This window comes from Chlamydotis macqueenii, chromosome 3 (genome assembly GCF_036417535.1).
Source record: "Chlamydotis macqueenii isolate bChlMac1 chromosome 3, bChlMac1.mat, whole genome shotgun sequence".
Classification (NCBI taxonomy): domain Eukaryota; kingdom Metazoa; phylum Chordata; class Aves; order Otidiformes; family Otididae; genus Chlamydotis; species Chlamydotis macqueenii.
In genome coordinates, this window is record NC_141558.1 from 60,870,301 (window position 1) to 61,012,403 (window position 142,103).

Here is a 142,103-nt window from a genome sequence, read left to right on the forward strand (position 1 = left end):
GGGTCACTTCCTCTCTAAATAGGAATGGACACTTAGAAGAAAGTGAGTGGGAAATGATAGATATATTTAAAGGCACCTTTAAATGAAGAGATTTACAATATTGAGCTGATGAAGGGGGCAAGCGATGCCAGGAACAGTGGGAAATGAAGGCTGCGTGCCTTCACACAGGTGGCTGGGTGTGCCGGAGGAGCAGCCCACGCGTGGCTGCAAGGGCAGCAGGACCCGCAGCACCGAGGAGCAACGGGAGCAGAGATGTGGGGACCCCCAGTTTCCTCCTCACCCACCTCCCCCAGAAAAAATTGTGGGCGAGCCTTGAGGCTACCTGCATGGCCCCAGCGCGGGCCCTGCATGGGCCACAGCCTCCTTCAGGCATCCACCTGCCCCAACGTGGGGTCCTCCATGGGCTGCAGGTGGATCTCTGCCCCTCCGTGGACCTCCATGGGCTGCAGGGGGACAACCTGCTCCACCATGGTCGTCACCACAGGCTGCAGGGGAACCTCTGCTAGGAGCAGCATTACTCCTCCCCCTCCTTCTTCACTGACCTTGGCATCTGCAGCCGTTCCTCTCACAAGAAATTCTTCACAACAGGCAGGCAGACACCTCTCAGGTTCTCTTCACATCGCTTCTCTTCACTTCTTGTGGTCAGGCCAGGCCAAATCAGGCCCAGATGGCCACCTGGTGGGAGGCCGGAGGGTGAGGTCTGCAACATCCACAAGGATGCCCACTTCTGCTTCTTCTCTTTTTTTTTTTCTTTTTTTTTTTTTTTTAATTTTCCCCTTCTTAAAAATGTTTTCACAGAGACATTATCACTGTCATCATTTGGCTCATCCCTGGCCAGCGGCAGGTCTGCCCTAGAGCCAGCTGGGTCCACTGGACAAAGGCAAAACTTCTATCAGCTTCTCACAGAAGTTGACACTGTAGCCCCTGGCCCTAAACAAAACCGGTGCACATCGTAACCAAATAACACTAATAGAAAAGTCCAATAAACTGCCAACACAATAGACTGAAGTTAAAGGCCTGAAATAGAGGGAGTACTCTTTACACAGGTGCTTCTTGATGTTTCTCAAAACATGCTGAAAGAAGAGACAACATAGTCTCCAAGACTGGTATGTCTACATACAGTTCTTATGTTAATTGACGCTTGGAACTGTCCTTTTCTCACTTTCATAAATTAAAGTTACTAAGAAAACTTGGTGTGCCTATCCTCTTATTTGCTGCAGGAACGCTGTACACATCTTCATTCTAGGTTTAATAGACTATTTTGATTAGCAATTATTTTAGTGCTGCTGCATGCGCAGGTGTTTGCTCCCATGCTGTTGACATACTGATCTAAGATTATCCCACTAGACAGTGCACTAATGAGATTATAATGCACATCCCTTCTGAATTAAGGCCTCGCCTTGATTTTTATCTCCAAGTGTTCATCATGTAAACTCTGTTGATTGAGCCCCGTTGTTCTTGCTTTATAAAGCTTCTGCTGAGCTCACTGTCAGTTTTTCTCTGAAAAATAATACATCTTTTTCTATCTGATTTCAAATATGTACTTCCAAATAAAAATATTGAGAACTGGCCCTTTTTCAGTGAGGATACTTTATCTAGAGGTTACTGCTTCGTTACTTTTTTTTTGTAGCCTGGAGGCAATACACAGTCATCACTGATCAATGTTCATTCTGATGCTATGGAAAAGAGGTATCCAAACATTTCCCTAGTGATGCTGGATGTTTTATGAACAAAATGCTGGTCCTCACGTGCTGTTAGCTCACTTATAATCAGCATCTACTTTTTATTGTTCAATAACTAACACTCTTTGTGATATGATGCTTTAAAGTAACTGGTTGCAGCAAAGATACTGCAGCCTGGAAGGAGAAGCTGGATCGTGAAACAAACTTTTCATGAAAATGTTGTCCATACTATGAACATATTTAAATGGCCTCTTTAATATAATAATATAAAATAATTATGAAGATAGAGTTAAGAGACCAGCCAGGAAGTCTTATTTATTGACCAGATACCGCTAAGAGCATGGTATGTCCTCAGAAGATTTTTAACTCCTATAGAAACACTGTTCGCTGGGAGAAGGTGCTCTGTTTTACCCTTTTAGACAAAACAGGAGGATTCCTTCGGTTTCTGCATGCTTTCCTTTGCTAAAAAATAAGAATGTTTTCAACGGTGTGTAATCCATGGAGAGGAGTTACAAATAAGCCATCTCTAAGTGTTATTGTCAGAGATGCTGAAGAAGAGTACTGTCACACAATTCTGGCTCTAAGCTCATTTAATTGGCTTATTTCTAGAGCTCCCACACCAGTGTTACCTGGGGTTTGAGTTTGGAGTCATATATTCACTTACTTACAGACCTTTCCTGTTGCTTTTGTAGTGTGATCACATTTCAATTGAGTAAATGAGACGGGGAAAACTCTGGGGAAAGAAAGAGGAAAATGTTGAGACCCTGTTATGCACAGGTACAGCGTACCATGGAGGATGCTCTGGATACTGACTAACTGAAGTTCAGAGTATACACAATTTATATTCCTTTTCATGTACACAAAACTAGGCTGAAAGGGATGTGACTTTCAAACACACGCTGTTTGAGGATCCATACTCAGTATGGTATCTGAATCTTGAAAGAATTGGACATCAAACCAAAATGAGCATAGTGTGATTTTGAAAGGGCATGCCCTCTTCTTAGCCCAGTATCTGAATCTGCCCCACCTTCCTGACTCTCTATTTGTGCCTCCCACCACCTCCTCCTGCCCTGGCACTGAGCTGGCAGGCACGTGGGCACAGCAGGTTGGGTGGCATAAGCGTCGGGGCTGCCTGTGTCACAGGAAGCAGGCACTCATCCCCATGCAGCTCTCCATGCCTGCACGAGGCATGATGAAATGAGGGGGAAGCAGCCCAACCCTGGCTTCGTATTCCTGATGAGTGTCCTCTTTCCAAGGTGTGAGCAGTGCCTAAGTGGTGCGTAATTTACCTTATGGGCAAATTTCATTCTTTGCTATCACACTTCAGTTGTGCGCCTCTAACTTTAGATAGGAACAACAATGCTGCCAGTGTTCGGTACTGACGGCAAACTGCCTGGCAGAGCTTCCCAGGTGGTTGTTACTGATGCATTCCACCAGGAATCGATTCTTCCAACAGGGAGAATTCTTGTTATTGTCATCATCATCTCCATTCTGATGCATCAGTTCTTCCAACAGGAAGAATTCCTGTTATTGTCGTCGTCATCTTCATTGGCTAATTTAATTAAAATATCCACTCCAGAACCTGAAATGAGATTAGGTTCCTGTTATACTTGATGCTGTATGAAATTATGATGGATTACAGTTTCCAGCCTGAACAAGCTTGTGGGTTAATTATATTGCAAAACGGCCTGTATAACCTATCTGTTTAAAAAACTGTATTGACCATTTGCATGTTATTTAAGCTGACACTCGCTCTCCAGCAGCAGTAATTCATGTGATAGCATACATTTTAAATAGAGAAAAATTCTGTTCTCTATGTCGATAATGTTTCCTAAAAAAAAAAGAAAATGAAGTTTACTAGCCACTTATTTTCAATTCTTTCTTTGCCTTCCTAATTTCCAAAGACCATAATATAATTTCATCTGCACTAGTGAAATGAGCTGACATTACGATTTCAAAGCCCAGTCTTTAATTAAGAAGTAACTGCAAATATATAATCTTTCTAACCTCAGCCAGACCATTCTAAAATCATGAAGAGTTATAAGTGGCATAAAATTAAATGGCAATATTTTGTTCAGATAAAGAAATACAAATCTACAGAAGGAAATATATTAAAAAGAATAGAATTTATGGGCACTGAGGTCAGGAGCTAGCTCTGATAGAATCCAATAGATTGTAATTTTGAAAATGAGGTCATTGTTGAACAATCAATCTTCATTATTTAACAGCTCCTCCTCCTCATCATCATCATAATCATTTTACAACTCATGATTACTATCATTGCTTTTTGAAACCATGGAGAAAAAAACCACACACACACTGTCAGGGATCCTGACAGAATTTGTCTGTGTAAACCAAACAGATGTCAAAGGCAAAGGGGCAGAGGGGAAGTTACAAACATGAGGAAAACATCACTTAATGATAGTTGCAAAATGCAGCATCAGAAAATCGGGAAAGCAATCATGGCTATTCCCAGAGTTTTAGCAGCTTTTTCTTCTCACTTGTTTGCTCTGCCACTGTCACTGTACATATTGGTAGTCTGAGTTCTGCTTTTCCTTCTCTTCATCATTCCAGCCTGCTGTTTAGCCAAAAAGGAGATCTAACAACAATCACTCGATGTTATGGCATAGTCCTTGTACTGCAGCAGACAGTGGAAACCCATCAAGGGAATAAGGCTCATCTGCTTCCATGGAAGAAAAGTAAACTATAAAAATAGATTATGCAATAGGTCTCAAAAAGGAAGTGGCCAACTGAATACATTCATGGCGTATACCCTCTGTAATCTGTTGAGGACTGGTAGAAAATATCTCAAAAAACAACTAGAAACTCCGTGGAAATTCTGTTTCCCTATAGCTTTGGCTGAAATGAGTTCAGAGCAAAAGGTGTCATTGAAAGGTGTTAAGATGCCCCTAGGACATGACTTAGTTTGAGACTTGCAGATTTCTGTAGAACTAAATGCCTAAACTTCTATTATATGCCTTGCTTAAACTCGATGCCCCACAGATGGGTATCTAGTGCCATTTTAGATGCCCAGATGTGTCCCACCTGGTTCTCAGCTGCTGCTTCGTTGGTGCTGGACACTAGCCACGTGTAGACATCTCAGGTTCCCTAAGGCACCTTAGGTGGCACTGAGCAAGTGACTCATGTCCTAAGTATCCACTAACTACAGCCTGAGTTTAAACAGCCATTCTGGCTGTAGCTATAATCACTGCTTGGACATTTACCATAATTATAAACACTTACCCATACACATTGAACTTAAGAGTCTTAATCTTGAAACTCATCCCACAGTCTATGGCTTTCAAGATGTACCACAGCTTTCCTATGTACTTCTGTGGTTATTTGGCCCCTGAACTTTTCTAAGAATCTGATTCTGCCTTTCACTCTTTAACCTGGTCCCTGAGTTTGGTACCCTTGTTATGGAAAGTCTACAGCTGTATGCAGTAGGGGTCAGGTTTTTAGCTTCTGCTACAGCATGAGTAAACAGAGAAACAGTAGAAACAGCCTGGGCTTCTGTCCTAAGAAACAACAAAGATCAATATAGCAAACTGGGAGTATATCAAACACTGGGAGAATGGAGTGAGATTGAATAACACTCCAACTACAGGCATAAGGCTTCATAAATGTCTCAGTTGAAAAACACCAACATTTTATGGTCACTCTCTATTTGGGATGTCCCTGAAAATAACACACTAAGCCGTCTTTCTCTTCTCCTTCCTCCAGACATTTAAAGCTTTAGCTTTAAATATTTTGAATATCAATATATTTTCTGACTGGGGCCTTAAGATTATGGACAAAACCAAAAAGAGTTTGAGATAAACAGATGTCAGAACAGATCACAGCATCCCAAAGCTGTAGCTCATTTGTACTTGTAGAGAAAACTGTTCTTGCTGTGCAAAAAAAATGTAACGATAAGATAAAAAAGAGGGAAAAAAGATTTACCATGTAGTTTATTGCATACATTAAAATATGTAGCTTCTACAAGTCACTGTATTGCACTGGTTTCCTACAGAATATCTGCTGTGCAATTTCTTTCTTTTGTTCTTACGCATGTAAGATTCATTTGCCTTCTGCATTTAGTGAAAAATCGACCACTCTTTTCAGTAGGCCATGGGGCATCTGCTGGTTTCTTGCTATCAGTTACACGCCTTCTGTAACTGTTCATTCTTTTAGTCTTTGTCACTCAGAAAGTAAGCAGCTGCCTACAGGACAGAATGACTTTTTTTTTAGAAGGCGCTAAAAATTTGAACAAGCTTCAAACCTAGTAATAGTTTTACATGCCATTAATGAAAAATTATTAGAGTTGCTATTTAGCTGCTTGTTTGGGTTTTTTTTTTTATAGAAGAGTTACTACTGCCTACTGCAATTTAATTTTTTTTTCCTCATAAAATGTTCATAACAGTGAGGTAGGAAATAACTTCCTTATGAATAGTACAAAATTTTACCGTGCAGCTTGCTGCTGAACAGAGATCTCAACATTTTAGCATCTACAGTTTTAAAATTGGCCTTGTGAAAGTGCATAAATGTAGCCAAAAAACCTGAGAACCTACGCTGACAGTTTTTGCTCAGCCCAAGAATGTAAGCATGTTATGTCTGTAAGCAGACCCACTCATTTCTTTGGAAACAAGCAAATGAAAGAACATGTGGAATGTTAGCACCCTCCATCTTCCCCCTTCTTCTAACTCCCTTTATGCAGTAGGGGTAGAAAAGATATGGAGCAAGGCAAAAAGGGTGTTCTGAGATATGGGGCAGCCGCCTTGCACACACAATCAAACAAACAAAGATTCCATGGGTTTCAATGGACACTGCTGAGGAATTCAGGATTGTATCTCCCATATGTAGCCTTTGGCTCAGGGGCATGTCCCTGTGGGCTAGAAAAATAATGAAAAAAATATTGGCATAACCTTGCTCTCTCATCTACTGTTGGCCACTAGCTCAGGCAGACATTTGACCTTACCTGTAGTTGCATCATTATGCCTTTTTTTATTTAAAAACTGGCAGACACTCTATGTAACTTTGTAAACCAGCACCATCTGCTTTGTGTAAAGACAAGACAACTGCATGGGAAGAAAGTATCTTCAGGAACAGGCAGCAACTATTTCAGGATACCCGAGGAATAGTATGGACAGGGTCCTCTTTGGAGCTGGTTACAGCCAATTTTCAAATGTATTGTCGGTATCACAAAACAAACACAAGACTTTAATTTGCTGGCACAAATGTTGTGGAAGGTGAGTCACAGAATGGCATGTCTATTTAAACCTGAGATCTACCCAAGCCATCCGAAGAATATTCATGAGAAATGCTATGATATAGCCTACAATATTTAAGAATCATAGAATCATAGAATGGTTAGGGTTGGAAGGGACCTTCAAAGGTCATCTAGTCCAACCCCCCTGCAAGGAGCAGGGACATCCCCAACTACATCAGGTTGCTCAGAGCCTCATCCTTGAACATTTCCAGGGATAGGGCTTCTGCCACCTCTCTGGGCAACCTGTTCCAGTATTCTACAACTCTCATTGTAAAAATTTTTCCTAATATCCAATCTAAATCTACCCCCCTCTATTTTAAAACCATTACCCCTTGTCCTATCACAACAGGCCCTACTGAACAGCCTGTCCCCATCTTTCTTGTAGGTCCCTTTGAGGTACTTGAAGACTGCTATCAGGTCTCCTCTTCTCCAGGCTGAACAGCCCCAATTCTCTCATTGGAGAGGTGCTCCAGCCCTCTTATCATCTTCGTGGCCCTCCTCTGGACCTTCTCCAACTGGTCCATCTCCTTCTTATGTTAGGGGCTCCAGAACTGGACACAGTACTCCAGGAGGGGTCTCACCAGGGCAGAGTAGAAGGGGAGAATCACCTCCCTCGACCTGCTGGCCACGGTCCTCTTGATGCAGCCCAGGATGTGGTTGGCCTTCTGGGCCACGAGAGTGCATTGTCGGCTCATTTTGAGCTTCTCATCCACCAGCACTCCCAAGTCCTCCTCAGGGCTGCTCTTGATCCATTCTCCGCCCAGCCTGTACTTGTGCCTGGGATTGCCATGACCCGTGTGCAGGACCTTGCACTTGGCCTGGTTGAACTTCATGAGGTTGGCACGGGCCCACCTCTCCAGCCTGTCAAGGTCCCTCTGGATGGCATCCCTCCCTTCTAGCGTGTTGACGGCACCGCACAACAATGACAAGCTTGGTGTCATTGGCGAACTTGCTGAGGGTGCACTCTATCCCACTGTCCATGTCACTAACAAAGATATTGAACAGGGCCGGGCCCAACACAGACCCCTGAGGGACACCAGTTGTGACCGGTCTCCACTTGGACATTGAGCCGTTAACCACCACTCTCTGAGTGCGGCCATCCTGCCAACTCCTTATCCACCAAGTGGTCCATTCATCAAACCCATGCCTCTCCAGTTTAGAGAGAAGGATGTCGTGCGGGACAGTGTCAAAAGCTTTGCACAAGTCCAGGTAGATGATATCCGTTGCTCGTCCCTTGTCCACTGATGCTGTCACCAGTGCCTGTGAAGGCTCTGGTCATTCCTGGTATAAGTCTACTGTAGATGTCCTGGAACAAAAGATTCCATGAGTTAAGACTAGTTTCACAGCTTTCCTGAACCAACGGTAGGAAAATACATAGATCAAGGGATTGCAGGCAGAATTGAAGTAAGCGAACCAAATTAGGATATCAAACAGAACTGGGGGGGTAATGAAATCCAGAAGACTGTCTACCATCGTGTCAATAGTAAATGGCAACCAGCACAGGAGGTAGACTCCGATAGCTACCCCAAGAGTCTTTGCTGCTTTCCTTTCACTCTTGGATGCTCCTATGTTTAGCTGAGACCCAATACTCCTGTTCATATTGTTTATCAGCCTGGCTTGCTTATTAGCTACAGCAAATATTTTTACATACAAAACTACCATTACAAGGCAAGGGAAGAAGAATACTGGGAAGTTCAGCCACCCCCAGAGCTTGTTGAACAGCAGCTGACAGCTACCAACACAGGGTACATCTTGCAAAAAATGGCCCAGTCCTTCTGCAATAGCTTTAGTGTAGAGGAAGACAAAGGTATAAGCCATAGGGACTGACCACCCCACCCCAATGTAAATGCAGGCCACTCTTATGGTGAACTTGGTAGGGTAGAGCAAAGGGTCACAGATGGCACAATGCCGATCAATGGAAATGAAACACAGATGAAATATGGAGGTCAAGCAAAAGAGTGTGTCCAGAAAGGTGTGCAGCCTACAGAAGTCATCTCCAAAATACCAGCAGCTCTCTACAGACCGGATGGTGCTAAAGGGCAGCACAGTCAGCCCCAGGAGGAGGTCGGCAAGGGCAAGGGAGAGGAGCAGGAGGTTGGTGGGTGTGTGCAGAGTTTTAAAATGGGAAATGATGATGATGACAAGCAGGTTCCCCAGCACTGTGATCAGTGTGCCCAAGGCACAGGCCAGGTAAATGGCCAGCTGGACCCCAAAGGGGTGTAAAGTCCTGTAGCAGGAGCCATTTGCCTCATAGCACAAGGTGACGAGCATCTCCTCCTCAGTACCAGGGCCCTGGTCTGAGCTCACGCCAGCCTGCCCAGGTCCCACTGCCTCCTCCAGCTCTGCCACAAGCCTGGAAAAGGATTCACCTTCCAACAGAGGTGCCAAATGACTAACCTGAAAAAACGTAATAAGAAGGCAGGTTAGAAGGAGAGATGTATTTTAATCAAATACTTTTATTAAAGCAATTGGACAGTTTTCATATTTCAAGCGAAAAAAAAAGGAGCCTTCTTTATCTATTTTCTATCTCTGTTTGAAGTAAAGCAGCTTCAGATCAGTGTGTTCAATTTTTGTGGCATCGTTTGTTCTGTTATATTTCGGTTTTCTTTTAGCCAATGCCTCAGGTAGTGCAGGAAATACAGCAAATCCAGAGGCGTGTGGGCAAGCAGTCAATAGAGTTCTGCCTTCTAAGGAAAACCAGTGCATTGCAAGCCAAAGCTCCTTAAAGGATTTCAAGCTGAGTGTAGTGTAAGGGTGTACCGGTTGTTGTGAATTTCCCCGGAAATTAAGTTCCAGTTTAGTTATGATTCTCTTTATTAAGTAGAAGCTGTGAAGTTATTATTATGAAACAAGTAATATCATTGCAAAGGTAAACCCCTCAGGGCAAGTTGCTCATTTTATAGTGGGGATATATATAGGGATATATATCTACGGGTGTCCATTGTGTTGATGACATAAATATTCAGCAAAGCAAGCAGAAATATTGTTATATGCCCTAAAGATTGCATCTGCTTTTTACTTATGAAATTGCTGTTTAAGTTTTAAGTTATTTAATTTTTAATTTGAGCTGTAATATTAATGGATTATAACGTATTGTTTGAGTAGTCTTTTTAATTAGTCAGATAACTGAAAGGTATGATTTTTAGCAGTAAGACAACTACAGTTAAATATATGACAGTTTTCTATATTAATTTTTGTTCTTGAAATGATTGGTATGGTATCTGTAAATTGTTCCTACTTTTCCCTTCCTTCCCAGCAGCAGCAAAACATAATAGCAAATCTCTCTTAATTGTATTTCCACTTATATCAGGAATACTTACAGTATAATATCTCTTTCGTAGAATGGGAGCTGTACTGCAGTGGACTGAAATCCTTTTCTAAGTACATGTCTACTGCCTGAGTGGAAGGTGTGAGATGTTATGTAAACCAGATGGAGAGTCCCTATAGGTGACTAATATACCTTAGGGGCAGAGAGAGACTTGTGTATTTGGCAAAAATTGCTGTTTTCTAAGAAGAAGTTTAAATGCACAGGTTCTCAGCTACTGTTGAATCTCTGAAGATTTGTATCAGAGTTTGTCTGTGAATTTTTTTTTATTTTTTGATGTTCCTGCAAGAAGATGCAGCTAATGCCAGCTCATCCTGGGGCATCAGTGACCCTCACCCCGTGGAGGCCTCCTGGGCGATTTTGTGGTATTTCTTTGATGCAGCAGAACAGTCGGTTTTATTGTGGATATTATAGAGGCAAATATCACTCAGGAGAGTCCTAGACTTTTCATCCTAGACAGGATATGGGGCTTTAAAACAAGCTTCTCACTTCTCAGTGAGAGTTTTCCAGTGCTCACATCCTCCATTCTTGTCTCCTGCTCAGTCAGGGCAATTGCATACCAAATCCTGAAGGGTCTCCGATGGTATGTCTCTCAGAGCTCAGCTTCTTTTTCCCTATTCTGCAATTAGTTCTTTACAAGCTCTCCAATATGACCGCCATCCTTCGTCTTCTCTGCTTTGAGTCTCCTCGGTTAACAAGTTGCCTGCTGCCCAGCTCCCCTCCCCTCCCTCCTGGTGTTTTTCATGCACTGAGTGCCAAAAACTACTGACACCCAGCAGCGAGACTGTTAGAATAAGGCTGAGGCAGTTTTTTAGAGTGAATTTTTAGTAGAAGAAAGAGCTAAAGTCAGCATCAGTTTTCATACTGTTCTAAATGGTTTTATGTAGCAGTTACTACAATGGGGATTTAAAAACTCTTACAAGAGCAAGATTTTTTTTTTACAGTTCTGCTTCAACAACAATTTAAAGTGACATTTCCACACTATTAAAAAAATCCCAGTACAAAAAGGTATAAATTTGGCATAATTCTCTGAAACACTGTGCTTAGCTGGAGACTTGCTGTAAGACTTCAAAGAGATTTGTTTCTCCTTTTCCTATTTCCGGATTTGAATAAATGACCATTTAAATTAAGATTGTCAGAGGCTTTTGGATAGTTCTTGATATTAACAGTGGATTTTTCGTCGCTAGTCCTCTGACATTTTCATTAGTTTTCATTCTTCCTGTATTTTATACGCAATAAAATATCATTCTTATCCAAGTACTTTGTCATTCAGATTCCGAGTAAGATCATGTCCTCGTCAAAATACTTACCCTGTAAGTAATGATGTAACTTACCCTGCTGTAATCTCAGACTGATTTTTTGTTGAATTTACTATGTGGCCTAGTAGTCAGCAGTAAGCTACAAAAAATATAGAAGGAAAAGTTTATTATCTGCTATGATTTTGTCTCCTGCAGTGAAGACATGCATAGCAAATATCTTTTTTAATTGAAACTACTGCACATAACCTCTAAGATCTAAGTTCCTTTGAGTAACATCTGAGTCTGAGTTCCTTAAAATAGAATAAGACATTTTCAAAGGATTATGGACTTTCTAAGAGGGCCATCATTAGTGCCCCTTTGCTGTGAAATTTTTCCTCACAGCTTCCAAAAGAGTCAGTCTGGGATCCCTAAGTAGACTATAATAGTATGAGAAGCCTATGGGCTTACTAAGATGACCTACATTGAGCTATCAAACCTAAACCTCAAATCTTCCATCACGTGTATTACAGCCATATAGTGCAGCCTTTTGCTCTCCCATGTGGTAGTGAACAATGATCATCTCTGAAGAAGCTGGTGTATCATATATGAGGTTTTTTGTCATTACTGCAGAGTGGCAGAAGGCTTTGTAGAGTAAGTACTCACCCAGTCCAGCTTAAAATTCTGCTAGGTGTAGCACACTTTCCATAGGGTGCAGTATGTATTTTTTTTCTTCATTTTTCTTATACAAATAGCAGCATTTGGCCTTCAGTTTTGTAGCTCTGGAAAACTTCTGTCCACATCATTCACAAGAAATGTTTCCACCTCCTGCATCCCGTTTTTATGTAACTTTCACTTTTATGTTTTCCTGCTCTTGGTTACAGTGCTCTGTGTTCTGTCCATTCAAGTGCTCACATAGGACAACATCTATGTGAGTGGATTTAGAAGCACTACCTCTGTAAGTTAACTGTGGCAGCTTAAACTGTCTTAAAAGTAGAAGTGAAAATGGAGAGAGAACTCACTGGCATCGTCCTCATCTGTAGCATCTTTGTCCAAATTAGTCAGCTGAAGGATAAAAAACAAGGATTGTGGATTAGAGAAGGAGCAACAAAATGATATTTTAGTTTATGAAGTTAATAAAAGTAATTAATAAATTCAAATATTTTGCCTATTATCTTTGAAATTAACAACTCATATATTTGTTTCAGTCTAGGATTTTCTTAACCCAAAATAAAATGTTTTTCTTTCCATTTATTGATCTTGTTACCCTTTATTGTCTCTTTTTTTTTCCATTTATGTCAAATTTGAGATTTTTAATATCATAATAAAGTGAAAAAAAATAGTTCATCATCTTCAAAACATTCCCTCTCATCATTTTTTTCTGTCCAAACTTTTTTCTGAATGTGACCCCAAAGTGCAGTTTTTACTGAACTTAGTGTTCAGTGATGCGGTGGAAGAATTGGGAAAGATATGACAGACAAAGTCAAAATACATAAAGACAAAAGTTGGATGTGACATACTCTGGTTCAAGAGTTCTCTGCAGAAAAATTCATTAATAACAAGTATTAAAGATAATCCCAAGACGGCATAAGAGAGCTGCAGGCACAACCGATATAGCCCTTCCCCAGAGCTCCCGATTCCCTTTGCTGTTGTTTGCAGTGAGCAAAACACATGGCAACTGGGAATAATCTAACCAAAACAAGCAATATGTTAATAGGACCTGTTAATATACATTTCAGAAGAAAAAATTAGAAACTTAATTAGAAACTCGCCTGTTAAAAAGGGAAGAGAGAAAGAGAAGTAAGGTGGTGTACTGCACAGCACTGGCAGAACAAAATGAACCAAGAGTTAGTAATGAAATATAAGCCACCAAGTAGTTCAGCCTGTGGAAAGCATCAAATTGCCTTCAGCCATCTGGACGTGGCCCATGCAAAGCTGACTTTTTATACTGGGCAATTTTTTAGTGGCATAAATTGGGTAGAGGCAGCTGAACTTCTGTGGACATGGGCAGCTCCCGCCGCTCTGGGTAGCACAAGCAGCAGGAGAGCACATGGCAGGTGAAGGCAAGCTTCCCCATCGCCTGTCTTCTTCTGGCTCGAGGTCCCTGCACAGTACTGACTGCAGCCAGACCACTGATCCTAGACCGGGCAAATATTGCTCACTTCCTGTAATTTGCACCACAGGAAGCAGAATATTGTAGTGGCCAATATAATTGCAGACAATTTCTTCCTTGTGTGGCTGGTGTGGGGCCTGTGAGACTAGAGGGGATGTTCTGGTCCAGGGCTGCTCCGTGGGCATCAAATTTGGAAACTTTGGAAATGGGCATCAAATATCACTGTAGGAATGCATTTTCTTCCTGTCTGACTTGGCAATACTGCACTGACGTAGTGTTACTTGAATGAGATATGATTCCTGCTAAATTGTCACAACAAGGAATAAAAATCACCTTTCTGGCCATAATAATATTAGAAAAGCCATATGCATTGGAATGTCCTGCTTCCCCAAATAGGAGCACGCTCCTTTTGTACGCACACAACAGAGCGGCTGCATGGCAGCACCCCACTGTCACTTTGGTGTCCTGACTGTGGGGAAGGAAGGAGCACAGCGTGGTAACCACTGGGAAGACAGAATTGAAGCTTTGCCCATGAATCCTTTAACAAATATGATGAGTTTTAAAATTTAATTTTATTTAGTCCCTCTTTAAAAATCTAACCTTTAATTCCTCTGAGGGAATGTACTCACCTGCATTGATTATTGTTTTGATGATAACTTATTTTCATAAGCAGTGCAGGGCAGCACATGGAGAGAGAGGCAGTTGTTCAGAGACTAGACCATCATACACTAAATCCACATGTATTTAAAATATTTTTTGGTTACAGAATGAAAAATTAAATTTACAAAAGCCGGCTGAGGTTGGTTTACCAGCACTTGTAAGACTGTATCTGGAGACCTGTGAGTAGATAAAGATGACGGAGTGTTTTCAGCTGGAAAAAGTGCTTTCACTCCATTCTCCTCCCCTTGTTCTTTTGGAAAGTTTGGCTAATAGATTGGGATGACTAGGGTGCTAATTTTCAGACACTGATATCTAAATAATTACCTCATGCAGCTTAAACTTAAGAGTTTGCGCTGGCCCTTGGACACAATGGCTCTTTAGTGTCGTGGTCACGTAGCTTGTGCCTCTGTGTGCACAGGAGAGAATCTGGATAATGTATCCTGTAGAGGCTGTCAGGGCGCAGGGTCATTTCCCAGCATCCAAACACAACATTTCTTAGGATGTTGTATTATCTTGCTGAATGTCAGTCCACCCATAGGTTACCTATTATTGTATTTGACAGCATATGCGAATATCGTAAAGATAAAAGAACCCATATAAATATTTGCAAAGTTTTCTGAAAGTAATTCCAAGAGTTGCTAATTCATTTATAAAGAATGTGACTAGTTAACCAAATTTTTACAGGAAGGCAGTAGAGTACACTGAAAAAAAGCAGAGTCTGAATACTGCCCTGCAATGACCATTTTCAAAGGTTTTTTTTTTTAAACAAATGATAAAAGAAAACAGAAATGTCAGGGCTGCCGGCAGAGCTGAAATAATCCAGCCAGAAGGTGGCATTGCACAAGTCCTTAGGTGCTGAGAAGTTAAAAGATCAGCTATTGTGAGAAAGGCAGCCAACAACAAAACCAACCAAACAACAAAAAAACCTCCCAAATTTCCATGATTATGCATAGTGTTTCCATTACTTTGTTCTGGTTTTGAAGGAATTCTGATTCTTGCAACACATGGAGAATTTTAGCAATTTTTCTGCAATGTTTTATTGCTACAGAAACTATGTGGACTTATATCTCTACCATCACTGTGCCTGGAAAAGAGGAAGCAAAAGGAGCTGTTCAGCCTGGAGAAGAGAAGGCTCCAGGGAGACCTTATAGAGGCCTTCCAGTACCTAAAGGGGGCTTATAAGAAAGACAGGGAGAAACTCTTCAGCAGGGCCTGTTGCGATAAGAAAAGGGGTAATGGTTTTAAAATAGAAGGAGGTAGATTCAGACTGGACATTTGGAAAAATATTTTTCCAATGACGGTGGTGGAACACTGGAACAGATTGCCCAGAGAGGTGGTGGATGCCCCATCCCTGGAAACATTCAAGGCCAGGTTGGACGGGGCTTGGAGATGATGATCTGCTTGGAGATGTCCCTACTTTTGGAGGGGCGTTGGACTAGATGGCCTTTAAAGGTCCTTTCCAACGCAAACCATTCTATGATTCTAAGCCAGTGCGCCTCAGCATTTGTTAAGTATGAGAGAAACATAGAAACTGTTGCAGGCAATCGGTGCTGTATGTTCTCCAATTGAACCCTGACAAAACTATGCTAAATGTGAACAAGAATAAAATTAACTATTGAAGAAAATTAGTTCTATCCTAGGGATAGTCATTTTGATGATGTAATGCAGTGGGTCAAAGACAGTATAATTTTTACAGTCAAGAGAGAGAAATCAGACAGGAAGGTGAGGTGCTACACACAACTGCATCAAAATCTGTATAGAGTTTGCAGGAGAGAGCCTCAAAGTACCAGCAGAATTTGATAGAGCTGGCTGTGCTGTGGGGCATAATGTGACACTGAGGAAAAGTCAGTTTTGACTGTGGAGCAGACCAGAAACTTGGTGGGAGAGTGGACTGCTGGAGGTCATGGATGGAAGCAGTCACAGATGTGTTTCCCCCACCCATGCATGTGCCTGTCTCTTACATTTCTAGGGACTAAATTGTTAACAAGGCCAAGGTAATGCTACAGCAGCTGTGAGCTCCGGAGGCTGCATGAAGTAATGATTTGGCAGCATGAAGTATTTGCTGAAGTATTGCAACACAGCCAGTCCTGAGGAAGAAAACCAAATAAAATAAAATTGCTTAAACATTGAAGAACAAGATCTGTAGGGAAAAGGTTTGGGGAAAAATTAAGTTCTTGAGCAGACAATTCTTTCTTTGGGTCAAATCTTGTCTCTCCTGATTTATTTAAAACCTATCTTTATATCTTCAGAAGTATCTTTATCGGGTCTAGAGACAAATGTTGTGACTGTCACTTCTGTCACTTGAAATCTGAGCTGAAGGACGAGAGGACAAAATCTGTCCCTTAGCTCTGCTGATGTCAGGTGCCTGCAGTGTCAGCGCACTTTGGTCACACACAAGCTCTGAAATGGAAGTATCTGAGGGCAGGATCCCAAGTGCAAGATGGAGCTCAGATGTCCGTTAGCTGCCTGGTATGAAAATGCTGATGTGGGCTGACGGTGCAGGCTGGCTGCCCCCCTGCCAGCTGGGGGCTGCTGCAGATGCAGGCACAGAGCAGGAGAAGGCTGCTCCCCATCAGAGTCAAACAAATATTTGCCTGTTTTCCTCTCCCCTCCTGCCTCAGAAAGCTCCTTTCACCTGCCTCTCCGTCTTGCTCTGGTCTACACCCCAGAGCACTACCAGATTAATTTTTAAAAATTATTTAAATATCCTTTATTTAATATACTTTATTATTTAAATATCCTCTTATTAAAATCTAAAGTTTTGAGTACTCTTTTTCTCCATCCTGCATGTTGGTGGAAATGTGTAATTATAAATACAAGTGGAAGCACTTCTCCTTTCTTACAAGAAAAACTGAAATGTTCTTGGTTTATATATAGCTAAAAAGAGTCTTGGCTGTCTCTTGAGAAACTGCACATCCTTTTCTGTGTCAATTTTCTCTCGAATGCTTCATTGATGCTTTGTTGCTGCTGCAGCCTTGAAGACTGACATGCAACTGATCCAGTGGGAAGTGATTTGATTAGGTTATGTAAATGGAAGAATAGATAAATTATTTAATATATTACAGTTACAGCTGTGTATACCCTTTTTCAGGAGTTTCTTCATACAGTTACTTTCATTTACTTCATTTTCACTAAAGCTGATTAAAATGTTGTGGGGCTTTTTGTAAAAAAAAAAATTATAACTCAAAATTGGATACTGACTGTTGAGCATTAATTTACCTGAACTTATTTGACTTCTTTGGCGTATTTTCATTTCGAATAGAAAAATTGCCTGTAAATCAAAACCTTTAATTTAAATCTTGAATAATTTATTTTGGAAATACTGCTGCTGTTCTAGAGAATTGCAATTTGGATGTTTTATGTTATTGCTCACTTTCTTCACCTCCAGAACGTGCCTGCCTTCAGAACCATAGTTATATCCCTGACTTAATGATAAGTATTTGTTAAGTGCTCTGCAGTATTAAGATACAAAATAAAAATCAACACAGAGCTTGCAGAAATAAATCAATTTCTCAAAAAGTTGCTTTTGCCTGCGGACTCCACAAGGGGGTACAAAATCCTTTCTCACAGTTTAGGCTGTGACAGAAAAGATCAAAAGAAAAAAAAACATAATAGTGAATTTAACTATTCTGACCGCAAGCAGGCACTGCAGATAATACCTGCAAGTTGCTGAGTTGCAAATCTATTTTTATTCTCAATAAAGAATAAAATATTCTTAAAGAATAAAAATATAGCAATTGTTTGAATATAGATCACTGGCTTTGAAGACAGCTCTGAATGTTGCTGTTAGAGGGATTGCAAGAGGGAGGATGAGTGTGGATTACCTGGCTGAGATGCTCTTAAGCGTCTCTTGCTGTCCTGCATGTGCAAACTGGGATGTAGCAGAGAGGAAGAGGACCATGGGGGTGCTTTCAGACAGAGGTGCCCACCTGGATGTGGGAGCTTGATCTCCTTCTGGAATGCAGGATTGGAAATATATGCTCTGGGGGCAATGTTAGCTCTTGCTGGAATCATTCAGAGTAAAAAAGATAAAAGAAGTCCTAACCCTTCTGGCTGCTGCCCTGAGGAGAACACCACGATCTGGATTTGATAGAGACTAGAATCCAAACTAAAACACTTCACTGTGAGGTTTGGAAAAAGAGATGAATGGGTGAGCATGTGTTTCAGAAAAAATAAACCAAAACAAATTACTATAATTTTTGTTTGCTCTGTTGATTCATTTATCTTCATGTATAGGTGAGCTGTTTTGGTGACTCAAGGTAGATACAAGTTGTATCAAAAAAAAAGTCTTTAGAAGGAGAGGCTAAAGGTAAAGGTAAAGAAAAGATAGTCTGTTTTTTATCTATTTCAGTGGCCAATACATTCTATCTTTCACATTTGTTAATAATTACCATTTCTAATGAAACTTAGAAATGAAATATTTAATAACCTTGAAGAAGATTGCCATCTTGTAATTTAATGGGCTGAAACAGAACTTTGTGTCATGCTGACTGTATATGCAGCTTTCACATAACGTACAGAAAATCTTCCCCATACATTACAGAAAAAAATAAAAAGAAGTGTTAATTTAGGTCAATCTATCATTGTTATTGGACAATCTATTATTCAATGAAAAAAATAGGAAAGGTAGTATTTATTTTCTTACAAGAAAAGACAAAATTAATTCACTGTTAATGTGAATAAATTGAATGCTCTGAGGTCAGAGGTGGATGTTCAGACTTAGTGCGTTGAAGATGCATTACAAGTCCAAGGGTGAATGACTGCCATTCAGCAGAGACTGGATGTTTATTGAGTGCGATATACAGAATGTCATAAGAACAGAGCAGAAAATAAACATGGGGTTTAAAATGAATTAAGGGAAAAGTAAGAACATTTAAAGGAGTCTACCTTTTTGGCAGCTGCTTTAAAGACAAACAAGGAAAATTTCTAGTGGAAATAAAATGCAAATCTCTGGTATTATTTATAAAAGAATAATTTACAGGCTAAAAAAATAGTAAAATGTTGTTAATCTGTAGAGCAGACATGTTATCTTTGAAATCTGTCAGTATTTTTGAGACAGGCATATCTAGTAACTTTATTTTTGAGTAATCAAGTGAGAGATACGCAAGCTTCACACAGATGATCCTTTATTAAAAGAAGTTACTTAAACAGAAATCCATGCAGAAATCTGTGCAGACACCATTATATTCTATTTTTAAAAATAAATAAATGTGTGGATAGAAGCTACACTTCAAAAAGTATTACCTTCAGAAAGCAGTGTCCCGTGCGCCTCACCATTGGTCCTCCTTCAGCATGGGACAGAAGACATTGATGAGGGAACAGTCTGACACCTCACCTCTCAGAAATGAAATGTCTAAAACCTGCTAACAAATGTACAGGAATGGAAAACTTTGTAAAAGAAACTGTTTAACTGGGTTAAAGCAAGACTACAGAAAGAATCTTAGAAATTGTCTTTGAGAATTACTCATATGAGGCACTGCTGTATTGCAAAGGCAGCATGGAGGCAAAATTGTTGTAGTCATTATTTTCACTGGTAAAACAGTTTAGTTTTATTACAGCCTGTAAGTTTCCTTCATGTTGTATCTCATCATTTCCATGTTGTTCTTAATTATTATTTGGAGAGAACTATTTGGTTACTTATTACTAACCACTTTTATTCCTTTGGGTTGGCTTCAGTAAAGCAGAAATCACAGCAATACAGAGCAAAAGACAAGTTCACGTTTTCTCAAAGAATTGTTTTTTCCTGTTTGTAACTGAGAAAGTCCGAAGGGTATAGGATGCAGTCTACTTTCAGTCATCTCTCTTTAGCTGGCAGATACCTGTTAGTCAGTATGCTGAGAGTACTCAGCGTTTAAGGAGACTGACTTTTCCTATATCTGTGGGAAATAAGAAGTCCAGACCTCTAAGAGTGGGTTGTGGAGTTCCCACTGCCTAAGTTATCTGTGGACCTGATCTCTTAGGAAATGAATTTGTTTTGCAAAGGCTGTTGCATAGTCATCACAAAGAAACATTTTCAGTTACCCGTTCAGTTAGTTGGATTTAAAGTGGCAGCGTGAAAGTAAAAATATCTCATTAAAAAACCTACAAAGAAGGAAATACTCTAGGAATTAAATTTCATAGAATCACAAAATGGTTGAGGTTGGGAGGGTACACTCTGTCCCATCATCTAGATCATTAATGAAGATGTTAAACAAGATTGGACCCAGTATTGATCACTGGGGTACACCACTAGTTGCTGGCCTCCAACTATAGAATCATAGAATAGTTTGAGTTGGAAGGTCATCTAGTTCATTGCAAGAAGCAGGGACATCCCCAACTAGATCAGGCTGCTCAGAGCCCTGTCCAACTTGGCCTTGAATGTTTCCAGGGATGGACATCTGCCACCTCTCTGGGCAACCTGGTCCATTATTCCACCACCTGCATTGTAAAACATCTCATATCAAGTCTGAATCAACCTTCTTTCAGTTTAAAGCCATTGCGCCTTTTCTTATCGCAACAGGCCCTGCTAAGAGGTTTGTCCTCATGTTTTTTATAAGCCCCCTTCAGGTACTAGAAGGCTACAATAAGGTCTCCCCAGAGCCTTCTCTTCTCCAGGCTGAACAACCCCAACCCTCTTAGCCTGTCCTCATGGGAGATATGTTCCAGCCCTCTGATCATTTTTCTGTCCCTCCTCTGGACCCACTCCAACTGGTCCATGTCTTTTCTGTACTGAGGATGCAGTACTCCAAGTGAGGTCTCACCAGAGCAGAGCAGAGGGGCAGAATCATCTCCCTTAACCTGCTGGCCACACTTCTTTTGATGCAGCCCAGGATGCAGTTGGCTTTCTCTGCTGCAAGCGCACATTGCTGGCTCATGTCCAGCTTTTCATCCACCTGTACCCCGAAGTCCTTCTCCTCAGGGCTGCTCTCAATCCCTTCATCCCCTAGCCTGTATTGATGCCAGGGGTTGCCCTGACCTCAGTGAGGGACCTTGCACTTGGCCTTTTTGAACTTCATGAAGTTCTCACAGGCCCCACCTCTCCAGCCTATCAAGGTGCCAGTGGATGGCATCCCTCCCCTCCAGTGTGTTGACTGCACCACACAGCTTGAGGTGTGCTATGTGGTGAGAGTGCACTCTGTCACACTGTCCAAGTCATCAACAAAGATATTAAACAGAGCTAGTCCCAATATCAGCCCCTGAGGAACTCCACTTGTCACCAGTCTCCACTTGGACATTGAGTTGTTGACTGCAACTCTTTGAGTATGACCATCCAGCCAATTCCTTTTGCTTCAAGTTGTCCATCCATCAAATCCGTATCTTCCCAGTTTAGAGACAAGGATGTTGTGCACAACAGTGTCAAATGCTTTGCACAAGTCCAGGTAGACGATGTCAGTTGCTCTTCCCTTACCCACCAATGCTGTAGTGCCATCACAGAAGGCTACCAAGTTTGTCAGGCACAATTTGCCCTTAGTGAATCCATGTTGGCTGTCACCAGTCACCTCTTTATTTTCCATGTGCCTTAGCATAATTTCCAGGAGGATCTGCTCCATGATCTTGCCAGGCACAAAGGTGAGACTGACTGACCTGTAGTGGCAATGATCACCACCCTCTGGGCCTGGCCATTCAGCCAATTTTCAACCCACCTCACTGCCTGCTCATCCAGCCCCAGCTCATACTTCATTGCTTTGTCTGTGAAGATCTTACAGGAGACAGTGTCAAAAGCCCTGGGTATCGTCAGTTTTGTAGAAAGCATGAGAGAAAGGTGACATTGCAAACTGCACTCACTGATGGCAAAATGAACAGACCTAGGTTTACTGCTAAAACAGATTCTTTCATCATGCTGGAGTAATTGCTTTGCACAAGTTTTCAGAGAAGTTAAAACATATGAAATCACCCACTGGAGATGCATTTGTTTTGAAAAAGGTAGCCATCTGGGAAGTGTTTAATAAGGTTGCTAATTAAATGTGTTGATAAGTAATTTAACAATACCCTTTGCACTTCATTTACACGATGACACTTTGAGATTGCGGTCAGGTACATTCACCGGCTTCACCAGACCTAACTCATAATTTGATCAGACAACAGCACGAGGCATTTTTCTTCTGCTCTTCTAATTTATCAAAACCTTAGGCTCAAGTATAGACCCTATGGCCTCATTAACACGTATAATCTGTACATCCCCTTCACAATGAGAAATAGCTTTGCGCAGCCTGTGATTAGAGCTGATGAGAGAAAGTAACCAGGGACTTCATTAAGTTGCTCTGCCAGAGGAGGCACTCTGTACAAACAGAAGGTAAGGAGACTCTTTGGGAAAGTGCCACCTCTAGGTAATAGGACACCAGAGGAAAAAGTTATTTCTGAAACTTTCTGGGCTGGGTCATGCATGAAACTGACTTACACTTGTAGATTTTTAAGAACAAGGAGAAATGCCTCCTAGGTGTGGATGAAGGTCACCAGCAGTCTGTGTGTGGAAGCCCCTTGTTACTTCTGTGGAGAATAAATACTGGTGGCACGTTGGCTAGACTATCTTGCGGAGAATAAATACTGGTGGCATGTTGGCTAGACTAGCTTGCAGGAGAGTTGGTGGTCTATACACTGAAATTTCTTCTTCTACTATTTCCATTTACACTAAATAGACTGTGGTGATCTTGTGCAGCCATGATGTCAGGATGCCATGTCTACTGGCTTTGGCTGGGATAGAGTTAATTCTCATCCTAGTAGCTTGTGTAGTGCTGTGTTTCGAATTTGTGATGAAAACAGTGTAGGTAACTACCCCCTGGTTTAGCTACCTCTGTGCAGTGCTTACACAGCCTCAAGGCCTTCTCTGTTTCTCACACCACCCCACCAGCGAGTGGGCTGGGAGGAGCACAAGAAGTTGGAAAGGGAAGTACCTGGGACAGCTGGTCAACTGACCCCAGCTGACTGAAGGGATAGCCCATACCATATGACATCATGCTCAGCAATAAATCCTTGGGGGAAGAAGGAGGAAGGCGGACATTCAGAGTTATGGTGTTCATCTTCCAAGTAACCATTAGGCGTGACGGAGCCCTGCTTTCCTGGAAACGGCAGAAGGTCTGCCTGCTGATGGGAAGTAGTGAATTAATTCCTTATTTTGCTTTTCTTGCACACACAGCTTTTGCTTTACCTACTAAACTGTCTTTATCTTAACTCAAGAGTTTTCTCACTTTTACTTTTCTAATTGTCTTCTCCATCCCACTGGAGGGGGAGTGAGTGAGGGGCTGTGTGAGGCTGAGCTGCCTTCTGGGGTTAAACCATGACACCCTCCAAACTTCTGCACATCGTGCCTGGAATGGCTGAGATTCCCCTAATCCAAGGTCTCCCTTGTTTGCCTTCTCTGGTAGGCCATCTCCTCAGAATGACCTACTGACAATTTTTGACCTACTTCCTTCCTTATGAGCTCCAGGACAGGATGTCAGGAAACTGTGTGTGTTCCTCTGGAACTCCACAATCCACCATCTCACTGCACTCTCCCAGCTGCAGCTATTCAGACAAACTTTCAGTAGTAGCTCCATGGATCGCTGCCTAGATCCAAAGTCTCATTTCAGGTCTCTTACTAGTCAAGCAAGTTAGAGAAGACATCTAACTACTATTTCCAGAAAACTGGCCTTTAAAGCAAGCATTTCTGGAGTCCTAGAATCATCCCAAATTTTCCATACTGTGGGATTCACCGATGCTGAGTAATCCTCATCTTAGCTACCTAAAAATTATATCTAAAATCACCAAAAAATCTATTCTAGTGACTGGAAAATCCCTCTTTGTAGTAAGAGAAAGAGTATCTGCAGGGAAAATTCATCTTACTTAAAAATGGATAAACTGGTGAGATAAAACACCCTGTGAAGATCACCGTTTTTCTACAGTGACTATAAAAAGAGCTACCAATGACTAGAGCAGATGTGGTGCCTGAGTTTTAGATGTCTAAATTTATTTTAGTTGCCTATCAGCTTTCATGGGTGTGGGTCTGGTTTTTATGGTTTTAAGTAGATTAGCTTTGCACTGGGGTCTAGGTGCACGTTGCAGAGGCATGTGCTCTGTTTGAACTAGAGGCCATCCTGCAGGCAAGCTGGGATCATATTAATTCACAGACTTTTCCTGCAAACAGAAAAAAAAAAGCTAAAAAGATGCCAGAACACATTATGAAGAGAGGCTGACCAGTTTTGAACTCTGGTAAAGCTGAAGTTTTCTGGAGAAACAGCTGTTTCCAGATTTTCAGGGAGATAGATAGATAAACAGTGGATGAGAGGAAAGAAACATCTCCATTGACTTCCTGAAGGAACTATGTTATTATGTGCTGAATTTACCAAATATACTTTAAAAGCCTATGAGCAACATTCCTTATAGGGAAAGATCACTTTTCTTCAATTTATAACACCACCAGAAGAGAGGAGGTATCGCCTGGATGCATTTTTGAAACTGCTATTTCAAGAGAGATCAAGATGTTCAAGTGATCATGCAGCTCATTTGAGAAGGTAACACTAAGCATGAGAACATGAACTACATCAGGCCAATCTCACTAGGGATGAAGGAAGAAGAGAATTAACCATTTATTTATCAGAAAGATAGATTTTTTTTTATCTTAACTTACTTTATTTCTGTGAGATAAGGTATTAAAGTAGTCATATTGTCACTAACAAGGATTAGTACCCATGTGGTGTATATATCATTGTGTTTTTTTATGTCATTTTGGAGAGTGGAAACTTACAAGATGGCAATGAAACAGTGAAAGAGACAATCTCAGATCCTGATTTTGTTCTGCTGAAATGTAGCATCATTCAACTTTTATGGTCTACAACACAGAGAGCTTCAGTGCTGTACAGGGCACAGAAAAGAAAGACAGGATACACATACGATGTGCACTTATCCCAACAACATGAATGGAGGACATCATTTATGGCTGAGCATAGCTCTTACTTCAGTACAGAGTCATCAGTTTCTCTCCATAGTCTCTTCTCAGGTACTAATCCTTTTCTGTCCCTTCCCAGGACTAATCTATAGTCCAACCAGATGTCACAGGATCAGGCCAGAGATATTTTTTCTTTCTGTTTGGTCATATGTCAATTCTAGAAAAGCTAGGTCATAGATTTTAAAAATGACCTGTGGGTCTTCTTCAATTGGTGACTATGTGCTAGTTTTTTACTTACTCGCCTGTCCTTCATGTCCCAATCTGAGTGTCCTGAGAAGCTGCACACAGATGTAACCTTGACAGCCTGCTCACCCAGGCGCTGTCACGCCAAGCCAGTCCTGTAGCCCTTCTTCTGCCACTACTCCTGGTGCTTCTATGTTCACCCTGCCCCATGCACTCTCCATTCAGGCCAACCATAGCGTTTCTGTAACAGTTCTCTATATACTTTCCTCACCAGCTGTCACAGCATTGCCATCAGAAAAAATAACAATGTGTCCAAGCTAAAAAAAAAAAGTTATTTAAGATGCAAAAGGGTGAGTACTTTACATCGAAACATTCATTAGACAAGCATCATTTTCTGGCATTGTCAGGTTTCATGTTGCTTTTGACTATTGCTTTTCATTCTGTACATTGTATTTTTCCTTAACTTTGATCTCATTAAACATGCTTTTGATCTCATTAAGCAGCAAAGCCTTTAAGTGACAAACTCATAAGTGACAAGCACTAGTTGAAACAGAAACAGAAGGAACAGCATGACTTTTCTCTGTCCCATCTTCCCTCCATGGAGCATCCTGTTATGGCTATATATGGACCTGTTTTGACCTCTGTACATATACTGAAGGGGAGGGAGAAAAATTAAAAGCTTTGGGTTATTACTCAAAGATATCTAGAAATTCAAAAGGAAAGGATTTTCCGTTCTTTCTAGTGGACAAGAAATAAACACAAATATTGTAATATAAACACACCTTGTTAAAGAAATCAATCTGTTGCATCGGAATAATTTCTTAATGGTTAAGAGCAGGGATATAAACTACTTCAAGTTTTTTTTAAACTGAAGTCTTGCTCTCCTGTGCATTGCATATAAATAACTACAACCAGAAAAACACATACAAATCCCAGTCTGGAGTGAAAGAAGACATGAAGCGCAATAGTTTCCTTTCTGCTTGAACCAGATTTGGTAAATGAGTAAACAAAAAGGTGTTTCCTTCATTTTCAGCTCTTACATCCAGATGTTCAGCCTCCAGACAAAAATTCAAAGCCATGAATCCAACCATTTAAAGGATATTACTCTAAAAACAAATGAGTCCTGGAAGAGTCCTGTTGAAAAACTTTTCCAAACAGAATCATCTTTAATGCCCTGCGAAACCACATGTAAAAGAATGCATAAACAACTGGGTTAAATGTAGAATTTAAATAACCAAACCAAACCAAAGCATCAATGAGAACAGGAGGTACCACATAATTCATAAATGGATTGGTTACTGTAAAGAAGAAGAACGGACTCCAGCAAATGAGAAACACTCCTATTATTATGCCTAATGTCTTGGCAGCTTTCCTTTCTCTGCAGAATGAAATGTGGTGCTTCATTTCAAATTGCATCTTTTTTTGGCTAATTGCATCGATGGATCTTGCCTGCCTCTTGGCTATAAAGTATATTTTCCTGTAGATGTACAGCATAACAAATCCAGGGATGTAAAAAGACACTACAGAGGCCACAACACCTGAAGTTTCACTAAAAATGACAAAGCATCCTCCTGCGCAATGTACATGATTATAAATCTCTTCTGCACCTCGCAAGTTTAGGTCTAGAAAGATCATCCCAAAAGCAAAAGCAGCAGGGAGGATCCAACTTACAAATATCATGACCAGGATAACAACAGTATTTATCTTTGATTTGTATCTTAGAGGATCACACACAGCATAGTAACGGTCGATGGATATGAAGGAAAGATGGAAGATGGAAGCTGTGCTCAGCATAATGTCCGTGCTCGTGTGGATCTTGCAGAAGAGCTCCCCAAAATACCAGCAGTGCTCAACAGAGCGCACCATGCTGCAAGGCATGATGAGGAATCCCAGCAAAAAGTCTACTGTAGCCATAGAAAGTATCAGAAAATTGGTAGGTGTGTGGAGCTGCTTAAAATGTGATATTGAGATTATAACTGTCAAATTTCCAACCACTGTGGCCAGAATAATGCAAACCATGAAGATATACATGGAAACACGGATACTGCTTGACCAGTTGCTCCTTATGCAAGAGCCATTTATGGATTCACAGCACAGTTGCATCCTTACTGAGGTCTCAAGTCCACGTAGGTATGCAGCACAGGTACTGTTTTTCCTAATGCTGAGATACTTTTACAATTGTTTTTTTTCTTTTCTATTCAGGGAGAGCTGCAGGGAGGAAAAAAAAGGCCAATTGTAAACACAATTTATTTAGATGTGCACGAAATTCACATTTCATTATTTATAAAGGATTAAACTATTGTGTAATTATACTTTTGACAAAATTACACTTTTATCATTAAACTTCCCTTGAAATGGGAATCTAGTTTGATGAAATAAACTGTATAATGAGGTGTCCTCACACCAAAATAGCAGTGCCTCCCAGAGGCCTGCACTGGGCAATGCCTTGTATAGCACGCAGATGAGAAGTCCCTTTCATTATTTTCTGTTTAAACAGTTCTAGTTATCTTCATCAAAATTGGTTGGAGTCCTGTATCTCTCACTTTGCTCTTGAAAGTCAGTAATTTTAGATTCTGAAGCTCCCTAAACTTTTTTTTTTTTTTTGGTACATAAGTCTAAGATCTACAAGTCTAAAACATAAGGCTAAAGCTGAAGAGCCCATGCTCAGCCACTCCTCCAGCCCTGTCCTGGCAGTGATAACTGAACCTGCTGTGCAGCCTGGCAAAACCAAAGAGTTTCCACCAGCCCTCGGTTTTTAGGCAGATGGCACTGCCTGACCAGATCAAGTCTTACTGCAAAATTCTCGTAGGCTCTAGCTGCAAATAGAGATGTAAGGAAAAGATCTAAGAGGAGAAAAAAACTTTTCTGAACTTTTGCTGCCAAAATGTAATGGAAGAGCCTGACTAATCTGAAGCATGAGCTGCTGTATAAGCAAATATGTTTTCTATTGGGCTCTAGTTTATTGCAGTACTAGTAGTTTAGCATTGTTTTGTATATTTATTATGTTAATACTGTTGTCAGCCAAGACACAAACATGGAGAGAAACATTTTCTGAGCATTGGTTTAGTGTGCATCTGAGGACACCAATATTGGCTGTTCTCTCCTGTGTACAGTAGCATGGCCCTTTTGCGAGTCTCTTTACAAAAGCATTTCATGAAAATGCTTAAGCACTTAGCAAGCAATATTCATTGTTGAACAATCTGATTTTCCTGTAATTGATAGAAAAATAGTATTATTGTGAAAAATAAAGAACGTTAGCATACGCTATTCTGTAGCATTATCATGGTATAATGTGGTTGTTTAAGTCAGAAAAATACTGACATGGCAATTAAGCCAGTACTAATTTAACCTTTGCTTCAGGATTTTGCTGTGTCTGGTTATTGTGGCTAGAATACAACAGAATTTTTTTTTTTTTTTTTTTTTTGCATATCGAAACAAATATTCTTACAAGTGCACCATGCCGTTAGAAGCTAAATGGAAGCTGAATATAGATGACAAACTATAGCTTGCAAAACAGAGGGCTTTTCAAGTAGTCCCAGGCAGCAGCACCCGAGTGCCAGAGAGAAGGTGCATCCAGAGGCACTCTCAGGAGTACAGGACACAATCTCAGTATATTTATTTGCTGTTGGGGGTGCCTCTTGCTTCCCCCTTTTTCTACATACTAATGTTTAACCATCTCTGCTCTTTTCTACCTCACTTTAACTATCACTTCATTTGTCACTTTTAGTCAATCTCTTCATGTTTCTTTTCCTGCCTGTCATTCCTCTGTTTGGTGTATTTGCACCTAGATAGAGGAACCACAGCCAGATAGATCTTTATTAACTCAAATCTTTGATTTTCACAGCAGAGAATTAAACAACAATTTAACTGGACATATTTATATACTGGACATAATTATAAAAGTTTTAAACTCATCTAGGTTATAAATGTGTCATATGGATTTCAACTTTCATTTGTTTTATGTGTAAATAAATTAAACAAATATGGTAAAACAGACTATGAAGCCAATAAGAAAGAATTAAGGTGGTATCTCTAGTTTTCTTTTCTATTTAAAAGATTAACAACTTTTCTATTGTTCTCTAACAGAGAAACTGTTTAGCCTAGAGAAATATGACCTCTTCTGGAAACTGTTTTTCTTTTAAAGAAATATCTTATTTTCAGGAGATTTTAGGGTTTTTTTTTTTTTTTGTTAAACAGAAAGAAGAAACTCCAACCAAAATATTGAGCAAACTGAGATCTAGTGTGTGACTTTGTGCGAAATGGAAACAAAATAAATCAAAACTAATATGGCAAACTGTTCAAACGAGCTAAACATGAAGAAGTTTTCAACAAGAAAGCAGAACACTTCCTTAATTAATTAGAAAGTTTGAAATTAAATAAAATGAAAATATGAAGAAGCATCCTTTTAAAAACTTGTCCTCCTACCTTTCTCTCCTTAGGCTGGGTAGAAGTCTGCTCTTGATGCTCATTTGTTTTCTGCTCATTGAGTGGCACCCCTTCCTTTTAAAGACCATCTCAAAAGACAGCTGAGCCTCTTCACGGTCATAACAGTTCTGAGTAACACAAATTTTGAAAGGACAGGCACTTAATCCACAGCTGGAGCAGCCTCCAGAAGCCACCAGCACATTGCTGGAGGATGTTGAGTGCAATGAATGTTCTTGGCCCCTTGTCTCAGGAGCAGCTGTTAAGGTAAATAGTAGCTCGAACTGTTTATTTTGTCACCCACTTAGGAACAAAATCATGGCTGTAACGGTCATATTTGTTTAACGAGCTTTGTTTATAGGTAAATTGAACTAATTTGAAATACGTTTACTTGTTTGATTAAACGTTGTGGTCACATTGTGAGCAGCCCAAGATTATCTAGGCGCAGGACAAAAATCACTGTGTAGTCTCCCTTCTATAAGCTTCTAAAATATAGCAAAATACTTAAGTATAGGTTACAGCAGAATGTAAGATTTCCTTGAAAAGGTGTATTGTGTACAGAGTGACATGATATGTATTTACCAGCCTAGTTCTGATTACTCTACTGAACAAACAGGTTTAATCTAACAGCCTAATCAGTTAACAGCTATTTGCAAGATACAGCTACTAAAAAGGTGTTTAAAGTAAACACCTATTATTGGCTGTACTGGGGTCACAGCTGAGGAGCATCATTTTTTTTGTTCCACAAGGGACCATGCAGCCTTTTAAAACAGTGATACTGCTGAACATGGAAGGCTGTTAATATGGTGACCATCAGCTAAAGCCCAGTTATGCAAGATGCCTCAGGGACGTATGCAACAAGGTAGATTAAGATACTACTAGCAAACTATGCCGTGCGACCTGGGTTAGCTGCTTCATTATGTTATATGCACAAAAATAAAAATGAATGCAAGTCCCTCATAGAGGGTCTGGGGTGTTGCAATGCAAGGTTCTCCTTGCTATGGGGAGAGAGTTTGCCAACTAAAAAAAGTGCAGAAACAACCCTGGGGGTGAGCGAGAAACCACTTGAGAGAGTCAAGAGGGAATCTCGGGGAGAGGAGTCAGGTTCAGTTGCTCAGGGTTGGGGAAATGTGAAAGAGACATTAGGCACCCAAATACTGGTCTCTGAGGTCTTAGAGATTAGAAACCCTGAGATTCATAGCTGTGGGCCTTCCTTGGAGCCAGGCACTTCTCTTTGAGGAGTGAGGGTTTAGGCCTTGGTAATTACCATCATGACATATACATTTTATAGAAAGGTAAAGTTTAGGGGAACAAATCTATGTTGCCTTACACTGTACAAAACTCATAGTTATAAGAAGTCTGATGGCCAGCTCATTATAGGGACTTAGTCAAAGGACATCCATGCATGCACACACATTGCTCTCCTGCTGTGTGTCTCCTTCGATTGACGCAGTGGCCAAAACTTAAGGGGACGGTCTGGAAAGGCAGCTCTGCTTGAAGCATTTGTTTCAAAAGGAGCTACCTGGCAGCAACCAGCCAAGCCCTTGGATAGCCTGTGGGGCTGGGGAGCCTTCACCTGCCCCGAGCAGCTCTGCTCCGCTGCAGGCGGGCAGGCAGCAGCCTGCTGCGAAGTCTAGCTGTTTGCTTTGCCTCTGTTCACAACCAGAATTTGAGTCCGATCAGGGAGCATTTCCCTCCAGGTTCTGACTTGCAGTAAAATGCAAGAACAACTTGCCATTCTTCCTCTCACATGTGACGTCTCTTCAGGAGGCAATCTGCTTTTTTTTTTTAAGCCTGTTGAGGACTTTGGAAAGGTTTGGAGTCCTCAGGGAGGTGAAATAAAATGAAGAGTCAAAACCCAATGATGCGTTGGGTTATATTTATTAGATGGCTGTATGACAGTCCCATCTTGTTTGCCTGCACTGTACCTGCACTATCCCCTTATCACTAGAATATGGTGGTGATGGGGAAGTTCAAATAACAAACCTGAGAGCAATGGGTTTGAGTGCAGGTCCCTGGGACAGGCCATGTTTGCTCTCCAGCTGGCTACTGGCAACGCCTATGTGCTTTAAAATCATTAAATGTGTTTTAAAAAGAAAAAATGCAGAGGAAGGGACCTGGTGACACTAAAGGTGAATTTTGTGCCCAATATCAGAGCGGCTGGGCTCTCACCTTAACTTCACCTCTAAAGAAGAAAAGACTCATCCATGTGGCTGGCCAGCTTTCCTGCTCCTACCAAAATCCTCTCAGGGCCAAGGGCTGCAAACACCTACCATGTACTTTGCAAAGCGAAGAGGGAGAGAGTGGGCTGGGGCTGGATGGTGAGCGCAACTGCCCGCGGCAGGGACAGGACCGGGGTGGGGTCCAGCAGCTGCTTTCAGCAGCCCCATGGCAGGAGGAGGCTGCCTGCAGCCAGAGCGCTGAAGAGCACGGCAGGATGTCTCTGAACAGGCTGTTTTTGGAGATGCCCTTCACTTTTCTACCAAAGACTCACCCACTTAGCCTTTATTATCTCAGTTTGTACTGCAGGACCCTTACACATCAGAAAGGAATGAACCATAGACCTAGAGGAAGCTGTGAGCATGGTGAGGGTGGTATTTAATGGTATGTTTACTGAAATTAATGTAAAGTGGCAGTTTATAAGATATCAAGTCAATTAAGTAATTAAGCAGGCCAAATTGTCAACTGATTTAGAGCAACAAGGAACACTCTGGTAACAAGCTTGCCTGCTGTTGCTGCAGATGCGTCAACAGTCATTTTCTTTCAGCTTAATGCTGATGTGGATCATGAAAATATTCTCAAACTTGCTGTTTATAATATCAAAGAGAAATATATGGAGCTCTATTTTTGGGAGATGTCAGAGCACTTATAAATAGTCAGTGTTCAACAGTCTTTTGAGTCTGTAATATAATAAAGCAGTTATACATCAAAATTCAAAGTAAAATTTTGTTGCTGTGGCTTTCTTTTCTGCAAAATTTATATTTCTGCAATAATTAGTTTTCAAATTTTTGGAAAACCAAGAAGAAGAGATGTTGTCACACTGTCTAGCATACCTTAGGTCATCTACACTTCTTGTTTATTTGCCTTTAAAACATAAAATAATTAAAATGGAAAACAGCACAAAAGGGAATGGAAATGGCACTTTTGCCAGACACCAAGCCCATTTGAACAATGTGTTAAAAGTGATTCTGTCCTTCTTAGGCAAGGTTGCAGAAGGGACAATGGAAATGGGAAGGAACAGAACAGGACTCGGGAATGAGAACTGTGACCATGGAAAACAACGGAAGGTAGGACAGCATTGACTTCTACTGTGATTGTTTTAGTTGGCATTTCTATGGGTCCAGTTTGGTCATTTGGCAGAAAATACCATTTTACAGTGTCCATTAGACAGAGGAAAGTTTCTCATTTTCATATGGTCCATTTAAAAAACTAGCTCTCTGCAAGGTGGTCCCATGGTTGGAGAGGAATTTTGAAAGTGTCTATCTCTACTCACCATTTATGCAGTCCTCAGGAAAAAAAAGCACAGTATTTAAAAAAATTGTCTTCTGAAGTTTCCGTTCATATGTTTAAATCTGGAGGAAAATGCACAAATTCCCAATGAGCTATTGTTCAAAATGAATATTTAATTATATAGGTTACATGAGAAGATGTGCCAACTACTAATCTGAATGCTATTGCTGGAAACCTGGTGCGATTCCACTGAAGACAATCTGAAATTAGCCCAGATTTATACCAGATGAATTTAAAGAAGAATGGATGAGAAAATTGACCTCTAGATCTTTTCCCATGGTTTATAGTCTTTCTTTCCAGTGGAAACTATCACTTTTCCTTGCCAAGTGAAAATAGTTGTTTATACAGAGTAATGCGATGTTTGTTCTCTTTCTCAAAGTGCAGTGCTTAGGATCAGCACTACATAAAATTAAACACCAGGATAAATGCAAATCTCTGAAATGCACAGAAGAAATAAGAGATTCCAATAAATTAATATTTTTACAGCAAAACAAAATACATCTATCCAAAGCCAAGAAAGTATCTCTGTATATGGTGGGGGAGGGTCTATGTATTTGATAGCCTAGCTAAGTAATGCCATAATGCAGTCTGTTGTCTGCGCTTGGTAGCAAAAGCAGCTCCGGCAGTGGCAGGGCTCCCCGGAGGGCAGGAGAAGCCCCTCACCACTCTCCCCAGCTGGGCTGGTGGATCCCACAAGCTGTAGTGTGGGTGCGGAGCAGAGGCACCTACGCAGCCAGGCAGGTCTGCTGCGCCTCTCCGGTGCTCCTGTGCACTCACCAGTCCCACAGGAGTGAATTTAGCCTGGTTTGTAGATATTTGGTGGCCTATGAACACCACCTCCAATACGAAGGTGAATGCAGAGGAAGGAGGGAGTGAGCAGTAGGTAGGTATGATCTCAGCTTCATCATTCCGCATGCTCATGGCCCTGGAATAACTTCCCAGAAAGTAAAGAGCCTTACTCTCAATTTGTAGCTGTGCCTGAAAAGAGTTTTGTCCCCTAGCTATGCTTCTCATTCAGCTATTGGGAATGAATGGCTTTTTTAATCATCCTCTCGGCCACCACCAAAACCTCATTGCTGCTGGTGCTGTTGCTGTTCACTATAGAAAGAACCCAGTGATCTGTGCAGAATAGCAACTATTATCTTCAGCACCAACCATAGAAGATCAATCTTGGAAATGAAATACTATCCCAGACTAGCGTATTAGCAGCTCACCATATTTCAGACTGCAAGACACAGAGACGGTACCTGCTCAGGAGTTATTTCCTCATCATGAACCGGTGCAGCCTGTGGATACAGCGCGATGACGACTCATCCCACATGAATCCCACAGCCGTGTGGCTGCACACTTGGTCTGACTCTGGTTTACAGCCTGCTGGAAAAATCTCATCAACAGGATGACGTAAATATTAAATATTCAGAAAAGATAAACAGATAATAAATCTATTCTGACACAAGCCGCTAGCATATGCAAAGATGAATTCACTTGAATTGAGTTAAAGCCAGGCTCATGGAAAGAAGCATACAAAGTACAGATAAATGTTTGTTATGGTCAAAGTACAGAAGGAGCTAACAGCACTCAACTGTTTTAAGATAGCCTGATGTTTCTTGCACTCTCAATTTTGTGTAACATTGACAAACCTTAGCAGTTTCAGTTATCTTTGAAAATATGGTTTGTCTATCCCAGAATAGGTATTTTCAAAAAAAATCCAGACACAGTGCTTGAACAGTATCTGAGAACAAGACTGATTAAAAGGATATTGTTTCCTCCCAATGAAAAATTCTGCTTGTCTTTTATTTACAATGCTCTGGTGTTTATATGCTTTGTAGCAGAGACTTAAGAGGATTGATTGCCTATTTATATCTCTTTTACCATATCAGAGGAATTATACCTAAATATGGCTGAATTACAAATCAGCTGTGGCCAAATTGCAACTTGTTGCTTTTTAAAGCAGAGCTCGCAGACTGGCATCCACATCTTCAAACAGTAAGGGTTTTAGTATTGCTGCGGAACCCAAGGAGAGGCCTTCCAGAAAGAAGTAACCCTAGGGAGGAGAACTGACCCACTTCGGGTCAGTTTGTGTGCATCGGCTGGTGGGCTGCGCTGGTGGAGAGCCGTACCCTCCATCTCCTGCTCCTCTGAGGTTGCTCTGAGCACTGAGCATGGCTCAGGCTGCAGCTTCTCCCTGGGGATTTAGGGTTGGGGTGGGCTTGGTAGACAGGAAAGTATGGCCCTGGCAAGGTGGCACAGGGGACGTGGGGCTGAATAAGAGGTGAAATCTTGGTCCTGAAATGTCACTTCTGGACTGGAAGTGTGGCTACTTCAGTGTGGCCATTGAAACCTAAAATTGCCAATAAAGGCTTATATGTCAGTAAATGATTTGCTAGAGCCTCCGTTCTCATGCACTAACGCTGGATTTGACTACAATAGGCACATGCTGCTTTGAACAAGCTTGATTGTTTCTCATTGCCCATTTGTGAGTCCAGCAGACTACAGGGACCTGCTGGTGCCATCCTTTGCTTCCCCGGTTGTTTGCTGCTGCAGGAAGCAGCCGTACTGTGCATGAAGATCGCTGGTATCATGGCACTACAGGAACAGCAACCCAATGCAGAAACTTCCAGTGTCAGAGGCTGGGCCCTTTCGTGCCCACCCTTCCGCTGCCTACTTTCAGGAAGACATCCACCGATACCCTGATTTTTCAGCAAAGAGCTTCATTTGTCTTCCCAGGAGCTGCTGTATATAAGGTGCACTGGAGTCAGTTTGAATTTGATTTATTGTTTGTTATCAAGTTCCTGCTTACTAGCCATCTCCTGCACAATACCTGTGAGACTGAGAGGGAACAGATGGCAGCAACAGGAGGTTTAGCTGTTTAAACGCACCTCTGCCAGCCTGCATAAGGTCTTGTTCGTGCAGGTGAGGGTTGGTGAAAAGAGAGTAAATATCTCTCTCTTTTCGTCTCCCTCTCCCCTTTTCTCCTTTCTGTAGTCCATTTTGTTCTCATCTGCAATTGTTGCTGCTTCTTCCTTCGGTGCCTTGCAAGCCTGGTTGCCCCAGCTGCCCAGGACTAATACTCTAAATGGACCTGCTGGTACAGGTCCCTTTCCTCCTTTCCTTCCTTCCTAACATGCCTCATATGCATCTGCTACCACACGATGTTAGCTGGATGATTTCATACTACAGGTTTTGAAGCGTTCACTGAACCTGTGCTCCTCATTTTCTGGGTGCATGCCAGGCCTTGATTTTTACAGGTAGTCAGCACTTGTACCTGAAGCCAGGGACAATCATGTTTTGACTATATACAGTATTTTTGTAATATTAATTATTCTGGCATCTCAAGTTAGCCACTGAAACTAAAGTCTACTGTAAACATCAGTTTCTTTGCACTTCATGTCCTCATCTACATTATACGATAAAAATTACTCCTAGCTTGGTGTAAGTGCTGTGATTGCAAATGTTCATAAGACATCAAGAGATTACCTAATGATGAACCTTGGCAAATCAAGGAGGGGAGCATCCTTAGTGATAGAAGAGCAATGATGTGGGAAAAGTATTAGCAGAAAACAACTGGCATTGTAATACTCCCTTGGCAAAACACAGGAGTGTTGCACATATTAAGTGTTGCACGACCCTCAAATGCGAGAGGTTTTGTGCTTCCTTTTTGTTTAGTCTGACACTGAACTTGGAAGAATCCCTGCAAACAGAGGCTAACATTAACATGAATAAACAATCTAAAATGCCTAGTGTAACATTGAAGGTGGGCTCAGAAAGTCTTCAACAAAAATAAATGCTTAAGCCTGTTGCTAGGTAATGATTGATCAAACTTAAGCTTTTTTTTTTTTTTTTTACAGCTCTGGTCCTTGTACGTACAGCCATCTGATACTCTTGAGGGATAGCTAAATGACACTGTTATAAAAGGCACTACACATGTATTTTTACCCACATCTGCCAAAGCTTTCTGTCTTTCAGTCTAGGTACCAGGAAGTACATCACTGTCCATTAATGGCTATGTTTTTACAGCTTGCACTTCCCTTTTATATCTCAGTGTCAGATATATTTGATTTCTACTTAGGCAAGCATTGTTCTTCCTTTGACGAATAAGTTTCCATGAATGAATTGCAATGTGCTTTCGCAATTTGGTTAGGTTGGCTATTGCAGCTAAATCAGCCTAAGAACATCTCTGAGAAAACTGAAGAAGACAGCTACTAACCAAGTAGAGAGTGGGAAGAAAAAAATATTTGTACACTTTTGATCAATTTTTGTACAGTTTGCCAGCTGAGTGACAAACCAAGGTACTGTGGATTTTACAGGGCCAGTGCACATAACTTCTGCCGAGGTGGGAGCTATATAGATCACTGTCTCGATAAAATCTCTGGGGCAGAGTTGATGACTTCCAGCCCCATGAACCCAGTCAAGTGGTGTGACAGCCTCCATGCAAGGCGCATTAAAAAAACCCCACAAAATATGACTGTTGGAATTCACAACTAAATCCAGAACATCTCTGTCTCTGCAGATGCACAATCAGCAGATGTACACTCATGTGTCACCATTGATTTTAGCAGTAGTGTAGCAAACTCACTGCCCTGAATTGACTTTATTGGACCTCAATGAAAAGCGCATTAAGGGAAGATTTATGGCACTTAGTGGAGACAAAATGAAAAAAGAAAAGAGAGAGCTTTAGGTATTAGATAGCAGCACTTAGCCAGTACAGTAATAAATGCTATATGGAAAACTTAGAAAGGTCTCTAGCAAGGATGGGGGAGCGTATCCTGAAGAGTCGGTAAGTAACTAGCAATGGTATAGCCCTAAATATCACTGTACTCTCTTTGCTCCACTTAATGGAGTTGCCACTAAGGCATTAAAACTGCTTATCATTATTATATTTTGCCTAAGATAATATTGCAGAATGAGGTTTAGATTTTTCCAAAACCATACATAAATTTGACATGAATTACTAAGAAAGTTTTGCCTGAAAAAGAAGTCTTTTCCTTAAAGAACCCCAAAACTATAACTGAATAGTCCTTTTTCAGTGTACATAAAGCAATCTCAAATGGCTGTAAAACACATCAAGGGTGAGCTGCAGAATAGAAAAATAACCATCCTATAAAAACTTACCTTGATGTTTCCATATATTACTTTGATACATTAAAATATGTCTCATACTTCTAACACTCATTTAGAAGTAAATGTTCAAAAACTTCTGTTACAAAAGTCAACACTTGATCTTGAGGAATATCTCTAAGGTACTCTATTTTTTAAAAATATATTTTACGTTATTATGTTTTGCAGTATGTGAGCTGGGCAACCAACTGTATGCAAGTGCTTATTCTCCTTTTCTGCAAAGGGCTTTCCTAAAGACTGACTATTTTTTACAACATTAAAAGTTATTACTGCTTCCTACACTCCTTGCTGCTCTTGCATCCTGACACCATCACAGCTAGCAGACTACAAGTTTGTAAAAAATAACTTTAACATTAGAAGCAGCAAATGAAGATGGATATGCAAAGTTACAATCAAATAGCTACAACACATTTCTTATATTGTACATACTTGTAGTGGAAATTCACTGTTATGAGAATATCTGAACAGACAATGGAGTATTTAACATAACTTTATAATAATGAATAGCTACAAGAAACTTTTTAATAGTTTCACAGATGGAGGCTATAAGTGCTTCTGCTAATTCTTAATTCTTTTCTAAACTGAAAGAGAAATCAATGCATTGTCCTCAATATGCTAAGTTTCTGTTTCACTGAGACTGATCATTTCTAGCTGTGTCTGATCCAGAGGTAGACAACACTGGATAACGCTGTTATGCTAATCCGTGGCTTCAGTAGGAGGTGCTCTTTGTCTACGGTGTCGAGAGGTTAATTTTTAGAAGGTACACTGGAATTATTTCTCTGTCGGGCTCCATGACATCTCATAGTCCATCACAAACCACTGAGAAGCATTCCTGTATTAGCTGTGGTAAGCCCTGCAATAATTGCTGCTCTCTGTTGACCTGTGCAAGTTATTTATCTTTTTCAGCTTTCCTGCCCCGATGGTGGATGATGACATCACAAACACTGTCTGGATGAGGTGGGGTTATAATTTTTTTCTTGGTTAATTAGAATCATATGTACTCTTCAACTCAAACTCAAGTCATGGTCATTCTGTCTATCACTTACTGTATCTGCACTGATTCTGTGTACCTAGGAACGGTGTCCCATACTGCCAGTAATTCACCTATGATAACATGAGTTGTTCATAAACATTTACTATTGTATTACTGGATCTAATAGTTGCACAATCTCTAACTGCACCTTGGTGTTCCACACTGTTTAATGGATAACTTGAGGTTATGATGACTAAAACATACGTATAAGGACATGGCTGTAGTGTCCTGCTCTCTTTAAAAGAAGATTATTAAGATTGTGTCACTCTATTTTATCTCAAGGTCTGCTTGCTTTAATTCAGTATGTATAATAAAGTATATTAGATTTTTCTCAGAGCTAAAGTTTCCCTAAAGTTGTGACCATTCTTATTTAAGTCAGCCATAAGGTTTGGATCACACTTGTTTTAATGCAGTATTTTTCTACCTGCATCTGAAGCCTTGCATCAATAAAATCTATTAAGAACTTGTTTTTCTCTCTGTGTGATCAGAAACACCATGGACAGGTGGGTCTTGTTTGCTTTGGCCAGCATCAAAGTATAAGGAAGAAATATTGACGTGTGAAGAGCAGGCTTTTCCAGCTCGGAAAAGGATGGAGTTCATTAGGATGCCATCTGGAGTAGCTTTTGAGGTGGAGTAATTGACGTGAATTGCATATAAATTAATTTGATTGTTCTCTTCTGGCATACCTGTCCCAGAGTCATTAAACAATCCTTTCAGAAACTCAAATTCTGTCCCATAAGGAAAACATAAGAGAGGCCTGTTTCTTTTTCCTGAAGATGACCTAACATTCTCTCTTTTCTAACTCCTACCTAGCAGGTAGGAATGTAAGTGCCTAGCTGTTTAACTTTCTGTGAATTCAACAGGAGCTGCTCTAGGTGAATGTGATTTGTTGCGTCTCGCATTCATTCTCTCACTGTTTCTGTATGATGAATGTTTCTGTAGTTTGAATAATTTGAAATTTGCCTTTATTACAAAACCTCGTATTTTCTAAAACTGAACTTCATCTAATCACTGTGACCACCAAGTTCCTCAACTGAAGATCTGGTTGGGTTTTTGGGTCCTCCCTGAGAATCCTTACCCAAAAGCAGAGTTCAGGGTTGTTGCACGTTAAAGTGGAGGACCTATTCTGAGACTGCTGAAACTGTCCATATAATGTCATCCTCTGCTTGATTTAATTCTTTATCATCAGAAAGGACCACTCCTCAGTGGTCCATTTTATGGCACCCTCATTATCCTGTGCAGCAGATCTTCAAGACTACAGGTCAACCATTCTTCAAATTGGGTTTTAATTTTATTTTCAAAGAAGCTTGGACTTCTGCATCCCTAATGGATGAGGTTTGAGAGTCCGTTCCTGATAACCTATAAGCTACTTAATGAGCAATGTCAATTGTATCCTACTCATTTCCAGTTCTGACAGCCTAAGATATTCAGCTCTGCATGTTTCTGGGAAGTACTCCATACTTCAGAAGTACCAGCAAGCAGTATGTGAGAGATTTTTATATTCAATTATTACAGCGTGAATAGTGACAAAGAAGTAGAACATAGTATAAACTCTATCCTTGAACAAAGAGAAAACATTTATTTTAAAATCTAGTTATTTCCCCAGGAGTCTTATCTCCCTAACCCTAACTGAGGAGCTTGAATAGACTCTCACTGACTCTTTTGATACAGATGGTTTAGGGAAGTTTAACCAGATATATAAAGATAAATCTAGCAATAACATACTGAATGTCTACAATCCTGTTTGATAGAGGTCTCCTCACTGTATTCCTTTTCAACTTCGAAAGATTTTTATAAATTCCTCATCCGTTTGGAATGCAAGAAATACTCATTTTTCAGAGCACCAGCAACCTGCAAAGTATTTGTTTGTTTCAAGAGCGCCAATGATGTGTCTGTGGTCATTTCTCTCTAAAATGCCCTCATATTCTTCTTTTTTTTTTTTTTGTAAATTAGCATGTAAAGCTATGGATGCCAGTGAAAAAAAGATTTTAATCAAGAGATTTGACTGCAACAACAAAAACAAAAGGCAAATTGCATTCACATGCCACTCCAGTAGCGGTTCCTCTTTTTTCTTTTTTTTTCCACATGAGCAATGAGGTCAGGTAGTAAAAGCATGCTTCACCCGAAGCACAGCCAAGGAGTAGACGGAGGTGAGCAGCAGGACGTGAGAAAAAGAGTTGCAGGAGGGAAAAAGCAGGGTTCAGGGACAGCAGGGAGAGTTATGTCTTCAAGTTAAAAATCTTTTTAGCATCTTTTTCAGTACTGGACTTTATGTGTTAGAGTAGCTCTTGCCTTCCCGGAGCGACGCCTTGACCTCTCCCACGGAAGACGGCTGAGTGAGCAGCGCTGAGGATGGACGGGGAAGCACCACTGTGGGGATGACCCCTGGGGCAAAGCTCCGGGCTGCTCTGGTGCAGAGACTTTTTGCACCATATGCGCCTGACTGTACCCAGTGTAAACCAACAGACCTGTGTGGTCGGCGGGATGACACCACAGACCTTCGTAACCAGCATGCTCAGTCTCCTTCATCCTTCCCAAACCGTTGCCCATTATAGACAAGACAAGGGACTCCTGAAGTGTACCAGACTGGCTTGGGGAGCAGGGATCAGCTCCCACCCTTTGGCGTGGCCCTCTACATCTTGAAAATCTGGACCCCATAAGCACTATGCACCCAACAGTAATGTGGGATTAGTACTGCCATGAGTCCGTCATAATCTCTCTTGGCCATAACCTCCTCTGTTTAATGAAAAGACTTGTCTGGGCTACAACCACCAGTCAGGTGAGAAAAAGGTGAGGTGCTGGACAATGCAGCAGCAAGCACGGCCTCGATGCTCTGCCTGTCCTGAATAACTGCTCCTAGGCAGTACCGTCCCTCCCCTAAGTATGAGCTCAGCTTCTTTATTTCCAGGATGAAACAAGTCCCGGAAGGAGTTTCTGAAGTTGTGTGCTGAGAAGCAAGAGCAGATGGGAAAACAGAAATTGTGATTTCAACAGCTTCTGGGTAACGTACATTGGTGTGCATGGGGTGAGAAGCCACAGCATGTTTCTTACGTGCCACATTTAGGGGAACTCAATGCCAAGCACATTGCAGGCTGCATCCCAGTGACAGGAAGGGCAGTAAGCGCAAAAAACTGTAGGATAAGCATTAATACTAAAAAATAGTTGCCCTGGCTCAAGCATGATTAAAAACATCTGTCATTGATATAGGCACATAACAGAGTGATCACATTTCTTTCTTCTAAATAAACCCAATGGCTGCAGCTGCTGAGCAGAAGTGAAAGACTGCAGAACATAAATGACATAGGATAACTGCCACGGCTCATGAGGAGGTGGATCACTGTAGGAAATTCCCTTCCTTTCTATGGTGACTGTGTAACAGCTAAGGAGTTACGTTTTGGGGAGGTTCGCAGAGGATGCGGCAGGTCCTTTTCATAAAGTCTTCCAAAAAGCGTCGCTGTTAAGAGAGGTTTCGATGTGCCATGCTTACTTTTCAAACGTCCATCATGTAGCACCTAGTTGAAAAAAGACAGGATACTAGTGTTCCACTAACAGAGTAGGAGTATCGCATGCTGCAGAAAGGATAGGCCTTAAAGGTTGAATATTTTGATGCAGCACTTTTAAAAGACAATTGTGAGAACGAAAGAAACCAGTATTTTCTCTGGCTCTGCCGTAGCCTTCCCACATTTATTTGGACATGAAGGTCTTTAAAAATTCCTTGAACTCTATCTTTGGAAAAAAAAAAGATCATTTTCTCTGCCTCATGAGAAGGTGATAGTGACATTAACTGATTGGTTAGGTTCTCATTAGTTATTCATACACGGTGATGAAGGTTATATACATATCTAGGACAGTGATTTGAAATCTTTTTTGACTTGTAGACCCCAAAACAATTTCCAGATGGAAGAAGTAGAGAATTTCAGACTACTGGCCATATGTTGTTTTTCTTAGTGACTTGTTACAGATTAATTTGAAATCACTGTTGTCCATAGACTGTGAACAGCTACACCTTTTTAAGAGCCTCTGTGACAAACCATAAACATGTATTTGTTAAGAAAGTTTTGTTTTTTTTTTTTTAAATTAAGCCATGATCATATTTCAGCATATTACAAAATCCTTTGATGTGTATGTTTTTACAGAAGCCCCATTCAAAACAAATCTGCAGGATGACCAATGTTTTTCCATTCTTTACCTTGTAAAAAAATCACCCTGGCTTTCCCTAAATATTTTCAAGTCTTTTTCACTGTCTTCATTGTCTCTTGTAAGCTATTAAGTACTTCTTCCAAATCAATTAAGATTTCATCTAGCCTCTTACATAAACATAATCTAAGGTTTATGAATGAAAACATGTTTTGGCAAACATATATACTGATGTTTCAAATAAAAAAAAATAAACCCTACAAAGCCCTCCAAAATCCCTTTTAACATTTTTAACTGCACAGGATCTCTGCTCTTATGCATGATACTTATTAGTATTTTTTCTTTCTTGGATAATTTCTGTAGAGTATTTGATTTCTTTGTTTCCTAAAATGCCCATCAACATAAACCTGTAGAAAATAGATCCCTGAAAGCTGCTATTTGGGACCTGAAGTGGGAAGGCATATTTACTAAAGAAAACACTGAAGAGATTCTTGGCCTTAGCATTTATACATTCTCATTGGTAAGGATTAATTCAATCCATCTGTTTAAATGTCCCCTTGAGTTACGATCCGCAGGACTAAAGAAAGTTGTTCTTGGATAGGACTTTACTGCCATATCAGTTTCCAGCACCACAGCCTAGAAAACTTGCATCAAACAGCTCACAGGGTGCCCCATTACCTCGAACTCCCCAGGGGCCAGCTCCACCCCACTGTACAAGACTTCTGGAAAGACGTAGCTAGTGCCAAAGGTGCCACTGAGGGAGAACATCTCAAACTTGGTTTCAGCCGTCTCCACTGGCTGCCCACACGTGTTCAGGTCTGTGCTCTTGCACTTGAGCAGCGTGCATATCTGCAGGGAGAAGGTTACAAAAAGGCAAAATACTGCTAAGCTTTCAACAATCGAGAGCTAGATTTGGTAACAAGAAAAGTTCTCACGATGTAGTAACAGACAAATATTTTGGGTTGTTTGCGATGTAGGCATATACAGCTCGCACTCACCCCCACAAAACCAATTACCTGCCAATGGTATTTTATGAGAGAACCATGAAGCCCATCAAATGCACCCAGGACATAAACTTCATCTTTGCTCTTGTTTGACATCCTATAGACCAAATGACAGCAGAGGTCTCCTTGGCAAACCGTGTAATTGCCAGCTTTGCGCCTGAGTTCACTGAAAGTGAATATATCCCGCCGGACAGCTCCCAGAAAAGTGTCTTTTTCTCCAGGTAATTTCTTGATGCTTGTGGCATACGAGCTCCAGTTGACAGCAGGGGGGTAGGTGGGAGAAAGATGAGGGCGTGCACTCAGCTCCGCTAGCAGGAGACGTCCCTCCTCAGTCTCGCTGTCGTAATGGTAGGTGGCGGGTCCCTCCGGTGTGAACAGCCCACTGCCTGCCAAGGACACCCACCAGCCCTCCATCAGCTGGCAACCCAGAGCGTGGCTGGGCAGGGAGGCCAGCTGCCTCCCCTGTGCCACCCCAGTGTGCTTTTTTGGTGATGCTATTTGCAGTCAGGACATTATGGAGAATTTCGAAAAAAAAATTTGAAGTGCAGAACCACTAAAATACCTATCATAGTTTTAAAATATTACCTAAACTTCACAAGTTTTGTGTTTTGCTGGATCTTGAATCTGAGCCTTATATGGCAATTTGACATGACCATGCCCTTTTTTTTTTTAAGAACTTAGGTTCCTTTAAATATTAATCAGAGATCTAAGAATGGCATATTTGTCAAATAAGAAAGCCATGGGAGCAATTATGCTTCATGGAAGGAAACCCAGGGCTGTGGCCTAAACTCAGCTCAGTCTATTTAGGGCAGTCAAAAATGTCCCTTTGTGGCTTTCACTTCAGCTTCAGAGGAGAGTTACAGGGGAAGCTACAGCAACATTTTGTCAGTTTACAGAAAAAAAAAAGTGGCAGTAAATATCTATTCAGATAAAACCAAAACATAAATATCTCTCATTCTCCAGCAGCCACAAAAACTGGAAAATGTTTTATTCAATATAGAAGAGGAATCCTTCTTCTGGTTTTAGGTTATTAAGTTCTGTTTGAAACACTTTTTCTCCATTTAATTGTTGATTGAATTTAAAAAAAAAATACTGCTTCTAAACAAGAGGTTGAAAATTTAAGTGAAACTTTGTGCTATTTTTGAAATAAAATTTCACTTTTAAATTTTCAAAACTTAATATCATGGACTTTTTAACTTTACCTCTCCCAGAACATTACACATTTTCTTGCCTGAAGCTGTTTAGTACATTCAATACAATATCAAGAAGATTTTTAGTCTGACTGAAACACTATTTCCACTGTTTGTAAAACATTTCTGCCTGCTTCTGAATCCAGTACTCTGAAGACAATTGCCCTTGTCCCAAATGCAACTCACCTGTCATTGCCAAGTCGATGTTGTGAGTGTTTGCTGAAAGTAAATTGACACCCATGCCCATGGCCCAGGCAGAGTGAAACTCAACCGCAGTCAGAAATGGCAGGACGTTCATCCAAGCCGTCGGGAAGAGCACAGTGTCCACCTGCAACTCGCTCACCAGGACCACAGCAGGCTCACGGAAAAGGATGTCAAAGCAAGTGAAAATACCAAACTTCCCAAAGGGAGTCTCAAATGTGATGGTTTCTGGCTCTTTTGGGTAATTAAACTGAGTTTCTCTTCTAAACAGGTTGTACTGCAGGTGAAGAAAATGGCATATTAGAAACTAAAAGTCAGACAATATTATGAAAAGCTTCTTTTGTGTCTGAGATAGGCTTTAAGGCAACACTGAGAGTCAAGATACCTGAACTGGCTGGCACAGCAGGTTTGCTTCCATCTAGCCGACCCTCTACCCATGCAAAACAGGGTGGCTGTGCTCCAGCTGCCTCCTGGAAGCAACGCCTAGCCAATGTTAACTGCTAAACCTTGCCAAGACATCACCTGCAAAAGTGCTATCTGGCTTGGCTAAAACTGTACCAAGGACCAGCTGACATTTACTGACTATGGAAAACTGTCGCTGCTTCTTTTCAATTTACTATCATAAGTGTACCTCTTAGGTGTTTGGTATCCAGCATGCACTCTACACCTGCGGTAATCCTGGGAATAATGCCTGATCAATCAACACTTGCCTACGTTTCCTTCTGGCCATAAGACCCTTGCATCAGATCATCCTGAAGTGGTTTTTGCTCTACAATAATGTAAAATTATTGTGTAAACCAGATGAAATTGGTGCCAGAGAGATAAAAAATGTATTGATAATCCATTACAGGGTGATGATGAAGTGTCTCCTTACCTTATGGTAACGAGCCACCAGTTTCCCCTCTGGGTCAAAGACGACATCAGTGTTGTACTGATAGCGACCGTCGCTGGGGCAGCTGGGATCACTGGAGTTGCACGGCTTCTTGTCCCCGATGTTTGCAACCACATAGATGGAGTTATTCCTGGCCATGCAGCTGAGTCGTTCCTGCACTGGTGCCGGAGCAAATCTAGTGCATTTTTGGTGAAAGAAAATTGCCAAAGAATTTTACAAGCTTAAGTTCAGATGTGGAAGAAATGCATTAAAAATTATCATTACACTAATGGCATATCCCCTGGCTCTGAAAAAAAAGGATAGAACAAATCATAGTTTCTGTTCATTTTCTTCTCAGTTCATTGTATCATTTTAAATTGACGATCTCTTTTAGCTTTAAAAAATTATTTCCCTGTGTTCTTCTTTCTTGTACCCTTAAGAGTGTTATTTTCTGTGTGGATATAATTCCCAGCTAACACACATACAAAGATACAGACAGCCTCGGAAAACAAGGGAGAGGATAAATCAGTACACAGTCATAAACTTAAAATAACTTAAAAATAATTTCTCTGACAGATCTAAGCCTTGATTTCAAAAGACTATTTTAGTCTTTTTAAGACTCTTCACTCTGTTTAAGGCAGCTGCCCATAAGCCTTTAGTAGAAGTTGCCACAGCATTTATAGAGCTGAGGACTCCTGAAATCTAGCTTCATAAAGCCTCAGAAGAGAAGAATACAAAAGCTTGGCTTAGACACGAACTTGGTGGTTTTGATGTCCCCTCCTGACACACATTCAGAGCAGCCCTGTGTATCACAGCAGTCTGTGCACACAGTCAGATTTCTAAGACACTTCTTTCAGATCTAGATAAATATTATTTTGGGCAATTTGATTTAGAAATCACCCAACCACATGAGCTGATGACTGAATTACCTTGTCTGTCTACGCATCTGACATGATAATAAATTAGCATGTACTTACGGAAGATTTTTTAAATGGACTGAAGTGAAAAAGTTTTACATGTTTTTGTTTTGTTTTTTTTTTTAAATTGCCTAAAATGCCAATTTTCCTCTTTTTGCGTTTTTTTTTAAAGTGAGACTGTCTCAGTGTTTTTACCTTGCATATTCACGTTACCACTTAATTAAAAGTTCTTTTTGATGCATCTCATTTCTATGGTAATTGGGATTTTTAATAGATTAAAAAAATAAGTGGTTCTTTGGCATTTACTGGGAGCAGCTTATGACTCCATGAGACCCTAGTTTGAAAACACAGAGATCACTGCAAAAAAAATCACCTTGTGGGATCAGTGCAGGGAGTCCAGTTCACCACTGGATCAGGGATATCCTCCAGGTAGGGGTAGATGGTTTCTCTTGTGAAACGCCAGCCATAAATGCCATCTTCCGGGGTCACAATGATGTGGGCACCCTGACACAACGGCCTCCGTTAAGAATTCACCCATCAACAGACAACCAGGAGGGTCAGAAGGAGCAGAAAACACTCATCAACAACTCTCACCCTACACCTCGTACCTGCTGGGCGGCTTCCTTGATGGCTCCTTCCAAGACATCCATGTTTTTGTTCATCAGGGCCAAAGCCTTATCGGGAGAAACAGGCTTATCAGTGTCATCTGGCAGGATGACGGCATGCTCGTAGACGGCTGCAATGAAGGTCTTGGAAGCAAGGGCCTGAAGGACTGTGAGTGCAAACACTGCAGCGTGCAGGAGAGGCCGAGATGGGAGCATGGCTGGTGCCTTGCAGCTCCTGGATCAGGCCTGGGAAATATATATTAGATAGAAAGAGGAGGAGCAAAAAGTAATAAGTTTGCTTTGGAAATAATCTTCTATTGAGTAATCTGGGAAGCTACAGTTTAGTTCTGCCAATAATCAGGTCATTTATTCATAGTAAGTCAAAGAAACATTTGTACAAATTGGATCTTGTTTCCAATTTGAATCACTATAAATAAAAAGTGAAAAAAAGGCTAAAAGAAGCATGTCAGAAGAATGCAAATCTACAACGGGCTCCATGGAAGGAGCACTTGCATGCTCCATTTGTATATGCCTCTTCCAAACCTATCTTGGGGCGAGCCCAGACTCCCCTGGTTACAGCACACTACTCCATATAACCTTACTGTGCATGGCTACCATCAGTTAAACATTCAGCCGGTGCTGAAGCAGACCACCTGTGTGAAGTACAGCCCTCATGCTTCAGAGTGCATTTGATTCATCTATGCTTATGAGACACGTGGTCCTGCCATGCCTCTTGCCTTTGGCCAAGGGCGTATTATAGTTGTAGTGGGTGCCCTGAGAGCATTCTCTCTCCCAGGCCCGTACTGCAATATAAACTAACTCTTGAACTGTGCAGATCTCACTGCTTAGAGCTAAGATACTCACTTGTTTTCTAAGAAAGAAACAACCGATTTTTTTTTTTAGAATTTTTCTTACAAAAGGCCATATTGAACAATAAGCAGTTTGAAATTACTCGTACAAAGCAGGGGTTTTTTTCTCATGGAAAGCAATTTTTGCATAGTATTCTGGACATAGAATATTAATACTATAGTTTCAGGTGCTTTATTAAAAAAATCTTTCTTAGAACCCGTGGTATGTTTGTGAGGGTAAGGGAACATAACCTGGCTAATCATTTACTGCTTGGCAAGAAACAAAAGAAAATATTCTTCATCCTGACAATATCTTCTTCTTCACTATGTAGTTTCACCCAGGAGTACTATTTTTGTCCATCAGCACCAAGGCCACCTCAAGAGAAACCAGCATGTCAGTGTCCTCTGACAAGACCACGCTGTGCTCGTAGACGGCTGCGACATAGCTGTCCAGGGCACAGGCCTCCAGAGCAGACAGCACCAAAAGTACGGCAGAGGCACGAGCATTAGGAAGCCCCATGTCTGGAGCATTGAAATCACCCAAGAGGAGGACAGGGGCAAGCAAAGACAAGGGGCTTTAAAGGAGGAAGTGTTGCACAAAACCTGGGAATTCCCCAGAGTGGCAGAAAGCCAACATTAGGAGAGGCAATCACCCTGCCAGAAAAGTTTCACAACATCAAAGGCAAGAGAGCCGCCAGCATTGAGCAATTCTGCCTTACACCACTGACAGAGAAGTCACTGCTGTGCTGCAGCTGAAGAAACACATAACTTGCCAGATCTGCGAATGCTTCAGGCGTGGCATTGTTGTAGTAACGCAGCTCAAGGCAAGCCCAGGTGACAGCAGAAAAACAAGGCAGCGTTTGGGAAATCTCAGCAAAGACCAGCATGGACTCATTCCTGGGCGAACTCGAGGGCGCGGGGTGCAGGCAGGGCTGCCGGAGGCAGGCGGCCGGCTCTGAGCTCGGTGCTCCCTCAACGAGCACTGCCTGTCCCACTCCAGCTCAGCAGAGCACTGGCTAAGAGCTGTGTGGCCGTTGTGGGCTGCTCCACATCACAGGGGGGCTGCCAGGCAGGCTGGTTTTTTGAGCAAACCCATCAGCACACTGGTGAGTAACTAAGCTCTGAACATCTCATGTCCCCAAAGGTCTCTCTTGGAAGAGCATCATGAATGGGAGCCACAATTTCTAAATTTTGCCTGTTGCAACCTGCTTTCTTACATCTACAGATCACTTCAGCAGAAATCATAGAATCATAGAACAGTTTGGGTTGGAAGGGACCTTCAAAGGTCATCTAGTCCAACCCCCCTGCAAGGTGCAGGGACATCTCCAACCAGATCAGGTTGCTCAGAGCTGCATCCAACCTGGCCTTGAATGTTTCCAGGGATGGGGCATCCACCACCTCTCTGGGCAACCTGTGACAGTGTTCCACCGCCCTAATTGTAAAACATTTCTTCCTTCTATCTAGTCTAAATTTACCTCTTTCTATTTTAAAACCATTACCCCTCGTCCTGTCACAACAGGTCCTGCTAAATAGTTTCTCCCCGTCTTTCTTATAAGCCCCCTTTAGGTACTGGAAGGTCTCCCCGGAGCCTTCCCTTCTCCAGGCTGAACAGCCCAAACTCTCTCAGCCTGTCCTCATAGGAGAGGTGCTCCAGCCCTCTTATCATCTTTGTGGCCCTCCTCTGGACCCTCTCCAACAGGTCCACATCCTTCTTATGTCGGGGGCTCCAGAGCTGGAGACAGTACTCCAGGTGGGGTCTCTTGAAGCTAAAGCCACATATGCACAAAATTCACTTGTATCTGGTTGCCCAAGTTTCTTACCTTCTTTGGTTCTGACTCAGCTGTCAGGAGATGCTTTTTTTTTGCTGGACTGTCCTCGAAGAAGTGTTTATTGCTATTGTTGGTTACACACAGCCCTGTCTTTATACAGACTGAGTCAGTATATGGATAATGGGTAACCTTGGACAGGATTACTTTCTGTATACTTACTTCACACAATAACACATTTCACAATGATAGATGTTATGCAATCTTTGTAGAAAAAAAAAGAATTTCCTGTCGTAATGGCTTATGCCAGTCTTTTATAGGAAAATACTCAACATGCAAATGTACCTAAAACAAACCATGACAGCCTTGAATCAAATCCTGAATTCAAGATACCCACCAGATTCAGGGTTAGGATCATATACTACTTGCACACACATTCCCTTAGCCAGAGGACTGGTATCAGCAGTGAACAGGCCTGGAGGAGCTGCGTCTCAGCTCCGAGTTGGCCACGTGCTCCAGCTGAATCCCTTCTGCATTGCAAGATGAGACCTTCTTGTGTCCCATAGCCTCCCTTAAATCCAGATCCTTTCCCTGGGAGAGAGTTGCAGTATAACTCACCAGGTTCACAGAATCACAGAATCACAGAATTATCAAGATTGGAAAAGACCTAAAAGATCATCCAGTCCAACCATCACCAATACTTCTCAGCTAAATCATATCCCTCAACACAACATCCAAACGTTTCTTGAACACCCCCATGGTCGGTGACTCCACCACCTTCCTGGGCAGTGCATTCCAGTGTCTGACTACCCTTTCCGATAAGTAATATTTCCTAATGTCCAGCCTGAATCTCCCCTGGGGTTCCTGGGGGACAAGTACAGTGTCTGCACGGAGTTTGGTCCCAGGGGAAGAGAATCACACTGGATAATCCCTTGCTGGACTGAGTCCATGGTCAGACAGTAACTGTCTCCAACAGTGGACATGGCTTTAAGAGAGTGTGGCTCTGGCAGCAGTGACGTTGAGCTTCATGAGTCAGAGTACATTGTCTGGGGCTTTTGATAAGCGTGTCATCATGTTAGACATGACACTATGTTATGTCACACGTGAGTATCCATTTACATTTGAAAACAGAAAGGTTCATACGGGGCACAGCAGTGATAATCAGTGCTGGAGTTAGGATAGGTGTTTGCACTCCCAACATCTCACCAGCTCCATAATAGAAGTACATGAGACAGAGGACTTTGAGACCACCATGCTGAGACCAGGAATGGTGACAGTGGGGAAAAGGAAGGAGAAATTAGACTAATAGGGGTCTCTGACCACTCTTAAAGACACAGCCACAGAACATGCACATCTTTATACACTGATATGCTGAAGGAAGGTCACCAGGGTCCAGCAGCAGCAACAAAGCACAGGTCTTTGGGGCAGAAGAGGAAGCAAAGATGTGAATAGTTCCTTCTCACCAGGAGTAGCTGGTCTTAAGTAGAAATCTAAACCTCCTAATCCCGACAGCAAATTTATCTGCAGGGCAGCACCACTCAGGATTATCAGGATGGAGTAAAGTACAAGGCTTATTTCACATACACTGGTGTTATACAACCAGAAGGAAATAGAGAAGATGGGAAGGAGGACCTGCTACATCATACCAGGTCACTTGGTGACCCCTTCACTGGGTGCAAACAGTTCCAGCACTGAATAGCGTCCAGTACAGCCAGCAGGTGTTGGCAAGCAGAACACTTTGAGGTTTCAATTCCAAGTTTTGTTTTGATAGAGATTTCAAAGAAATGATGATTCATGTAGAGTTCTGATCAAGAAGCGGTGGCATGTTTTTGTTTCAGGGTTGGCTCTTTGATTGGAGTCCTTTGCTCAGCCTCCAGGATGCACTATTCTGTGCTGCCATGTGCCACATGACGTGCACCAGTGGCATAAAGGCAATAAAACCAAAGCAAGACAAATAGGAAAAAAATGTGTAAGTGGAATAAAATAGCAGGCTTGCATAGGTCAGCATAAGTAGGTGTATATCAGAGACAAAGTATTACTGAGCTTTTTTTGTATAGAGCTGCCACAAATAACATCTTTCACTGTTTCATTTACTGGTCTCGTAATAATCTGCAGTTATAAAACACAAAATGCTCCTCTGGCCTACAATACAGGTTTTCTGAGGGTTAGAAAAAAAAATAATCCAGAAAACAGAGAAAGAAACACAACTGCTGTTTTGCACTAATAAAAGATTAGTAATCTTATGATACAGAAACAGATGCTTCTCAATAAATTTTAGCAATAAAACAATATTGCTGCATTATTAATAAAGCACATTGATAAGAAGTTTGTGTAACTGGAAATAAGAAACATAATTGGGATTGTTGTAGCAGAGAATACTGTATCTCATTTGGACATGAGATTAATAGTGTACAGCTTCAGTTATGGTGATATCATGGGAAGGCTGGTGGTTGTGGGTCTTGTTTCAGATGATCCTTTTCATACCACCGTCCAAAAAGCGTCACAGTGACGACTGGTTTTGTTGGTCTTGTCTTACTTATCAAGCGCCCATCATTCAATACCTGATTGGCAAACGTAAGAGAAGGACATGATTAGAGGAGTACTTATATGAACATGCTAAGAGCTCAGAAAGATGTGACAAAACAGGAAGAAGGTACGTCAGACCATACCTGTTACTGAAACTAGTGACCTCATTAAAAGGTATTTAATAGATCTGATTACTCACTATGAGCAAGTTCACTCTGGCTGTTTTGAGACAGCTTATTCTCTTTCTACTTGGCAGAGAACCTAGCATGACACAGACCCAAGGTGCCCCATTACCTCGAACTCCCCAGGGGCCAGCTGCACCCTGCTGTACAAGACTTCTGGAAAGACATAGTTGGTGCCAAAGGTGCCACTGAGGGAAAACATCTCAAACTTGGTCTGAGCCGTCTCCACTGGCTGCCCACACGTGTTTGGATCTGTGCTGTTGCACTTGAGCAGTGTGCATATCTGCAGGAAGGAGAAGACAAAGATATATTTAGCAAGATGGAAACACTTCGGTAGGAAAGTGTTGTGTCATCAAAGCTAGTGTGTGTCACAGCAGGTGACGGTCACAAGATCTCTTTCATAATCTTCAAGTAACTGCTTTTTAGTTGTAGTTTGTTTTTTTCGCTCCTTGATCTGACTGGATTATTCCAGACCTGCATTGCCTTAGTAGTCAGAAATAACCTGTTTCTGACATAAGTGCTGCCAGAGCACCTTGTTTCATCCCTGAAGCCCAATCCTGTCACTTCCACTAATTCTTCCAATTGCCAGTTCCCTTGTTTGAAGGTTCCTTTCCCACATGTCTTAGTAAGATAAGTTCGTGAATGGAAACTGGGCAAATGAAACAAAGTCCTCTTTGCTATGTTGTGCAACTGTATACACAGTTCCTCTTACTGGTATTTGTACATGTTGCTAATGACAATTAATTAAATGGGCTGGTAGTCCATGGGAAATCTGAATTTAATGTTCTCCATCCAACTCCTGGTGAATATATGTCAAGGTGATGAAGCTGGCATCCTCTGTTACAGTTCTGTGTTAGCAGTTGCAGCACATAGAGGAAAGTAGGAATGGCAATGTTTTACCTTTGTCTTTAGAGTTAATGATCCAACTGATAAATGTTTATGGACATCATGAAGATATATGAAATATGGCTAGCACTCCTGTTAGGATTCAAAGGATGTTGGCTGCTTTTGCTGACAGATGATAGAGGAGTTTTTCTATTCCTGTCAGATATTGGGGGATAGAAGAAGCGTATTTGCAAATATAGAATCATAGAATGGTTTGGGTTGGAAGGGATCTTAAAGATGATCTAGTTCCAGCCCCCCTGCCATCATAAGTATTATTCATCAGCAAATATGGTTTTGTGTTGAAATGCAAATAAACAGAGAAATAAATAGTAAAATTCTCTTATTATGTTCTGAGGAAATTAAAAAAAAATACTAAGGAAAAAAAGGAAGAGTAGAAATTCTTGTCTTCTCTAGAAAATCTAGTACTGGTAGAGACTATTTGTCAGCTTCCACAATCACTGAAATAAAATTTTCCAAGTGAACTCACAAATAACTGAATTTATCCAAGCTACCTTCTTAAATGTATTAAATGAGCTGTTTGCTGGCTAACACCTCCTCCTGTATCCTGGAGTCTGTACCAACTGATAGGCAAAGGCCATGTTGACAGACAGATGTAAATAACCAAAACCAGAATAATCTGCTGGCACAATAACTTAATTATGAAGGGAAAGAAGGTTTTCTAATATGGCTTGAAGTAAAGTCAACCAGGATGCAACTAACTGTCTTTGCAAACATTTGATTAAAAGAGAGGAAGAGTGGACATTTCCAGTAAAAGTCATATGGCATTTATGTAAACTTCATTGCTGTGATTTGAGCAATGACAAAAACGTAACATCTCTGTGACTCTAAATTATCAGGGCATCTCATAAAGATAGATATTATCAATTGATTTATTTTTTAACAGCAACCGTTTGATGAAGATTGCAGAGGAGGTTCAGAACACTTACTGTGGATAGTAACAAAAGGGGACCTACGTTTAGCCAATATCACATGCCTAAAAACATAGTGAGCACACTCTGGGAACTTAAAAGAGGTTTCAAGATCTCTCCACTGCATTTGTTGTTTTTAAAAGTAAGCAGGCTTGGAAATTTTAGCAACTACTTCCCATTGCTAACAAATAGGACACCAGGACTCCAACATACAAGAAAGTCATTGTCTTTTTCCACCACAGAGCTGAAGGGTTTTTTTCCTGTAAAGAAGCTTCCTAAAATAAGTGTCTCCCCTTCAAAGAATCATTACCTGCAGATAGTATTGTCCTTCAACAACATGAAGTCCATCAAAAGCACCCAGCACATAAACTTCATCTTTTCGTTTCCCTGCCATCTTGTAGCTCAAGTGACAGCAGAGGTCTTTCTGGCAAACGGTGAGATTCCCCGCAGGTTTAGTGAGCTCAGTGAAAGTGAACCAGTCATGGAAGATGGGTCCTCTGAAATCGTGGTCATTTGGTGAGAATCTTTCAATACTTGAAGCATATGAGCTCCAGTTGACAGCAGGTGGGGAGGCAGGAGAAAGGCGAGGGTGTGAATCTAGTTCAGCAACGAGGAGGTGACCATCCTCAGTTTTCATATTATAGTAGTATGTTCTGGCTCCGTTTGGTGCATAAATACCGCTCCCTGAGGAGAGCGCAACAGTCAGTTCAAAAAGAATAAAACATTTCATATTGTCCTTTTAATTGTCCCTACTGCTAGCTTATCCACTATTTTATAAATATTACAGAAAATTTAGTCCTACAAAGGGGGCCATTAGCCACTCAGTATATAGAGCTCATGCTTTGGCAAAGAACAGCGTTTATTTCCATGGGTGAGATCTGCTCAGTGTAGCCAAAGGCAGAGGATGTTATGTTATGGTTCTGTTTATGGCCTCACCAGTTCTATTTTCTCCTGTATGCAACAGAGTTGCTTGAGAATCCCTTTATTCTAGGCTAATTGATGTAAAAGGACCATCTACCGATTGAGACCAACCAAAACACAACACGGGCAAGTATCACAGGCCCATCCTGGCGAACAAAGAATGAGATAGCAGCTGTCCAGCCCCATTTACACTGGCTGAGGACTTCTCCCCAGGCGAGGAATTCACATCTGACCAGTGCCAAGCGACAGAGGAAAATCAAAGAAGATCTGTCATACCCATCACTGCCAAAGAGCCACATAAAATGGGCAACAAGCAGTAGCCTGTCAGGCATTTCAAATGAGAAGCCCCGAGCCAATACTGTGGTTTCACAGTTCAGTGAAGATACTGGTCTAGTTTAAATATACTATCCCATAAACTAAGCTCTAGAAAATCAGTGCTACACTCTTAAAAGAAAATGCAGACAGGTCTGAAAATTTGTTTTTCACACTTTTCCACAACTGTGTTAAATATATCTACAAATAAGTCTTTAATTTGGCCAGAATAAATGGACCTATGTATGTGGTTTACAAGTATATTTACAGTTTGGCATACAATCACAGACTTAGAGGTGGAGAGGAAAAGAACCTGTTTCAGAAGTTTCTACTCAGGTAGAAGGAGCAAGGGAGAAGAAAAGAAAACACCACAAGTTTTGCTAGCCCTTGTATGGCACCAGTAGGGACTGGATTTCTCAGGTTTAAAATTTGGTGACTAGACTCTTCACCTTCTTGATAAATACATTATATTCCTCTGCAAAATTACCTTGCAGAACAGGGAATAAAGATTCATGGTTATAAAGATTTTTCAGACAGAGTTAGAATTAATTACCTGTCATAGACAGGCTGGTGTAGTGTGTATTGGCAGCTAGGAAGTTGACACGCATGCCCATGGCCCAGGCAGAGTGAAACTCAACCGCAGTCAGAAACGGCAGGACGTTCATCCAAGCCGTCGGGAAGAGCACGGTGTCCACCTGTAACTTGCTCACCAGGACCACGGCAGGCTCGTGGAAAAGGATGTCAAAGCAAGTGAAAATGCCAAACTTCCCAAAGGGAGTCTCAAACGTGACAGCTTCTGGCTCTTTTGGGTAATTAAATTGATCTTCTGACAAAAAGAGGTTATACTGTAGGGGAAAGGAAAAAGAGAAACTGGTTAAAGGCACTTAGTGCAATATCCTGGAGTCATTCCCTAAAATTGTTCAGAATGACTAGAGAAGTTTTTTGACCTGTATTTGAAGCCTTCACATGCAGGAAGTCAGGCTAAAATTGTATGACCACCACAGTGCCCGAAAGGTGGATATGGGCAGGCACAGATTGCTCTGGCATCTAGCTAGGAAACCAACCGGCTATCTGCAGGTCTGTTGGTATCAGCCACCTGCAACTCCCATAAAAATAATCTCTCCACTTTCCTCACCTAGTTTATAATTTTGGTGACCTGAAAGACACACAGAAGATATATAATAATGGAAGAGGAGCACGGAGGATCTGGTGCCAAGAGACAGGATTGGTGACCTTGGTGTGGGGAGGCACAAAAGGACTGGAAGCACACAGCACCAGCAGGAAGCATGAGACGGTACTGGGCCACTGCAGAGTGGAGAAGAAAACAAGGGCTGTGGTGATGGGGGAAATGCAGATGATCTTAGCCAACAGCAAAATCCAAGTCTGCAACGCTCTCAGCTTTTCAACAATTTTTTCAAAAATTTTTTCAACTCAGCTTTTTTCCTCCTTCCTTCACATTCACATTTACTGAAAGAGTCCCCTAGTCTCCAGGCAGCCTGGACAACAAACACATGCACCAAGCCAGAAAAGAGGTTCAAGTTCACTGAACTTGTGACTTAGCACCTGGGCCAGGCCAGGCTGGCACATGGGGGACCAGACTCACCTTATCAGTGTTCACCTCACCCAGTTTGCTCACAAAGAAGTATCTTGGCATCACCTCTGAAGAATCAGGTGAAATACTGGGCCCGAAACGCGTTATAAAACAACTGACTTCAGTCTAGCCACATTGGCGTGGTATCTCGCACATGGCCCCCATACAACTTTGATGAACCTTGCAGGTAGGCACATAAAACTGAAAGAAGATACTTTCATCCAGTGCAAATGTTTCAATGCCCTCACCTCTTTTTACACCCAGCTTAGGTCCATGGTTTTGTCCAGACAATTCCCGTTATGCAAAAACTATGCCGAAACATCATCAGAAAAAAAGAACAATAGGAAAGAGCCTGTCCTCCTTACATCAGACTTCTCATCTAACATGAGATGCAGAAGAACATTTTAAAATCCTGGAATGTGAAGGGGTATTCTGGTGAAAACATGGCACTGAAAACAAAAGCTACTTAAGCAGCAGGATTTCCAGTAACAGGGAGTTAACGAACTGAGGAAGTCAGCCAACATCATATGCCACTAAATTGGATATGAGTAATCATTTATCATTCTAGTCTGTTTTGAGAAACATGACTGCATCTGCAGATTTGGAGTCAACACATCACAGCACGAGAGAGAGTCTTTTAAATTATAAACAGAAGCAGAAATCTGCCATGGGACAGTGACTCGCATTTAATTCTTTACCAAAAGGAGTAAATTTGGAAGTAGTGGAAAAATATCTTCTGACTTTCCAAGGCCACTTTACCTTGTGGTAACGAGCCACCAGTTTCCCCTCTGGGTCAAAGACAACATCGGTATTATAATGATAGCGACCGTCACTGGGGCAGCCGGGATCACTGGAGTTGCACAGCTTCTTGTCCCCGATGTTTGCAACCACATAGATGGAGTTATTCCTGGCCATGCAGCTGAGTCGTTCCTGCACTGGTGCTGGAGCAAATCTAATGTGTTTTAAACACACACACACAAAAAAATCCAACAAAGAAAAACCCAAAAGTAACAAAAATTATACTGTCAGTGGCATCCATCACGGGAGTGCTGAGGGAATGCCAGCAGCCCCTCCGATCCTGCAGTCATGGCAGGGCAAGCAGATACACAGGGTGGCTGCCATCACTCCCTCAAGTTGCTTCCCACACCTTGAAGCAGGTTCTGGAGCCCTCACATTAGCTTCCAGAGGGATATGCCACTCCTGGGTTGCCTGTCAGCACCCCTCGGCACCCGGTGAATAGCCCTGGGGCTGGGAAAGGGCAGGAGAGGAATCGCTGGGCAGAGGAAGAGACTAACTTGGAGAATATCTTAGCATCTGGCATAGTAGCACCTGAAGATGGTAGCTCTGGGCCCTTGACACACCAAGCAGAGTTGAGCTGTGGAATAGTGCAGCTGATGTGGTCAAGGCAATTAACCTTCTCCCACGGATGGGAGCACACAGTCCTCTAGCCATGGCATGAAGAGCAGTGGTACTTTCCTTTCAAGACGTGACAGGCCACGTGCCATAAACTGTCAGCACCTCTGAAGCACCCATAGGCCAGAAGAGAGCAGAGACCATCCTCTGGAAGGTGCCAATGCATATGGCTTTGCAAGGTGTGCATGGGCCATACATGAGGACCATCATGCAAGATATAGGTAGAACCAAGGAACAGGGCATGCCGGGCTGATAGCAGGCATTGCATTCCCACAAGGTGCTAATGAAAAACCTGAGCTGTGAAGGGACACACAGATTGCCTTCACAAAAACAACTGTGTGTAGAACTCGAATAAAGATCTGCTTAGACATTCTGCCACCTCACAGCCCATATTCATTGAAAGATTCATACATTTTAGTTACTCATATCTCAGTAAAAAGTTGAATTTCTTGCACTTCTCCCCATTGTGAATCTTTCTTTCAGGACCACTGAGGAATTACATCCTCACAGATGTAATATTATGGTCTAAGCACCTCATCATTGAGCAGGTGCAGAAGGTCGTGGTGAAAAAGGCAGACCACAGCTGTAGTTCAATGGCTGAGCACTTCCTGCATGCTGTATGGAACTCAAGTCCAGCACTCGGCTAGAGGTTATCAGGGTCCTGCTGGAACATGATGATTTAATGACAGATCATGTTCCACAGCATGGAGTCTCTGCCAATTTGGACTTTATCTTAACTGTGAAAAACTAAGATTAAAACTTTCTGGCTTTGTATCACTCAAAAGGTTTGGACTTCGACTACTGACATCATCTCCTCTGTTCTTAGCTGCTCAGAAACTAGTTCTTGGCTGTCCATAAAAATAACATGTGTGCTTTTATTTGAACATAGCATTTATTAAAAAAGCCAAACAAACAAACCAACAAAACAAATAAAAACTAGTGCGAAGAATTTCCAATCAGTTCTATGCAAAATAGTGTGAAAAAAAATGAAAGAAGAATGAGAAGCAGCATATTCTGGCATCAAAGCTTTTTCAAATGCAAAAAAGAAGTTTCCTCTACATCAAGCAACTCAAATACTGCATATTGTTTGAATTTTTCTTTAAAGTGTCTAATTCAAAAAACATTTTTTTAAACAGGCCTTCCTAGTCATTTAGTCATGGACATGCTACATAGTTTATCACATAACTTACATTTGTATGCAACTTGAATTGAAACCTAAACTTATGTCAAAAGCTTTAGTAGTTCTCAGGCATTTACTGGGAGCAGCTTATGACTCCATGAGACACTAGTTTGAAAACACAGAGATCACTGCAAAAAAAATCACCTTGTAGGATCAGTGCAGGGAATCCAGTTCACCACTGGATCAGGGATATCCTCCAGGTAGGGGTAGATGGTTTCTCTTGTGAAACGCCAGCCATAAATGCCATCTTCCGGGGTCACAATGATGTGGGCACCCTGACACAACAGCCTCCGTTAAGAATTCACCCATCAACAGACAACCAGGAGGCTCAGAAGGAGCAGAAAACACTCATCAACAACTCTCACCCTACACCTCGTACCTGCTGGGTGGCTTCCTTGATGGCTCCTTCCAAGACATCCATGTTTTTGTTCATCAGGGCCAAAGCCTTATCGGGAGAAACAGGCTCATCAGTGTCATCTGGCAGGATGACGGCATGCTCGTAGACGGCTGCAATGAAGGTCTTGGAAGCAAGGGCCTGAAAGACTGTGAGTGCAAACACCGCAGCGTGCAGGAGAGTCTGGGACAGGAGCATGGCTGCAGCTCCTCGCAGCTCCTAGAATGCTCTGAGTCATGGACAAACAGTGCAAAAGCAGCATACATAGAAAAGAAAGGGAGACAAAGTTTAACTTTGAAGGAGGGAGGAAGTGCTAGTCTGTTAAAGCATTACCTTGGAATCAAGTGTTGCTGTTGACATATGGGAAAGTACAACAGTACACAGTACAGATGTCGCAACCCAATGAGAATAAAAAACTGGGCAATGCCAAGAGTAATTGTGCCAATAGAAAAATAAGTTATTAAACACATGGCCAGAAAGAATGGCCCAATTTTTGGTTTTAGACTTCTTCCTGTCATCGATTGCAATGGACTTTATCTGTCTATGTTGGCTCAACTTCGATACCCAGGTGAAAGGTGGATGTCTCACCCCTGGAGCTAGTTTTCTGTGAAGTCTGAGTGGTAAAACTGAGGGTCTTTAAAACTGTTTGCTCTATTCTAGTGTCTTCATATTCCCTGATTCCCATGCTGTGTGCCAGTATGTCTAGCTTGCTTCCCAGACTTTCTTTAGACTAAAGTCACTGTATAGCCTCTCATTATACATAGAAGTAACACACTTAACATGCCAGTGACAGAACTATCCCTTGCATTTATCCCAGTGGCTCTCCTAGTTGCTTCTGTTTAGCTGTACGTCACTCCCCAACAGCTTTCCACCAGAAAATTTGCATCTGGAGGGAATATTTTCTTCTGAAATCAGGCAGGTAAGCCACCAGTCAGACCATTAACTGAGTACTTCTTTGCCTGGCTGTCATTTGCATGAAGCAGAAGGACAGGGTAGTTCACCAGGTGCTCCTGGCTCCTCTGCTCACCTTTTCTGTCCCCAGGAACATGCTGTGTATTGAGAAGTCTTATTTTTTAATCTTTTACTTAAATTCAGTTCAAATGCATTTTTTTTTCATATGACACCTTCCATTCTTTTACTTTCCAGGAGACTACCTACCCTGGCAGGGTTGAGCAGAAAAAGTTTCAAGTGCAGGGGCTGGGGCACTGCCCTGAAAAGTCACACTGCCAGGACAGGGGGGTTTCCGTAGTACGGTAGGATGGAGGCATCCCTGTCTGCCTCTGTACCAGCAGGCACCACCGCCTACCACCTGCAGAGCTGGGTGCTCACCCAGGAGCAAGGAACTAACTCCAGTTAAACAAACCAACCCATTGAATAAAACTTAATGAAACTACAGCTGTCTAGGCTATACATGACTGTGGGCAATGTAAGAGGAAATTTACCCTAGAGCTCCCTCTACTTTTCACACTTCTATCCTCCCAATCCACTCTTCCCAGTCTCTGCTACTGCCTGAGGATGGCGGTTATCTGAGGACTTACTTTTGTGAAACAGGATGCAATTTGATGCTAAATCAGCTTAGCTGTAGAGGTAGTCCGTCTTCTTCACATTGTGGTCCTGCTCCTTTCCTCGTGCCAAGAAAGACTGCGTGGAAGACTTCTCCTTACTTGATGGGTTAATCTTGCTGTGGAGAAGCCTGTGCGAAGAGTCACAGCTGCAACCACACAATCACTGCAGAGCAGTGAGGACACGTGGGCAGGGGTGAGGAAATCGGAAACCGCTTGTTTTTAGCAGCAGCACATAGCTATGTCACCTAGCTGTAACAGGACACCGTGTCCTAGAGCAGAGATATAAATGTAGAGATACAGTACTTTTTCTCCACAAACAAGAAGAGTGTTTTCCATTACTTCTATTATATGAATTGTAGAGGGTTAAAATTTAATAGCTTTACAGACTAAATTCTTCTTTTTACAACGTTCATTTTCTTCAAAACCGATATATTTTGCATCCTGCAAGTCTAATTTTTTATGAAGTTGGTCAGATTAAATGTGAACACTATTTTTATTTAAAAAAAAAACCCCTGCAGAACAAACAACAGAATTAACTCCACATAGAAATCTTACCTGTGCCACGTAAAGTAATCCAGTTCACTTGCTTAAAAAGTAGTCTGCAGAGGCTGCACCCGCACATGTGCCAGCGTGCTTAATCTTTTCAAGCTGTTCACCAGCCTTTCCCCACCCCTGCCTGCACAGTCGTGACTCTCCCTCGCACCAGCATGAGAAACGATTTCACAGGAAGACAGATATGCACCTGCAAAATTGCTCATGTTGAGAATTTTTGGTATGGACCCATGTGACTGCTTGAAAAAGCTGATGCAGCTATAAATAGTTTTGTGCAAAGGAAATTTTCCACAGCCTAAACCTGTGGCCAGAAGGATTCAAGCAGACTCCTCCAACCATAAGTTAGGGCGTGGCATGATAACACATTACACTGTGTGCTGAGTTGAATAACTGGTTTTGAGGCAACGGAGTTTTGAGGCTTCTTTTCTTTTTCAAACTAAATGACAAAAGTTCAACCATCGATCTTCAAAGGTTCTGTTACTCTGTGTTTTAGAAAAGTGTGTGTTCAGAGATGGGGCAGAACAGTGTTCACAGAATCATAGAATCACAGAGTCGTTAGGGTTGGAAGGGATGTTTAAAGGTCATCTAGTCCAACTCCCCTGCAAGGAGCAGGGAAATCTTCCACTAGGTCAGGTTGCTCAGAGCCACATCCAACCTTAAATGTGTCCAGGGATGGGGCATCCACCACCTTTCTGGGCAACCTGTTCCAGTGTTCTACAACCCTCATTGTAAAAAAAATTTTCCTAATATCTAATCTAAATCTACCTCCCTCTATTTTAAAACCATTATCCCTTGTTTTATTACAACAAGCTGTACTGAAGAGTTTTTGCTTGTCTTTCCTGTAGGCCCCCTTTAGGTACTGGAAGGCCACTAAAAGGTCTTCCTGGAGCCTTCTCTTCTCCAGGCTGAACAGTCCCAACTCTCTCAGCCTGCGCTCATGGGAGAGGTGCTCCAGCCCTCTGATCATCTTGATGGCATTCGTCTGGACACTCCAACTGGTGTTGTCAAAATGACTTCTAATACTCAAAAAATTTCAAAGAATTAAACATCAGCTGTTATTGGGCCACAACCCACTGCTATGTTCCTGAATCCTACATCACTAAAGGCAGAGGAATTTATTTGCTATTGTCTCCAGTGTCAAGCCTATGACAACCAATGCTATCATATAAAACCACATACAGAACTGCCCAGCAGAGTAATTTATTTTTGCTGCAAAATTAAGTCAACAAATCAATGTGCAATTACTATGCTGCTAGGTACAGCAACTTGAGAAACAGAATGTCATTATAATTATGGGTAGTAACATCAATTAACATGAATTAGCATTATTATTAATTATGATTAATCAGCATTACAGAAACAAGCAGATGAGATCTTAAAGCATCTGCAGTGAAATCATGGTGAAACTTGCTGTGTGTGTGGAGGGTCCTTTTCATACCATCTCCCAAAGAGTGTTACACTCAAAACTGGCTTTGATGTACTGGTCCGACTTACCAGACGTCCATCAGGTAGCACCTAGTAAAATAAACAGGAACATCAGCAAAGCAGTTCTATTGTATGACAAACACAAAATAATATATTCACTAATGTTGACCTAATCAAGAGATGTGGTAGCTCACTTGGAGCTACCACAAAGTCTGAGAAAAACTACACTTCTGTCTTAAGCAAGATCTTGTTCTGGGGGATTTTGGGGAACAGGGAAAAAGGGAATCAGCGAAGTGCTGTGTGAATGCAACCAGGAAAATCAGGCAGCTTGAACTTAAGGCAGTTACTGATATAAAGGACACTGATAACTACCAAGTTGCTCCTGTGTCTTGTAGTGGTTTTTTGACTGTCTGTGTTACAAGTCTGATAACTCACAAGGGTGCCCCATTACCTCGAACTCCCCAGGGGCCAGCTGCACTCCGCTGTACAAGACTTCTGGAAAGACGTAGCTGGTGCCAAAGGTGCCGCTGAGGGAGAACATCTCAAACTTGGTTTCAGCCGTCTCCACTGGCTGCCCACACGTGTTCAGGTCTGTGCTCTTGCACTTGAGCAGCGTGCATATCTGCGGGGAGAAGGATACAGAAAGGCAAAATACTGCTAAGCTTTCAACAATCGAGAGCTGGATTTGACTGTAAGAAAAGCTGTTCTGCTGAAGAAATGATCCAATCTAACTACTCATTTATTTAGGCCAAGAGAATCCATGGGTAGCACTTGAAACTTTGTAAATACAAGGATAGTTCTTTGCCAGCACTGCAGCAAAGCACTGTGTCTGTGTGTACACAGGTGTGTTTATAAGTTATGTGTGCATTCATGCATAATGTGTCTGTATTTAGTCATAGATGTGGAATAGTTTGTGACCTACGGAAGTTACTTCAGCTCTGGCTGAGTTTTCTGAAAACCTAAAGCCATACTTATTGGCTTACTCTAGTGAGAATATTGTAAAGATATAGAGAAAAGATAAAAAGATATAGCACATTAAAAAAAAGCCTAACAGTAAAACTTGAAAGAATCAATACATTGACAAGCCATGTGAATATAAAGGTTATATGTGTATTTAGTTTCTTAATTTTGTTAGATAACTGCATGTTAGAGAATCACATCAGCACAATGGTAAAAACCACTGAGCAGAAAACACCTCTCTGTTGTGACAAGAGCGTCCCTATGAAGGCAGGGAGAACTCTACAGTCTTCTCTCCCTTTTAGAGACATATATGGAAACCTCCTTGAAGTGTTATAGCACAGGATCAGATAAAGGTCTTCACTTTTATCATTTATAACATAAACAGAAAAGCAGGATCAACACCCCTAATGAAGTCAAGATGCATCATGAAAAAAAACAAATGTTTTCAGAGACCCTCCTCTCAAACTCCGTCAATCAAAAATAAGACAAATGCAAAAGGGTGGCAAAGAGAGTATTGCAGCCTTTCCACTGTCCAAATAAGAATAGAAAAGCTTTACCTGCAAATAATACTCTCCTTCAACAACATGTAGCCCATCAAAAGCACCCAGAACATAAATGTCATCTTTCTGCTTCTCTGCCATCTTGTAACTCAGATGGCAACAGAGGTCCTGCTGGCAAATGGTATGATTTCCCTCGGGTTCTGTGAGCTCCGTGAAGGAGAAGAGATCATGGTAAACGACCCCACTGAAATAGTGATTGTTTGATGAAAGCTGTTCAAGCCTGCTGGCATACAACTTCCAGTTAACAGCAGCTGGATAGTCAGGAGAGACACGTGGGCGTGAACTCAGTTCTGTCACCAAAAGGTGACCGTTTTCCGTTTCCGTATTGTAATAATATGCTCTCGGACCATCTGGGGCATAAATACCGCTCCCTGCAAAGACATAACACTAGAAAGCTTTTAATCTGAAAGCAAGTGTATGGGACAAGTAAGCATTCTTCACTAATTAAACATGTGCCAAACTTTATTCTAATGTTTACCAGATTATTTTAAAACTAAATTAAGCCTTCACAGACTACAATCCTAGCCTAATGCTTTTGCAATCAATGGAAAGTAGACCAACCTCTGATGTTTCATCTATTGTAAGTGAGAAGATTGGTGCACTAATTATATGCCATTATATATGATTTAAGTGGCTGAAGCTATACATTACTCATTGATTTTAGCTGCATTGGAAATTAGTATTTCTAATAAAAATGAATAGTAACACTATCAAGTAAAAAAAAAATTCTGTAAGGAAAAGATATTACCAAAAGTCACATCTTTATGCAAGCTCTTTACATAAATATACAAATCTTTAAAGCCCAGAGTAAAATCTATCCATAAGGAATATGAGTTGTATGACATAGAGTCATCAATGACTGAGAACTAAAGGAACGGCCCATATCTGCTTTTATTTGGAAAGCAAAGGTTAGGGCTACATTTTTGCAACACCAGTAACTTTCTCTCTCTTCTGCAAGCAGATGCCCACAAAACTTGTGCTTGACTTCTAGCATCTGCTCAGGAAAAATACACAGTCAAAACAGATCCTGCAAAGAAAACCTGTCACAAGGTCTCCAGCCCAGAAGTAATGTTTGCAGGGCTCTCAAGAACATTTCCCAGAGTTAGGTTTCCACCTAGTGGACAAAAAAAAAGTTGGAGCCTTCACATGACCAAAACCATCAATAAACACCAGAGTCAGAAGATGAAGAATCACATGCACAAACTCTCAGGACTGATCATTTAACAAATAACTAAAGCTGTTCTAGTCAACGTAAGCATGTCTGAGTTCTTACATATCACATTTTTATTTCCTTTTTATCTGTACAAGTTCTATTTTCCTAATCCTGCCGGCATGCGTGTGCATGCCTAAAGCTGATGGGAATTTGTGCTCAGGTCAGCTGCACGACATAGATATAAATGTTGTCCACGTGCACAAGATCAATTAGAGCAATATCACATTACCTGTCATATCTAAAGTGGAGTTGCGCGTATTCGCTGAAAGGAAGTTGACACCCATTCCCATGGCCCAGGCTGAGTGAAACTGGACCGCCGATAACAGAGGGAGAGTGTTAACCCAAGCGGTTGGGAACAGAACAGTGTCCACCTGAAATCTGCTTGCCAAGACCACAGCTGGGTCGTGATAGAGTATGTCTGCACAAGTGAAAATGCCAAAGTAGCCAAAGGAGGTATTGAAAGTCACAAATTCTGGATCCTTGGGGTAATTAAACTGTTCCTCTGTCACAAAAAGGTTGTACTGTCCATGGAAAGGAAGGAATGGAGAAAAAAGAAAAGATTAGAAAAGAAATCAAGCCATTTAAATCAGACTGATATTGAATATAATACTCATTCACTTAGATTAAAGTAATGGACAATATGTTTTGTGAACATGCTATATCTTAATTTCGAAAAGGAGAATTCATACCACTGCAAGATGAGTCAAGCACAAATATCCATGGTTCTGACTTGTACCAATGAAGGGAATTTGTATTTATTTAGCAAGAGTGTAGGACATTACTGTTTTAATATTGCATGTGCCACTTCCTATTGAGAAAAATAGATGGCTTCTTGAGTTTTAATTACTTTATTTTAATTACGTGCTATTAAATTCAGAATAGCAGGAATGAAGGAATCTTAAGACACTGGCTTTCACCTGCCCTCTGACACCTGCTCTGTAATGACTCTATGTACAAATACATGTAAGCCTGGGAAGCAGCTTCTGTTTCACATCTTTAATCACCTGAGACTCATGTACTTCCTGAACACTGTAAAATCTTCTTACCTTGTGGTAACGAGCCACCAGTTTCCCTTCTGAGTCAAAGACAACGTTGGTGTTGTACTGATAGCGACCATCACTTGGGCACCTTGGATCACTGGAATTACATGGCTTCTTGTCTCCCATATTTGCAACCACATAGATGGAGTTATTCCTCGCCAGACAGCTCAGTCTTTCCAGCACGGGTGAGGGAGCAAACCTAAACAACAGGGAAGGAAGAAAGGAAATAAGGCATCAAAACCAGTCAATCCATAAAAATGACAACACTAAGACTACAGATCACAAGAATGATAGGTTTAAGTTAGTCATATGAGACTGTCGTTTTATGTTATTCAACAGCAGGCAGTGGTTTTGTGCTTCAAAGCTTAGTGTGCTGAAACTCTGGCTTCACCTCAAATGAACTAAGTGAGGGACACAGGGGTTTCCTTGCAGTGAAAGTGAACCTTTGCACCTTCAAGTCTCCCGTCTGCTGCCGGCGTGTGGCACGGCACTGGTGCTACACTGACATATGGGCCATTCTGCTTCAGCTCTCAATTTGGCTGCTGTGCTGATACAGCTTAGGATTTGTTTATTCTATGGTGCATTTTGTTATCTTTCATCAAATATTGCAGCTTCAAAAAACAGTGCAATTTGTTAAGGAAAATAACAGAGTAAAAGTGCTACCACATTGTGATTCAAAAATATAAATTTGAAATTGTGCAGTATATCCTTTCAGTAGTAGCTGTTATTTTATTCACAGCTATTCCTAATATTCCTGTATCTTAAACATTTCCTACAACATGCTTGGAATAAATTACTGAAATGTAGATTCTGTAAGTTTTTTGTTTTCTTTTAAACAAATCTCAATTTTTATGAGTATACCAACTAAATCAAAGGAATTACAGTGAGAAAAAAAAAACAACAGAGAAAAATTATGATGGAAGTTGTCTGAAGCTATTTATAGCAACTACATGATGTCTAACCTGCCTTCATTTCACAGCAGTTGTTCCAAGACATTCAAAACTATCAACAACCACTCCTAAAGGTAGCCGTCTTTCCCATCGGACTGTTGCCCCATGCACAGCAGGGACAATACCTTCCAGGATCAGTACAGGGAATCCAGTCCACCTGTGGGTCTGGGATATCCTCAAGATAAGGGTATATTGTTTCCCTTGTGAAGACCCAGCCGTAAATCCCATCTTCAGGAGTCACAATGATATGGGCACCCTGGTACCAACATACAAACCCAAAAAAACACCATTAAGAAAATGAATAAATGGTTAGTGTTTAACAAAATGAATTTCTCTAACTCTGTCATAATACCTGTCTGGCTGCTTCTTTGATGGCTGCTTCCAAAATTGCCATATTTTTGTTCATCAGCACCAAGGCCTCCTCAGGAGAAACTGGCACGTCAGTGTCCTCTGACAAGACCACGCTGTGCTCGTAGACGGCTGCGACATAGCTGTCCAGGGCACAGGCCTCCAGAGCAGACAGCACCAAAAGTACGGCAGAGGCACGAGCATTAGGAAGCCCCATGTCTGGAGCATTGAAATCACCCAAGAGGAGGACAGGGGCAAGCAAAGACAAGGGGCTTTAAAGGGGGAAGTGTTGCACAAAACCTGGGAATTCCCCAGAGTGGCAGAAAGCCAACATTAGGAGATGCAATCACCCTGCCAGAAAAGTTTCACAACATCAAAGGCAAGAGAGCCGCCAGCATTGAGCAATTCTGCCTTACACCACTGACAGAGAAGTCACTGCTGTGCTGCAGCTGAAGAAACACATAACTTGCCAGATCTGCGAATGCTTCAGGCGTGGCATTGTTGTAGTAACGCAGCTCAAGGCAAGCCCAGGTGACAGCAGAAAAAACAAGGCAGCGTTTGGGAAATCTCAGCAAAGACCAGCATGGACACATTCCTGGGCGAACTCGAGGGCGCGGGGTGCAGGCAGGGCTGTGGGAGGCAGCCGGCTGGCTCCAAGCTCGGTGCTGCTGCATGGGCATTGCCTGTCCCACCCCAGCTCAGGGCTGCTCCAATGTATCCAAGTGTTGTTTTGCTATTATCTGGCACAGTCCCTACTTATCACAGCTTCAGTTTGTACACCTGTGTTAGTAACAGCCATCACAGGAAGCAAGCACAGCATTATCCAGGAGGGTGCTGTTTCCATAGCACATTCCACTGCTCCACTTTAACCACATGTCCAGATCCCTGGATAATCACGGCAGGAGAACATGTTTGGGAGTTGATTTGAACAGCAAACCTGGAAACCAGGATTCCTCTTCAGGTTTATTTTGCCTCCATTGTGAAAGAATGAAGAGAGGAGATGATGTTTTGCCAGAGAAACTAGAGGGGTTAGTTAAGCCTGTCTCATTTCTACTGGAGTTCTGGTAAAGTTCAATTACATTTGTGGTCCCTCTGGTAATCCCAGCCACTTCCAAGTCCTAACAGCACAAGTCAGGTAAGTGAACAAGTCACTCCATGTGAGAGCTAATTAAGTCTCATGTCTACAGATCTGCATCTTGTGTACTTTGCGTCTACCTCTACTCCTCTCCGTTTCTTCACACCTCACCATTGGCACTGGCAGGGTCAGCAGTTCATAATAGCTTAAGGTGTACATTCCCAGTTTCAGTAAGGTCTAACACCTGGCAGAAAAGGAAAGGGAGCTATTGCCAGGATGTTCCCAGGAGAAGCTTGCGCTTTGGCACCCTCGTGCTTCACAGTTCAGCTGGCTACCAAAGCAGTTTTTCTTGCTAGTGCCCCAAAAACGACTCTGGCAGAGAAATAAGTATTTCTCATGTAAATTCCAGTAGTTAGTCACAAAAGAAACTGATTGCAAAGTGCTAAGACTACACCATTTTTCTTATTTATAGAAAAATAAATACTACAGAGAACCCCTTCTAGAACGCAGTTCTAGGCTTAAGGACAAATTGGAAGACTTTTGCCACAACTGAGGTCAGGAAGTCCACTGGGAGTTCACCGGGCATGCCCTTGTCTCAGGTCCCCTTGTCTTTTTTTTGACAAGCATCTGGAGGAGGTGAGATTTTTCTTCCCTATTGTTGGAAAATAGTAGCCCTAGATTTTTGAAAGATTTACTGTTGCAGAGGCAATCAGTACAAACATTCCAGCTGGCATTTATTAGTAAAATAGATCTCTCACACACTACATATACCACAAAAATACATATGTCCGTGCCTATATGTATACACACATATACACACAATGCCAAGTCTCCTCTAGGACTGAAGATGAGTTGGTTCTGTGTGGAGATGCTCAGTCTTCTCTTCATTACCTTCACCTCCCATTTTCAGGCACTTTCAAGATAATACAAGCGCTGGTAGACACAGTCTTTTAGACTCTTGTTGTCTAAGAAAACTCACAAAACTTAGGAAAAAAGTTGCTTTATTGAAAACAATATTGTGCTTAATGCTTTGTAATTTCAAGTTCTGTTTCAACATTTTATGTTATTGGTTAAAGTATTACAAGATAATGAACTTCCCTTAAAAAAAAATACAGAAAGTCATGGTAGCAAAATACTAGCTTTACCCAAGAATAATGCACAGCAGGCTCAAGTATAAAAAACAGACATTTGAAAACACTCCTCTTCACATACAGTGGTGCACTGTAGATGGAACGCAATTAAACAGGCTGACATCTAAGGGTTACTCATCACTTCAGTCAATCCACATGAGGACTTCGAAAAGAAAGGCAGTCAGTGTTTAGTGTTTTAAAACAGTAATGCAGCTACAAATAAACCACAAGGTTCACCAAGGGATCACGTATCCCAGCTCCAGAATAACGAAATACTGTTAAGTCCACTCATCTCAACACTAGGTTAAGCCACAATAGTAAGCAGAGAATTGAAAGTATGTCTGGCTACGTTTCACTGCCCATCAGATGAGTTCTTTCTTCATTATAACCAGAAGGATTTTGCAGGCTTGAACTGGAACTGTTTGCATGAAGAAAATAACAGGAGGGAAGAAACAAGTTTAATATTCTCTATATACTTCTATGCAATACCAACATTATAGCGAAAAAGCCACACATTACCTGAAATGAGCTAGACAGATCACTGGATTTGGTTCGTCACTATCGCACAGAACCACACACTATTGATTTCACACCTATCATTTCACAGAAGCACAGAATGAATTAGGTTGGAAGGGACCTTCAAAGGTCATCTAGTCCAACCCCCCTGCAAGGAGCAGGGACATCTCCAACCAGATCAGGCTGCTCAGAGCCCCGTCCAACCTGGCCTTGAACATCTCCAGGGATGGGGCATCCACCACCTCTCTGGGCAACCTGTTCCAGTGTTCTACAACCCTCATTGTAAAACATTTCTTCCTTATACCTAGTCTAAATCTACCCTCTTTCAATTTAAAACCATTACTCCTTGTCCTATCAAAACAAGCCCTGTTAAAAAGTTAAAAAAAAAAGTTAAAAAGTTTGTCTCCATCTTTCCTGTAAGCCCCCTTTAAGTACTAAAAAGTCTCCCCAGAGTGTTCTCTTCTCCAGGCTGAACAGCCCAAACTTTCTCAGCGTGGCTTCATACAACGTATGTTCTATCCCTCTGATCATTTTTTTGGCTCTCCTCTGGACTCAGTCCAACAGGCCGTGTCTTTCCTGTACTGAGGACTCCAGAGCTCAATGCAGTACTCCAGGTGAGGTCTCACCAGAGCAGAGTAGAGAGGGAGAATCACCTCCCTCGACCTGCTGGCCACGCTTCTCTTGATGCAGCCCAGGATGTGTTTGGCTTTCTGGGCTGAGTGTGCGCATTCCCGGCTCATGTCCAACTTTTCATCCACCAGTACCCCCAAGTACTGAGGGTTCTCCTCAGGGCTGCTCTCAATCCCTTCATCCCCTAGCCTGTATTGATACCAGGGGTTGCCCTGATCCAGGTGCAGGACCTTGCAGTTGAACCTCATAGGCCCACTTCTCAAGCCTGTCAAGGTCGCTCTGGATGGCATCCCTTCCCCTCAGCGTGTTGACTGCATCACTCAGCTTGGTGTTGTCAGCAAATCTGCTCAGGGTGCACTGAGTCCCACGGTCCATGTCATTGCTGAAGATACTAAACAGTACTGGTCCCTGTACCAACCCCTGAGGTCACCACTCGTCACTGATCTCCATCTGGACATTGAGCCATTGACTATTACTCTCTGGACGTAACCATCCAGCCAATTCCAGCTCACAGACGCCCCCTCAGAGCAACCATCAGTAGGGTTTGCTCGTTTAATGCCACAGTCCTGTTGCTTGTATAGAAAAGGCATTGCCTGATCTAGGTCTCCATTTAGGTCAGTAGGGATTTAGGAAAGCATACAAAATATTTAAGCAATATTTTTACTGCTCATCTTGTCATTAATTATCAGGCTGGTAGCGAGGAAAAAATGGAAGCACAGCTTCCAAAGGCTTGCCTTATACAGCTGCAATTAAAATAAAGAATAGATATCTCAGCATACCTTCTCCTTGTTGCCTCAGTGATATAGAATATTCCAGTTGCAAGACCCTTTGAGGAAACAATCAGTTACAATTGTAATAATAATAATAATATAACCACCTTATGCAATAGCTCATCATTGCAAGATATAAAAAGCAAAAAAAGTATAATTACTTACACTTAACAATGCCCATCCTCCTTGGATGGCTGAGGCCCATTCAAAACCCAGCTTTTCATTTAGAAATCCTCCTAGAGTGGGACCTGCAAATGCCCTGCATTTGACAAATCAAAATAAGATATTGGCATCCCAAACAAAAAAAAAGGTAACATATCATATTCTCTGAGAACTATTTTATTGTGTTTTGTGGCCTCCCTCCATTGATTCTCACTCCTTTGTCAACAAAGAGATTGTCTTCCACAGGCCTAACCTTCCTATAATCCACAGTAAGTATTAATTCTTTGTTTGCCATGGCCCCAGTAAATCTGTCTAGTTACGTCCTCAGCTAGAAACAGGGTCCACATCAGGAAGCTGAATGCACTCTTTTCTGTATTTGGAATGGCTTAGAGGCCCCATTAAAGACCATGTTCTAACAGGTCTACACAGATCACTTCTACCATAAAAGAAATTTAAACTCTGATCCCTCAAAATGTAAACCTTCCAAACTTCAAGATAAAAGACTGATGGATATAGGCAGGTGGGGAAGCACATTGTGACAGACGTGGTCACTGCAAGGGTGAGCTGTATGTAACAAAACTGTGTAAAACTAGAGATACTTCCTAGAAGCCAGTCACATAATAAACCATGTTTGATAACAGCATAAAACTAGGGTTTGGTAACTTTATCCTCTCTATATCTCTCCTGAACCCTATGCCAAATAAACAGGACAGATAGAACTTCAGTTAGCTTGGAAAAAAATGGTGTTAATTTATACCAATGAAAGCCACCTGCAGCCACAGAGGACTACATGGAGGAAAAAAAAAAAAAAAAAAAAAAGTCCTGAAAGTGGCTGCGAATAGGGGGACTCTGTCACTTCCCGCTGAGTGACATCTCTGAAGGGTCACTCAGCCAGTAGCATCTGTCACTCATTTCTGTGATGACCACTGTGTAATAAACACAGGCCTGTTGTGATAGGACAATGGGTAATGGTTTTAAACTGAAAGAGGGTAGATTTAGACTAGACATAAGGAAGGAAATTTTTTACAATGAGGGTGGTGGAATACTGAAAGAGCTTGCCCAGAGAGGTGGTGGAAGCCCCAACCCTGGAAACATTCAAGGCCAGGCTGGATGAGGCTCTGAGCAACCTGATCTAGTCAAAGATGTCCCTGCTTCTTCCAGATGGGTTGGACTAGATGACCTTTGAAGGTCCCTTGCAAACCCAAACTATTCTATGATTCTATGATTCACTACACAAGGACAGACCTTAAATAATGGCTGTAGCTGAAAGAAGAGAAGATTCTACCCTAAGCTATCCCAGGCAAAAGGAGGAAATGTGGAAAACAAAAAAAAAGGGGAAGAGAATCAGTGAGGAATAGATACCTTATAGCTTGCTCCACATCAGCAGACAGCTTTGTAAAAAATCACGGTCCATTGCATTAAATACCTCAGTGACAACAAAAATGACAACACAGAAGTGCAAGCGAACATCCACTTAATCACTGCAGCTTTTATATGCAGGGCAATTCATTTCAGGGAAGACAAGTTCAGAGTACATTAGCTCCATTTTGCAAAAAGCTTTAACATGTCCACCAGACACCTGTTTAGCAAGAACCTTTCAAATTAACATCAACATGACTGCAATGCAAGACTTCTGGTTGTAATGCAGCAGGCTTTCACGTGACAGTAGTATAGAACAATCGAACACTCACAGCTTACAAAAAGATGACTGTATACCTACCCAAGAGACCACATGGCACTGAGGAGCCCAGACACCAGTCCCAGCAGACTCAGACCTTCTTCAAATCCATTCTCACTGCAGAAAGACAGACCAGTCAGAGTAGTACAATACATAATTGTGTCTCAGTCTATGGCTTTCCCCTAGAGAGAAAAAATTCTTTCCCCTCTGTCCTGGTTTTGGCAGGGATGGAGTTAATTTTTCCTCTCAGTAGCTGGTATGTTTTGGATTTCATGTGTGAAGAATGTTGATAAACACTCTGATGATACCAGTTGTTGTGAATCAGACCAAGGACACCGTCCTGCTTTCCAAGTCTCGCTAATTTGCAGATGCAGGAAGCTGGGAGAAAGACAGACAGAATAATTGATCCAAACTGGCCAAAGAGGGTATTCCATGCCATAAACGTCATGCTCAGTATATAAGTGGGGGCAGGCAAGGGTGCGTATCTGCCTTCCTGGCATCCATCTTTCCTGCTCGTTTTGCTGGCATTGTTCCCTCTACCTTGCTGGCTCCCTTTTGCTCCTTTGCTTGCTGCTTGGTTTTGTTTCCGTGATCGCTGCTCGGGATGGGCTGTATCAGTCATTGGGACATCAGGTGGTGAGAAAACACATATTGTTCACTTTGTATATTTTTAATATCTTATATTCTGTTATTATTGTAGTTTTCCCTTTTTATTTTAGTAAATTGTCTTCATCTCAACCCACGAGTTCTCCTTCCTTCCCAATTCTCTCCCCCATCCTCCTGGGGAGGGGGAGGGTGAGCGAGAAACTGTGTGGTGATTCGGGCTAAACCATCACACCCTCCTTTTAATTTACACATAACATAAATAGTTAACAACCAAAAGTGTGCAGTGGAATCATGTCTGTTTGCCCAGTACTTTCTTCTTTGCTGCCTCTCTGGAAGAGTGCAGTGCTATTTCTCATCTCTGATGTCTTTCAAGTGAGATCCCTAACATCACACCATTGCTCATTGCCTGTGTTTCATATGGCAAGTGTAAAACAGTGACAGGTTGCTTGTAAGAAGGAAAGTCCTTGTTCCAAGAGGAACATACTAATAAGAGTAAATCAAGATCCTTCTAGGTCATTACTGCCAAGTCACATCACAGACCTTGTACTTTGAGCAAGTATGACCCCTGTAGGTGCAGCTGTTCAAGCCAACGCAGTCTGAAAATCCAGTGAAAATCGCTTGCTATTAATCATCCTCAGAAGCTGAAATAAATCCTATGTATATGAAACCACACACAGCAAAATCCATGCTATGAGACCCAAAGTCTGATGGACTCCAGTGTGTTCATCATAAGGTATGCATTTACAAAATTATATTTGGAGTATAATGACTGGAGTGCTCAGTCAGAAAAAAACTGAGACAAAAGAGTAGTGGAAGTGTTTAAATGTTACTCACTGCCTTTGCCTCAAAAAAGGGGAAAAAGGCCACACCAAAACCCCACTTCATGTTCACCCCTGAAAATTAGTTACAGCTTCTTGCTCTCAGTAACATGATAAACGTGTTGGACTGAATTACTTACTATGCACAGTGCAGTATCTCTGGAAACACTGGGATAGCACTCATGCCAAGGGAAAAGCCAATCAAAACCAGCACGAGAACAAACATCCACAGCTGACTGAAAAAGAGGCATTTAAAACAAGTTAGTTGCTGAAGACTCTTTTCAAGTAAGGACCCCATTTGACTGAAGGCTGTTATATCAGCCTTCCATGACTGACCAGAAAACTAGGTTTCTTGAAGCCAAAAAGAACTCTACTTCAACTGAACACTAAGACTTGAAAATACAGTTCTATGCTTAAAGAAAACTTTGCAAAGGAATTTGAAAATTCTGTGCTCAAATTAAATACTTCCTTTTCAAATGCATTTCATTTTAAGAGGAGCACCTAGAGAAGAAGTAGACAGATGAGCTTAACTCAGTAATACATATGTCCAAGCTCCAGACTTGGTTTATTCTATAAGTGAAGGATTTGCAGCTAAAATTTTGTAGACTAATACACTGTAGACAAATAGACTTAGCTGAAGAAAAGAATGCTGAAGATTTTACAGATTTCTTTTTCTCACCAGCTCTAATGTATGATCTCACCAGTTTCAAATATAGAATCATAGAATCATAGAATGGTTAGGGTTGGAAGGGACCTTCAAAGGTCATCTAGTCCAACCCCCCTGCAAGGAGCAGGGACATCCGTGACTAGGTCAGGTTGCTCAGAGCCTCATCCAGCCTGGCCTTGAACGTTTCCAGAGACGGGGCCTCCACCACCTTTCTGGGCAACCTGTTCCAGTGTTCTATAACTCGCATCATAAAAAAATTTTTTCCTAATTTCTAATCTAAATCTACCCCCCTCTATTTTAAAACCATTACCTCTCGTCCTATCGCAACAGGCCCTACTGAACAGCCTTTCCCCATCTTTCTTGTAGGCCCCCTTGAGGTACTGGAAGACCACGCTCCTCTTGATGCAGCCCAGGATGCGGTTGGCCTTCTGGGCCGCAAGGGCGCATTGCCTGCTCATGTTAAGCTTCTCATCCACCAGCACTCCCAGGTCCTTCTCCTCAGGGCTGCTCTCAATCCATTCCCCGCCCAGCCTGTATTTGTGCCTGGGATTGCCATGACCCAGGTGCAGGACCTTGCAGTTGGCCTGGTTGAACTTCATGAGGTTGGCACGGGCCCACCTCTCCAGCCTGTCAAGGTCCCTCTGGATGGCATCCCTCCCTTCCAGCGTGTTGACGGCACCGCACAACAATGACAAGCTTGGTGTCATCGGCGAACTTGCTGAGGGTGCACTCTATCCCACTGTCCATGTCGCCGACAAAGATGACAGCAAAGAGGAGGAGAGTCCCCTCCATCTTCTTTAAAAATGAGAAGTCTAGGAGGAAGAAGTTGACCAGTTCTGCACACTAACAAGCCCACCATCATCTTTAACAGAATATATAACTTAGGACAAAAGGACTGTACAGCTGTTTTGTAATGCAGCAGGGTGTTTTGTTGTGAATTAACTTGAGAGATATTTCAGTGCAGTGTTCAGGTGCACGAGACATTATCTTTACTTAGCTAGCTGAAAATAAAGCTATAATCTGCTATTTTCCTTAGTAAGCTATATACAGAAAGAAGAAAAATCAATACTGCTGCACAGTCATGCAAATAAAACCATAGTTAAGAAACACTGATGAAATACATAAAATTGAAAAATAAGACAGAAAGAGAACTTTGTTTTGCTGCACTGGAAATGCCACAGAATTGGAAGGAAAGGAAAAGAAAAAGCAGCATACTTTCCACCACACACATTAAATGAGCAAACATAGTAACAGTAAAAAGCAAAGGAAAAGGATCTATTTTATGAAGCTGTAAAATCTCCATTTTCAGATGCTTCCACTGCTTCACATCCAAAGTCTCATGTTAGAATTTAAGAAAATCCTGTTTCATAGTCAGAGGTGCTAATGACTTGTGGTCATACATGACTATGGTCATGATAGCTATGGCAAAAACATCACATCAGGAGACAGGTTCAAGAAGAGGTAGTTCTGTACCTTTCGATGTGCAGTACAGGAGCAGGTCCTAACATGAAAAAGCACAGTGATGTCATTAAGCCTCCAGATACCAGCAGCCACTTCCTGAGGTACTGTGAAAGAAAAGAAAGAGGTATCTAATTTAAAGATGTGAATTCGTAATGTAACTATTTTGTCCTTCCTAATACCCCTCTTCTAAATCTTCATCTCCTAAAAAGTGCTGCTCCTGTAGAGACCATCACTACTTGCAAACTGGGAATTCACAATTTCTCTGCCAGTTCTAAACACCATCAAGAAACACTGAATTCATGTTTCCTCGCCACCAATGCAATCACTGGCAGCAGCTGCTTAATACAGAGATTGTTTCAGGTTACTGAGCATTCAAAGCATAGGTTTCCTTGATCAATTAGCAGTGGCTGTCAACAAGGTAGTTTTAGGTATATCACTCTCAAAGTCTCTTTCTATGGCGCACTTAAGAGCTACAGAACCATAGTCAGTTGGTGTATTGATCTAATTTGGATTTAACACTTTTTAAAAGATAGAGCTAACCAGAAGACCTTTACTCCTCTTCTCAAAAGCTGATAAAATTAGATGTAGTCAAAAGCATGGATAACTGGGACGTGTTTTCCCACTCTCCATTCCATACTGGCTGGAAATAGATTGTGCTTAGTCCACTGGAAAAGCTCAACACATTTCAACTACATGATACTTGTCTGACATCTTTTATTACTTTGGACATTACCTGGACCTTGCAAAAGAGATCTTCAAGTGGGCAGTATTCAGTGCACATGCAAGGTCCTGAAAGACAAATCCCTTTACAGGACTGGCCAACGTCCATCGCTTCAATATGGGAGGTCCTCCGGTTTTAACTAAATGCACAGAGTGCTTTACTAAGCCTCTGCTTTACTACAGCAGAGTAGTACTCACTGGCAGTTTGTCACTTAGGAGTCCAAGGAGGGGAGAAGACAGGGAGTATGAGAGTGCCAAACCGAGGAATACCAAGCCCACATAACCAGCTGGGAGTTTGAACTATGGAAAAGAAAACAAATAAAACAAAAAGCAAAACATCAATTCATATATGCTACATGAATTATAGAATAATCCAATAATTATATTTTAGGTGAAATTACTGAAATGCATGATTTTAAGTATTTTACTGATACCATACAGAGATTTTTCAAGTATTTGAAGGCATCAGGAGAGCTCCAGTTTCCTTCCACTTCCATTTCTAAGCATGGACTGAAAACACCTGACAGAACTGTACTGGGATAAAGCCTGAATAATCTCAGGAGGAACACTATGCTATGTCCCTACACCAGCATACCGGATTCTAACATTAATATCTGGCACATCTGAAACAGACCCTTCAGACACTGAAATTTAGATGGATTTAGTCTTTACCTCTCCAATCCTCAGTTTTATTTCCTCTTAGAAAAGCATAAATATTGTAATCATCCACCGCCAATCAGCGCATCTTAAAAGTAAGCAGTGCTGTAAAACACAACTCTGGCTTTTCAATCAAAGGAGGATTTATTATGATCATGAGTAAGAGGCTTTTTGCAAACACCCCAAATTCTACACATTCCTAGAGCAGAGTCACATTTCTGTATTGAAAGAAAATGTGTAATAAATGTGTAATAAACCAAAAGCATACTAATCTCTCAAATGAGTGCTTTAACAACCAGTTTAGAGGGTATTCCAAGATGTTTCACATGGCATGGACTACATAAGTATTCACTATTTCCTTGCCATATGCTAACACATGATAATAACTCTAATTTAGCGGTTAGAACATCTGCCAAGAAGGCTACAGTCCTTTCACAGCAAGTATTCCTTAGCACAGAGCAGAGGGAATGCAGAAGAGCCACATCAATGCTCAGTATTCTACAGTGGAGTAATGACAGCTCCCTCCTGGGTGGTGGAAGATGTATGTTCACATCTCCACTGATGGAAGAGGTTAGCACCAAGTCTCCTCCACCCTGGACGAGAGCTCTAAGTACTGAACTAGACAGACAAAAAGTAGAAGCATAACAATCTGAAATGCTGTTCCCTGGAAAAACAATTAATAAACCACTCAAAAAGCACTGCTTAATTTCACACAGGAAAAGAATCTTAAACAGTTTACTTCAAATTCATTTCCTTAAACACCATGAGGAAAATACATAAATAAAATTAAGTAGGAAACAAATAAATCAATACTAAAGTAAATAAAAACTACATAAATAAAACAACATTTGCCTTTTTAATGAGTGAGTGAAGAAGTCAGCTGGCAGGCTACATAGCTGCCATTAGTTTAATTTTGGCTTTGCTGTAAAAGAATGTGGACCTGTGACATCAGGACCCCGAAAACAAATGCCAATGTCAAGAGAAGTAACACTGTCTGTGACTGTTGCAGTTTTACAGAATTTGCTTTCAGAAAGGAGGAAAAAGCCCCTCGTTTACAAAACCAGCTGCGATGTCCTGTTCAGAGAAGGTACTCTGCAGTTGAAAGCCAATTAAGTGCAAAAAGCACATTTTTAAAAGGCCTTATTCTCAAAGTTACTGAGACCCAGTGGCAACAGATGGTGTCAATGGAAACCATGATTTGTCAGTACTGTAGAAATAAAGTTATATGGAAATCATATTATTAACAGTTAATCAAAGCAGTGTAGTTGGATAAGGCTTAATTTTGTTCAGAATACTTAAACCGCATTTATAACCTGTTATTTACTATTTAGCAAGTCAAGACTTTCCCGCACGTTAAGAGGATTTACCTTCTTTAGGATAAATGGAGACATTGTGGGATCCAAAAAGCCCAAGCATGCACTTAGAGAAAATATAGCAAGACAGAGTATTAAGACTTTCGGCAGAAGAATGAGCTTCCAAAAGGAGTCCTTGCTAGGGATCGAATCTGTTTCAAGAGAAAAGGGGGGGAAATTGCATTACTTTCAGCAGCATAAGCTCATGATTGATCTTCTGGCTTTAGAAAAGAAATCACTATTTCCCTTTTTCTAGTCCTATTATTCTTGTTATCTAACAAATGCAAGTCAACAGCAAAGTATTATGCAGTATACTATTTTTATATTAGAAAAACAAAGTTGATAGGCAAAAAAAAAGAAGAAAAGTACACAGTTTAGATTCCAACATTGCAAATCCCCAACTTGAAGAGAACAAAAGCAGGTACTATTCCCAGTTAGGTGAAAATATGGTTACTTCTCTATTAGCCCTTATATAATGAAAATCTCATGGATACATCTTAAGACAACATGCACACATGCATGAACCATTACTATCCAATGAGAGAAACATGCTTTGAAAGTAAAATAAAAAGACTGCTATTTATCAGTTGGGATCTGTCCAAATTCTTAAGCAACTAGTCAGTCAGGTCTCCTACATGTTCAATTTCTACTCCAGACAGAAAGCTTCTTTCAGATGTCATGGATAGATGTCATTTCTAAGGCAGGCTCCCTTCCTGATGCTGTAGGTGCTTTAATACTTGAATGCGGTCTCAAACTATACGCAGAACTAAAAGTTCATTCATTAGCCTCCACCAGCTCAGAGCTAACTTGTATTTAATGTCTTTTCAAACTGGCTAGGAATATCACGGCTCCATACAATTTCAGAGCTTGGGGAGATGGAGGGGGGGGAAGCCAGCAGTAGCAGCACATGGTTGACCACTGTAAGTTTCTTCTAAAAGCCAATATATATGAAATTATTCCTCAAGGTTTTCATATCTAAGAGGAAAAAAACAATTATAAAAATGTATTTTAAAGTTACTATTTTTTTACTCTAGAAAAGACTAACAGAACTGTAATTCTGCAATTACTATTCTGTGTGAAAACTTATCTTTAAGTTAACTTTCTGTCCCAGCACGACCATCTAAAATTTAATCAAATGTATACGACCTCCAGCACTTCCATTAAACCCCTCATTTATTAACTTTAACATTCCTTCATGTTGATCAGATCCTGCATCATTCAGTACAAATAAACTCTTTTCGTTCTCCCTGTAATTCTGTTTTCCAACTCTCTGTTACCTCTCAAATATGTCAAGTTCTCTTGTTTTAGGCAAAACCTATCTCCAGATTTTCTTCAACTAAGTGCAATGACAAGCTGGTACAAAGAAGACACAACTGATCCTTTATAAGCCCTGAAGCTAAAGAGACAAAAGAAAACAAAAAACTTATCTCAGTTCACTTCCACACAGAGTCCTTAGTATTTGCAGCGATGGGCATAAGGTGCTGGATTCATTCCAGGCCATCTGCACACATTAATTTTAGTTTGCATTAAAACATGGGCCTGATCAAGATCACAAGTTAATTCAGCTGGAGTTTTGCCCTCTGAGTTATATCAGACTTCAGAAACTGATATTTTTCTAAGACACAGTTATATACATGAGAAATTAAGCTAAGTGAAGGAGATAAAAAGAAGGGTGCTTACCATATTTTGGTAATATGCACATATTCACAGGCACCAAGACCAACACTATGCATCCCAGTGTAATGAAAGGGACCTCATAACCAAATGATTGATACAAAAAGCCACCTAAAGGTGGGCCCAGCACCAGTCCCAGTCCTGTAAAAATTTCAAGGCTGCCCTAAAGGATGAAAAAGCAAAAAAAAAAAAAAAACAACAAAAACCAATGCTGAGAAACTCTAGTGTAACAACAAAAGCAATCCATTTTTCGGAGGAGCAGCGTAACGTAGTCAGGCTAGTGAAAAGAAAAAGGCACTGCATCACTAAGGGGGATAATGGCTAGTAGAGACCTTCATAAACTGGGACAGGGAAAGGAATTTCACTGTTGTCTGCATGACAGCAATCACTTCCTTTGCTTCACTATGGGGGAATCACCTGTACTGTAGCATTAGCCATGCTGCTGTCACCTAACACATCCCAGTCATGAGGCAAGACAAATGCTCTACTGATGGAAAGCATCTGTAGCATGCCTCAGGCTGAAGTGATCATCTCTCCCACCTGCGGTTACACTCCAGCCTGAGACGAGAGCAGCCCAAACAAGCCTACTCAGATGGGTCATTACCTCATGGGTTGAGGTACATGCGCCGAGTTAAAGCTTTCTCTCCATAACAGACCGTTTAGATTTACTGACTAGGGGTAGGAAGTAACAGTGAAATTGCAATGGGGATAACTCAGATTATTTTGGCTATAATTTAATTATCTGGCACCTTTTATAAGATACTAAAAAGACAATAATACAGTTACACTTAAATCTTGTGTTACAAGGCTATAGTCACCACTGTCAACATCTGCCTCAACACTTGACTAATCAGTGCTTAGACCACCCCCTTTTAACAAGTAGCAGCTGGTGGTAATAACTGCTTACAGTTAAAGTTTTACTAACTTCTGGGATCCAGAAAGATAGTATTCATCCTCATCTTTAATTTTACTGGTACAAGTGAGAGCAGACAAATGGCCTGAAAGCAGACACAGTCAACAACAGCCAAGTCTTTTACTCCAGGTCAGCCTAGGGTCCTAGGGTCTCAGCCTTTTCCTTTCCTAAGGAAGGAAATAACTAGTAACAGCACACAACTAACAAGTCCTCAAAATTAGTCCTAGATAGATTTGAGACATTTTGGTAAACTTCAACACACAGAATACCCAGGAGTCAATGTAACTGCATCCAAATAATGCTTTTACTTGTGTTGCTCACCAACCATAGAAAATATTTATGATTGGTGACACTTCCATTCAAATCAGGTTGTACGTCATTTAGCCCTTCTAAGTTAATGAATTATTGGAGGGGAGTGGGGAGCTGAGGCATTGCATTATTACAGATCAGGAGAGGATAAGGTAAACATGATATTGTAAGAAAAGTTATTATTGTAGTTTAAATCAACACTAACTGAATTAATTAATCAAGTGTCTTGAATCAATCCACATAGATTCTTACTGTCCATGTAGAAGTAGTCACTAACAGCTGTATTAGTATTCAATAGTCTTTATTTCAACTGAAGAGATAACTATTGCCATCAATAGTCAACTGTCTTCAAAACATAAGCAACTAATACATACCGCTTAATTTATACCTAACTGAAGTTATGCTAAGGTTTAAACTTGTTCTAGGATTGTGATTCTAGACTATAAACATTATGTGATATTTCAAACATGCCTGCACATGAGACAGTAGATTTTCTCCTCCTGATCTTAGGCTGCCTACTTAAGCAATTTATTAGATTGAGGGTACTCAGCTGTAACACTGGTTTTTGCACTTACCAGAACAGTAGCTATATTATTGGGAAATGCCTTTGCAAGGATTGAAAAAGACGCTGTCATTGCTGCTGCAAAACCTACTGCATCCATTGCTCTTACTAAGAAGCACAAACTGATGAATATTGGTCCACTTGGCACCTTATCCAGCATTCTGAAAAAAAAAAAAAAACAAAAACAAAAAACAGCAAATGGAGATCTCTTAGGATGCAACAAGTAATCTAGTAAAGGCCAGCCCTAAAGCGTCACTTCTTACTCATTAAAGGCCACAGTTACAAGACACACCATGTTTTCTATTGCCACATCTTTTTGAATCACATCGGTAAAGCCATTCAAACTCTACCAAACTATTTCTGGCAGCTTTCTCCTTTTCCCCTTTCTTTAGTGGTGAAAAGAGCATTAAAAACCTAACCTGTGAAAAACTCCAGTGCCTTCTTCTGTTGTATTTCACAGCTTTTTGAAGTAACTGGGAAAGGAGTCTGACGCAATGAATTACAACTATCTAGTAAGAGCTTCCTTCATTGTTAATAAAACTTTTATTTTGCTAAAATGAGTGTCTTAGCCTTTCCAACTGCCAGGCTAAGCTTCTTATTTGCACTCAATATTTTAAAGAAAAGAATAATTAATACATTATGCATAAATAGTTCCCTTATTGCTGCATTTTGACAGACTTCTCGCTGCTCATCAAGTATGGTAGTTATTTAAGTACACAGAACCTTTCTCCTTTGCTTTCCAAGTACTAAACAGGCTTTGAAACCTACTGAAAGGGAGAAGTGTTCATCCTGCTTTACAAGGGAAAAAGTAAAGCTGCAAAAAGTCAGGAGACCTAGCCAAGAGTTTCCAGGCTTTTTTTGTGTCCATCTTTTCATATGGATGAAAATTATTACAAGACAAATCAACAAAACCAACCAACAAAAATTACTCACCCAAACAGAATGGTCACACATCCTGAAACAAACATTCCTGCCACAAACATGAATTTTGCTCCAATATGCGTAAGCTGTAAATTAAATACCATTTTTACGTGTTATTATTTCAAGTCTAGATAAAAATCTTTCAAAGTAAGTTACTGTTAAGAAATCAAAACATCATGGGCACTTTACAGCGTATGCAATTAAAAGATCCGGAGACACTGCTCCTGCCGGTGTGCCTTCATGCAATACTGAACCTAAAAATATTCTAAATGGTTAAGTGACTTAACCCAGTTTTCAGAATGGTAAGACAATGGTGCAGTTAACTATTTCACAGCGGCGCACTGCAGCTTCTGCAGAGCAGCAGATTACAGCAGCATTCCTCTCTACAAACAAACAGAAAGTAATACATTCCTCCTTCAGCACTGTCAGGGATGGCAAGTCAGCAATACCTGCCACATATATGGCTCAGGAGAGTCAATGGAAGCTGATTTTAAAGCAGATTTATCACAACCTTTAATAACATAAAGCTTTGGCATAGGAAGCATAGTAGCTTCAGGCTTCCCCATTCATTACCAGGGAACGGACTTCAGCTTCCTTCATTTCAGACTCCATCACCAGGAAGAAGAACGATGAGAGGCATGTCAGAAAGCTAACTCAACCCCGTAACAAAGTAAATCTGAGCTTCTAATTCCATGTGGTAACTTCCCCTAAGGAGAGCAAGTATTTCAGACTCTTTTCTTGTTCAGGCCTGGACAAAGTCCCTGTGTTCCAGACATCATTATTAAAGCCCATGTTTTGCCAAGCTTCACTGAAACCCTCAGGACTTTTGGTTGCTGGACTGTTCACCTCTATTGGCACTCACTTTACCTGTCTGCAGTGAGGATGTCACGCTCACTCCCTCTCACCCCTGCAAAGCAGTTGGTGAGGGTTGTGCCATAGTTGAACGTCATCACAGACACCGAGATCGGACTTACCAATGGCACTTGCGTGACACCTTGATGACCCACCTCAGCACCAGAGAAAATCATTCACCATGGGGTCAGCAAAGAGACTACCCAGACAAAGATAGAGAAGACTGAAACTGCAGCAGCCCCACCTTAGGGTACGATCCTGAGCAGCCCTGGTAAAAAATGCATAGGCAGTGGTGCTCCAGCACATAAACAATCTTACAGAACTTATTTGTAATTTCTCCAGCATGAGAAAAATCCTAAATCTGTGGGAAAACTGAAGTTGCAAGAACTGGAGATATTTATTTCATATTGGTGTATAATAAAGTGTAATGGGAAACAGTTAAGCAGCAGAGAGTCATAACAGGAGGAAATGTTAAGACAACATACCAGAAAAGAAGAAGGAGTGTAGCTAACTAAAGAAAAAAAAAAAACACCTTAAGAACATTGACAAAGGCAAACAGAATACACAAGTAAGTGCAATAAATAAAATGGGGAGTAGGAGGAAAGGAAGTAATAGAAAGGAAAACTGACCAGCAGATTACTCTGAAGCAAACAGAACAGTTAACCAGAGAAACAAAACAGCTACCTGTCCGCCACCCTATGCTACCCTCAATAACTGCAGACGAGTAATTTTTAAATTGTACTGACAAGACTTAGATCAGATTCAGACTGACTGGCCAGGCTCCAGTTACCACAGACACAAGCCTGCAGGAGTGCTACTGAAGAGACATCGCTTTTCTCAGCCTTAGAGAACTGTCTTCATGTACCAAACCTGTGTCATCACAGAAATAAGTTACAGCTTCAATTATACTTACATAATTTCCCAAGATTAAAGAAGTCAAGAAATTGAACAAAGCAAAACATCCAAAAATCAGGCCAACAACGGTGTTACTGGCACCTTTTTTTTCTGCCTGCAAAAAAGATCACAACTGTGTAAAGACAAAGGCAAATTCTTCAGGTGAATAATGTTCATGCCTTGCACATTTCATTTTCTTTTTAATTCTCTATTGGTGCTGTTACAAAGTAATTTCCCTTCTTAAAGGTAGTAAGGGCTCATAAGATAACAATAAAGCTATTTAAAGACATTGCACTTCTACTTAAGCTATATGTAATCAAGGGAAAAGCAACAGTCATTCTTCAATAAATTGAAACACTGTGTTGTTCACTGAACTACTGAATGGGTGAGCAGCCTTTGTACAGGTGGCTTCAGCTGGTGTGCAACGGAGCAAGTTACAAAGCTTTGATAGTGAGAGGGCAGTGAACAGAGATATCTGTTATCTTAACTATACCATGCCTCCTCATAACAAATCACCAGCAAATTTTTTACTTCTCCAATTGTAAAAATACATTTCCTTGGATACAAGCAGTACATTAGAATATTCACAGCAAAGATAATCTTTACATTTCTTAGTTAATACTTGGGAACAACTTGATCATGAGAGAAATGAAATTCTGCTGCAAAGGCACCATAACCTTATTTCTTTTTCAACTTTTATTTAAGCACTGCATTCACTCAACACAACCAGAATTTTTTTTTCCCTCCAGTTGCTAGGTCAGGAAGCTCAGCACAGTGATGGATGGCCCAGTATGAGTTAAGAGATAGGTACCTATAAATACAAAGTCACTGAGTAGCTAGGACACTGAAACACAGGTCAGGATGGGCCAGAGTTTTAATTTCAGCTCAATTACTAAACTGCTATGCAACACTGGGCAAAAAACAATTTAACTTCTCAAAGCATCCATTTTCACTTCTATCTCACATCATTAGTGTGCTGTCTCCTCTGCACCCTGCGTAAGACGAAATTAGCCCACGGACAGCATCCAGGTCACTGTTACATACACTCTAACCTATTTTAGCCAGCATCAGGCTATCACAACAAATTTCCGTAACTGAAAAGTCTAACTCAGAGCTTACAGACGGCCATAAAGGTCCCAGGTGCTCCTTTTAAAAGTTTCAACATGCAAAAAAATACCCTAAATAGTAGCCGGCTAAATTGCTTGTTTACCTCTGAAGGGAAAAAGGGTCCCAGGATCGAGTAGCATATCATTGAACTGAAGTTTATAGAAGCGGTCGCAGCTATTGTATATAGCTGTTCTCTGGTGAGCCGCCTCGATTCTTCACCGAGTGCCTCTGGCACACCATCGTCTTAAAAGGTAGAAGGAAAAAAAAAAAAAGGTATTATAAACTGATAGAGGGAATTACAATTTGCAGATCAGGTTTGAAAATTAAAATCCCCACAAAACTTCTACCCTCCCGGCCCTGGGCCTTTAAAGGGAGCCGTCCTACTTGTCCCCATCACGCAGGAGAGCAGACTTGGTCTGAAGGGCAGCACCGTCCCCGCGGGTGCCGGCCTGAGCCGCCCCTCTGCCCACCCGGGACACGCACGGGCTTTTGCGGGAGCCGCCCGGCCGCGCTCCCGGCCCGACACCCCCTGTAACCGGTGAGTGCGAGCGCGAACCTCCCGGGGACAGCCCCGCTCCGCGCCCCTGCGCCACGCAACCTCGGGGAGAAACCCATCCGCAACCCCCGCACGCCCGCTCCCTTTCCCAGCGCAAGCTCCGGCGTGGAGCAGCGGCCCTTCAGCGCCAGCCCGGCCGCAGCGGGCAGAACCTGCCCCGGTCCCGGTCCCGGTCCCGCCGCCGGTCCCGCCGCCGGTGAAACGCGGAGCGCCGCCCGCCACCCACTTGGAGGCTGCTCGCTCCCCGAGCCGTCCCCCGCCCGGCTGCCCATGAGGAAAGAGCGCCGGGCCCGCAATGGCCGGAGCGGCGCGGTGCAAACCGACACCTTCCCGCTGTCCCGTCTGGCAGCGGAGCGGGGCAACCGGCAACCCCGCCGGCGCTGTCGCCGCCACTGAGCATGCTCGGCCGGGAGGGGGTGGCCCGCTGCGCCCCACGCCCCGCCGGCAACGGCCCCGCGCCTCGGGCCCCGCCGGCGGGGAGGCCTGCGGGGGTGCTGGGGCCTTGCGGGGCCTGCCAGCCCCGGGGGCTTCGGGAGGTGCGGTCGTAACCTGCTGGCTGCCCGGGAACGCTGCGGGTCGGGTCAGGACGGCTCCTTAGACCAAGCAAGGTCACCGGTCATCTACACAACCTCCGGCAAGTTACTGCATTCGTAAAACCGCCAGAGAAAAGCTGAACGGCAAAGCTGTCACACGAGTTAATAGCGATGAACTGGCCAGGAGTAAATTCAGGCCGGAGATGAGGAGGAGGTGATACAGTCTACGCGTTTGGCATAAGTTCCCATCTGGAGAGGAGGAAAGTGTAGAAGGAGATCGGGCATGAGCGGGAGACCTCTTCCAGTTGCAATAAAAGACAGACCACGTGTATTGCTTGAAGAGAAAAAACGGTAATTACTTCTTAAAAGCATCATTTTAACCACACCATAGAAGGAAGCAGATTCAGATTTGATACAAGGAAAAATTTTTTTACAGTGAGGGTGGTGGAACACTGGAACAGGTTGCCCTGAGAAGTCGTTGATACCCCATCCCTGGAAACGTTCAAGGCCAGGTTGGATGAGGCTCTGAGCAACCTGATCTGGTTGGAGATGTCCCTGCTTTTTGCAGAAGGTTGGACTAGATGACCTTTAAAGGTCCCTTCCAACACAAACTGTTCTATGATTCTATAGTATTAAGACGCATAACAAGGATATTTCAGAGCAAATGTTGTTGTGTACCTATCTTTAGAACCCTACAGTCCATGTGACAGGAAAAAGCAGAATTACTTTCTTAATCAGAACATTAGGAAACGTGAAAACTATTTAGCAACCACAAAGAGCACTAGCCACACATTCCTTTGCTGAAGCCTATTTTGACAATATATTGTGAGTGGCATATATTATGGCTGTGAAGTTGAAAAAGCCTTAAGAGCTACCTTGATCTTCTCCTGTCTGTCTCCAGAAAAAGGTATAAATGTAAATCCTTCTCATAGATACTGCCCCTTGAACAGCCTTACCCTGCCAAGAAAAGAGGAAGAGCGCTTGAAAGTCATCCTGAGCTCGGCAAAAGGATAATAAGAAAAAGGTGATATTTATAAAGCAGGACACAGAGCAAATAAGATAAATTTGTAGAGAGAGATTAAAATTGTGGAGAGAGAAGAAAGCTTTCATTTTGTGGTGAGAGTCAATTACGTTCAGGAGGTGGAAGAATTTTCACTCCAGCTACTTCCTCTTTTCAGTCTAGACTCACACTCAACAGATTCCAACTACTTTCAAAACTCAGTCCTCCTCTCATTAATAATTGCATGCGAGTAATGAGTAATCCAGTAAAGCCTATGGAGTCAGATTTATACAAAGTCAGTGCGTGCAGTAGAAGGCTGAAATGTGGGAAGTAGCAGTGATGCACTGTGATCAGCATGGGCTGCGGCTCCAGTAAAGGAACGGGGCTATGAACTCCCTGTGTGTGCATACAGTTTACTTGTGCACTGCTCGTTGTTGTCAGAAGAAACTTTGATGGAACATGTTGGTTAATTCTTCATATCTTTTCAAAAAGGAAACTAGAAAAATGGCTAGGAATATTTATTGACCTTTGAACTGACACTTGTTACCAGCCTGTCACCATAGTTTTTCAAGTCTAACAGAAATGGTTTTATTAAAAGCATACAAGCCTTTCTTGGTCATGTCATGTCTGCAGCAACTTTAAAAAATGTACCTTTCCTTTCAGATCCCAAATCATACACAAAATTCAAGCCTTGGAGCACTGAGCCCTTTATAAATACTGCAGATAGAGTCTAGGTCCATTGCTTATGTCCACAAGACAAAAACATATTGAGAACAATTGCTTTAAGAACAGCTTCCTTTGTGGACATCCAGGACACTGTGAAATGCTCAACACATGTGGGAATACGTATCCCTTATTATTCTTCTGTATATTTGTAGAGATCTTAGAAATACTTTGGCATTACAATCCAGAAATCACTTAGGCAGTGCTTATTTGCATCATATTACTATTTCTTTTGCCCGAAGTCATAGTGGCTGCATATAGGTATTTGGAAAGAGTTTTAAATGGCTCTAGTGTAACCACATAACCACATCAAGTCTGTGGCAGGCAATAAAACCCAACAAACTGTTTTGTTCAGTTACCATGACATGAAGGGCTTTCTTCTTTTCAAATTGGTATTGAAATGCTATATCTTGTCCTCTTTCTGAGACCCCAGAATGGTCTCACCATACTTTCTGCAGGCGTGTGAAGCTTGATGCAGACGTCTCTTGCATTCCTGAGTAGCAGCGTGTAGTCAGCTGTTATGAACTGTTAGCTGGAGGCACTTGGAAATACACATCTCACCCCTCTGGGTTGGTGAGCAGGACTTCTGTGGAAGGGTGAGAAAATGGGTAAAAGCAGCTTGCCCTCTACAAAAAAAATCTTTATGATACAGAACATTTTCTGGATTGTGTGACCAAGAAATTAATAAGATAATTGCTTAGGAGAAGTAGGGTGAAGTATGCACTGGTGTTACTTGCAAGAAGGCTTCCAACGTGACGTTCCACAGGGCTAAGAAATCATATCTGTTTTGGAATTAAAATGAGATAATTCTGTCTTGTGACGTTAGAAATCTAATTGTAGCACGTGCTTGTCCTTTCTGTTTCTAGAAACAGATGTCACAGGGAAGTAAGTTTTGCAAGGATTGTTCAGAACTGAAATTCAGAACAGATTGATCAGAGTTTGGCAGTGTCGTGGACCTTTCTTGGGAGTTTGTAACACCTGACACTTTCGTCTGCCTACCTGGCTGCCTCACCATACTGTGCCACTGTCTGAGCTACTCATTATTCATTTCCTGAGTCTCCACAGTTTACAACATGGCTCTTAAGCTCTCACTGGAGTCTGGCATTTTGAAGAAAAGGTGGGTTGTGGTTGCCAGGGTGAAGGTAAAGGTTACCACAGCAAGAAACAAGGAGAGAAATAGAGAAAGCAAAAGGAGCAGGAAGAGGATGACTGAGACAGTGAACCGTTACATCCTCATCGCAGTACCGCACTTCTGAAAAAGCCCCCAAGTTCAGTTGCCATTTTGATCACAGAGGGGAAAAAAGAGGAAGGCTTCCTCCCTGGAAAGCAGGGACACTCAGGGGGAGTCAAGGACTGGAACAGAGAGCACAGAGGGTAGTGGCTATAACCACAGGATTTTTAAATATATGCAGCAAGACAGTGAGTCTGAATGGACTGCCCAGAACAGCTGGCTGGTGAGAATCCAAATTATTTAATGTCATGTGACAGCAGATTGTGGTTACTCTTCCTCTCCCCAAATCCAAGCTGACAGACAGCATGTTATGCTGTTTGTAATATAAGCACATCTTGAGAGGACAAAGTTCCTCTGCTGGGGTTGGCTGCTCAGTGAAACACCAGGCCACGGTTTGCACTGACACCACCTCAGCCCTCTGGAGCCCAGAATGCACTGCATCCGGCAGCTCCTTGTTTTCTAGCACTTGGCTTGTTTTCCCACTTACCCACTCTTGAGTGCGCTAGAAGTACTCTCTTAGCACAGGACTGCAATCCTTGGCTTAAACGTGCCATACCCCACAGCTGTATGCCAGCACATAAACTGCAGGGTGCTAAATGGTCATCGTAACTCCAACAGAAAATAGAGAAGTTAAGAAACTGGCTACTCCTTGTCGGACTCTGGACAGAAAGGTGGAGCAGGTGGAGTAGTGCCAACAGCATGCAGAGTGCCCACGTGAATGCTAAGCTCTCAATAACACACTGTGCAGTGGAGTGGACTTTCAAACAGGATCACACGCTGCCATTGATGGTTACACACAAATACGTACACCTGCTGTGCTATACCAACATTTCAACACAGAGTTCAGTGCAAATGCACACCTCCTCTCTCTATATACATAACTTTTATCTTAGCACAGCTTTGTTTCCTTGCAGCTGTGCTAGGAAAACTATTTTGGCACATTCTACTTCTAGAATATTAGATTATAATTTGACTGTGATTATCACTTTTGCTGTAATACAAATCTTTCAGATGTGCACACTTCCATCTCTTGGACAGAATATATATTGCACTTAGAATACTGATGTGTCTTGTGGCTGGCTAAGGACTTCTCGTTATCCTTTGGTGACCTTGAGGGAGATAACGGTTTATTATTCCACTCAGTACAAAAACTCCTCTATAGATTAGGATCTTCAGAGCTTTTTAAGGGGCACAGGAATATTAAGTGATGGATATAGGGAAGAACATTCTCCCTGGGGAGAGAGAAAGAAGGTGGGCATTATAAGTTGTGTGTGTTTGTGTGCTTTCTGGGTTCTGAGCAGTATAAAGGAAATTATATGTTCCCACTTCTTGTGGAGGAAGAAGGGAAGAAGTCCTGGCCAAATGTCCCGCAGGAGCTGCTAAATGAGAATGCCTGGCTTAGGGTTGCAACCCACTGGGATGTTGCAACTGGGGTTGCAGTTCAGAATTTCAAGCAATATATGGCGGTAGTTGGAGGTGGCCATACGTACCTTGGAGGCTGTCAGCCTGAGCAACGGGCAGTGTTGTTCCTACCAGCTTTGCCCTTGGTAGCTCAGAATGCAGGGAGAGCAGTGCCCCCACAGTACACTTTTGTCTCCATGGCTGTTTTTCAGAGGGCTCTGGTTAGCTTCTGCCCCTTCTAGATCTCTGTAATATAAAGGGTCCGTACCTGACTGCCTGGGAGTTGACATTAGCAGGGAGAGACACAGCTGGAGCCTGGCAGCACTGCAGCCGCAGCCCCCGAGCCAGGCCTTTCCCCCGTGCAGACTCAGGAGGGTTGTGCTGCCCGAGCATGAGGCTTGCGGGGCAATTCTGAGGTAGCTGCGCCATTTCCCCGTCCCCTCTCTGTCCTCCACTGCCCTCAGCGGCACTGGTGGGTCACTGTGTGGGGACAGTGTCTCCTCACTACCTGGGTTTGGCCTGCAGCCTGCCACTTGGGTCCCAGGAAGATCGAAGAAGGACATATTGTAGAAAAGGTGACTGACAGCGTCGCTGACAAATGGCCTTGATTGCATTAGCCACAAACCTATTAATATTTGCTACCTATTTTTCTTATATTTTGTCACTACTTTTTTTTTTTTTTTTTTACAAAGATGGCAATATGTAGACCACCTGACGCTCAAATTGTCGACTCTGAGACAGACAGGATGGACAAAGCCCCGTGCCAGACTGACAGCACCTGAGCAAGTAACGTGTTTGCAGTGCGGCGGCCGTGCTGCACGTGCACAGGTCGACTGGATCAGGTAGCGTGTGTGAGCATCTGACAGGGACAGCAACGCGCAGCTGCGCTTTTTCGATTTCTGAGGCACAGCTGAGTGCTGTACAGACAGCCTCCAACTACCGCTGAGTGCTGTACCATTCTTAAGAAAGGTTTGTTCCCTGTCTTCCTCCAGGCTGCCAGGCATTGAGGAACGCTGCTATTTGAAGCTCGGCCGCTTCAGCAGCAACAGGTGCACTTTCTGCCCACGGGAAGATGATGGGACCCTAGTCCCAGGAGGCCCCTAGCCGGCTGCTACAGCTGGTGTTCCCCGCGGGAGGCCGCGCTCCCTGCGGCCGGGCCGGGCCTGTTCTGGTACCGAAGTAGGGGTGGAGGCACCACGGCCCCGCTGTCGCCATGACTACGCAGGGGCTGGCGAGGTGGCGGTTCAGGCAGCGCCGCGGACAACCTCCGCGCGCGGGCTGGGGTCCTGGCGCCCTATAAAACCGTGAGGCGGAAGACCCGCCCTCCTTTCGCTGGCGGCGCGCGGCGGTGCCGGGGTGAGTAGCCGTGATGGCGCCGGGGCCTGCCGGGCTGAATCCCCCCCGCCGGCGGGGCATCGCGGCGGGAGTGGGCCGGGCGGGGGCCCCGGGGCGGCCGGCGGCACTCAGCGGGGCGGCCTGTGTCTGTATTTGCAGCAGGAACCCGGGCGGGAACAGCACCCACCGAGAGCGCCATGGCCGAGGAAGGGTGAGCGGGGCCGGGGCCTTTGGGGTGGCGGGCGGAGGGGCCGCTTCTCGCCTGACCGCACCGTTCTGCGCCGCTCCACGTCGGGCCTCGCACCTCCGGCCGCGGGCGGCCTACGCGGGCCCCGCCGTGGTGTTGCCGCACGCTTCCTGCAGGCGAGAGGCTGGGTGCTGGGCGTGGGGTCTGGCTGACAAGGTGGCTGCGTGTGTAGCTTCCCCTTCGTGAGAGAGTGTGGGGAGAGCACAGCTGGCTGGCTTGCCAGGAGGACTTAATCGCTCTTAATTTCTTTCAGTTTGTTCTTCTCTTTCTCCTTTGGATTTGTGCTTTAGCTTGCTTTCAGTATATGGCTGGATGCTTGGAGCTGAACTGGAAGCTTTTGCTTGTAGTTGTAAGATCTTGGCACAGTCAGAGCAATAATATCTGTCTTGTCTTTAGCATTACTGCTGGAGGTGTAATGGATGTTAACACCGCCCTACAAGAAGTGCTGAAGACCGCACTTATCCATGATGGCCTCGCTCGTGGTATTCGTGAAGCAGCCAAAGCCTTGGACAAGTAAATGTTGTTTCCATTTTGTCTATGGTGAATAGCAGCACTGGGTGAGGTACATTGTGATGAGGTATACTGAACATATACAGTGTTCGCTTTGTCCCAGTGTTTAGGTGAAAGCTTTTGCAAAAGCATGTTTTTGTGCTAAGGAGTTTTGTCTTTTGCTATCTATGTTTAATGTCTTTAACTATCATCTTAAAGTACAGATACTAAACTCAGTGATTCAAGAGTAAGTGTCTAGCATATTAGGTTCTGTATTTTTGTGACCCTGATGCCATTGAGTTTTCCTGTGGATTGGTTTTGTGAAGAAAATAGAATGGCATTTATAGTATGTAGTTACAGCCATCTGGGGCTCAAGAATCTTGTTTCTTAAGAAATAATAAACTATTCTCAGAACTTCAGAAGAATTTTAATTGGGAGGGTTAATATGTAGCTTGCCTTTACTTCTTTGCTAGCTTCATTTTTGGTGTTGCAGCTGTGGTACAATATCAAAACAATATTAAACTTGTGATATATGTACTAAACCGTGGTAATTAGTTATGATTTCTTGGTAGGGTGAAGTAGTATATATATGTGCGTACATACATTTATGGGCACACCTCTGTGTGTGTCTGTATATAGGCTCATACTTTTAAAAACAGACAGTTCTTAAGTATAATGCTACAGTGTTTGGGTGATGACGAAACAATTTGTCGGATACCCCTTCACTCTTCTTATGAGTGATAACAGCAGTCTGACAAACCTGTATGCGAAAAGCTCTAAGACAAGGTACCAAATAATGGAAGAGAAATGCAGCTTAGGTGACTGACAGCTAGTTTGCAAGAGTTCTTTTGAGTTCAGCTACAACACCACATGCTGTGTGTTAAGGGGATGATGTATGTACAGGGTTTATATACATTTGTGTGTGATGGTTCTTGCTTGGAAATGTTTCTGAAATGTTCTGGTGAAACTCATGATGAAGGTCATGGAGAAAACTGACTTCGTTTGCAGTGGTTAAATTACAGGAGGTTCAGCGTAGAAGACCTATACAGCTCTCTCTGTTGTCAGGTGTCCCTTTGGTATTAACATTGTTCCACGCTATACAGAGATCCTAATTAGAACTGGGGCTCTGTCATAACAGCTTCTTTGAATGTAAGTAGAAAAGATTGTTCTGAAGAGCTTATAACAAATTACCATGGAGATTCAAGCTTTTAAAAATTACAGTTGTAATGATAAATTATTGTAATCTGAGGTAAACAAGAAAAAAGCAACTCTTAACTTGGTTGCTTTGTAATAGTGACACCAGTTCTTTGTGAGACCTAGTGTTTATCCAGTCATTACACCTTTTTCAAATGAAAGAGAATTTTAGTGGGATATTTATAAGTTTCCAAAACTGGAGTAGAATCTGATAATAAAGCTAGCAATGTACTAGTAGTCTGTTAAACATAACAAAAAAGCCCCTATAAAACAGTACATCATATCAAAGGTATGTTTAGTATTTCAAAAGCATATAGTGTCTCAAAAAACAAAAATTAAACTTAGGGGTTATTTAGAGATGCATGTGCTGAATTCTGTTCTTTGTGGTTTTGATTATTAAAATTGAAGTAGTGTCTGAAGTTATGTTTGTCAATTTTCACTTTTTTTTTTTTTAGACGCCAAGCCCATCTTTGTGTTCTGGCTTCAAATTGTGATGAACCCACATATGTTAAGCTAGTTGAAGCACTTTGTGCAGAGCATCAGATCAACTTAATAAAGGTGAGTGTCGGAACTTCGCACACAAATTTGGAACAGTTGCCCTGTTTGCGATATAAGCTGCTTGTTTTGGCATATAGAGAGCTGAATCTTTGCAACACTGTGCTGTAATTCTGTATATGGCTTATCTAAATAAAATTTCTCTTAACAGAGATCGTTTTAGTTCTGTGTGATTTGTTATAGAAGCAGGACAAAAACTATGGATGTAAATGGCAAAGGATGTCTATCAGGTATTTTACAAAGATAAAATTAATTTGTGTCCTGTATAATAAGAACTAGAGTTAATGTTGCAAGTTGCAAGCTGTACAATGATGATACTTTGGCTCCCTCTACTGATACTTGTGAGGAAAGCAGCCATCCGTTACCCAATACTTCTGAGAGTACAGCGCTGTTTTTGCTGCACCCAGTTGCGTTATAGATGGCTAGTTCTAACGTAGTGCAATGTTCTACACAGGTTGATGACAACAAGAAACTGGGTGAATGGGTGGGTCTCTGCAAGATCGACAGAGAAGGAAAACCTCGCAAAGTAGTGGGCTGCAGCTGTGTGGTTGTTAAAGTAAGATGATGCTAATTATAGCTTATTTCTTGACTTCTGAAAATAAGTGGTAAAGATAAGGTTGCTTTAGATGAGGGGCTATTAAATAGAACTTGGATTTTTTTTTTTAAACAGTTGCTTTCTGTTGTTGATGGTGAAAATAAACTGCTTCCCTGTTCTATATTCTTTCATGTTTACTTAGAATACTCATGCATTTTGAGTGAATGGTTGTGTCTTTAAAGTATCTCTACCCACTTGCCAGTAAGCATTAAAGGAAAGACTTTTTAACTAGAAGAGGTGAAGTTTTGCTTCAGAAAAAAAATGCCAGTTCAATGTATCTGCTCAACTTGAAAATGTTTTGCAGAGCATATTTGAAAATGACACTGGTAAAGTAAAGCCGCAGTACGAGCCTTGAAGACTTTGTTGTCTTTGAGGTCCCAAGAGATGGCTACATCTTCACAATAGACTAATGCTTTCTGCATGTGTTTTCATACTTTAGCAACTGTTTCACATACTTTATTTGGCTTTCCTTAAGCAGAAATTAAGAATTTGGATCCATACCAATGGATGTTACACTTAAACATAGTCTTTTATTAGAAAACAAGGGGAAAGCAGCTGGCAGATTGAGATTACTTCTGTGGAGTTTTGGGAATATTTGGGAATGCCTTGAGAAAAAGTGTCAGAAACTCAGTTGTGTTTTTGGAAATAGGTTGTAAAATTTTGAATGAGTCTTTGTTATTAATGGATTATCTTGTGTTACAGGACTATGGCAAGGAATCTCAGGCCAAAGATGTCATTGAAGAGTACTTCAAGTGCAAGAAATGAATGGAAAATAAATTTTGAACCTGACTAGTGTGTGTGTGGTTAATGGGTGGGTATCTGTGGAATAGTTTTTGGAGTTGCAAAGGGTAACATCAGAAGATGAAAGGACTTTGCAGGTCTTGGTGTAGTTTACTGATGTGTTAACTGTCAGTTTGCTAAAAAGATAATGGCAGTCTCTGCCATTGCTGTTCTGGGGTGCTTCTGTTTTCTGCTCCTACCCCAGAGGTCACCAGGTTGTGGAACTTCACTCAGCTTCTCAGTTGCTAAAATGCTGACAGTTGATTAGTAGTTTGGTTTGACAGTTCTTAGGCCTGTACTTCTGCAGGGATTCTGAGTAACTTGTTAAGGAAAGTGAAGTACTGTTGCATCTATGATGAAAATTTGGCTCCCTCTACTGAAACAAATGAGGAGAGCAGCCTTAACCGTTACCCAAGTTTTCTGAGATGTTGCAGGATTTTTTTTTTTAATGCTGTCTTAATTTATTGAGGGAACTGAGTTGACACAAGATGTGTTTTGTTGAGTTTCTCCTCCCCATGCTCAGTTCTGAAGTAAATTGTGATTACAGTTCCCTTCTTACAAGAAATATTGGCATGCACTTCTATATCTGGTTCTGTAGGAGTTCTCAGTAGTCAAGGTAGCCAGGTCGTTGAGATCTCACTGCTCAAACAAGGCAGTGTTGAACTCTGACTTGCCTGGTGTCTTCGTTTCCCTAGTAGTTGGGTGACATAGTCAATTTGTGTTTTTGTCAGGTTTTTTTTTTTTTTTTTTTTTGCTTTTTGACAGTAAGGCAAGATTGGGACTGGAATTCGAGATTACTTTCTTTTCTCTCTCCTGCAAGTTGTTTCATATGGCTTATATGTTCTGTGAAGCAGCTCCAAGGAGTCATAAGGAATTGCTCCATTATGCTGATAAGGAGGATATAAATGTGTGTATGTGGGGTTGGGCAGCTGTAGACTGAGATGGGAATGCATATCTCTGGTTACTTCTCAGGCTCTTGAGTTTGAATTTTCATTATGGTTTGTAACCTGTTTTTTTATATGCCCAGTCATTCAGGTGTAGAGGCAGACATTTCCAGATGATGGACTCAGATGCACTTTCTTGCAGTTCTCATTAAAGCTCTTGCAACTATCTTTTGGTTTTTGCCCTTTCACAGCTTTCCAGTAGCTGGATCTGTGTGACTTGGATCTTTGAGAGGTTCTTGTAGTAGCCTTTTCAGGTGTACTTAGTCACTTGTGCTGAGTCTGGTTAAAAACCAGAGATGTATCCTTGTGCTGAGCTTATGTATGTTCAGTCTTGTGACTTTCTCAGTAAAGGAGTTAATGCAGTAGCTTTTAATGTTTTAGTTAATGTCAAGCTAGTATTACAAATAAAGGGAAGTTCTTAACATAAATGTATAATGTTACCATTTTCCTTTTGGATATTTTTGAATATAGTTGAAGTTGCAGAAATTCACTCATGTAGATAAGAGCCTTAGTTGCAGATCTTACTTCATTAAATTACTGGATGTTTCTAAACGCTGAGAATAGGAATAATTTGTAATATTCCCTTTTAAATTGAGTTGAAAGACACTATTTAACAACCTTAATTGTCAGTTGAGTTTGGCTAATGCTGTCTGTCTGACTCTTGTATACAGAAGCACACCAAAGCACACTTCATCTTTTGTCCTGTCTTAAGAAGGTGCACGTTCCAAGAGTTTAGGATAAAATATACATAATGCTATTTTTTTCTTTGTATTTTTATAATGTTTGCAGCTACATTCTAGAGAGAGAATTTTCTGAAATCGTGGTAGTGTTGGCAGTCTAGGATTTATGGTTTGCTTTTCATTGGCCAGCTGTTGTATCAGTTAAATTCACAAAGCTAATGGGATCCAAAATGGAAGCTCAGTACCTGGGTGTGGTGGCCTGTGTGTTGCTGAGGTTGAAAATTGTTTCTTAATTGAACATGCTTCTGTACTAGAGTTTTCTTTACCTGCTACGAGTAGTAAGGTTATCGTAATTCTTCACATCTCTAGATGCAGGGTAACAAATGTGCAATCGAATGAGCTCCTCCAGGGTAGTGGGTGAAGATTTTTTAAAAAAGATTAAATCCATAGACTTGCATTCTCAAATTTGAGGGAGTCTCTTAAGCGTGTGCAAGTAAACTGCTTTTCCAGATAATAGGGGTTGTTTTTGGCTAAAATAAAACTTTTTCATTTTTTTTTAACACAAAATGAACTGGGAGCATGCAGAAGAGCATGGTCCGTAATTCAGATAGACTTCACTGACTACAGTGGGAGTTTAGGCAAGTAAATAATGTGTAGACCTTTACCTTCTGGGTGTATATGTTTATGTGAAGTTGACCTAACCTGCTTAAGGCTTTAGGGCTATTTGATAAAATTGTGATTGCTTTAGCATGGGCAAAGATAGACCTTAGATTATTTCTTTTAATCTGAATTTGCTCTTCTAAGTGGAAATTTAGCTTGAGATCAACTCAATGTGGAAAATTTCTGCTGGTACAACTTCCTTTCTCATAAACAATGGTATCTTGCACTGTGAAGCACTAATACCAACACATAGGTTTCAGAGGGGAGTATTTCCTAGTTTACTATTCGGGGGAAAAATGGGAAGGATGTCAGGGGAAGAGGAAATGTTTGTGTCCAGGTGAATTGTAATACTGATATGATCTTGAAGTGAAAGGAAAAAAAACGATTGCTGAAAAGGAGTAAAAATAAAGGTCATAACCTGTTACTGTAATAAAATTCTGCAGAAGTCTGACTTTTGCTGCTTACCTCCATACTCTCAGGATGTGGAAGTCTGTTCACATGTTGGGTATTTAATATCTGAAGTTGTTTCCCTTTGCACTTTATTCAGTATTTCTTTATGGAGAAAGCTAATTCAAAGTAATGCTGTATTCCAGTATAATCACTGGATTTCCTGTCCAACTATAACAGTGTAGAGTATCACCTCAGAAGGATTGCATTTTAGGAACAAGGTCATAGTCATGGAGTTGTGTGGCCTACAAATGGAAGAGCATCTATCCATAAGGATAGACAATCTACAGCAATGTGAGGAGATAATTTCCTAACTCGGGGCATACTTATTTACAGTGCTTCAGAGGAAGATCTTTGAGAAACAGGATATGCTAGGTAGAGAAAAATGTTTTATGAGCATTTGCAGCCTTCAAGAAGGTTGCAATAAAATTAGACTCATTTGGTTAGATTAGAATAGTATGATAGCACCAGTTTCAGATTCATGCTAAAGGTAGGCGAGATGTCTGTTTTCATGGATTTCACTGCTCTTTATTTTTGAGAGGAGCAGTGAAATTCCTTAAAACAGGTTTTTGGGCTTTTTTTTTTTAAGTTCTGTATGGGGGAGATGCATGCTGAATCTGTAGTTGTGTAAGACTTAAGAATGGTTAATACATTGAGAAATGGTATATTTAGCCAAGTTATTAGTCTTCATTGCAATGTAAATAGGTCCTTAAGGAGTTTTAAATATTTAAACCTACAAACAACTTGGGAAGTGAGAGTTCAGCACGCTCCAACTATTCAACTTCACAGAATATTCTGCTTCATTTAATGCAGTGTGAGGGGCGGGAGGGGGAAAAGTATGTTTGTTACCAGAATGGTTTCTGTTTCATTTATACAATGGGGTATTGGATTTTCTACTTCAGCAGTGGTTGGGTTATGCATTTCCTCTTAACTGATCATACCTGATAGCAGTTAACCCTTAGGAAAAGGGGTTCAAGTAAGGAGAGCTGTAGTCCAGGAACAAGTTTGTTAGGCAGCATTTATTTTGCAACAATGGAATGATACCTCAGTGTAAGTTCAGGCTATGATTTAAAATAAGTCACCTGATCACTTTTCATGGCAATGAATATTCATACTAGGGAATGACAACTCTCTTCTCATGCCAAGGTTTTTTCATTGGAACAGAACCAACACTTCCTAAATATTTTTGCCAGAAGGAATTGGATTGAGATCTTAATTTTATCATCAAAATGCTTGGGTATCATGTTAGGATTTTTCCAGTAGTGTTGTTTCCTGAAAGTGACCTTAGAACCTATACAGGGTCACCATTGGAGAACTGCTTAAGACTCAGTTTACTTTATACTTATTATACCTTATACTTAAGACTCTCCTTTGTGTTTAATTTATTTTCAAAAATTTCCTAATCTAAGTTCCTCCTGGTTCACCTAATCTTTCATGGATGTTAATTTGTTTTTTATTCAAATTGACTGAGGAAGACAAGTGGTTGCTAGTACTTCATACTGGAAGACTTAGAATAGGGTTCTCTGAGACCTCTGCTTTGGAGACTAAAAAGACCTGATTTCTTCACACTTTCTTGATAGATGGTATTTTTGCTTTGTGGCTTTTAGGTGGCAGAAGAAGCAGATTTTTTTTTTTTTCTGCACTAAAATACCAGCTTTTAGTGGTTTTGCATGGATAGGTAGTCATTTTCAAGCCTGAATTCGTATGTTTCTGTGAAGTAGAAACCCAGCACAATGCTTTGAAGAAATGCTGATAAGTCACTGTGAATGTACTCACTACAAATTTCTAGACAATATTAGAAGAATATCCTGTGTGAGATTCAAAATAAAATATCTTGAGAACAGCTAAGCTCATTTTGTTTTTGAACCACCTGTGTGTCATCCTGGCCAGTACTACTTTTCTGTGTGTTACGCATTTTGTCTTAGATCATAAAAGCTTGAGCATCTGGATGACACCACCACCACCACGTATTTGCACAGGTCCTGCTTTGATGGAGTTATGGCCCTGTAGGGCAGTTGGTTATACCTGCCCTCCACGCTTTCCTGTGACAGTGCTAGTTTTTTTTTTGTTTGTTTCAGTCTCTGGGGGGTCTGGGGTAATGGCAGTGCTACTCCATGCTGATTCTGGTTAAGAAGGAAGTATGTGTTGCTCATCATGTGTAGTGGGAGTGCTTGCTTGAAGGTAATTTCTTATCAGGAGAGCTTATTCACATCAGGATGTTGCATTGTAATATGCTGATAAGTTTTGTCGTAGCACAAATGTTGGGGGATCAGGTCAGCAGTAAATAGCCGTGCTGCACAAGCACTTCTGTGGGGTCCAGCCATTCCTTTGGAGAGCATTGTTTAGTCTGCCTGCTTTGCCAAGAGAAAAGTATATATTCCAGTCACTTCATGCAAAAAAAATATTTTATAGAGGGTGAGCACTAATCCCACATGAAAAACACATTTAGTGTTAAAACACAATATCCTTACACTTTCTGTTAAATAAGCATAATCCTCAGTATATTCTGAATAATGTTTCTGATTTAGAATTTCCGCCACCTGTTTGGTTTTGTTTATTGTTGGTACTACAGAACCTGGATATCCCAGCTGCAAGCCAGTGCCCCTCTTGTGTCCATGTTACTGAAGCTGGTGCAAACATGGTCCTAGAAACATGTGCTCCCTTTTCTAGAGACCTCACAAAGGTCTCATGCAATGATGTAAAGGAGCTCTGAACATACATCCATTTGTCAGCCTTGTCTTTGGAGATGACGTGTTTGGGATGTGAAGCCTCAGTGGGATTTTTAAGTTAAGCTGTTAGGCCATTGAACTAGATACTAAATGCTGGATGAGCACAGTTGTGACTTGATTTATGTAGCCTGAAGGAAAACAGAAGAAATGACAATTTGTTTTCTCAATAGTTCTTGACAGTTATTTTTTTCAGCCATGTGTCAGCAAGCAAATGTTTATTTTGAGAGTGCTTTTAATAAATTGAGTAGATGAAGTGATTAGTATGCTGTGGTATATAATGATCCCACGCACATTCATAATTTTCTCATGCATTGACATTTTTGAATGAAGATGCACTTATAAAATTCCTAGTTTCACATTAACTGCTTCATGTAGCTGACCTGTTGTGACTGATGATATAATCTTTTATGGAAATGAAACACTATACAAATACTGACCTTTCAGCCATTGGTAACTGTGCTTCCTCCATTCAATTCCGAAAGTGTCTGGGTGACCTAATTTTATATGAATGAGTGTAAACTAATTTGAAAATCACTGACTTACAGGAGCTTTTCTTCTCTTCCAATTCCAAAGCAATTGGGGGTACTTTTTATATTATATAAGCAAAAGTATTTAAAATATTTTCACTGAGACCTGTGTGAGCAAGGTAGTATTACATAAAATGAGGATACTTACTATGAATACAGTAACAACTACACTTTCAAAAAAAATTTACAAACTGATACAGTAATTTTTAGTATATGTTTAGTTTGTTTAAAAAAAAGTTTAGTGATCACTTGATATTTTGTATTACTGAAAGATTATTAGGCAGGCACAAAGCAGAGTTATATAAAATATATATCCATGAGAGGAAAAATGTTTATGTACAAATCAACTTAGCTGTTTTGCTTATTTGATTGCAAGTTTGTTACCTCTAACTAGTCCTCCAGCTCAGTAAATGTCATTGATCTGTTCATCTTTGTTGTAGCCTGACTGAGGTTAATGTCTGTAAGATAAGAATAAGTTTTACTGTTTGAAACACAGTGGTAGTGTATGTCAGTCAGTGTATGTCAGTACTCTACAGAAATACCAGTGCATAAGCAGTCAGATATTTTCTAAAAGCAATGGAATAATAGGCATTTAGGTCCGTGCTGGCGTGCCAGGTTCCTGCCCTATAAAATTTTACAATCAAGTTATGAATCTGAAAAAATATAGTTTGCTGACATGCAGAAAAATGTTTATTAAAGCAAATTTCCTGTTTTCATGCTAAAAAAATTTGTAATTCCAGTATGTCACTCGTTCCTTTTTTTTTTCTTTTCAAATGGTTCTAAGACATTTTCCACAGTGAAAGAGTTTAAATTCCTGTTAAAGTAAGCTTTGTATTTTGAGAACAGAAAAAAAGCCATGCCCCCTAAGTAACCTTTTGTATTGATTGTATTGTTAGCAGCCAGTGTGTTGTATAACATAATACAGATGCTTGGGACAGGTTTAGGAAGGCAAATGGCGGGGGGAGGAATGGAAATGTTTCTAGTTTTAAGAGTGTGTGTTTAAGGGAATGGAGGTCATGTTTTGTAGAACCCCTGCACAAAAAAAAAAAATGAAACACCCTCAGATATCCATATATATATATATATAAGTGTTTGTATGTCAATACAAGCTATGGCATTTATTCTCATTTTCATCCATTTATTTGGATGGACAATATTCATGTAACACCCTTCAGCTTCGCTTTTTTTTCAGGGCAGCCAAATAATAATGTTTCTGTTAGCACATGTGCAAGAAATGCCTTTATGTGCATGGAGTCTAGGAAGCTACTATACTTCTAAAAATGTATAAATTCAGTTCCCATTTCTGCAGAGACTGACTTTCACCATTCCATTCCTTCCATTGATATATTTTATATTAAAATCAAAATCTCAGTTGGTCTGACTCATCCCTCATAGCTATCTAACCATCTCTTTTTAAACTCAACATGACAGCTTTTAACACTTCCTCTTAAGACCGGCATGTGTTGATTCCTTACTGATCGTTGTGGACATCATCATCATTCCGTCTGACCCTCAAGCTTATTTACATGTCCCCTTCAAATGAAAGTTAATTGGAATATATGTGCCTCTTCTACTTACAATTATGTGAAAACATCCCTAAAAGTGCTTTTTGGACATGATCTTTGAGTGATTTTGCATATATTCAGAAATGAGGAGAAACTTTTAGCTGAGCTGTCTACAGCCAGGAAACAGGGATGGAATTAGAGTGCCCTTCCTATGGTTGTCTCTATTATCTTATAAAAATCCATCATGTCGTTATTGACTGAGCTAGTATGATTGTGAATACAGATAATATTAGGTAGTCTTTGCCATAAGATCCTAATTACACAGTTTTATTACTTATTTTCCATGACCTGAAGTGATTGCTAGTGGAGGGTCCATTTCAAATATTTTGGTGCTTTTTTTTTTTTAACTTAAAGCAACATAGCTGTTTCTGAGACTTTTGTTGTGTATATGTTTGACAGGGGGTTGTCTACTTTTTTTAAAATTTATTTACATAACCCCAGCTAACTTCTTAAAATCTTTTCATTAGGAAGTTCAAGTGTTTCCATACATGGACTTGAGCTGTAATAGGAAAGTGAGGGGCGAGGAGGAGCACCCCAAGATGATGAGTGAAGGGAGGAGGACCAGATGTGTAGGAAAGAAAAAGTGATAGGTAGTTAAGCAGACTGGTCAACAATTACTAGTAGGTAGGGACAGGGCAGGAATAGCAAGAGGCTGAGTCAATGAGATCTAGGAGAACCTGATACTGAGCCTCAAGGCCCCTGTCTCAGCATTGATTTCTTGCCAATAATCTGTGAAACAAGTGGCAAAGTATATTTTTCATTGTCCTGTAGCACTGGTCCATAGGGAGGACAACTGTCAAGGGACAGAATTCAGTGGAGCAAAGATGCATGCGTACATACACATGCATGTGCTATCTGAAAGGCAGGTTATAAAGCTCCAGGTAATATTAGGAAGAAAAAAAAAAAAAGGTCTGCATATGCAACCCTATTCAGGTCTCGTGGCATGTATATATTATTTAAACACACAGCCATAGAACCTTTTAGGTTGAAAAAGGCCTTTAAGATCATCAAGTCCAACCATAAACCTAGCACTGCCAAGTGCGCCACTAAACCACGTCCCTAAGCATCACATCCACGTCTCTTAAATACCTCCAGGGATGGCGACTCCATCACTTCCCCGGGCAGCCTGTTCCAATGCGTGACAAACCTTTCAGTGAATTTTTTTCTGATATCCAATCTAAACCTCATGGTGCTGTTTCTACAGTCGTCTTGTGTAATTCAAAGGAAAAGCAGGCCAGCAGACACCGAAAATGACCCAGGGCTCTACTGTGAAGAAGGCTGCTGTGTATGAAAAAAGGACTAGTTTTATGGTTGAAAATGGTGATGTAGATTCTACCTCTGCCACTTTAGTTCCTGTGTGGAGGTTGCTGAGTCACTTAGAAATGTTCACAAAGAGTGGCTGGTGGTGATTTTTCATTTTCTGGGTGCACCAACTTGCCTGTGCCTTGTTCTGTAGAAATGCTAAACATCTACAGCTATTGAAATTTTGGTTTAAGCACATAAAGCTACAAAGCATGTGGGGTGTTGGTTTTTTTTTTGTTTGTTTTGGTTTTTTTTCTTTTTTTTTTTTTTTTCTTTCTTTCTGAAAAATAAAGTCCACAAGAGTCTCAGATTGCCTGGTCTACATGGATGGGTGCCTGTAGCTTGTGAGTTATACTGTCCCGAAGTGCAGAATGGGGAAACCAATCCCTTTCTGCTCGTAAAGGGCTTTAACCGGGGACGCACTTTGGGGTTTGGCGGGTGTGTCAGTGGCGGGCTGCGTGCCGGGCATCTCGTACGGGCTGACAAAACCAGCGCTGCCCGGGCACCGGCAGGGGTACCAGCGGCCGAGGCTCAGCCGGTGCCGGGCGCGTTCCGCGAGGCCCCGCCGCTGCCGGGAGGGGCGGGGGGCGCGGCCCGGGGCCCGGCCCCTCCTCTCAGCAGCGCTTCCCCGGCGGGGCAGGAGGTGGCACCCGTGCTACAGCTAAAGGGCCACGGCCCCCCCCCCCCCCCCCCCCCCCAAAAAAAAAAAAAAAAAAGCCCCTGGGCCGGCGAGGCGCCTGGCTCCCCGGGGCTGGGGTTATAGGAGCAGGTGCTGCGCTGATCCCAGCAAGCTGGCGACACAGGAAACAAATGTGAACTGAAACTCTTTAATGCCTTTGAATGCTGTCGATTTCTATGCGTATTTTCCAGTCTTGTAGCCTTGTAAAATCCAAGTCAGTCAGATGTTTAGAGTTTTACGGCACGTAGAAATGTGTTTGCATAAACCAAAGGACTTTGTTGCACAGCTGCGACTCCTTTAATCTGTTTTTCTCAGAGCTGTACCTCACAGAGCGAGCGCTCTTGCCTGCTTTCTTTCACAGAGATACTTTATGAACAAGGTGCAAACTTACAGAGCTTTGCGGGGTGCGTTTGAGTAGTCAGCTGCTTGGAAGTTCGCCTTTTACATTGTCAGTAGCACCATCTATGAGCCTAGAGAACACCGGTGCCAAATTAAGCACTTAAAGGACAATATAGACTTCAGATAAGAGCCAAGATAGGCGAAGGCTTTTTTTTTTTTCCCCCTGCTGCCTCAAGTGTCTGATGTATTACGGTGTTCAAAGCAGTTCAGTATGTTTATATTGTATTCACACATATGCAATATATTTGAAACATTCCTACCAAGGAGATTGTGGTAAAAACTGTAACGCGCAGCTTGCTGGGTTTCATTGTAAAGCAATATAATCTCCACATGTGCGAAGGCCAATGCAATATTTTATTTTTTGCTTACCCCAGGGAATGTGATATTAAATTTATCAGCTGAAGTATTTGAATGAGAACTCATAAATATTTTTTGAGGTGCATCAGTGGCGTACATGGGGAGGGAGAAGACATGCAGTCCTGGGTGAAGAGGAAGTAGTTAATACTTTTCATCCTCCTCTGTCATACAACAGCTATGCCTTGGCCTTCAGATGGAGTACTGGTAATTTTTCTCAGTGACTGAAAACAAGTTTTAAATTGGGGAGAATTTGTTAGTCACTGATTTTTATTGATAATTATTAACTGTATAGTACATGGACTTCAGATGTTGTTCACATTGGATACAGAGCTCTGGACACCTTAGGAGGGCTCTCCAAAAGAGATATCATTCTGAAGACATTTCAGATGCACAGGAGGGACTGCTGGCCTGCCCATTTATCTGATGCACTGTGATTGTAGGCACCCTAGCTGAGAAAGGTATTACCAAATCTAGGAGTCGTCTGCGCACTGTGTTAATGTAGTTATAAGTCTTCCAAGGCTTAAGCAAATATCTGTGCATGGCATTATCCTGTGGTGTTGTGTGATCTAGTCTCTTGGCTGGAGTTAATTTGGGCACCTCCAAAACAACTCCGGTGCTTTGGAACAATCCAAGCCATGCTGAATTAGCAGTTCTTTGTCATCGTTAGCTCAGTGTTCAGCTGCAGCCCAAATTGCCCGTATCAGGAAGGGTACTGAGAACATGACCAAAGATGATATTTGGCTAGTGTATAAAATCTTCTTGCCCCCACATCTTGAGTGTTGTATACAATTGGTCTCCACATATCAAGAAGAGCGTAGTTTTTTCTTTTTAAAAAAAAAGAGAAAAAAAGGTATGGAAAAGGACATCTGAAATTATTAAGGGGAAGTAATAGCAGGTTTATGATCTCACTTCAGTTTGGATAGAAGGCTGAGTAGGGGTGAAGCTGATTTACAAAATCAAGAAGACGGCACAGAAGATGAATGGTAAACCTGTTTACTAAATCCTACAACAGTAGATCAGGGAACATGCATTGAAACTGATAGGATGTAATTTAAAACAGGTTTTTAAAAGTGCCTTTCTTCAAAGCATGTGATAAACTTCTGCAGCTTGCTGTTTCAGGAAAGTGTGGACTCAGAACACATCAAGAGGTTCAAAATAGATTAGGTAAATTAATGGATAAAATGTGCAAACCAGATACTTTTGGCATAGGCAGCAAGGTTCCCTCTGACATCTGAGATCTAATAGCAAGGTGCAGAAGAAGCATGAGGATTTGACCTCAGATAGTGGCTTGTTTCACGTGCTCTCCCTAAGCAATTTCTGTAACAGCCACTGCAGGAGACAGAAAACTGGGTGATGGACATTGGTCTCACCCTGTGGGGCATTTCTGATAGGAAAAGATGTAGTGGACATAGAATCATAGAATGGTTCGGGTTGGAAGGGACTTTCAAAGGTCTTCTAGTCCAACCCCCCTGCAAGGAGCAGGGACATCCCCCACTAGATCAGGTTGCTCAGAGCCTCATCCAACCTGGCCTTGAATGTTTCCAGGGATGGAGCATTCACCACCTCTCTGGGCAATCTGTTCCAGTGCTTTACAACCCTCTTTGTAAAAAATTTTTTCCTAATATCTAAACATGCTCCCAAGGGTGCTAAAATAGTCCAAATGGATGCCTAAAACCTCTGATTTCATGGTCACAAGCTTAAAAAGGTACAAAATGAATTCTTAGCACTTGCAGTGAAAGCAAGCCAAGAGAGGGTGACTACTTCAATACTTTGGAAGTCAAGAAGCTAGACTTTTTCAGGAATCTGCTCTGTTAGAAGCTGGCTCAAAACTGAAGGCTAGCAGAGACTCAAGGTTGCTCAGGGTGGTAGATTATAAAAGTGAAAGAAACAATAAGCCTTTTTACTATCTTTTAAGTTGAGAATATTAGAACTGTGAACATACCTAATCCAGTTAGCTTTCTAGATACTTGTAGGTAATCTTATTAAAAAGCTCTTGTGTTTTTTTTTTTTCCCTCTGAGGTTGCTCCTGTTTTGCAGTGGACATACCTTCTGTGCCTTTGTCATCTTGGGAATTGCATTGCTGTGTTGCACTTCACTTGGGACTACTTATCGAGCCAGCTCAGAAACTGAAGTCAGTCCAGGGCTGACTTTGGCACTACTGCCATCTCTTGCCCTGTGCATATATTGCCTTTGTGCACCAGGATGGGCTATTTCTAAAAGGAGTTGAAAGTTGGTTTTTTTTCACTCCATAGAATATTTAATGACCCAGGCCTGCCCATATTAGACACCAGCTCTTCTCTCTCCATGATATTTCATCCAGCAGAAAAGGTGAGCCTGCACTTTTTTGTTATAATAGTGAGGGAGCGCTTGGCACTTCAGAAGACATTTCTCCCTTTGATCTAAAATAGCCCATGAGCACTGGCTTCTCTGGCACACTGCAAAGTTCACCAGTTCTCTTAAGTTTTTCTGAGAGGAACAGAATTGTGAAGGTGGTGAAAGGGTGAGTGGGGGCAAGGATTTATTTGTTTTTTTTCTTTCTCTTAGCTGTTGTTGGCCTGAGATCTGAGGAGTGAAGCTAAATTTGTAATTTGTAAAGACTGTATTTTAAAATATTTGCCAGTTGCTCCAGAGAATAAACCAAGGATTTTTATCCAGATGAGAAGAAATGAAAATAAATAAACATGGATCCTTTTCACCTAATTTACGATCTGCAAATATGGTTCCTCCTCAACCTGCATGATTAACTCTCTTCAGTCAAGAGTGACCATCTTGATTACATCTTCTATCAATAAAAAGCCATGAAACCCTTTTTTTTTTTAATAAGAGAAAAAAATCCAACAATATCAGATAACTGTAGTGTAGATTGTTTTGCCATTTATACCAGGATTTCAACCATATTACAGCCAATGTATGAATTACAGTACCTCATCTTTAACATCACTGTCAGATTTAGTATAGACAGTTTAATGGAAATTACCCTTACTCATACCAAATTGCAACCCAGTAGAGCTGGAAATCTTTTTTTGAAGGGGCATGATACTACTTGTTCCAACTGGTACTTGTTATGATACAGCTTTAGTTTTCAACCATGTGGATGTATCGAGAGGTATTAGAAAGAGATTGTTTAAACTGTTGCATTTCATTAACTTTTTTGAAGACCATTTTGTTCTTTTAGAAACACTTTGTGGCTTAAGTGCTTGTAGAGGATAGCTGATTCCCAAAGGCAAAGGTGCAGCAGTTCTGTGATAAAGTCTCTGTTCAAACTTATTATCCCAGCCTCAGAAATGTGTTTTCACTAAGCTAAGAGTGTGATAAGCTGAAGGAGAGGGTACAGAGCCTAGGCATTTGGCAGTGCTTCCACTGGAGCTGCTGTGCCGGGATAGAGGTGGAGGTTCATGAAGTGAGGTGTTCTTTTGAGTCTATCATGTCTCAGCTACTTTACAATCTCTGGAGGGTCCTAGGCAGAGTTTCTACGAGCTGTGCCTTGGTGTTCACCAGATAGTACATGTGCTGCAGATGTTTTAGGCTGATCACCTGAAGTTTGTGATAACTACAACACATGGTATGTTTTGGATGATCTCAATAGTAAGTATAGTATCTTATTTCTGAGGCATTTTTGCTGCATGAAGCAATAAATTCAATTCTGTCATCATTAGGCAGGTGTTTATATGTACTGCAAGACTTTAATCTCTCTCCAGGGAACAAAATACTTTAGGGCCCCATTCTACAACTTGGCATTTGGTTTGCATCTCTGGCATGTTCCTGTTTCTCTCTATGCCAGGAGAGCAAGCATGGTTTTATGGTTAGGACACAGGTCTTGGATCATTTTCCAGCTTTGCCAGTGATGACTGTGAAACCTAGAGCAAATCTATCCCTTTGCTCACCAACTACAAAGAGTGAGGGTAATGTGGCTTTTTTTTTTATATCTGCTGTGTATTTCATCTGCTTAGCTTGGAAGCTCTTTAGGACATAGACTGTGTTGTGTTAGATGTATGTATCATGGCTCACAGTCCTTGATAGACCTGTACAAAAAATCTCAGGCAATAATGGAACAGAAGTTTAATCTACAGAATATGTCGTACAGTGTCCCCCAAAATACAAATGCCTTGCCATCATCCTGTACTTAGAAAGTCATATGATGTGCCAACTAGAGATACATCATTGTGATGTGACTGCTGTAATGTTTGGGTTTGAGAGAGTCTCAGTGTGTACCAACTCTGTTTTCCTAAACCAGGTTTATGTAGGTGGTGAGCTGAATTATAACTGGATTGTGAAATAATTTTTTTCCAGACCTACCCAAGTCTCATCCATGTGATATCTCCCTGGTTCCTGTAGGGAATCCTGGTGGTCCCTCGGGTTCTCTGTCTCCGAGGGGCTGACTGTTTCTAGCTGCAGCAGTTACCAGATCTGAAGGCAGTTTGCAGCATCTGAATGGCCTGGAAAAGCCAGAGTCTGCTCGTTGGTAGTTGTTGAGCAGTTATTAGTGAAACTTTGTGCTGAAACTTAGTGAAAATTATTTGGGTAGCTATGAGAAAATTACTAAAACAAAGAGCAGGGTGGAAGGAAATGCCTTGAAGGTGCTTTGAGTAGAGAGCTTAGAAGCCCAGTGGCTCTTATAATCAGAAAATGGCTTCAGGGAAAAAAAGAATAGCAATTTAAGAGTTTTGGATCCTGGGAGAAAGCTCACTAAGAAATTCAACAGGTTCTCGCAAGATAATTTTGGTATGCTGCATAGATTTGAAGCAGCCCAGCCATAAAAGCAATGTTAAAACAATTATCTCAAGGAATTGTGGTCAACTGAAAAAAATAAATAAACATTTCCAAGTAAACTTCCCGTACTTAGAAGATAGTATGGTAGGATAACATTAAGGCAAACAGAAAGACTATGAGAAGTCCAAACAAATCTTTACAGCTTTAAACATGAGCTAATTTGTTGTATGCATAGGCAAGACAGCAGCTACCAATTGCATCAAGCAGTTAATGTTTTCTTTTAGCTATATTAAAAAAGAAATTATTCCATTACATTAAGATAATATTCTTTGTTTTACTCTTGAAAACATTTACAAATTCATTATATTATAAAATTTGTTGTAGTCTAATACTTCAGAAATCTGTACTGATACAAAGGAGAAATTTCTACATTGTTATTTTGCAACTTTTAATTTGTCTATTTAATGAAAAATACACTATAATCTGTATTTCTTTTTCCTGGGCAGCCTAGGAAAACAAAATTGTTTTCTTTCCTAACTCCTTCACTGCATGTGTTCACACATGTATAGGTGCACATGTGCACACGCATGTGTTTCCCTCCTCAAAGGAGGTCATGTACTTGCAGATACTTATGTTATCTCTACCCATTTGCTTCTTGACATTAGTAGTAATGATGTCAGAGTTTCACATACTCATTTGTGCTTAAAAATCTGAAGTCCTTAAGAATTTTTAAATGTTCAGTACTTTAATTCGGTATATTTTTATTTTAGCCAAAAAAATGTCCATTTCATTAGCTATTTTCTGTGTTAGGAAAGTACTGTAGTGGTGACTTCAACTGACATCTGCTGAACGAATCCAGCCCTTTCAATTTCTCTATGTAGATAGTGTCCCTTCTGCCCTGTGCAGCCGGGCATGCTAAAGTCTTGGGGCAAGAAGGAGAGGAGACAGCAGAGATCCTGATCTGTAGTTCAGTGGATACAATCTTGAACTAGGAATGGTGAGAGATAAGTTTGATCCTTGAAGTCCAAGTAATTTCTTGGGACTTTGTTGTGGTGCTTTTTTTTTTTCAATGATTCTGTAAAGAAAAATGCAGAAGCAGTCCATGGGACAAAATGCCAGGAATGCTACTGACTTCCTTCTGGTAAGTGCCCTGATCTCTTCCTTATTGTCTCTGTTTATGACTTCAAGGCTGGTTTATCAAACCTATGTATCTAGAACATACAGTTACCACCCCTGACTCACTTATTGCCAATGGAAAACAAAAAATGGGGGTCACTCCATCTCATCTTAAAATAGGCATTTAAAAGGATGAACGAAAGGAAGCACCTACTCCTCAGGAACTGCAAAGGGAGCCTCTGATGACCGAACCAGACGTCTTCATACCTCTGGTACATGGGGCCTTGTGGTGCTGTGAACAGAGCCACCTCAGGCCAGGTCTGGGTCATAGTTCCCCATTTAAGTAGCCCTGACTTAATATGTTACAGAAAAAGTCTGAGTTGAATGACCTTTAGCTTTCTTTTTCCATGTTTTTTTTTTTTTCCTACAGTCTTAGTAGCAGCCACTAATGTTTGTCTCTTCTCCAAATTTGATAAGAATGGGGAGAATCTCCCTCCTTAAAAAATAAAAAAATACAGGAATTCCCACAGAGAAAGAAGTGTGTTGTGCTCTGTTAGTGAGCTGTATGTGGGGGAAGGCACTGGAAGAGGATCGAAGGCAGGACCAGTGCTTAAAAATAGTGTGTAGACAGTACCAAATGACTGCTTTACCCTGACCACAACCACCTAAAAACTGTTCAAAGTTGCAGTTTTGCTCTCAGCATGCAAGCTGGATATACCCCAAAGCTCAAATTGCAATCCATGAGACTGCAAACCCACACGGCTGGTAAAGTATGCTGAAATTCAGTTAAACAAATCCCAGTAAATGCAGTCACACTGTAACTGCCTCTACTTTTAAAGGAAGAACTAGCAAGTAGATGTACATGGTTCGGCCCTTCATCCTTACTGTCTTCAGTGGAAGGTGACATGGAAACTCTTAAATCAGGTTTGGAGATTATTTAGTTCTAGAAATAAAATTATTTGGAATGAAAACACCTAATACAACAGAAGATCCTTGCCACCACTTCCACAGCATATTTATTCAGGATGGTATGTTCTAAAAAGTAATGGCTAGAGTGTTTCCTCTCCTCTAAAAAGCTCTGAAAGACACAAAGGCCACTCAGTTTCTCCCAGATGCATAATAAGCGATCAGAACTGTGTGCCCACCTGTTGTTAAACCAGCTACTAGGACTTGGAGTTGCATCTAGCCGTAGCAACATATAATATGGGCAAACCCGTAAACATGTCTAACTCCAGGAAAGATGAGAAATTTTGCTTTATCCAAATATAGGAAACAAAGTGACACTACAAAATGCAGAACATAAAAGGTCTAAACTCTTTTCACTCCAGATTGGTGCCAAGATCAGTGTGGTACGGGGAAGATGCAACTCTGATCCAAATTGTGAGCCACATGAAGGGAAGAAGGAGGAAAGAACTAAAGGGCATTTGCTGCACAGCTGAACCTCTTTCAGGTGACACCACCTTCGCGTTGTGCTCAGCAATGCCAACTGCAAATCGCCCAACAATTCTGGTAGATGTACCCATGCCACAGATCAGCCCTAGTGTCTGAGTTACCCAGTCTTAATTTTATACTTCCTGATTAATTTCTTCTGAATTATTTAATTTGTCAATCCTGAGGTAAAGAAGTGATTAGTAGCTCTATTATAGCAGTGATGCTCTCAATAAAGCTTGGAGCGCTCCTGATTCAGCTGTGGCAGAGATGCTCAGGCTCCCTCATCCTAGGGTAAAACTAAAGCTTCAAAAACAAATACCAAAAATCTTCTCTATAGTCTTTTCTCTCACCTGCCTATAGTACCAAAACTATCTCGTATCTTTGGGTTTTGGCAAAGCAGAAGTTGGTTTCTGTACTCCCTTTTATGTCATCACAAACAGGCAACTACTAAGAGCACTTGTATGAGTAGGAACAGTCCCTAAATGCAGCCTGGTGAAATTAACTGCAGGGCCAAGTCTCCCCTTAGAGCAGGAAATCACTCAGCTGACAGTATTATAAAACTATAGTTATTAAGTGGTTTTCCAGTAATTTTTTCAGTACTCAGCAGAAAACATTATCATAACTGATATACATTAATTTTCTCTTGTTTGTTTGTGTATATAGTGTAACTTCCATTAAAGTGCCATTACATTTACGAAAGGGATTCTATAAAAATGACCTGGTGGTCTTCCAAATTTATTCTTTCAATGGCTGCAGATCAAATTTGCCTACTTTAAACAATATTTTTAAAAATTGACAGTGTTGCTGATCCCACCTGGAATCAAGTTGTGTTCTTCTGTGCTGCATTTATAATGAGGACGATTTAATTATTTAGCTGACAGTGTTATTAATGATGTGCAAGAGAGAATAGAGTCTGGCCCACCAAGCCTTTTTCCCTTTCCATCTCGCCCTCCCAGGAGTTATCGTAATTGTAGGGTGTTAACAGTGGAAAAATCTGTGTTGGTTAGTTGAGTGGGGAGGTATATCTGGATGACAAAGACAGCATTCGGTGGGAAAGTGCCATACTGAAGTTTTTCTGATCATTGTGATGTTTTAAGGCTAATGAGAATTTAGTACATATGTTGAGTGAAAAGATTTAGGCATCTTGAATCAATGAGAAACTAGCTTCATTCGTGGTTGTCTTCTGTTTCCTTCCACCTTGACTCAGGAGAACTTCTGTAAGAGCAACCTGCAGCCCTAAATCCCACCTCAGATTTTTGTGTGTTACTGTTGGACATTGCCCAGGATCCATTAGAAGGCTGCTTCATCGCACATCATGGCTGTGTTGCTTCACTCCCCTCCACTCCCCCTCAACACTGGAATCGTTTGCTGGCCGTTACACAGCTTCCCCAGAAGTAATATGTCTGTCTGCATTCAAACATTTTGCATATACAGCTTTGTCAGCTAAGAGCATGGGAAGAGGAGAAACATACCACTAATTAAATCGTCAGTTCTGGTAAATGTTCATATACCAGCAAAAGGCTCTATTGAGAGGTATAACTTATGTCATTTGGGTAGCTGGTATAAACACTGTTAGCAAAAAGTCTCTTGCCAGTATACACGACATCTCCACTCGGAGAGTTTGTTATGAAAACTACGTCTGCAAAGATCTTACACTACAGTGAAGGCCCTAGCCACAAGGTGGAAGAACCATTACATTGAAAGTTAAGTTTCAGTTTTTCTAGTCCGGAGTAGAGTCTGAAACTGCATGAAATTGGGATGAATGGGCCCCCAATATCTCCTAACACTTTAAATGGTAGCTTGGCCTTTAGAGCAGATGCTTTGCAAATGTTGTCTCTGTCTGGAAGCTTCTCATCACTCTGCCTCCAGACTCTGATCCAGAGCGCACAGACTCCAGCAGAAGAGCTTCCGCTGACTCTTTGGGCAGTCTTGCCCTCTAGTTTCTTCCTCTAATTTTGTTGACTGGAGATGGTGTGAGTACTTCTGTTTTTTCCTGGTATACGAGAGTGCCTGTGACTGAACGAAGCAAACATCTCTGGGCAGCGGCGAGGCACCTGAGGCTGGTGTGTGGGCGTTGGGCAAGCAGCAGGTCTGTAAAGCCACTGGTGGGAAGGGGAAGAAGTGTAGTTGCACTCTGTCCCATGTGCCTGTGGGCTGCCGTGACACGTCCCAGTGATTTTCCTGCTGGTGCTGCTAAATGCTTACTTGATGCAAAAAGTGAAATCTGGAAATCAAATACAGGGGGTGTTCAGGATAACAGCCTTTCCACAGAGCACACCAGGCAGGGCCCAATAGCAGGACATCAGGCTTAGTGCCCCCAGTCTTCTGTCAGGCAGCGGTGGACATTTCCAGTGGTTTGTATAAGTAGAAAAAATCAGATCAGAAATATTTCCCTTCTGTCCAACCTAGAACATCTAGACTTTGCTGAAGTCATTAGAGCAGTCATTTCGCTGTGAACTAAATGGCAATTAGCAGAATGAGGCCACACTAGAAACAGGATGCATGACTGAAATTTTTAAAACCCATGGTGATCCAGACAAACCGGGAGTGAAGCGCAGAAGAATAAAAGCTCCTGTTCACACAGGTTTCATAGCTTTACTTGCCAACAGGAGGGAAATGAGTCTTAACATAAGCTACGTTTTGAGGGAAATGCACACATGGATTGACCAATGTATTAATTATAATCAAATTAAAGGAAAATGTTATTACATATTTTAGACAATCCCTAGCAGTGCTGCTGCTATCACTTTTAGTGTCTGGAAATTAAAGAAAAAAAAGTAAACCCACAATTTTCACTGTTTGTTTGCTTTTATGTGTATCTGTTTAATTCGGTTTAGACTATGAGATTACTAGACTTGTCTGGTTCACTTTCTTTTATGGGCAGTGCAATGTTCTGGTTTTCATATCCTATAAAAGTAGTGATGCCACAAAATTACAAGGGAAATGCTTCGGTCCCTCAGTATAGATATAATTAAATCCAACTGAAGTATTTTCATTGCCTGAGATGAGGAATCTTAAATAAAATACATAAGCCACTCAGGTAATAACATAAAGATAATTTTAAACACCATATTATCAGATATTGATGAGGATTTTCAGTTACGTATTTAAATTTAAATCTTTTCTTTAATAAAACATACAGTGATTATCATATTGTATAATGCCTACAACCAGCTATACCTAACAGGACTGCTGCGCTGCTCTAATGGCATGAACCACAAAAGCAAAACCTGAGTGTTTTATTAATGTCAACAAACTCCCAGATGAAATTACAGTCTTACATGCACTGTTTAGTTGTATGCTGTTCATTATAACATACGACAAAAAATATGCTTCTATTAAAAATGCGCAGATGAGAATATGTGTTGTTGAAGGAGACATTTAAAGAGCAGAGAGGATCTATTGCTGCAAAGCAGAGTAATTTTCAGTGCAATAGCTTTTCAGGTGTATTTGCAGGATGATGGGGACTTGGATTCAAGCTCTGAAAGAAATACAGAGCTTCAGGCTCAGTAGAATATTTCTGGTTTTGTCTCTTCAGCTGCATTTTTTTGTTTGTTTTGTTTTGTCTGCCTTTAGAGAAATCTGGCCACCTCCAGAGAAAGTGTGAGCTGGAGTACAGCACTGAGAAAATTTGTGAAGTAAAGCACGAGGTGCTGGCCAGGGACGTCCTTCAGGACTTCATAACAGAGCGGAGGGCACTTCTAGGATGTTTTAAGGATCATTATTTTGTAAAATTTCAAAACAAGTCAAACATCACAGATTCCAAAGTTCAATGTGCTGTCTGTGCAGTTGTGTTTGCCATCTTTTTAGAAAAGTTCCAATGTAAAAAAGAGCTTTTTCCCAGCTTAAAACAAAATTGCGACTGGAAAGCAATGCGATGAGAAAAACATGGAGCTAAATTTTACCAAGTAAAAGTGTTTTCTGAGTTGAAACTAGCTCGGGAACCCCCTAAGTATTTCAAGGGATTGTCAGTGCTTCAAATGCCTCAAAGTTCACCCATCTATAATTAAATAGATAGACTTTCCAGTATTTACAAGTATAATGGCTGCACAGGCAGAGAGGAGAGGTAAAAGCAGAAAAGGCTGAACCTGGGGAGGCAGTTTGCAATCCCTTAGAACCCTCAGGAGAGATGTTAATTCTGTGGAGATGAGAGATGTCAGCTCTGGGGATGACCAGAAGAGTTCAGAAGTTCACTCCAGGGAAACAGTAAGATGGGCTCTACAGGGAGAACAGTGCCATGTTGTGGGTTTAATTCCCCCATGCTATATCAGAAATAGGGTGATAGCATTGTAGGATGGTCCTTTCTGTAGCTCTTACAGCTGTTTAATTCCCCTATCCTAGAGAACTGGAAGGCTTACATCTATGGAGCTGGCTTCTCCAGGTGCCCTTTATGCACGAACAACAGTGGTGGAAAGAAATGTGATATGCATGTGGGCTAAAGAAGGAAAACACTCCTTTAGATTCCATGCTGCAGCGAGGAGATGCTCAGTGAAGATTTCTGTGGTGTGCACTGCAAGTCTTTGTGTGGGAGTTGTGTGTCTGGGGACATAAATTCCACCTCCCTGGCCCCCTCCATTTGACTGCTAACATGTGACCACAAATGCAAGCAGCTGCTGTCATCAGCAAGGGCAGTTTCTTTGAATTTCTGATCCAGCATCAATCTCATCATCTGCTTTTCTTCTGAGCTAGACATGCATGGAGCTGTCTTTCAGACATTTTGAACCTGCCTTAGTGGAGGGAAATCAGGGCATGCCTTGGGTTGAATGATGGGCAGTATCAACTGTACATGGAGGACAAGCTTCAATTGCTTCTAAATGGGCAGCATGGAAATTAGGTTCATTTGCAAGTCAGCAAGATATTTTAAGGGCAAAGACTAGGAAATTAGCTTGAGCTGGGAATAAATCTTTTCATCAGGTTAATCTTGTGTTTTCTTTGCTTTAGTGAAGCAGGTTTCATCCCTGTGTCTCCTCAGACATAGTCCCCTAGATTTTTTTCATAAGTTTTCCTCAGGTACAAATCCAAATTTAAAGCTTTGTTTTTCAGAAAAAAAAAACAACAACAACAAAAAAAAAAGAATGTAGAATGATGATGTTTTCCTGTAAAGTTTCTATTTTGTATTTTTCATTGTAATTTCTATTCCGTAATTCCATGACATGTCAGTAGACGTTTGTTTCAGGATAGCAGAAATACTGCCATAGCATGTAATAGTTGCAATATTTCATTTTCCATTTTTAAAATTCAAAGAGCCTGCTTTGTGCTGAGTGAAGTATCAAATCCTCTTTTCCATAGTGAATATCTCTTCTTCATCTTCTAATGAAACCACTTGATAACTTTCCATAACAGGCACACTTATGGCTAACGGGAACAAGCGTAAAAATATAAAACCACAAATGAAATTTAAAATGAAATCTCAATTTGCAGAAGAACATTATCTGTTTTTCAAGGCAAACGCCAGAAAAGCAGAACATTTTTAGAGAAATGTTATTATAATTCAGAATTCAATTGGGGGGGAAAAAAGAGCTTTAAAAGCTTTCTGCAAATATGACTTTGCTATCCTCAACAATTTTCACAAGGGGACTAAAGCAATAATAAAACCAGGCGTGACACAAACCCCTGCCCCACTCCCTGATCCCTTCTGAAATCTCTTGGTGCTGCTCCTGTCTGCCTACAGTTGGGCGGTGGGTAATTCTTGAGAGAGCTAAAAGTAGCAGGTGAGAGGGTTAAATAAGCTTCTTAAACAATTTCCATCCTGCCACTGCCCTGTTTTAAAATCCCTGAATTACTCACCAGCAGAACTGTTTATTTCATTATTAAAATGAGGCTGCAGGGCTCTCCCTTCTCCCACCCACGCATGATGTTCACAGAAGGAGAACTACTCCCACGTGATTACAAGGTCTGCTATTAAGTGTGAACTTCATATTTAATTGTAATTGCTAGCAAAATATAATTTAACAGCAAAGTATGCTGAATTTGTAACAAAGTACCCCTTTTATTTGAGCAGGAATATGGATGCTGCCCAAATATATCCGCATGGTTCCAATTAAGTGGAGGAATGTTTAATGTAAAACTCAACTTGATGAAAATAACTGAAGTTTCTGACAAACCAATAAATTGGAGTCTAGAAAGCTCTGTGTGTACAGTACAGTCAGGGAGGGGCAACACCCGCTGGGTCATCAATTTTGGTGCAGTCTTCCTGTTCGTTTATGCTAAAATAATACTATGTAGGTAATTCAATTTCTCCCCAGCTGTAAACATAGAGAGGCATGCTGGATGCAGATCTGGCTGAGGATGGAGGTGGGGCCTGGGCTGACTCTTTAGACCTTGTGCAATTTCCAGGCTGAAATTTTGAGAAACTTGAAAACCAGAGTTGCTTCCTCTTCCTTTTCTTCATCATCTTCTTCTTTGTCTTAATCTCCTTCATCTTCTTCTTCTCTTTGAGGGCTACCACATCAACAGTTGTCAAAAGGTCCCACAAAATATCCACTCAGAAGATCTGAGCATTTGTTGATGGAGATCTGAACGTAGGGGTCCCCATAGGAACTACCAAGGATGCTAGACATGCTGCAGGGAGACTTGCTGCCAGCAAGATCTGCTCCTCTCAGCCCCCATTGTTACTGGCAGGTCCCACCTCAAGGTTTTGTTTAAGCTCAAGGTAATACTGGAATCAAATTTTGATCTTGGATACAGCTATGTAAAGCTGGATGTGCTGCATTGACTGAGTCCAGAGCGTGGCCCTCTGCCTAATACAGGTTTTGGTTTTTTTTTTTTTTTTTAATGGAATTCCTGAATTACAAACCTAAAGCTGTAGTGGTTAATACCACATACATTAAGGAGGAAAATTGTGGTGAACTGATTGTTTTAGCAACATTGATGTTGTGTATAAAACATACAGTCCTTTTTGGGAATCCTGCCTTCAGGAAAAGGAGAGGATCAGGGCTATAGAAGCAGCACGAATCCCTGGAGAACTGGAGCTGAGGGATGCTGGGTGTGTCCTTGCAATGGGAGCTGCTGTGTGTGGTAAACAAAATAGTTTTTTGTGATCACAGATACATCGTCCTCAGGAAGCAGAGAAGATAGGCTAGGTGAGGTGGGTGCCAAACAAAGGCAATAGATTACGAAATTTTTACCTTTTCACTGCTACTGTTACCAGACTGTTCCTCACTTTTCTCCACGGGCACGTCTGTGGGCACCACAGGCTCAGCCTTTCAGAGGTCGTTACATGCCCAAAGGGTTTCACCAGTAACTGGACCAGTGTCTGTAGAAGGGACTCACTCTCGAGTACCCCAGCTGAACCCATTGCACTTAAACAGCTTGAGAGGAGAGCGAGCTGGGAAACCACCTGTGCTGTTTTGCGTCTCCTTATCCTCCTCTGAACCACCCATCCGTGGTCTACCTAATCATCTTTTTTTTCACTGCAAAATTCATCTTATATGCTCATTTCCCCTCACTCTTGCTCTATCTTACCTACTGACATGATGACCTCCTCAGCAGTGTTTTCTGTACGTCTAGGATAGTGCCCGATCTAAGCCAGGCCATGACGTACTCTTCTGATACGCGTAAAAATTTATCTCAGTTAACATAAATTGTGCCGTAGTTCTGCTCAGGGCTTGTGTGCAGGCTATTTCTCTAAATTCAGCTGGCATCTTTTCTTACTCAGGTGTATTGCTAAAGGCTCTTATGCAAGGGCTGTTTTGTTTCTCCAGCCCCACTCCTCTCTCCTCCCCACCTCAAGAAACAGCTTTGTAAGACAGAAGAAAAGCTGGCTAATTAATTTACCCTTTCCTCTCCTCCTAGGAGAGATCTCTTTACACTTGAAATGGAGCGTGCCAGGTTACTCTTACTCTCCCAAGGCCAACAGAAGAGCAGACTTTAAAACAGGGTTTTGTAAGTACCTATGTTTGCTAGAAATATTTAGCTTCTTAGTCCTGTGACCAAAGCAAATCATTCATTTGAGCAGAATACGATGGGCTTTTATTTCCCATTATGGGAAATATAATCCGTGTGATCCTGAGAGTGTCGTTTGGTGGCTGACGTTTGAGGGTCAGTTCAAAGTTATTGTCAGCTGTCTCCTGCTCTTGCCTTCCATTTTCTGTCTGGTCTCTTAATGGGAGTCTGCTACAGTCAGCATTTAAGTGTCCTTTTTAAGGGTAAAATGTTATTTTTGCCAATTTTTCTTGTAACTACAAATTCAGAATGCTCTTGCTCAGGTCATTTTGAAATATGGTGACAGAAATATGGACTAAATGATCAGCAGTGACTCAGAGGATCTAATATGTATTTAAGAAAATCAGGATATATTGTTCTATTTTCCCAGAAGCTTAATAACGAATAACCATAAACCTGGCATGCTTATATCAATCTCTGTACAATATTACAGTTTGCACTCAAGACTTGAAGTATTTTGTCAGTGCCAGCACTGGTTGGTTTGTGCCTTTTACATTTCTTCTATGCTAGACAGGTCAGGACGTAAACCATGTGCTATTTTCTTATTGCGCAGAAACAACAGCTAGAAGATAACGCAGAGAGAGAACAGACCACATTTGTATTTTCTACTGTTGAAATACCATCAACAAGTTCTGTTTACATAAGATATTTCTACACTGTGGAAGACACTTTTTGTTGATATGCCAGAACTTTAAATTGGTACTTAAGGAATAGTTTGACATTTTTCTTTGTTACCTTTATCTCAGAGTATAAACTTACTCATGAAATTGGACAAAAAGTAGCTTGATAACCAGGAGCAAGTTAAAACATCAGCATTTAGGCTTAGACACATCAGTAAAGATACTGTAGAGGAATGGTTATGTCTGAGACTTGTATTTAACTCCTTGCGAGTGTCCTTTGTCATGGGTACCCGATCCAGCAGAGCTCGCTGGCTGCAGGAGCCGTCCATCAGCAGCTGGAAGCTGCAAGGGCAGAAGTTACTCTGAGATTGTCTGGTTCTTTCCCTGCAACAGTCCTTAAAGTAGAGACTTGGGAACTTTTTGTGCTGGCAATGACAACAGCATCATCAGCATCTTTTCCACCCAGTGAGGTAACACTGAGCTGGAAATAAGTCTCTGTGTTCTGAGCATTTTCTTGCTTTAGAGGGGCTTCATAGCAGGTGCAGCTGCATCACTTCTCTGGTGGCCAGCCTAGCTAGTACCTCAGTAATGCAACCATGTGGCTTGTTCTGTGGCTATGCGTGTATTTTAACATCTTCTTTACATCCTGGTATTGAAGATTAAACATCTCTTCTGTGCTTTTCCAAAGGCTTTACCTAACTCCTTCAGGCCTGTGCACACACAAAACCAAATCCCGCTCTGCCATCGGTGTGGCCGCTCCCCAGCCCAGTGCTGGTCCTGAAGGTACGTGTGGTATTCGCGTCCCTGGCGTGACTGCAGCCGTGCTGAGAACTGATGTTAGCTGAAGTGAATCTCGTGCTTAAAAAGTCAGTAGGTTTTGTGCTCTTAAAAGTGATGGACTAATACTCTTTGCTTGCTGCTGGGATTATGTAAGTTTCCCCACGCAGTTTTGCCAAGCTTGCTCAGACTTGGCCTGTATTACTTCTGCTGTAGAGGCTTTAAATCAGACTAGGCAAAGTACTGAAGAATATCCTATAGGGAATAATCTTGCCCTGGGATGACAGTGAACAAAGTGATCTAATAAAGCTTCCTCACCTGTAGTTTTTATCGTTCTGTTTTCTCTAAAGCAGCTACCTTCTGGCCAGGTAGGGAATTTTGTGATGTGCAGACCAGGAGGAAAACATGAGACCTGTGGTCTTGGTTTGTCAGCGGTGAAAAGCCAGAGCAGCTCCAGGATAGACCCACAGGGGACAGTTTAGCGTTGCCATTTACGTGGCCCTTGGTGTACATATGTTCTTCTGGGCATTTCCATCAGCGTGACAAGCAGGCAGTATTTTGTTCTCATCAGGATTTCCAAATGTCTGGAATATTGAAGCAGGAGAAATTGTATCTTTCTAGAGCTTATTTTTATGGAATGTATTATGAAAAGGGGTCCTTAGGAAATAGCAAGTCACCAGAATGCTTATTAAAATGACCTTAAGGTCAGATTCTGCCATTGTTAATCACAATAGTTGTACCTTATGCTGTGAGCTTTCCTATTGGATTCAGTGGGATTACTTCAGGAATTTGGGTACTACCTGATGGGACCAAAGTGGCAGAGAGGCTGGCCCTTAATAAGCGTAGCATCTGTAATGCAACATGCCTTAATTTTTTGCCTTCTATTTTACCTAGGTAAAAATACTTCATATGTAAGTTGTTTTCGTTGCAGATCCCTTCTTCACAAAGATAAAAATTTTATGAAAATTTTGTTAACACATTCTATTATTTTAATCAATATTTTAATATATTTATTGTTGTAACATGAAGTCGTATTTGCTGAGAATGTGTTCCTAGATTAGAAGCTGCCCTGGTTTTTGATTGAAAAAATTTCTGGAAAAATAGAATAATTTTGTTCTGAACTCTCCTTGAAATTTTTTAGGTTTCACAAAGATATTTTCTAAGGTTTGTTTGTATTCAAGGCCAGGCTGGATGAGGCTCTGAGCAACCTGATCTAGTCAGGGATGTCCCTGCTCCTTGCAGGGGGGTTGGACTAGATGACCTTTGAAGGTCCCTTCCAACCCTAACCATTCTATGATTCTATGATTCTTTTTTACTTTATTTTAAGCAACTTCCACCAAGTAGCTTGATTTAGAAGAACTGGGAAATACTTCATACTCTTTCTGAAATTATAAATAGTGGACAATGACTTGATTCAGTATTCTAACAGCTGCATGAAATAGAGTGAGGCCACTATACAATTGTGAATATAAATGGGAAACTCACCTATGAAGAATTGTTTGTAGCTTTGAGTGCTAGTTCCGGTTGTTGAGATGGGGAGAGACTGTTCAGTAGGGCCTGTTGTGATAGGACGAGGGTTTTAAAATAGAGGGAGGTAGATTTAGATTAGATATTAAGAAAAAATTTTTTACAATGAGGGTTCTAGAACACTGGAACAGATTGCCCAGAGAGGTGGTTGATGCCACATCCCTGGAAATGTTCAAGGCCAGGTTGGATGAGGCTCTGAGCAACCTGATCTGGTTGGAGATGTCCCTGCTTCTTGCAGAGGGGGATGGACTAGGTGACCTTTGAAGGTCCCTTCCAACCCTAACCATTCTATGATTCTGTAAGAATATTCTCCATCATCTCTTCTGGTTTTTGACAGTACAAGATTGTTCTTTATTGCATATCTGTAACTGATTTTGTCCAATACAGTACTTAACAGCCTAAAAGCCGAGGGCAATATTACTTTCCTAGGTGATGCTTTTGTACACTAATGTCTTAGGCTCTGAGAAGTACTTCCCCCCCCCCAGGTTTAGCTCTAGTATTCCCCTTTCTTATCCACTGATACAATGTTGTGTATTTTTGTGTATAATTTCTCTCTGTCACAGAGATAGCAGATCTTTTAAATATTTCTAAGTTATGTTTGCCTCTGAAATAGCAGTATCTAAGTTACACTCATTTTGCTCTTTATATTTATTGCTCGGGTGTGCTGGTAGCAGTACTACACCTGCAGACTACGTTCCAGTCTTGCAATAGCATCTGGAGAGCGTGGTCACAGGTCGTGGTCCTGCAGCGCTAAGTGTGATGCCAACGTAAACCAAAGCGCCATTGCTGCTGTGAGAGTTTGCAGACTGAGCATTGAATGAGGAGACAGACACCAGTGTGGGGAATACCAGGAGAGCAGGGGAAATGCTGGCTAGCCCTCAGTGCTTAAAATCCAGGGCTTAGGAAAGGACCCTCCTTGGCCAAGCTTTGAGCAGTGGTTTACTCAGTGCCTGAGGGTGCGCTTTCCTTCAGTTGGGTCATCTGTGATGGTGTCGTAGTTCAGCCCTGATCAGGACCAGACTACTCAGTCTCTCTCTCACTCCCTCCACCCTCTGAGAGAACAGGGAGAGAAAATATAAGGAAAAACGGCTCGAGGTTTGAGATAAGGACAGGGAGAAATCCTTAAAGTTACCATCACGGGCAAAACAGACTCGACTTGGGAAAAACTATTCATTTATTATTACAAACAGCAGGATAATGAGACAGAGAACAAGATAACCTCCTTCCACCCCTCCCTCTTCCCGAGCTTAACATTATCTCTACTACCTTCCCCCCCCGAGCGGCACAGGGGGGAAGAGGGAATGGGGGTTGAAGTCAGTTCATCATACGTTGTTTCACGCCGCTGCTTCATGGTTGGGGGAAGAACTCCTCGCATTCCTCCCCTGCTCCATCGTGGGGTCCCTCCCACGGGCCACAGTCCTTCGTGGAACTGCTCCGGTGTGGGTCATCTCTTCCACGGGTGCAGTCCCTCTAGAACAGCTGTCCCAGCGGGCCCTCCACGGGCCACAGCTGCCTTCAGGCATCCACCTCCCCTGGTACGGGGTCCTTCACGGGCTCCAAGTGGATCTCTGCTCCTCCGTAGACCTCCATGGGCTGCAGGGGGACAACCCGCTCCACCATGGTCGTCACCACAGGCTGCAGGGGAATCTTGGCCAGGAGCCGCATTACTCCTCCCCCTCACTTCTGAACTGACTTTGATGTCTGCAGCCGTTCCTCACAACAGGCTGGCAGATGTCTCTCAGGATCTTTTTTACATCTTATTCACTTCTCATCTCCTTTCCACTTCTTGCAGCCGGGCCGGACCGAGTCAGGCCCAGTCGGCTGCCTGGCGAGAGGCCAGAGGGTGAGGCCTGCAAGGCCCATGAGGCCTGCACCTCCCCCTCTGCGCCTCTGCCCCCGCTCAGCTTCTTCACATCTTCTCTTCTCTCTTCTTTTTTTTTCCTGTTTTCCCCTTCTTAAATACGTTATCGCAGAGGCGTTATCATGGAACATTCTGGTACCAATTGGCTCAGCCTTGGCCAGCAGTGGGTCCGCCATAGGCCCGGCCGAGTCCACTGAACAAAGGGGAGCGACTTCTAGCAGTTTCCTACAGAAGCTACCACCTTAGGCCCCCCCTCACTAACAAAACCACGACATTCCACCCCTCGCCTCTGCGAATCACGTATTTAAGAATTCTAATTAAAATACACACACATCAACAGAAAAAAAAAAAAATTCCCCGCACCAAGAATCAAAATAATATCCTCAAAACACCAACAGTGAATATACCATGCAATTTACACACAATTCACCACTTATCCCTTCACCACAATCAGAACATAAATTTCCCCTAATCATTTTGCTCTTTTGTCAAGTTCAATCCCTGTTTTGCCCATTACCGCTCCCAATTAAACTCAATCTTTATCTCAAATTCCTCAAGCCCCACGTTGGGCACCAAAATAACTGTCGTAGTTCAGCCCTGATCAGGACCAGACTACGCAGTCTCTCTCTCACTCCCCCCACCTTCCGAGAGAACAGGGAGAGAAAATATAAGGAAAAACGGCTTGAGGTTTCTGAAGAAGGGCTGTAAGGAAGCTTGCTTTAAACCAACAGCAAAAAGCTTCTCTTGGCATATAGGGTTAAGCCTCAAGGCATTTCCTAGGGCAGAGAAATCCCTTGGCTTCCATGTGTGTGTAAGTGTATTTAGTCTCTTTTTCCTCAGGAAGACGTTACCCGAGTTTCTCATGTCATAGTTTGTGTTGGCTGGAAGCAAGAGGAGTTTATTATATTTAAATTTATTTATGTTATATTTGTGACTATTATATTCCTTATTATTTTAAAATGTAATAAACATTTCAAGTGCTGAGGGCTGAATCACTGCAAATCATAATAAATCCCAGTGTTCAGAAAGTAAATCAAAGGGGTCTGTCCCCTCAGCCAAAAAGAAACTGCACCGGAGGAGTCTTCTTCATGGGGAGCGGAGGAAACCTGTGAGCACCCAGGGCTGGGGTGTGCAGGCATCCCACTTCAGGTACAAATGGATTTGTGGGCTCTAGAAATGCAGTAAAATGGCCTGGCTGGGAAATGACTCCCTGGTCCCAGTGTCCTCTGAGGTCCCTATCCTCAACAAGAAGTAGGAGATGGAGGCCTTCACCTCTGCTTACGGTCCTGGTGGGGCATGGTCACCTTTGGATAGAGCTCAGGACAGCCTCCTCCTACTCCCGATCCTCTTTTTACCACCTTCTTTGGGGGCTTCACACTGTTCTTTGCCTTTTTTATTCACTCTGTTATACTGCACCTCTGTATTCAGCCTTTTTTGGCAGAAAAAGCCCTCAGGCTGAGGGCTCATGCTGTGGCTCTAATGAGGGCCACACAGTGTCAGCAATACTGACCCCTCTGTTCCCACGAGCATTGGTTCCTTCCAGGATTGTGACTCCCACGTTGCTGCCTGCGACCTCCACCCCTTTTTCTAGATGTAACTATTCGCATGTGCCACTTAAAATGTCTCCTTTAAGAAAAGGGATGTGATCCATCTAGGGGTAAAACATTCCTCTGTAAGAGATGCTCTGAGTTACAAATGCACTGGAAAGTATTGCATCTTTCTGGGCCTTTAAAATACAGAAGAGAATGATTTATTTTACTTTTTCAACACTTTTATTACATATTCTAACTTCTGCCATCTCATTCTACATTATGTTTGCTTTTACTCTTATTATGGGTGTTTTTATTGCCAGCCTGATCAGATGAACATCTTTGGCTTTATCTTATCAATTTTCCACACTTTGTAGTGTGTATTGCCTGCTGTATCTTTGTCTTGGATTTGTTATTTATGACTCTATTTCTGTTTTTTCCTCCTCTTTGCCACTGAGTCAAAATGCATTTGTAGCCAAAGTTGTCGTCCTCAGTGGTGCAATAGTGTTCTTAGGCCTTTTTCTCATAATTTAATATTTTTAGGAAGCACTTCCAGGTTTTACCATCTATTCTTCTCCTCCCAATTTTTCTTATAGCATTCTTTACTTCTGAAAATTATTCTTTCTGATTGATCAATTCTACCTGTTTGTGAAATGTAATGAAACAACTTCTAATTTTTAGTCCAGTAACTGATTTACCTTTATTCAACAGAATACAACTCAAAATGGAGATTTACACTGTTGCTGAACTTTCAGCCTGTAGAAAATTTTGAAATAATCCTATTGCATCACAGAACACTTTGCTTACATGGGAAAGGAAGAAAACTTTTGCACTTAGAAAGCTTTGGGATTTCAGAACAATTCAGAGAGATAATAATTTTCCTTTAACCTTGCTTACTTAGGTAGCACTGGCTGCTGGCATGCGTAATGCTAATTTCACCTCACTGTCCAGGAAGTGATGCTTCTGAAGAGGAATTCAACCCTCTAATTCATTGACATCAAACTAGTTGCAGTGGGGTTTGGATGAGCCCATATTTCAAAGCGTATGTACAAAATTTAACGTGCACATCATCCATCTGTCACTGAAATCTGTTGTTCTTGCATTTCTTCTACTCAGTGCTAGAAGAGTGAAGACAAGTGTGGTGCCATGCTCAAGTGGAATCCCAACTGCAGATATCCTGCCTTTGGCTTTCTCTAACCTAACGTTTGATAACAAAGTAACGATGTGATTTTTTTTCAAGGTATGATTTGTTGTACGTTATTACAAAATACAGCACTGTGATTATTTTAACTGTAATAAATGAGAAGTAGAAAAGATTATGAAATTGCTTTTCTGTCTGGTAGCTGTGTGCTGAAGCTGAAATTCAGGAAAGCATTTCTATAGAAAAGCAAGCTTACAAAGTGCTCAAAATCAATCACAGGTCTGCACCACAACAAGACACATTTCGAACAGAAATAAACTTAAGCATGCGTATAGGTGTTTTTTTTCAAAATGGAGACTTCAAACATGAATGTGAGAAAGGGATTTTGCAAGAAATCAGGATGAGGTTTGTGTGCTGGTGTAGGATTTTACCCAGGGATACATCTTTGGTGAAGGGCAGTTCCTCTGTTTTCCTAGGATTTTTGCTATACAGTCTCATAGATCCCACTCAGGCAGCACTGTCGTGAGAAACTCAGCTAGCAATAAGGCAAGTGAAAGGGAAGAAAAATAATACAAAACTTTTTCTTACAAGTCAGCCAGGATACGTTTGGCAGAAAGTAACACAGTTGTTCAGATAACTGCGCAGTCAAGCTAGAGATTCAGTCTGTAATACCTTCTTTTCCAACAAATGTTTCCACTTTTTTTTTCCGTTGAGTTGCCATTGAGAAGATTTTGATTAGTTATTAATCAAACTTATTTACAAAATTCTATGTCTGTAGTTAATTTATGAGTAGTTCTTGGCACACTTCAAGCAGCTGTAATGGCTGTACAGTGTATATGGTGTACTTCTGTTTCCTGACTGGGTGAGGGGAATGAAATTTCCACTGCAAATATTTTTTGTAGGACTTCAAAATTTGCTTTTCCCAAGTATTTAAAAATATTTTTAATACTCTTTCCATGAGCATTCCTATTTTTGTGAGCAGGAAAGTCAACATGGCTGAAATGAAGAGTTTAAAATTCTAAAGGAAAAATAAAGTGTTTCTTTTTTAGTGCAATCATCCAGCTTGACCTGAAAGTCACTTTAATCCTAGTTCTAAGGTTTCACAGGGAAGTACACAGCCACAGGCACGTTCACACATTACTTGTGTTCATGGAAGCATTAATTGAATTTCCAAAGTCCTGTCTCAGCACATGCTACATGCAGTGGGAAGGATTCTTTAAAAGTCTGTCTCACTGTTGGACTCCAAGTCCTTGTGGCGAATGGCTTCATACAGGAGAAGGAGGAAGGGAGTACCTAAAGTTCAGGTGGATAACCAGTTATGGGAATGACACCATAGTGCAAGAGGCATTCTGTTGGACAAAGGGAAACAATGTCGTGTCAGGGCTGACTACAAAATTGCAGTTTTCCAAGTTGTGGGAGAAGGAGTCACGTAGTGGTGTTTGAAAGCATTTTTACTTTGAATTCCAGAGAGAGGCAAACACTTTTCCTATACCGTAAGTAATGCTACCAGCAAGAGAGAGCCCCTGAGCAGTTCTGAGTGACATACAAACAGAATCAACAACTTCACCTTTGGCACAGAAGTCTCACAAAAATATGCAGGAAAACACCACACTACAGCCCTTTCATTAAAGGTGACTTTTCTTAAACACCTCCAATGCAGATATCCCTACCCAGACTGCTCCTGCGTTTTTTCCTGCGGCGGGGTGGGATGGATATGCTGGATGGAGATCGAATTAGATCTGCTCTCTGTCAGGCTCCTGCCAGTCACCGTGCGTCCCGACACCGAGGGAAACCTGGCACTTCAGCAGGGGAGCCCCGGCATTTCGCTGAGCTAAACCAGCTTCTCCTCTTGCTGCTTGCTAGCAGTGCTCAAGATTGCCTTTCTGACTGGTTTATTTGGGTCTTGGCATCTACCCGACTCTGGAAGCACCGCGCAAGACTGAAAGGATCTAAAGCTCAGACTCAGCTTGGCTAGGTTTCTAGGGATTTTACAATTGGTATTTTTCTTTTACTTGTGCAATATTTCCAAGAAATACTTTACAATATATATTTTTTTAGCATGGCTGTCTGTCAATTTTCATGGCAAAAAAGTATTTGGAAACTGGAGAATAGTAATAGTAGAGTTGTTTTTAAAGGAATCACCCTACACCATTCTAGGCCAAACCCTTTTATTAAAGTTTTATGAAAATCCTCCCTGTTTTTTACATTCCAGTTGAGTCTATTAGCTTTGCAGGTTTTGATGATCTAGCAGGTATAAGCACTTCTCACATTAAATGCAGTGTTGACAAAGGAAATTCACTAGCAAAGGTTTCATTAACTGGGGATTATACTGAAATCTTTTCCCAGAATTGCCAATAAATGCAGCCCTAATCCAAAATTTGGCTTTAAATTCAAGTGCAACCAATATAATTTTGTGTTTGGTTTAAAATTACCTGTGGTTATTTTCTCATTTTTGCAATATACAGCATTATGTCATCTGGACTCTTAAACAGCATTGTTCCTATGATGAAAAAGCAAACTTAAATCCTGTGTATGAAAGAAACTTCAGTTTAATTTATGCTTCCAATGAGTCCTGAGGAAAAAAGAGCCTGCTCCTGCAAAGACGAAGGATTAACTGGTTCCCTCAAATGATGTCGTAGGTAATGGCAACACTGCCCAGCCAGGGTTTGGTCCTGGGGTGAAGGCCCTGAGGTGACACATCTACAGTGTGTCAGCACTGCTTGCGTCTGAGGATATGCCCTCCCCACATTGGTCAGAGTTTATGGTAAGAAGATGCAGAGATGGGCCTGAGCCGTGAGGGTGCCTGTGGTGCCCTGAGTTTGCAATTGCCCCTGCGTTCAGGTGCTCTGGCCAGGGGAAATGCAGGCAATGGGAGCTTTGCCATTCACATAAACCATTTGACAGTCTTGCCAACCTTGCTATAAAATAATGTAATACTCTCCTCTGAGTCTGTCTCCCAGGAATGAAGTAATCTGACAGGATCTCCTGGTTTGTTCTCTCCAGGTGTGTGAAGAGGCTATAGCAGCTGCCAGCTTCCTCAACCAAGAAAGTTTGCAAAGTTACATACTCTTCGGATGGATGTAGGAGTCATATGTGGTGTTTCTAAGTTTGTTTGTGGAATATACTGGCCTTTTTTTTTCACTCTGTTTCTAGGGAAAAAAGTTGCAATGACAGATTAAGAGATTGCAATTAGGGAGGCATTTGGGTCCCTGCCGCAATGCTTTGGTCCTTGATGCCTGAGGAGGAGATCCCTGGCCTGGAAAGGCAACAAGAACCTGATCCAAATCTCCTAAACTCAGTGGGAATCTCTCAAAGGATCTAATAGGTTTAGGGTTTATAACACGGTATGTTAAGTGAAGTTTTTGAAACTACCTGAGGGAGCTGAGTGTGGCTTTCTATTAAAATTAATAGGAATTGGATATTTAAATTCCTTCGACATCTTTGAAAGCCTTACCTCTAAGTAGCATATAAAGATCTAATGTGACTTCCATTGCACCTAATTTACAGTTTATAGTTAAGATGATGTAAACTCTGGGGTTTGTTTCAAAATGCAGTTCATTTATTTACAGCTCCCACAGCTAAGCCACTGTTTAGTGTTCTATGACAAGAAACCAAGTATTTTGTAGTAGCAGACACTGTGGTCACAATTGGTGTTTAGACTTGCATTTCATCTGAGTCAAGAAGATTGCGATATTTCATGAGGAGAAGTGAGACAGAATTCTAAATCTGAAGTCTTTCTGGTTAACTTTTTAAAAAGGAGTTTGAACTCATATCACCCCCAGCTTCCTTAATGGTTTTACATAAACAATGAAGTGCCTCAGGAAAATCACCAACGGCTCTTCTGTCAACAGACAGCTTCATTTTCTCTCCCAGATTAGGGTGGTCTGAAACTATCAGCAGCTGATCTGACAGAGTAAATCTGAAACAAATTGCTGTTGCTATAATCCCCCCTTGGCATGAGGTGCTGCAAAGGAGAGAAACCAAGTATTGTTGCATAACTGAATTGGTTTGGCTGGTGGTTTATTAGTGTATATCGAAGGGCGTTAGGTTCCCTGCAATTCCTATCTATCTATCTAACCATCTATCTATCTATCTAAAATTGCTTGGGATATATTCCCCCACCCTCCCCCTGAATAATGTAAGAGAAGCCAGCATCTCCTAATGTTAAGATTGATCCACAGGTGTAAAATGAAGTTCTGAATTTCATCATCTGATGGGATTTTTTTTTGAGGTTTAAGAAATGTGGTAAACTTTTGGGGTTTTAAAAAATATTTTTCCTGAGACTGCTATTTTGGTAGAGATTAAAATACTATTGGAAAAAGCTGTTAGTCATGACAGCAGCTTAGTAGCACAGTAAAGGTGATGCCCAGATGCTTGAAGTCCTGGAAGTGCTGTAACAGAGGTGACCGGCAGAGTATTGCTAGCTTCCTTGGCACTGGTGCAGCCACTCAGTTTGGTAAGCAAGAAGCAGCAATACATTACTTGCAGTGACTTCACTGGGGATTTGTGGTTCAGATGCTGTAGCTGTGTTTATTGTCATTTCAGGGACTGGATGTTGAAGATATATTGGCTCCATCCTGGGACATCTCCAAACCCTGTTGGTTTTCATTTTGCTGAATAGGTCTTAAGGAAAGTGGATGCTGCAGGGAAGAGCATCGCTTCTCTCAGCTTGAAGAAAGCATCACTTTGTTCTTAATTGAAGCTGCTGAGGGAAGTGCCACCAAGGTAGGTTCCAGCATGCCAGGCCAGCGCCATGCTCTGGCTCGGGGCAGAAGAGGGAGCGGTGGGAGAGGAGAGATGGGGGATTTCTACTCTCCTTACAGGAATACACTGCAGAGGGTGGCACCCCTGAAGGTGCTTGTCTCCTCACCTCAGTACCTGCCCTCTCCTCTTTTCCCTTCAGTTATCATGTGTGCACTCATGTACGTGGCTGAATTGGCTTGGGATTTTTTTTCTTTTGTTGGAGGTAAAACACGACCAGTGGAAGAGAGGGGTCCTCTCTTGCATCTTAGTGTAATATCAAAAGGAGCTGTGTGAATTAAAATGATTTTTCTTTCCTAGCAAAACAAAAGAGCTGAAAGATTTTAAAGCCTAATTGCTTCAAAGGAAGGAAATTAAAATATCCTTACAGGAATTCAGGTTGCTGAAAAATTCAGGTCCAACCCAGACACAAATATGTTTTATATTAAAACTTAAACAACCAGCCAGTATAATATTTCCTGAAGTTTCATCCATCATGCTACTGGTTTCTGCAGGGAGAGAAACATAACCTTCCCTTGCTATGTCTCAGGGAAAGTAAATAATATTGTTAAGAAGCTTGTCATATCACAAGTGCCTAATTAGGGAGGCTCGGGGAACCGGCAAGTTTGCAGACTTCATTAAACACTCTGCAATGCCCCGAGGAAGAAAAATGTTGAGGGATATCTGCAAATTATGTAGGTGCGGGCTGACCTGTATCCTTGTACCACTGTACTGTAGAATGGTTTCTCCAGAGAGGCTGAGAAGGTAGCGTATAGCTGCATGGATGGAGGCACAGAGCTGACAGGAGTGTGGTTGAAGCAGCTGCAGCGTGGCGTCCAGTTTGCTGTCCTGCTTGCAGAAAACTGTGGAAAAGCAGGAGAAGGGTTTGGCTGTAGCCCTAGATGTTTTGAAGACAACCAGAGACCTGCTGTGTCCAGGAGACTGGAGTGTTGGTGCATAGTGAGGGCAGCCTCACCATGCAGTGACTGAGGTTGAGGCTCCACCAGGAGAGAGCATGGTGAAACATGGTTGTTGTGAAGAGCCTTCCCATCTCACAGGTTTGGTTGTCTCTGCTGTGTGGAGAGCGCATGTCTGTCTCTGGTCCTGGCTGAGAGTGTGGGCTCCTGCCTGCTGCTGGGAGGTAATGACAGCAAAAAGGAGGAGAGTCCCCTCCATCCTGGCCCTCTGTTGGCATAGGAGTGTATGTAAAGGCGAATTTCTCTCCACTTTGACAAATGCCACATCCCTACAGCATTTTGATGGGGATCTCTTTTAATTCCTCCCATCGAAGCTGTTGTACTTTTAATGCAATATTTAGGGAACCTAACGGTGGTGATATACAGAAGACCTGAGTGTCAGTCAGGTCACGTCATTATAGGCCTCCCTTTTCCTAAGTGTTTGTCCCAACCACTGATCTTGACACTAGGGCTTTGCTGGTCCCTTCTTCGATGGCCAGTTGATTACTTGGTCAATGAAAATTCTAACAGCTTCAGGAGGACAGACAAAGAGGACCATAACCCTGGATACTGTAGAGCCTAGGAGAAACAGAGCGGGAATAACTTTCCCATACAGCAGATAAGTGGGATTTTTAACCTAGTCCTAGCTATGTATTTAACACGTTTGCATGACTAAAAAGTGGAAGTCATGGGGAAAATCCGTATTAAAGGCTTGTATAAACATCTCATTAAAAACAGTAAAAAATAAACAGATAATCCTTCCAAATTGCTTTTCATGTCCCAAGCTATAACTTCTATAACTTCATAATAACTGTGTTTGCTACTAATGAACCACCAAAATATCAGGGCTGTATGAAAGAACTGCAACAAGTCATGACTTTATGGGATAACGTCAGAAAAATTTTCAATCAATCAAGTCCACATCGGGATTAGGCATATAGGGAGTCTTAATTAGGCATTAGCAAAGCCCTTAATGGAGCTACTATGAAGGACACCTGCTGAGGATCTAGTTGGACATCTCTTTTAAACATATTTATACCCAGCCTCTGGGCTGTGGAGTTGACATTCGGTGCCTGCTCTGCTGATCAGCCTGTGCTTGCAATTGTTTACAAGCTAAACAGCAGGGAGGTAGGGGCACTAAATAAATAACATACCATCCAGCTATTTCCTTGTGCAGTAATGGTTTCTCATTAGTGCCTTCCTGACCCATGATCAAGGAAGCATAAAGGCCTGAAGACAAAATAGTTCATTCTTTTGCATTTTTTTTTTTTAAACGGATGACTTGGAAAAGTCTATTATTGTTATGAAAGGTATATCCATACCTATATCCCAATTAGTTAATGTAACTGCTACCTTTCACGGTAACTTGCTAAATGTAGATGCTATTTTTTGTTGTTTAGGTTTCATACCAGGGTAACTGTTTTGGCAATTTTAACTTGGACAACATAAAACCACTTAACAAGGTCTTCATGATGTTCCTGCTCTGTCTGTTGTTTGTTTCACAGACAACTCCTCTATCTTCCGCCTTTATACCACTGAGGTCATGAAAAAGGACATGCTCCATGGTTACCCTCATACTGCGGTAGTTCTGGCTACTTTTCATGGATTTTTCTCTCCACTCCACAGCGTTGCTTGTAACCAGTGGCTTTCTGGGACTGGGTTTGAGTCCACATGGAGACTCTTCACACTATATGGGTGCACTTTGGTATTCAGAGGTGGGCTGAGGCTATCTTCAAGGCCCATGGGAAGGGGAAGAATCTGGGTTCTTGGCCCACATTGTCCCCTAGCTCAGGCCTGAGCAGATGTTTACCTTTGGATGGACAGCTGATGAATAGGCATTCAGACAGTGTTGATGGCGTTGAGTAGATCTCCATTAGCTACAATGCCAGTTTCAACACCTGCATGCACATATCTGAAGTTATGTGTCTTCATGTAAAGTTGAATCTCACTCTGTAAATGACAGGTTGATTGAAGACAGCAATATTGATAGGTGCTGGATCAGAGAACTTGAGCAGTTTAGCTCCCACCTACATAAGAATTTCAAAAGAGCGTGAAGATGCAGCCAAGCTGTCCAGCCAGGGACTGGCTGTGTTAAAGAGTGAAACTGCCCAGACTTTGTTTCAGAGCTGGATGTCATTTTGGCTATAATAAGAGAATTCAGAAGTGTGACTATTAGTTAGACAAACTATTCCTTTATGTTAACTTTATTTTACTAAAGTACTAGAAAGAACTAAATTTTTCAGCTGAAAAACATGACCTGAAACTGGACTATTCCAATTAACACCTATTTCACAGAAATGCCACCCACTAAGTATTTTTTTCTGAAAAAGATCAAGAATCAATTTATCAGTGCTCACATTAACTACAATGCCAGGTCCTTAGCAACTTTGCTCTCTTTCAGTGATTACCTAACTTTGATCACATACTGAATGCCCTGAAAAACTCAGATGTGGCTCAACCATCTGGCATTATATTATACATTTTAAAAGGTGTTTTTAAGACCTTCTGTGGCTGGAATAACACTTCTGTGGAGCTAGTGCTCTGATGTGTGTTCCAAATCCATCACATTATTTTCTTATGAGGCCAGAGCTACCATCACTAATTAGGCCTTTTATTTTGTTTTACTAGATTATCTGGTTTTTAACTTAAAGATCTCCTTGGCCAACCAACAGAACCGATGAAATTATCTAAGTAAATCCACGCCAACTCTCAGAGAAAACTAGCAGAGTTGATTTAAGCTTGCCACTTTTCCAAAATGTCAAAAGCAAAGTTTTCCTTCTTTCCCAAGATGCACGAACATCAGTTTGAATGTTGCAAACCAGACCTTGTAACATCTATGTTTTGCTGCTTCATCAGTTTTTTTTTGTCTTACTGTGAAAGGAAACTGTTAAATGAAGAATGACTGATTATATGCCATTTCCTGACTTTGCCATTCTGTTATGATGGTGTGATATGACAGGGAGCACCAGGAGAACCTGATGTTCAGTTTCCTCCTCTTGTATGACTCAAAAGGTAGATATTAATCTGCATCAATGTCTTTGCAGTCTCATCTCCTTCACATTTTAGAGAAATATATATATTACTTGGTGTCATCTGTGAAACAGGCAAGTGAAGATACAAATGTAAACATAATAAGAATGAGTTAGGAAAGCACATAGAGTGGAGGAAGATGACAGGGTGAAAACAAATTGCTGTCAGCTTTTTCAGATTCCCTTGAAGTCTCCCTAAAAAAAATGAAGAGATTCTTTAAGTATAGGTTACTTGTAAAATAACTTCATTACTATCTGCTGTGGACTGAATTACTGAATCCTCACTCCAGCCTTCCTCCTGGATTTAAAATTTCTCCTCCAGAATTTCATTTTAGAATTTCACACTAGAGGGCACGGAAGTTTCTTTGAAGAGATATTTCAAGTAAGTAGAAAATAACCATTAGCA

General features: G+C 41.5%; 7 protein-coding genes, 1 long non-coding RNA gene and 4 other non-coding genes across 14 annotated transcripts; 6 read left to right on the top strand and 6 right to left on the bottom strand.

Annotated features, from left to right (window-relative positions):
* Positions 1–8,205: 8,205 nt before the first annotated feature.
* Positions 8,206–10,915, bottom strand: LOC104479084 (trace amine-associated receptor 5). Its single transcript, XM_010119637.2, has 2 exons — positions 10,910–10,915; positions 8,206–9,327 (listed from the first exon to the last, which is right to left on the bottom strand). The coding sequence occupies exons 1-2, from the start codon at positions 10,913–10,915 to the stop codon at positions 8,206–8,208; spliced, it is 1,128 nt and encodes a 375-aa protein (XP_010117939.2).
* A 15,532-nt stretch (positions 10,916–26,447) lies between these two features.
* On the bottom strand, positions 26,448–27,464 carry LOC104479083 (trace amine-associated receptor 1). Its single transcript, XM_010119636.2, has one exon. The coding sequence runs from the start codon at positions 27,447–27,449 to the stop codon at positions 26,448–26,450; it is 1,002 nt and encodes a 333-aa protein (XP_010117938.2). The 5' UTR covers positions 27,450–27,464.
* Positions 27,465–41,402: 13,938 nt separating this feature from the next.
* On the bottom strand, positions 41,403–51,064 carry LOC104479085 (pantetheine hydrolase VNN2). The gene is made up of 8 exons (XM_086744207.1): positions 51,023–51,064; positions 48,358–48,600; positions 48,123–48,253; positions 46,836–47,028; positions 45,947–46,238; positions 44,583–44,956; positions 44,245–44,415; positions 41,403–42,941 (listed from the first exon to the last, which is right to left on the bottom strand). The coding sequence occupies exons 2-8, from the start codon at positions 48,568–48,570 to the stop codon at positions 42,789–42,791; spliced, it is 1,527 nt and encodes a 508-aa protein (XP_086600333.1). The 5' UTR covers positions 48,571–48,600; positions 51,023–51,064; the 3' UTR covers positions 41,403–42,788.
* A 2,043-nt stretch (positions 51,065–53,107) lies between these two features.
* LOC104484334 (pantetheinase) lies at positions 53,108–63,003 on the bottom strand. Of its 2 annotated transcripts, none has more exons than XM_086744088.1 (8): positions 62,840–63,003; positions 61,287–61,414; positions 61,052–61,182; positions 59,074–59,266; positions 57,277–57,568; positions 55,801–56,174; positions 53,789–53,959; positions 53,108–53,529 (listed from the first exon to the last, which is right to left on the bottom strand). In XM_086744088.1, the coding sequence occupies exons 2-8, from the start codon at positions 61,338–61,340 to the stop codon at positions 53,401–53,403; spliced, it is 1,344 nt and encodes a 447-aa protein (XP_086600214.1). In that variant the 5' UTR covers positions 61,341–61,414; positions 62,840–63,003; the 3' UTR covers positions 53,108–53,400. The 2 variants fall into 2 exon arrangements, with proteins under 2 accessions (XP_086600214.1, XP_010124695.2); XM_010126393.2 differs by having other exon boundaries at positions 61,287–61,530.
* Positions 63,004–64,602: 1,599 nt separating this feature from the next.
* LOC104484335 (pantetheinase) lies at positions 64,603–70,140 on the bottom strand. The gene is made up of 7 exons (XM_010126394.2): positions 69,919–70,140; positions 69,692–69,822; positions 68,623–68,815; positions 67,806–68,097; positions 66,361–66,734; positions 65,295–65,465; positions 64,603–64,933 (listed from the first exon to the last, which is right to left on the bottom strand). Exons 1-7 carry the CDS (start codon positions 70,129–70,131, stop codon positions 64,814–64,816), a joined length of 1,494 nt encoding a protein of 497 aa, XP_010124696.2. The 5' UTR covers positions 70,132–70,140; the 3' UTR covers positions 64,603–64,813.
* Positions 70,141–71,973: 1,833 nt separating this feature from the next.
* On the bottom strand, positions 71,974–90,306 carry SLC18B1 (solute carrier family 18 member B1). 2 transcript variants are annotated; one of them, XM_086745489.1, is made up of 14 exons: positions 90,171–90,306; positions 89,492–89,631; positions 88,301–88,396; positions 86,548–86,621; positions 85,628–85,775; positions 83,837–83,993; positions 82,172–82,308; positions 80,346–80,447; positions 79,440–79,531; positions 77,440–77,535; positions 75,918–75,992; positions 74,201–74,294; positions 74,045–74,091; positions 71,974–72,537 (listed from the first exon to the last, which is right to left on the bottom strand). In XM_086745489.1, exons 1-14 carry the CDS (start codon positions 90,214–90,216, stop codon positions 72,465–72,467), a joined length of 1,377 nt encoding a protein of 458 aa, XP_086601615.1. In that variant the 5' UTR covers positions 90,217–90,306; the 3' UTR covers positions 71,974–72,464. The 2 variants fall into 2 exon arrangements, with proteins under 2 accessions (XP_086601615.1, XP_086601616.1); XM_086745490.1 differs by lacking the exons at positions 74,045–74,091; positions 74,201–74,294.
* Positions 90,307–96,057: 5,751 nt separating this feature from the next.
* RPS12 (ribosomal protein S12) lies at positions 96,058–100,036 on the top strand. The gene is made up of 6 exons (XM_086745372.1): positions 96,058–96,188; positions 96,327–96,378; positions 96,811–96,927; positions 98,553–98,655; positions 99,107–99,208; positions 99,950–100,036. The coding sequence occupies exons 2-6, from the start codon at positions 96,365–96,367 to the stop codon at positions 100,010–100,012; spliced, it is 399 nt and encodes a 132-aa protein (XP_086601498.1). The 5' UTR covers positions 96,058–96,188; positions 96,327–96,364; the 3' UTR covers positions 100,013–100,036.
* LOC147601259 (small nucleolar RNA SNORD101) lies at positions 97,589–97,663 on the top strand. Its single transcript, XR_015258343.1, has one exon. It is a non-coding gene; the product is annotated as a small nucleolar RNA SNORD101 (small nucleolar RNA).
* LOC147601260 (small nucleolar RNA SNORD100) lies at positions 98,953–99,039 on the top strand. Its single transcript, XR_015258354.1, has one exon. It is a non-coding gene; the product is annotated as a small nucleolar RNA SNORD100 (small nucleolar RNA).
* Positions 99,509–99,643, top strand: LOC147601261 (small nucleolar RNA SNORA33). The gene has a single exon (XR_015258352.1). It is a non-coding gene; the product is annotated as a small nucleolar RNA SNORA33 (small nucleolar RNA).
* Positions 100,037–100,372: 336 nt separating the features above from the next.
* LOC147601262 (small nucleolar RNA SNORD100) lies at positions 100,373–100,457 on the top strand. The gene has a single exon (XR_015258355.1). It is a non-coding gene; the product is annotated as a small nucleolar RNA SNORD100 (small nucleolar RNA).
* Positions 100,458–108,349: 7,892 nt separating this feature from the next.
* LOC147601263 (uncharacterized) lies at positions 108,350–125,458 on the top strand. The gene is made up of 6 exons (XR_015258247.1): positions 108,350–108,441; positions 112,336–112,447; positions 112,569–112,644; positions 116,110–116,167; positions 118,781–119,068; positions 125,368–125,458. It is a non-coding gene; the product is annotated as an uncharacterized LOC147601263 (long non-coding RNA).
* The last annotated feature ends 16,645 nt before the right edge of the window (positions 125,459–142,103 follow it).

Excerpts from the sequence above, each read along its gene's own strand:
- RPS12 (XM_086745372.1), top strand. Across the intron at positions 96,928-98,552 it reads GCAGCCAAAGCCTTGGACAA|ACGCCAAGCCCATCTTTGTG; the intron begins GTAAATGTTGTT and ends TTTTTTTTTTAG. Across the intron at positions 99,209-99,949 it reads GCAGCTGTGTGGTTGTTAAA|GACTATGGCAAGGAATCTCA; the intron begins GTAAGATGATGC and ends CTTGTGTTACAG.
- LOC104479085 (XM_086744207.1), bottom strand. The coding sequence starts at position 48,570 with ATGCTCCCATCTCGGCCTCTCCTGCACGCTGCAGTGTTTGCACTCACA. Across the intron at positions 48,254-48,357 it reads TCAAGGAAGCCGCCCAGCAG|GGTGCCCACATCATTGTGAC; the intron begins GTACGAGGTGTA and ends CCGTTGTGTCAG. Across the intron at positions 47,029-48,122 it reads CCCTGCACTGATCCCACAAG|ATTTGCTCCGGCACCAGTGC; the intron begins GTGATTTTTTTT and ends AAAATGCACTAG.
- SLC18B1 (XM_086745489.1), bottom strand. The coding sequence starts at position 90,216 with ATGGGCAGCCGGGCGGGGGACGGCTCGGGGAGCGAGCAGCCTCCAA. Across the intron at positions 79,532-80,345 it reads TCCTAAGTGACAAACTGCCA|TACCTCAGGAAGTGGCTGCT; the intron begins GTGAGTACTACT and ends TTTCTTTCACAG. Across the intron at positions 77,536-79,439 it reads CCTGTACTGCACATCGAAAG|TCAGCTGTGGATGTTTGTTC; the intron begins GTACAGAACTAC and ends CCTCTTTTTCAG.
- LOC104484334 (XM_010126393.2), bottom strand. The coding sequence starts at position 61,499 with ATGCTCCTGTCCCAGACTCTCCTGCACGCTGCGGTGTTTGCACTCACA. Across the intron at positions 61,183-61,286 it reads TCAAGGAAGCCACCCAGCAG|GGTGCCCACATCATTGTGAC; the intron begins GTACGAGGTGTA and ends CTGTTGTGTCAG. Across the intron at positions 53,530-53,788 it reads TGGCCCCTGGGGAGTTCGAG|GTATTGAATGATGGGCGCTT; the intron begins GTAATGGGGCAC and ends TTTGCCAATCAG.
- LOC104479083 (XM_010119636.2), bottom strand. The coding sequence starts at position 27,449 with ATGCAACTGTGCTGTGAATCCATAAATGGCTCTTGCATAAGGAGCAAC.
- LOC104484335 (XM_010126394.2), bottom strand. The coding sequence starts at position 70,131 with ATGGGGCTTCCTAATGCTCGTGCCTCTGCCGTACTTTTGGTGCTGTCT. Across the intron at positions 69,823-69,918 it reads TCAAAGAAGCAGCCAGACAG|GGTGCCCATATCATTGTGAC; the intron begins GTATTATGACAG and ends TGTTGGTACCAG. Across the intron at positions 66,735-67,805 it reads CTCCACTTTAGATATGACAG|GGAGCGGTATTTATGCCCCA; the intron begins GTAATGTGATAT and ends ATGTCTTTGCAG.